This window comes from Cricetulus griseus (assembly GCF_003668045.3).
Source record: "Cricetulus griseus strain 17A/GY chromosome 1 unlocalized genomic scaffold, alternate assembly CriGri-PICRH-1.0 chr1_1, whole genome shotgun sequence".
Lineage (NCBI taxonomy): Eukaryota > Metazoa > Chordata > Mammalia > Rodentia > Cricetidae > Cricetulus > Cricetulus griseus.
Window position 1 is genome coordinate 148830544 of NW_023276807.1, and position 144179 is coordinate 148974722.

The 144179-nt window shown below is 34.6% G+C and overlaps 1 protein-coding gene across 1 annotated transcript; it reads right to left on the minus strand.

Annotated features, from left to right (window-relative positions):
- Positions 1 to 46867: 46867 nt before the first annotated feature.
- Positions 46868 to 114855, minus strand: Tecrl (trans-2,3-enoyl-CoA reductase like). Its single transcript, XM_027390974.2, has 12 exons — positions 114631 to 114855; positions 103147 to 103198; positions 81749 to 81793; positions 80455 to 80558; positions 71278 to 71393; positions 66079 to 66184; positions 63778 to 63850; positions 59494 to 59537; positions 51847 to 51904; positions 48181 to 48266; positions 47716 to 47761; positions 46868 to 46995 (listed from the first exon to the last, which is right to left on the minus strand). Exons 1-12 carry the CDS (start codon positions 114853 to 114855, stop codon positions 46868 to 46870), a joined length of 1083 nt encoding a protein of 360 aa, XP_027246775.1.
- Between the last annotated feature and the right edge of the window lie 29324 nt (positions 114856 to 144179).

Here is a 144179-nt window from a genome sequence, read left to right on the forward strand (position 1 = left end):
ATACCAAAGGAAATGAGGTGAAAACCCCAATATTAACCCACCTACCTAAGAACACTTGATTTTTTTACAAAGAAGCTAAATTTATATGATGGAATAAATAAAGCATCTTCAACAAATGGTGCTGGCATAGATGGATGCTGGAATGTAGAAGACTGCAGATAGATCCATGTCTATCACCATGCACAAAATTCAAGTCCAAATGGATCAAAGAGCTCAACATAAATCCAGCCTTACTGAATCTATTAGAAGACAAAGTGGGAAATACCCTCGAATTAATTAGCACAGCAAACTGCTTCCTGAACATTATACCAGTAGCACAGACACTGAGATCAACAATTGATAAATGGGACCTTGTGAAACTGAGAAGCTTCTGTAAGGCTAAGGACACAGTAAGACAAAATGACAGCCCACAGACTGGGAAAAGATATCCACCAACCCCACATCTGACAGAGGGCTGATTTCTAAAAATACAAAGAACTCAAGAAGCTAGGCCCCCAAACACCAAACAACCTAATTAAAAAGTGGAGTACAGAATCAAATAGACAATTCTCAATAGAGGAATATAAATGGCTGAAAGACACATAAGAAAGTGCTCAACATCCTTAGCCATCAGGGAAATGCAAATCAAAACAACTGTGAGATACCATCTTACTCCTGTTAGAATGGCTAAAATCAAAAACACCAATGATAGCTTATGCTGGAGAGGAAGTGGAGAAAGGGGAACACTCCTCCATTCCTGGTGGGAATACCAACTTGTACAACCACTTTGGAAACCAGTATGGTGACTCCTTAGGAAAATGGGAATCAATCTACCACAAGATCCAGCAATTCCACACTTAGGCATATAGCCAAAAGATGCACATACATACAAGAAGGATATCTGTTCAACGATGTTCATAGCAGAGCTATTTGTAATAGCCAGAAACTGGAAGCAACCTAGATGTCCCTCACCTGAAAAATGGATAGAGAATCAGTGGTACATTTACACAATGGAGTACTACTCAGCAGAAAAAAACAATGGAATCTGGAAATTTGCATGAAAATGGATGGAACTAGAAGAAACCATTCTGCTTGAGGTAACCCAATCACAAAAGACAAATGTGGTATTCACTCACTCATTTATGGATTTTAGACATATGGTAAAGGAATACCAGCCTACAATACACACTGCCAAAGAAGCTTGTAAACAAGCAGGACCCTAAGAGAGACATACATGGTCCCCTGGAGAAGGGGAACACCCCTGAGCAAATTGGGAGTGAAAGAGGAAGGGGGAAGGAGATAGGAGAATGAGAAGGGGAGAAGAGGAATGGTGAGGAGGACATGAGGGAACAGAAAGTTTGAGTCGGGGGAAGAATAGAAGAAAACAAGAAAGGAGATACCATAATACAAGAGACATTTTAGGTTTACAGAGAAATCAGGCAGTAGGGAAGGGTCTGGAGATCTACAAAGATGACACCAACTAACAATCTATGCAACAGAGAGTCTACCTTAAATGCCCTTCCCTGATAATGAGATTGATTACTGTCTTGTATACCATCCAATAACCTTAATACAGCAGTTGGTGGAAATAGAAGCAGACACCGACAGCTAATCAGTGAACTGAACTGGAATCCACTTGCAGAGAAGAATGAATGACGGGCAAAGGGGGTCCAGACTAGGCTGGTGCAACCCACAGAAACAGCTGACCTGGACAAGGGTGATCTCTTGGTCCCCAGATTGATTGCTGGGATAACAGCATGGGACTGATCCAGAACCCAGGAATGTGGGTTTCAGTGAGGAAACCTCAGAAATCTGCAGGACTTCTTGTAGTAGTTCAGTACTTATCCCTACCATAGGTGTGGACTTTGGGAGCCCAATCCACATACAGAGATACTCCCTGAACCAAGACAAACAAGGGTGGGCCTAGGCCCTATCCCAAAGGATATGATATACTCTGATGACCCCCTATAGAAGGCCTCACCACCCTAGGGAGCAGAAAGAATATTTGATAGGTGGTGTATTAGCGGGGGGTTGAGGGGGGGTAGGAGAGGAGGGGAGGGAGTGGGAACTGGGATTGACATGTAAAACAATCTTGTTTCTAATTCAAATAAAAAAATAAGGAAAAAAATGTGTGACCATAGTAACGGCATTATTTATTTATTTAATTTAGAAACAATCTTATTATACATATCAATCCTATTTCCCTCTGCCTCCCTTCCTATGTATTTGTAAAATACATAGCTCTGGGTATAGTGGTGACTACCAGAATTATACAAGATGTAGCCTTCTTATTTTGTGTTGCATTTTTCTTTTCACACTGAGAAAAGACTCTTGTTTATTTCTATTCAGTGACTTTCAAAACAATAAATACTAGATATTTTTTCCATGAGCAGTAGAGAAGTCCCTGTTCATTAGGTAACTTACAGAATGTGGCCAGCTTAATCTGGCTAAACTCAAATGGTCTCTTTCTTAGTTCTAAAACAACTCTATCTTTGAAGTGTGCTTTAACTGTAAATTTCAACTGTGTGGAAAGAGGGATTTATTATTTGGAACTCATATGAGCTCTGCCACATATCATAAACTACCAGAGGATCTATTAATCCAACTGAATGTCACTGTTATGGAGAGCTTTGAGCAGTTAAAATCAATGAGATGCATTTTAAAAGAAAGTTTAACAGAGCAGCTTGGATGTAACTTAGAAGATCTTATGTCCAAGTCCACTGAAAATATTTAAAATGTAAGTACTTCAGTGGAAGTCATAGAAGACAAAGGTTAATAAATGTACTATTTTTGATAAATGTATTATAGATTATGGGTATCATTATTTGTTGGGTGATTTTATGTAATCAAACTTGCAGTAAAGTCCTAACATTTTTCAATCAAGTAACAAATATATTATCAAATAATATTTAGCAGGACAAAATAAAATAATTAAAATTCTATTCAAATTTCAATTATCAAAGATAATTGTAAAGTTTCATAAAGTTGCATAAAGTTTATTTAATGCAGCCAAAAGACCAACCTCTAAGTTACATGGATGCAAACCCAGTCCTGGATATAAATAAGAAATGTAAGTATTTAGACATGCATGCTCATGCTTTATATAAAATGTATATTTATATTTAATTCATGGACAGTTATACACACACATGCAAAAATAAAATATGTAGTTTGTTTTCCCATATAACAGAACATATCTTATATAAGTAAGAAAGATGAAATGAGACAAGCATATTTATTTATAAGTATAATTGGGACATGACATATAAAATGTTTCTTCTTAAAAATAGTTTCAAAAAACTAAAATTATCCAGATACTTCTAATTTAGTCTCCATTATCCTTATACAAATAGAGAATTATAATTTTTAGTGGCAGAGTATTTATTTATTTATTTATTTATTTATTTTATATATTTAATTTAGAAACAGGTTTTCCTCGAGAATAGTAAGGCCATTGTTTTCTTGTTGTTTTGTTTTTGGTGTTATTCTTTTGGTTTTTTAATATGAGAAATAATGTTTATATAGTGATTCCCTCTTATGTACGGAAGATTTGTTCTGGGAATTCTATAGATACCAATATATAACAACATTAATGTCATTTACATAAATTTATGTAGTATTAGCATGTGGCTCACAGATATGCGCTAATATTCTTTTCATGGTCTTCAAATAATTTTTAACATCTCACTTGATATCAATGTTACATGCATAGACATTGTGTAGTGTCTTGTAAACAGAGTAAAGAAATCAGTACTCTAGGAATGGTAACCAAGGTAGACACCAATCTCATTATAGGGGAAGGGCATAGCATTCATCCAGTAGTTGTTTGAAGCAGAAACAGGCACCCACTGCTAAACACTGAATCATACCCCTGTAATCCAATTGTGGAGAGGGAGGAGGGATGAGCAAAGAAGCCGAGATGATGCTGCAGAAACCCGCAGAAACAATTGACCTGACCTAGTGAGATCATGGAGACCCTAGTCATAAAGCTGCAGAAACAGCATTGAACCAAACCAAGACCTCTGAATGTGGGTGCCAGCTAGGAGGCCAAGACAGTCTATGCGACCTCTAACAGTGGAGCCAGTCTTTAACCCTAGAGCACAAATGGACTTTGGGAGCCGATTCCCTATTAAGGGATACTATTGCAGCCAAGATATGACAAGGATGGCCTAGACCCTCCCCCAAACAATATGACAGACTTTGAAGGTCCCTGGTGGAGTACCTCACTATCCCTGTGGAGGAGTTTGGGTTTGATTGGGGGGGGGTTGGTGGGGAACATGGGAGGATGGGAGGGCAAGGGAATGGAGGGGATGGATATGTAAATATGAGTAGCAATTAAAGAATTTAAATTAAAAAAGAAGTTAAAAAAAGAAATCAGTCCTCATGCATTCTATTCTTGACTATTTTTCAAGCTTGTCTGAGTAGATTTGAATGCAGCTACAAGCTGGAAGTCTTTCTTGTTTAGTTGTGCTTTCATCGATTTGAAAGATCACACAGATGGTGGACTTAATTACCACCATGTTATGGAAGGTGTATTGTTTTTGGTGTTTTCCTCACATTACTGTGTAATTGAGAAAGGCTATCAACTTTGAGTCCTGGTTTAAGTCTATTTCACAGTTTCCCTTAGGAACTCATTAATAGACTATTCTTGAACACTTTTCCAATAAAAACAGGCTAAACACCTAGAATTTCTTCTCCATGACTTTTGCCAGTATGATTCAAGGCTGTGTTCTATCAAAGAGAGCCATTAACAACATCTTTGGAAGGAATGCTGGGGGTCAGTATTATTCTTACTCATGTAGAAAGGGCTGAAAACTATTTGTTTCATGGAGTCTGCATTTGCTCTGTCAGTACCATGAAGAAACTGTATCCAAACAATCACACTGGTGTTTAAGATACTGAGAACTTTAATGGACTTTCAAAAATAGTGACTGAAAACTATTCATTCTTTTAAAGCCCACAAGCAGACCAACTTACTATGGCTTGGCAATCATCTTATGGCAACTTTATTTCTATATTCCCATGTATAATTCTACATGTTAAATAAACACTAAGTGCTCTCTTTTCTCCTTGACAAAAGCAAGTTTTTTATAGAAACTTCAAGTTTCTTATTTATAGTATGACATCTTAATAAATAGTGAAATTATAAAATGTGCCTTTAATTTTTCTTGGTTTTATCATATATATATATATATATATATATATATATATATATAATCATGCAGTTAAATCTCAAAATTATTTAAATAATGCATGTGCCTATAGTAAAATAAGACAATATAATTAGTGTTATATTTTAGGAATTTTAAAGACAGTCATATTCTTAAAAGATTTCTTTATTTGTTATTTATCTATTTAGAATGATCATCTGCTGTTGAATATTGAAATCAAATAAAGAAACAAACAGTTTTGTTCTTGTACAGACACTGCAAAATTTTCTGGAACATTGTCATATGACTAATACAGACATTGCATATTGCTTTATTTTTATCATAGGTTGTGAATGTATGTTATCAGTTATCATTTCAAATATTTACTGGTAGCATTTATTACATACCATATTTTAACTCATTGGTCATATGAACACCATGAAAACCAAAATAAAAACAACAACAACAAAAACACTTATTAATATTCCCTTCCTTGCAGGGTAGTGGTGGCACACACATTTGATCCAGGCACATTCTCTAAGTTCCAGTTTAGGTTGGTTGGATGAGAGAGTTCCAGGACTGCCAGGGCTACACATAGAAATACTGTCTTGAAAACCCAAACAACAATAAACAAAAAATCCCCTTCCTCATTATGATTTTCATATGACGCTTCCTCTGTAAACATATGTGTTCGAATATTTGATTCAAAGCTGTTATCAAGGCACAGACCTTTCATAGTTATAGTTTTCACTTCTTTCTATTGAGTGATTAGTTGATTTTAGAAACATTTTAGTCCTGTTTCCCCTGCCGAATTCCTCTCATATCCTTCCCATCGACTTGTCCAACTTCGTTTTCTGTCTTTTGTCTCTATTTCTGTCTCTATCTCACTCTCTGTTTCTCTCTCACAGTCTGTCCCCCCCCTACCAAAACCAAACAACAAAGCAGATAAGGCTAATCAGGACAAACTTGGCATATCTATCTTACTCCAGGGAAGGCCCCATGCCCTGAAGTAGTTAGCCAACACAAAATAAACTCCATGTTTTTTATCTTGTTTTTATTTGTTTGTTGCACATTTTCCTTCAATTTCTTTTGTTCTCATGTTGTTTTTTTTTCATTCTTGTAATTTCTTTTGTTTATTTTCTTTCTGTTTTCCCTGCTTCTAAATTGGGTTTTCCCTGATAACTTGTCATACTGCAAGCACTGTCCATCATATATTAAAGTTCGTCCCACAATCACGCTTTCCTTGTAGCATGGTCTGCAGTATACAGGTCATACCTAAACAAACACAATGCACTGCTTCTGATAAGGAAAGTTGTATAATTATTGTTGGATTATATTCAAGAGAGGAAGACATAAGGTAAATTTGTTCAGTTACAAACTATGTTCAACTATGATAATAGAAGTGAAGGAAAAATCAAATGAGCAAGAGAAATAGCTCACGTAAAAGAGTTGAAAAGTTTACAGAGAAGAGGTTTGATTTCTTAAAGATATGTGTTGGGCAAGCCATAAGACAAATAATCTGGGGAATAGAGAATTTGCTCAGCACCTAAGTTCTACAACTTCTCTTAAAGACGACCATCCTCAGCACCCATTTTTGCCTCACTCCATTTCCAGTGAATATTATACCTTCTATTGATCCCCGTGGGAAGCTTCATTCACAGAAAAATAAATACATAATAATAGTGAGAAATCAAAATAAATCTTGAAAAGAGAATGTATGGTCTAATTGTCACATCAGCAGCAAACTCTAGAATTTCTGAAGCACATGACAGGGAAGTGCCTGGTATGTTTGAAAAGGAGCTATAATGCCAGTTTTACACAAACTTTTGGAAATCATCAAACATACAGTATAATGTTATATGATTAGCTGTCATGATCTATCATAATTCTTCTACATGCATTTTCCAAGTGACCTCATTCAAAATGTTATAGTCTTAAGTATATTTTTTCATGAATATTTAGTGCCCAGATGTAATTCTACCATTTAGGATCACCTGATTAATTTCTTATTACCTTAATTGCTGAATTCAGAAAAACAGCAAGTTTTAATCAATTCAGCTATTTCTCATAATCTTAAACTATATTGCTCTTTAATTGCTTAATTTGTCATTATATGCATCTATACAAAGACTATGGTTGGTAGAACATGTCCATGTATGTGGCAAAATGAATCATAATTCAGAAGATTTTTCTAAGTACAGAAAATCCTATTGCAAAAATAAGACATTATAATGATGTTTCAAATGAAGCAGGAATTCTGTTCAAATATTCAAATGGCATATTCATTTATATAGGTAGACATTTTAGAAAATCGCCAAAAAGCATATTATCTTCTATGAATGATAAACTTCATTACTCATAGTTAACTAGAGGAACAGAACTAATTGAATTGGAAGATAGATGATGCTTACACACTTGCATACATATTTACATACAAATACAGGAATGTATAAGCATATATACAGGAAATTATTAGATTTCTTATAGGATTGAAGGCCTAACAGTCCATGTCCTGATTGAGAGTCTGAGATCCTAACTGATACTCAGCTCAAGAAACTACAAGTCTCAGAACAAGAGAGAACAACTCAGTAAAATCTGGTTGCAAAGCTCTATGGATTGTTATTGATGTAACTACTTTGAAATTCAGAAGAACCACAAGTATTATTTTACAAAGGCACCGATAATATCAATAGAGTATTAACTCAGTAAGAAGCAGGCTAGCATATGCTGTCTGGGGTTTTTTTCCACCCAAGGTTGCCAAGTATTAGACATGACATTCTCATTTAGGTTAGGTCATTTGCAATGGCTTGATATCTTGCATACCAGTCACTTCTTAAATGTTCTCACAACATACATATAAAGTATGTATTATTAATATTCTAAGCATTCATCAATAAATCCAAATGTGATAATCAAAATTAACTATCCCAAATATATTTTTTAATCTTGAGAAACAAATACAGCTCCTTTACCATGCTTTGTCCAAAAACAATACCAACCTCGCCTAACATGATAAAACTCTTCTGTATATAATTGAAAACACAATGATTCCATCACAAAAGTTTATTATTAAGTTAATTGAGAAATAGAAATGACTACTCTTTTCTACATATCTGGTAATTAAATTATGATAATGCAAATATGAAAAACCTAAGTATTATTATTAACACAAATATATGGTGTTCATTATTAAGAAGTAATAATAAAACTAAAATAAAACATTTACTTAGTATTTGCATATGTACATATACATTACTATTAAATATGAAAGATGCCTCCATTTCTGTAGCTCATAAGGACATAGCTGGTTTATTCAACTATCTTTTTCTAAATCTATTCATTTCTTCTCCATTCAGCAATTAACAAAAAACTTTTTTTCTAGAGAATTGACAAACTTTTGTTTTTGAGAATATCGGCATTTTTTTAATTTTGTCTTGGATGGAGTATTGTAATTTATTATTCATCTTAATAAGCAGGCATATTAGTTCTAATAGACTCTGGAAGGATCTCCTGTATTCCAGAGACATTCTTCCTGAGTTCCGTTGTAGGACTGTAGTCCAATTTCCTGACGCTGTTTTGTATCAGTCAGCCTCTATCAACAGCATACTACTGATCTGTATCTTTTGTCTAGCTTCAGAAGCCCAAATTGGCCAGAAGCATGAATTGCATTGTATTGGGTTTACCTGTGCTTCTAGATTATCAAGACATGAAGTTGTCAGTTTAAGAAGAAGAAGTAAACAGTTGCTGATTCATCACTAGAGCAATGATGAATGACAACAAGTAATTTCTTCCCTAAAATCTTCAGAGTTTGGAATATTGGCAGTGAGAGTGAGAGCCTCATATGTTGGATACATTTATTTTTTTTAGATTACAGTGTTCAACTAAACTTTTCTTTGGTCCTACAAGGTATGTCTTATTTGCCACTGTATTTACCTCTTCAAATTTCATTGCACCAATTTATTAAGCTTCTTCAGGATAGTGAATAACACAGTAAGCCTATTATATTTCATAATTATAATGCCACTGATACAATTCTTTGCCTCTGTAATGAATTTACTGGTTGGAAGCAATACAGTGTTCAATTCGTTATCCATTAATTAACTAATGGATATGGAATTAGGGAAGTATGGGTAATATTTATTAAAGAAATGTTGTATTCATGGAAAGTAAAACCATTATCATAATACATGTCTATTCCACTAAGAAAAAAATAATCACTTCTATCATGAAATTGGTCCAGAATTGTCAACAATTTGCTAAGTCAGTGGCTGATATTTTAGAGGAAGTTGGGAATATTGTAAGATCAGTATTTGTCTCTGTCCCTGGGATATTATGGACACAGCATTAGCCAGTGCCAGGTCACCTTTGGTGAATGAAAATCTTATAGGTCACAAAATGTATGACTTACATTCCTTGACAACATTGTTCAGGTTTGAGCAGATTGGGCAAAGAGAATCATGGTAAAGAAAAATGTTGATTTCTATTTAGAAAATATAGCATCATTTTGATTTGATTATTAAAGCAGAGATACATTTCATTAGTTCTTATACTTCACCCCCTTGAAGCATTTAGAGATATGTGCCTATATATGCACATTCTCCAAAAGATTTGTAACCATTTTGTTTTCAATCATACTTTTTCTAAATTAATGAAAACACAGCCAATAAAAGAGATATCAGTCACAGATAGTTATGAAGTCTCATGTCTGGACATTATTTGCTTCTCAGAAAAAATATTTTTCCAGATGTAATTTATGAAGGTATGACCACTACACAAAATTTCCTAATCCACTGTTCTTCAGTAATGTCACAAAAAAGGAGCCTTATCCTCAATCTATCCATGTTTGTGTGGGTTCTGAATGATTTCCTCAATGTTCTGTAAACCTGGTTCTATTCTAATCTACCTTTGTCAATTTATTCTAGGATATATTCCATCAAGTTATAAGTCTATATGGAAGAGAGGGAGGGCTACAACAGGAGTAGAAATAATGAGCAATTTGACCACTGACTTGTGATACAACGAGATATTAATCAAAAAAGTGTGTGGGGGGGTGTGATGGCAAGTTGTGATTTTTGTGTCCAATATAAATATTTGTTCAACTAAATACCACTCAACTTGATAGGAAATGTCTGTCATATGGTAACTTGTGATTCATGATCAAGAATTAAGCTTCCACTAAGGCTAAATAGCTAGTTGTTCAATACATTTCTCTCTGAAAAGAATAGTGATTGTTTGCTGAGGAAAGACTTGCCTTGCTCAAAAACTCCAAAAAATCATTAGGCTCTCCTTGTTAACTAGCTTCTCTGGAGCTGTGTGTTGTAGTTTGGTTATCCTTTACTTTAAAGCTAATGTCTACTTATGAGTAAGCAATACCATGTTTTAATTTCTTAGGGAAGGGTAAAAAGAAAAGATCTCCTGGGTAAATTGGGGCCACAGGGGGTGGGGGATGGAGATATGGAAACATGAGGGATTGTGTTGGGCTTTGGGGGGGCCAGGATTAATAGGGAGAATAATGAAAGAGATATCATGATGCAGGATTAGGGGGAAACCTAGTGACAGTGAAACTCCCAGGAATCCACAAGAATGACCCCTGCTAAGATTCCTGGCAATAGTGGAGAAGGTACCTGAACTGACCTTCTCCTGTAATCAGATTGTCATCAGAGAACATTCATTCAGCAATTTATGGAATCAGATTGAGAGATCCACAGCCAATCACCAGAGATCTAGTAATCCTGTTGAAATGAGGAAGGAAGGATTGTACAAGCTGGGGAGGGGGGTGGTCAAGGTCACAACAGGAGAATGCACAGAGATAGCTGACCTATACTCATGAGTGTTCAACAACTCTGAACCAGTAGCCTGGGATCCTTCCACAGACCAACCTAGGCAATCTGCTGCCTCTGGTCATTTCAGAGGTACAGCAGGAGACAACTGAAGTTCAAGGTGTTCCTGCCAAGATGTAAATCCCTGATGGATAAATCTCCAATAGACAAGGCTTCAAGACCAAAAACTCCAAAATGTCTTTTGCTTCTGCTGTGCCTTTGCATGCTTGTCATTGTCATTTTTCTCTAGTATCTGGAATGGTGTGAATGGTTGTGGAGAGAACCCCACTGCCTGGAATGTAGGGGTTTGTCTCATGTAAACATCTCCCTATGGATTATGGCAGCTTTCTATATTGGTATGAGACTCCTTAGAGCCCTTAAATCTAATCCAACTACAGAATAAGTCAAAAAAGAAAATACAGTTAAGGAAGTCATCCTCACAATTCTGTTTTTCTAAAATAACCACTGTTACCAAATATGTTTTAAACAGTATTCTCTAGAGAAACAGAAACAATACAATTCTCATATAAATATATATTTGGATTTACTATTTACCATATATAATTGAAGAATAGGTAGATGAGAAGTGCCTATCTTCAATTTTGGCAGAGGACCAAAAAGTCACTCATTCTAGGAAGTCCAGAAAGGCTCACTGAAACAGACCATTGATGTAGCCTTTGTTCAAGATGGAAAGCCTGGACTTTCCCTGAAAACCACTGGTTTGAATTCCCTTTGAAAAGCCAAAACTTTGGAGTGATGTCCACAAATGATGTTGGCAATAATAAATTACTTTCTCAGGAAAACATAGAGCTTGCTTGGACTTCCTGACATCTTCCTTCTTCTACCTTTATCCTATCTGTACCTGAAGTCTACTGAACAGTGATACTCATATCAAGTGCAAGATTTTCCAAAAAGTTGCTGACTAATGCTTTTGCTGTCCCTAGATGTTTCCTTCAAGACACACTCAGGAACATGTTTTACTATCTGTTGGTATCTCTCAAACCGATACCAAATGATAAGGAATCTGTTGTGTCAGTAATGGCAAAATATGGCAGCAGTTAAAGTTTGATTCTTAGATTAATGCAGTTTGATTAGCTTTTAACTACTTTAGGTGGTGTGTTTGTAAACATGATGCATTTTTAAATGATCCAGTAAAGCTTGAGGACACACATGCATGCAACTGTGACAAACAACAGACACTGAAGGAAAAAAATCAAAAATTAAGCAATTTTGACAAGGGAAAAAATTAGAACAGCAAAAACAATAAAGCAGAGGGGTTTTTGTGATGACAAAGAATACAACCATGTATATAAAACAGCTGTAGTTCAAGTGTCATGAAATAAAATTTTGTAATCGATAAAGCACATTATTAATAGAAGAAAGGAAACATGAAGTCATTTTGTTTCATTTAAAAGAATTTTAATAATAGTTAATTAGTAGATGTCATTGCCAAATGCAGTGAAAACAAACTCAGTTTGAGTTTTCTATAATAGACCATATATCACTTGTGACTTTTAAATGAAATATACAGCCCAGAATCTCTATGGATTTTAACATATTATTATGGATATCTTATGTATTTTTGAAGGAGAAGTTGCTATCTTTTCTGAGGACATCATTCTTCCATCCCCGGCTCTCTGAATAGTATAGGTAGAGTTGAAAAGCATTCTCTGTAATAACTTCTTTACTTTGTTTAAAAGAGTTCACTCTTCAGGGAAAAGATTGTACATTACAGCCACTGAAGTATAATTACATAATTTATGAGAGAAGTATAATTACCTCTGGATGTAGATGTGGGTATCATGTATTAAGACTGAAATTAAAAAAGAATATTGAAATGGTTTGAAAATTTTGCCAATGACAATATTACTTAAACCAGTCTATTCAATGCTAAACAACAAAAAAAGAAAGTTAATTTTCATTTATTTGCTCCTGGCAATATTTTTAATCAGTTCTTTCAAACACATGATGAGATTTTGAAGAATTTTTCCAATTTTAGTAGGCATGATATTTTGGCAGATTTTGATATTAACACTAACAGGGAATGTTGGAGCATTTGGGGGATTCTGCTTAGGACTCAAAAATATTTTTTTCTCTGATATTTTGTTTGTTATCTTTTTTAAATGAGAATATTTTCACACAGTATGTTCTGCTTACACTTTGCACTCCTCCAACTCCTAACAAATACTCCCACATCCCTAACCCAACAAACTCCATGACTTTTTCTCTCTTTAGAAAGAAAACAGAAAATCAAAAATAAGAAACAAAAGCAAACCCAAAGAAAAAGTACAAAAAACATATGTCTGAAAAGTTTTAGAGTTTCATCCTGTAGAGAAAACATTTTAAGAACTGATTTTTGACTTTCAGTCCTAAAATATCTTCCAAATATTTTTCAAAAATATTAATTTTGTCTTAAAATATAATATATTTATTAATTTTTTGAGAATTTAAAATTGAAATGAAATGTTGTTGGTCATATTCAGTCCCCTAATGCTCCCTCTAATTTCTTCCAGATCCACTCCACACTCACAACTTTGTGTCCTTGATTCCAATTTATGTTGCCCATATACACATGTGTGTGGAACCATCTACTAACATGTGATCAACCTACTAAGAAATCACAATATTGAAACTACTGACTACCCCCTGCAATATATTGGCTGTAAATAGTTCCTCAAGTGGAAAGTTTAGTGCCTTGATCTTGTACAGATCTTGTGTGGGCAACCACCACTTCTGATTTTACAGGGAATTATAGTTAAGAGATTCCATGAATCTTCAAAGAGACTTTAGACTTTAAAATATTATTGAGACTGTGATAGATTTGGGAAACTTTTGAAGCTGGACTAAATGCATTTTGCATTATGCTATTTTTACAAGATTATGGGGGCCAGGGAGTAGAATGTAGCAATTTGAATGTATTTGGTTCACAGAATCTCATAGGAAGTGTCACTTATTAGGAGATATGGTGTCATTTGAAGTAGGTGTGGTTTGTAAGGGAGCCACTCCAATTAAAAGTTTTCTTTCTAAGAGTTGCTTTGGGGTCATGGTATATCTTCACAGCAGTGAAAACTCTAGGGCAGAAGTTGGTACCAGAGACTGGGGTATTGTTGTGAAAGGCCTAACTGTGTATTTTCTTGGAGTAATTTGGATTTTAGTGCTTTTGGTTATGAAAGCAGTGGAGTGCTTCACACACTGCTTATTTAATGGGCCATATTGGTAGGATTATGGAAGGTAGTGGTGCTAAGAGTTATTTGAACTGCAGGATGCTCACTCAAATAGTTCCAAGGAAGAATTTTAGTATGTTTACTAGAGATCATTCTTTTGATATATTGGTGAACAAGTGGCTGCATTTTGTTCTTGTCCAAAGAGTCTGTCTGAGGCTAAAGGGAAGAGTTTTGCAATCATTACTTTGGCAGAAGAAATCTCAAAATACCATAGTATAGACTCTGTTGTATGGCTACTAGTGTTCATTCTTAAAAATATTTATAATGAAAAGGAGTAAGCTAAGTAGAGTAAATTCCAATGTAAATTTTGAAGAGAAAAAATAGCAGTAAGAAGTGGAATGCAGCTAAGTTCTTTGTTTAGGGAGATAAAAGAATTAAGAAATGGAATATAGGGAGTGGTGACCTCAGGGCAAGATCCCACCTAGCCAAGTTCCCAAATTGTGAAAAGGAACAAGAGAAAAGTTTAGGTATGGGGCACACCTTTAATTCCAGCTCTGGGTGGAAGAGAGGTGGAATTAAATTCAAAGTCAGAGGAGAGGAAACAAGACATGTAGCAGTATTTATTAATTTAAGTTTAAAGAGCTAAGTTAGGAACGAAACTTTAAAAAGGCCAAGCTTTCAGAATTAATAAGAAATCTCCATGTCATTACTGGGGTGGTCCAAAGGAAGACCTTCCTACTTGTGGTTGGTGAGAGACCTGGCCCTGGGTCATGAGAGCAGGATAACTAGCCCTGTACTCCACCAATGAAGCACACTAGAGATACCCTATTGGCACTGCACAAGGGAGCCAGACCTGGCAACTTGGTAGCAAAAGAGATGACCTTGCCCCTCTCTCATATATCCTCTACAGGAATTGGGAGAGTGGGCACTGTACCTAGCCTAGACAAGACGGTGGTGCTGTCTCTGGTCATATTGGTGCAGATGAGCTGGACCCAAGCACCTGGGAGCAGAACTGACACAGCTCCTTGTTGCAGGCTGCCTCTAGGTGTGTTGGCCAAGGCAGCGTTAGAGAGCTTACCTACGTGGTGGTGAAGGGGGAAAACCTGGTGGGCTAACCAACTCAGATACCACCCAGGCTCAGAACCAGTCTTATAGTGGCTCACCCCAACATCTACCTTATCTATGAAATGTTGGAACATGTGAAGGGGATGAACTTCCAGTTCCAAAACTGTGAGTTCTCCGTGACACAGGACAACAATAGGATATCCAACATGAGCTCTAATGACAGCCCATTATCAGTGGTATAGCAGAGGCCAGAGGCCTCAATGCAGATTACTGACTTACAGCAATGAGTGCTTGCAAGTGAAAATGAAAGGACTAAAAGGTAAACTATGTGATTCACCAGACCACACTACAGCTTCCATGATGAGAATATTATCCTTTCGTTTTTGTTTGGTTAGCTTTGCTTTTAAATTTTGGTTTGATTTAGGAGATAGGTTGCAATGACAGAGACATATTGGAGATAATGGGAAGATGTTGGAACTGGGAAGCATGAAGTGAAATCTGCAAAGAATCAATAAAAGTTAAAAAGAAAAAAGATCATGAAGAGGGAAAGTTCTAGAGTTGCTCTTATAGAACTGCCATTTGAAGCAACCTTAGAATGCTGCATCCAAACTTTTAATCAATGTGCTTGTGTTAAGTATGACTCATGAACATTTAGGGAGGATGGTGTTGGCAGTAAAAGTTTCTCAAGAGTCAAAGCATCATCAGTTTTTTTTTAATATAAATTAAGAAATGAAAAATCATAATGTATATACAGAGAACCTGGTACAGATTAGTGCATGCCCTTTGCAAATTACCTCAAACTATGAGTTTATGGGATTCCCTATTGTGTGAATGAATGGGTCTCTGATTTTGTGGCTGCTCTCAGGCTCTTTTACTTTTGTTTTTTATCTCGTCCAACTAATATGTGATAGTTTTTGTTGTATCTTATTATATTTGATAGTTAAATCATATTATTATCCTTTAGAAGTTTATTTTCTAATGAGAGACAAAAATGAGTAGATCTAGAGTGGGAGGGAAAATAGGGGAAGAATTGGGAGGAGTAGAGGGAGGGAAAAACTATAATTTGGATATACTATGCATGAAAAATATATTTTCAGTAAAATGAAAAGTTAAAAAACTTAACAGGTAAATCCTAAAACTATGTTGGAAAGAAACAAGAATGTGCAACTGTCCCTGTGGTAAGTGTAGAATCTTTTAGATATATGCCTGAGAGTGGTAAGCAGAGTAAGTGATAGTTCTAGTTTTATATCAAAAAGAAAATCTCCACACTGATTTCTATTTTAGCCTTTTACAGTACTACTTACCAGAAACTCTCCTTTACTATTAAAACTCTCATTGTGGACAGAATAATGAAATAGTTAAGGTGCCTTAATATTTAATACATACATAAATAAACAAATGGGCCAAATATGAAAAACATAAACTTTAAAATCTATTATAAATAAGAAAGTTGCTTATCAATAGCTAAAATACCACGTTAAGAAGTTAATGAAAAGAAAAGAAAGAAATTGTTTTAAGAAAATACGATATGGTTGAAGCTATGATTACTGAAAAGAAAAAAGTTTAAAAAAAACTTTCATATCTATTGGGCATCAAATGAATTGTTTAATACAATTTTAAGTTAAATAAAATTTTATATAATTTTAATAATATATTCTAAAATATTAAGCATTATTTTAATGGGCATGTAATGTATCAAATGTCTCAAAAGAATGTAAGCACTAATTGTGAGTTTTTATTTTTTCATGGATATTTATAATTCTTTCTCTTTTATTTGGTTTTTAGGAGCAGGGTCCTGGAATTTGCTCTATAGACCAGGTTGGTCTTGAACTCACAAAGATCCTCCAGCCTCTGTCTCCCAAGCACTGTGATTAAAGGTGTGCACCATCACCTCCTGGTTTCATGTATAATTCAGTATAATATATTTCAGTTTCATGACATCTATTTACCCAACAAAATTAATGTTTTTATTTCCTACAAAGACTCTCACTGAAATATTCAAATAAAACAATCTCATTATAGAAACTGCATTTTAAATGGAGTCTAAAACTAAAAGAAGTTAGTATGAAAATAAATATAAATGAATAGACAATGACTTTAATTCTACAGTCTACTAAGCAATTAAAAGGGAATGTGACATGATTGCCCTTAACCAAGGAATTTAATTCAATGCCCATCTGCACATATGTGAAAGATGTAGAGGTGAATTTCTACACAGAAGCTATGGTTTTATATTTCATTATTTTTTCTTGGGTATATTGTCTATAACATTTGCATGTCTTGTGTCCATAAAAACCTGGGAATGTTGTTGAATCCCTTATGAATTTGTGATGTGAAATTTTATAGAAATTACAATTATCTTTGTGCTTTTTTGTTGTTGTTTTCAAGAGAGAGTTTCTCTGTGGCTTTGGAGGCTATTCTGGAACTAGCTCTTGTAGACCAGGCTGGTCTTGAACTCAGAGAGATCTGCCTGCCTTTGCCTCCTGAGTGCTGGAACTAAAGGCGTGCACCACCAATGCCCAGCTATCTTTGTGCTTTTATTTTGCATTTGTAACCAGTCTCACAAATGATTGTGAGAGATGATGTAGGTGTAGGTGTTGAGATTCAATCCCTGAAAGAATGATGTGTCCTTGCTCTCTCATCTGTCTTCTCCCCACACAATCTCTTAGTTTTATTTCATAACATTACTCTCTCTCTCTCTCTCTCTCTCTCTCTCTCTCTCTCTCTCTCTCTCTCCCTCTCTCTCTCACACACACTCACACACACACACACACACACACACACACATTCACACACAGCTACATTTTTATTATATAACATGCCTAGAAACTTTCCTCTTTGACACATTGAATTCATTGCATGAGGTTTCATTTTGGCCAAATATTTCATATTCCATAAGGAAGGAATTAACTGTTTTAATTCTTTCATATTTTTTCTTGTATCCATTTTAAATGCCTAATACTATTCATTTAGTTCTTGACTTTAAGGTCAGATTCACTGCCTAATCATCCATTTCATTTCAGATTTTTTATCAGGTAAGTAGAAAGGCTACTAAAAGACTAAAGATATAATCTGTGAGGTTTGAATATTCCCTCTAACTATTCCTTATAATTCTGAAAATATATTGAAGACATACAATGTTATTAGTCAGAGGTATTTTAAAGCAGCAAAAGAATTATATAGTAACATTTTAGAGATATAACTCATATACATATTGCATAGTGTGTGTATCTGAGTTCTTTCTATTATTACACATAGCATTGCAGTTTTAATTTCTACAGCCACATAAATTCAGAGATTGAACTTATTTTGTAGTGTGTATGTTGTATCTTTAAATATTTTTAATTAATTGTTTGCATTTTGACTTGGTTAATGATTAATAATCTTAATTATCAATTAAGATATATTCTATTTATATGTATATGTGAGTCTGTGAGTATTCATCAATGCATGCATGTACTTGTAGGGGTCCGAAGAGGGTTTAAAATCCTTTGGAGGTAGATGCCATTTTTAGATACCTGGTGTGTTGTGGGTACTGGGCACTGAATTCTAGTCCTATGGAAAGCAAGCACTCTTAACTGCTTAAACATCTCTCCATCACTGAGATCACACATTCATTTTATTATTTGACTTTTGTTTCTCCTATCTATTTCCAATATAAAGAGATAATTTAGATGTATGATATTTAATAATTAGAGCATAAATAACAGAGTTAAGTAAGATTTTTCTCTGAAACATCAATAAATCATGGTGGGAGCTTAAAAATTCTTTTAACACTCCTATAACGAAAATCTAAATGAGACAAATGAGTAAAGAGATACAAGTGACACAAACCACATTTCACCTTTGCGCTCTCCAAGCAAAATAGATCACATCAATCTAATCTTAAGAAAAACACAGACAAATCCAAATTTATACACAATATGTGATAAATACTCTTCAATTGGCCCAACTATCAAACTAGGGGATAATTATGTAGAGAAAATTTCAATAAATTCTCCAAACTGAGGGGAACTAATGAAGAAAAAATGAATATGATGTGTTTTTCTGAGTGTTATCCTGGAAAAAACATGGGGTAAATAAGTATCAACTAATGATGCCTAGGTTAATTATAGGCTTCAGTTAATGGAGATATTTAAAGAAGAACATTCAACTCTACTATATAAAGCTTCATTAGGAAACATCATGTTCAGATTATATAAGAAATATAAGTTATGCTCTCTGCTTGAGGTGAGTGTGGGGCCTGCTCAGACCCAACTTCCCCCATCCTCTTCTTGAAACTTCTTGGGTCTTCTCATTGAGGAGTGGACTCATACCTGACCATAGTGAGCCTGCTCTCATTGCAGTCTTGGCACCCATATGCCCTCTGCTTGAGGTGAGTGTGGGGCCTGCTCCGGCCCATCTTCCCCATAACCTCCTTAGAACTTCCTTAGTTGGCTCTGCATGAGGTGGACCTGTCCAGGAACTCTGGACCATCCTAAGTTTGCCTTATCACAATCTTGCCCCCCTACACCCTCTACTTGAGAACTCCAAGAGCACTCAGACCATTTAGAGTTGCTGATATTGAAACCTTGACACACCTAAACACATTGGGGGATGAGAGGAGAGAGACCCTATCTGTACCCACTCAAAGAAGGGATAAGAAGAGTCGAGTATAGGAACACATTCAACAATAGAAAGGCCAAATAACATCACCAGAATCTAGAGACTCTATATCAGTAAGATCTGAACATCTCAATGCTGATGAAGCAGAAGAGAAGAGCCCTAAAATCAACTTCATGAAGATGATAGAGACCCTCAAAGAGGAAATAAGAAAAAAATGCCTTAAAGAAATGGAAGGAAAAACAAAAAAATACAGGAAATAAAGAAAAAGAAGAGTCCAAAAAATTCAAGAAATAAACAAATCCCTAACACATAATATATAGGATACATGGGACACCATGAAAAGGCCAAACCTAAGAACAGTAGGTAAAGAAGAAGGCAAAGAAATACAGCTCAAGTGTACAGAAAACATATTCAACAAAATCATAAAAGAAATTTTTTTCCAAACTAAAGAAGGACACGCCTATGAAAGTACAAGAAGATTAGAGAACACCAAATAGACAAGACCACAATAAATAAATAAATAAATAAATAAATAAATAAATAAATAAATAAAATCCCCTCACTACATAATAATTAAAACACCAAACTTACAGAATGAAGAAAAATATTAAGGGCAGCAAAGGAAAAAGGCCAAGTAACATATAAAAGCAGACTTTTCAGAATTGCACCCGACTTCCTAAAGGAAATTCTGAAAGCAAGAAGGTCCTGGATAGACATTTTACAGATGCTTAGGGAACATGATACTACCCTACTATGTACAAAGTCTATTTGTTTAACCTTCTTTTTAAGAGAACCATATAATATTCGACCTTACTTGCCTTGGATTTTCCATGTAGTCAGATTTTAAAACTTCAGATTATGCATAAATGCAATCATAGCTATTCAAGTCTTCAGATTTAGTATAATTTTTAGTGAGTACTAGAGACTACAAATAACTTTTCTAGACTTTATATAAAACCAAATCAGTTGTTGAAAGTTAAAGGGATTCTATCTTGCTTAAAGTGTTAAATTAGATGCATAAGTCTGAATTGAAAGGAAATGAACACTTTTCTCAACTAGTCAAACCTGTAATCTTGGCCACAATTTAATAACGTATCTGAATGATAATTTTCAGTTACAGCTATAACAAAAGGCTAAAAATCCTTTCAACTAGAGGAGAGAGAGCAGGATGAGAGATACCATATAAGAGGGAACTAGGGAGATCTCCAGAGACCTACAAGGATGACACGATCTGACAATCCAGGCAATGGTGGAGAGCATAACCTAAAAGCCCTTTCCCTAAAATGAGATTGATGACTACTCTTTATGCCATCCTAGAGCCCTCATCCAGTGACTGATGGAAGAAGAGACAGACATCCACAGATATACACTGTGAAATCTGGAATTTAGTTGAAGAGAGGGAGGAATGAAGATCTAAGGAGTCTGTACCAGGTTGGAGAAACCCACAGAAACAGTTGGCCTGAACAAGGGAGACCCCAGATGCTGTCTTTGAGGCCAGTACAAGACTGATCCAGACCCCTGAACATGGATGTCAATAAGGAGTTCTCTGCACTCCAGGGAGCCTCTGATAGTGGATTAGTATTTTTCCCTGGTGTAAGAAGGGACTTTGAGAGCCCATCCCATATGAAGGGATACACTCTGGCCCTGGACACATGGGGAAGGGCCCAGGCCCAGCACAGGAAGATTTGGTGGTGGATGGGGGGGGGTAGGTTGGGGTGGGGGTGGGGGAGGGAGGGATGGGAGTGAGGGGAGGGAGAAGGAGAAGGTACTTAGATGTGAAACAAACTTGTTCCCTAACTTGAACTAATAAAAAAATCAGTACAAAATATATTTAATAACCTGAAATATCAAAATAGATTATTTTATTGTGGAATCAAAGAATGCCAGTTAAACATTTAACTCTGAGTGAATTTATCCAACATAAATTTCCCCTGCATTGAGTGAATGCATTAAAGATAGACTAAGAGTGACCAAAATATAGCCATCACATTAAGGAAAGAAAGCAAGGACTACCTCTTGGAATAGATTGACCAAGCCCAAGACAGAATTCTCTTCTTACCCTGTATCTTATGTCTCACTGTAAATTTTTGGATTTCAGTTTGCATGTATAACTCTCTTCATGGATGTCCTGGTGTCTTTATTTCTAAAAAAGTGTTTTTGCCTTACACTTACTGGACAACACAAACAGTACAACACAAGAATAAATGAGCAATATATTCTTAAAATATTTAGCAAAATTATACAGGAGCTGAAACTTTACTCTCTGGTTTACCTAAAAGCACAAACACACACACACACACACACACACACACACACACACACACACACTGTGAAAAAGACAACTCGTCAACTTATATCTATGTTAGCTCCCAAGATTTAGGATGGCTATTTGTTCACATACACTTTTTAACCCATTTGTAGCTTTCATTAAATGAAACATACATATATTACTCTGGGACAGGGTATGGAAAAGTCATAACTTAAGATTACAACTAGACATTAAAATATTGTGAAATATAATTTCATGAGATATCAAGGCAAGCAATTCTGGTTGCTTATAATATTGTTTTCTCCTAGAAGGCAGGTTAAACAAAGAGGTTGAGTACACAGAAGGATGAGTTTTGAATTTTAACTGGCCATAAGGTATACCATTTACTTGACTATAAAGTTCAGCATTCGTTGGAATGTAGGAGATATTTTCATAGTAAGGTATTGCCAATTTGCCATTAGGTATGTTGGCTCATAAATTGTGAAAAGGCACTCTGTATTCTAATGTAAAAAATAAAATATTCCAATTTAAAAAGTGTCATAAAACTGATGATATCCTTGAAAATATGGTTCTCATTTTCCATGCTTAACACTATGTTTTTAGCTCTCTTACTAAAATGGTAATCACCAACTATGCCACAGCCATAATTTACATACTTCAAAGCCTGGACAATAGCTGCTTTTGCAGTTGTGTTTCTTGGTAATATTACACTTTCCCTTTAGGAAGCAGTAAGTGTTCAGTTGTGAAGCTGATGTCAGCAGATTCCTCCATTTTTGTCTTCATAAGGTTATGCCTTGAAAATTAATGGGACAGCTATATTTGAAATCAAAATCAATTTACTATTTTCTACAGTGGAGAATGAATGAATTACCCAATATAAAGTGGGAGCCTATAACGACTGCAATCTCATCTCACTGTTCTGCTTTTTAATAAACTGTTCATGCTTTATTCTTGCCGTTTATGACATCAAGGGGACTCTTCTGTAAAATTACAACAATAAATTCCACCTTATGCTGGACAGTTTTAGTTCTTCTTTTCTGTCTGTCATCTTGTTTTGCAAATAATCAAGACATGACAAAATTGATTAAAGATTTATCTTCCCTCTATGAAATACAATAACTGCTTTACTTAGCAAAAACTAGCTATCAAAAAGCAGAGCTAAGATTAGACTGAGCTTCTACTTTTTAAGACACATATAGAGGCAGACAGTATTTTGGTGAACAAAAATAGTTGCCTAAATTACCAGGGGATATTGATTTGCTGTAGTTGTAGAGGAAGTGAACTTACTTACTACCTCTAGCATTTAACACATTTGACAAAATGTGTTAAACACTTGTAAAAATACATTCTTTATTACCATCTGGTGTCACATCTGTTTTAGAAGTATTAAGTACAAAGATACTACTTATAGTGTCAATACACAGTATATAATTCCATGTATTTTCATAACTGCTAAAAGTCAGACACCTCTTACAAACCAAAAGTACCTGAATGTTAAGGTTGTTGCCACAAATCAAAGGACACTGGTTTCTTTATAAACAATACAAATTCTCTAAATTAAGAACTAACATTGACAATAAATCAATTGTGGTCCCACCATTTAATTGAGTTTTGAGAAATATTCTCCTAAAAAATGAGAGATTCTTTCAAAATTAGATGTCAATTGCTCTGATTTCCTTCCATTGTAATTGCCAACAGTTAACAGAAGACATTGAAATGCTAGTTCTTTGGCCTACAATTCCAAATAGCCTTGACATCTTCCTGTGAATTGCTGACAGTTAAAATACAAGCATGGAGATGCTAATGTAGCAGCCATCTCTGGACTCAGCTTCATTTCTGTATTGCCCCTTCAAGTATTTGTATAAGTTTGTCAACATTTGTTCGAAAAACTTAGACTAAAACTAAAATGCCTGACTAGATCGTGGGTTTTCCTGCAATGTTTCTTAATTTTAGGTGAACTGATCTACTTCCCTTTGGAGTCTGTCTGTCTGCTGCCCCACGTGTTTCTGTCTCTTTTTCAAATGCTATGTAGCAGTGAGTACTGTATCAGTGATAATATGGCCTGTTCTCAAACTTGTGATTCAGCTGTTCAATAGAAACTACAGTGCTTTTATTCTTCCATTTAAATGTATTAACTTAATGGGAACTCTTGGTTTCTAATTGACTTCTCAATCTATTAACAAAGATAAAGAATAAATAAATACACCCTAAAACCACACATACTCTCTCTCTCTCTCTCATGTGTAGTTATTTTTTCTAAATCTCTTAATAACAGCGTTTATCTCTTTAAGTATAAATATGTCCATATTTTTACTCTCACTCCTATATATCTTGTAATTTATTACCTTGCAAATTTCTGACCTTCTTTGCAGTGTAGAATGAAGCAACAGGGAAAGATTTCTTCAGAGTCCTTACACACATTACTATGTGTGGTAGGAACCAGATTCTCTCTTTTTTTTTTTAAGTAACATTCACTGCTGTGGATAAAATAACTTCAAGTGAGCTCTGTATGTGTTATGACAATGAAACAGAGAACCCAGTGTAATTTCCTGGGCCATGAAAGTAGGATGGTCATAACGTTAAGTGACAAAAAACATATCATGCTGCCATTCATTTCATTAAAAGACTTACTTCCAAATCGTGTTTTGTTATTTACTCACAATTTACCAATGTCTGAGATTTCTAATTAATATTAAACACATAAGAGATGTTTATTGTTAAGTTCATAATTTTATTATACAAACTTTCAGATCATGAGGCTCCAACCTTCTCTCCTAGTTACTTCAACTCTATTCTTTCCCAAAGACCCAATTGTTATTGTTTTGTTTAAAAAGAAGAAAAGAGAAATGCTGAGACAGACATATTGACTATAAGTTTATTATAAGGCCCGGCAGAATGGGGAGACTAAGAAGAGGAACAGGGTAAATGGCTGACCACCATGGCCGGTCACCATAGAGAGACAGAGTGAGAGCATAGGTGGGGGACAGAGTAGCACAGAGAGCGGGACAGAGAGAGGGACAGAGAACTGGAACAGAGGAACAGAGTGGGACAGAGAAACAGAGAGCGTAAATGGGCAGGGGCCTATCTTTTAAAGGGGTCCTCTGTACCTGCGTGCAGACTTAGTTCCCATGGAACCTTGGGCTGACCAGGGTATTGCCTGAGTGGATTCCACCAGGTAACAGGGGCAGGCCAGCATAATTCCTGAACCTTTCACCAATACCTAAGTCTACCCAACAAGCCTCTTGTCCTGGTATCTTATTTCATGTCCCCTTTCCATTAGTCTCTCCTGTGAAGACCCACTTTCTCACTCTGAATTTGGATGTTGGCTGTTTTTCCACAGCTTCCTATATACTGTGTGTATTTTGAAGTTCAGTATAGGCCTGTATTTTCTCCTCACTACTAATTACAATCTCTTTCTGGGGTGCATAGTAAGAACTAATATAAAAAAAGATTAATGTTTTAAAAGCAACACCTGGAAAATTGAGTAATATCAGTGCAATCAATATTCTAATATATATATGAATATTTTTCTTTTATTCATATACATATATATATATATATATATATATATATATATGAATTGGTCTTAACAAACTCTCACTTTATTTCTTTCTTCTCATTATTTTTTCTTCCTTTTTAAGACAAGATACTATGTATCTCAGATCCAGTTGGAACTTGCTGTCCAGTTAAGGATAGACTTGAATTATTCACGGTCCTGCCTTTGCCTCCTGAGTATTGTTATCAGAGGCATGTATCACCATGCTAGGTTTATGGATAATGTTCAGGGATTCACTCACATTAGTCAAACACTCTAAAGACTGAGATATAACTCAACCCCGCAAAAAAATCTCAAGCATAAAAACATGTTATTAGTTCTATGAGATTCTATGTGACTATTCCCTCAATTTGGGGAATATCAGCTAAGTCTGCCTACTGAGATGCTTCTGTGTTTGTACTAGGGCCTTCAATATCTTCAAGGATTATTATTTAAATTGGTCATTTTGAACCTGAGTTGAATATGTCTTTTCAAAATAAATACCATGTAAGAAATAAGGTCGAATAACATGGTGTCTTCAAAATAAATAACTTGTAATTTAAAATTCTTAAATTAATGAAGAATGGCCTTACAATAGCTAGTTCTCTTGAAGAGTTAGTAGCATGGCACTTCTGGTAAAATGATGAATTTGAATTGAGAAGCAATACATCAGATTTATATGTCTATAAATCCCACTACAGAAATAAGCTTGTAGCCTTCCATTAAGAAGAAGCAACTGCTTTTTTTTAAGTTTGAGTTTGCAAGAAAATAAAATTAATATTTTAGAGACTAATCTTACATTTGTATGAAATACAAAGTACAAATAAACTAATTACGAAAAATGTTGACTCTGAACTACTCTTTTCTATATAAAACTTTGTTTTCATTTAAATAGTGTTTCCTAAGCATAATGCTTATCAAAAACAGTTTTATCATCAAATTTTATATTTTTAAAATAAATTTTGCATATCTTGTATTTTCATTTTATTTTGATAAACATTTAAAATTCAAAATTGGAAATGCTTTTCTGAAAATGAAATGTGACAAGATTATATAGCACATTAAATATACAGAGAGGAAAATGCATGAATGATGAAATGATTTTGAACCTATTGTGTTTCCTGAGCAAGAAGAAGCATTTCTAGCCAAAGAAGAATGAAACAGAGATTCACAGTTTCAAGCACTGAGCTGAACTCTTGGAATCCAGTTGTAGAGAGGGAGAAATGATGAGCAAAGGGGTCAAGACCATGCAGAGGAAACAGACAGAAACAGATGACCTAAGCAAGTGAAAGCTCAAGCACCCCAGTCTGACAGCTGGTGAACCAGCATAGGACCAAACCAGGCCCCCTAATTGTTGATGTCAGTTGGGAGGCCTGGACAGTCTATGGGGCCTCTGGCACTAGGACCAGTAATCATCACAAATGGACTTTGGAAGCCCATTCCCCATGGAGGAATACCCTCTCAGCCAAGATACAAGGCACAGGACCTAGGCCCTGCCCCAGATGATATTACAAGACTTTGATGATTCCCCATAGGAGACCTCACCCTCCCTGGGGAGTGGAGGGGGTGGGATGGAGGGTTGTTAGTGAGGCAAGGAGGATGGAAAGCCAAGAGTACTGGGCTTGGTATATAAAATAGGATTATTTTTAATTTAAACAAAAAATTATTAAAAGAAAATAAAGGGCATGCAGGTGGGATGCCCTTTTTAACAGTATTAGGTGCTCTTTAAAGAGAACTAGGAGGGAGACTATTCTCTCCCCTGTTCTCCATGCTTGTCATGAAGAACTCATCAAGTCACCTCTCCAGAGGCCTTAACACTGAATGTGCTGTTTTGAATAGTCAGACTGCATTTTAAACATAAACCATTTGTCCTCTTAGACATAACAGCTTCCAGAACTGGGAGAAATAAATTCAGTATCTTATAAGTTATTTAACCTATGATATTTGAGGAGAAACACTTCAAATCAACTAAGACTTGGATATAGAAAATTATTTTAAATCAATACAACTAAATACAAGAAGATGATTTCATAAAGGCAGAAACTGTAACATGTTTTTCTCAAGAGAATCAGCCCATAGAATGGACACATGTTAAATGGGGAATATTATATTGGCTAGAATGAGTGTCCAGGGAAGATGGTTTCTGGTGTCAGCAAAGGACTCACTAACAGCAACAGCAGAGTAGATGAAATTGATAATTTGATAATTAAAATAATCATGTAACACATGTGGCCTGACATGTATTTTGCACTGAAGTACTTGTGCATAGTTAATTTTCATGAATCGACACATTATACATTCTACTGTAACAGAGCAACTATACAAAAGTTATGACTTCAGCACAAGCTGGTTGTGTTCCTTCATAAGTCCTCCGGAGCAAAGCCTTTAATCCAAATCAGGGTACAAAGCAGAAGTTTTGTTATTACAGCTTTGTGGGTGTATAAATTTGCATTTGCTTTCCAAACTCAAGGGAGTTTTCGCATAATTTCTGCAATCTAATTGCCTTAAAATCTCACATCCAAACTTAGTAGTGAAAGAGACATATGATAAAATAAATGCTTTTGCAATTTCTATTGATACTTTTTGTAAGAATGTTCAGAACTGAAGATGATAAGGCAAACAAAAACCTACATCCTTATCTGTACATAAATAATGGCCAAGCTATATTGAAGCCCACTGGTGATAACAGGAGAGGTCATTTGAGACATATTTTCTGACAGAATGAGGCCGTTCATTTTATCTGTGATTAGGTGAATAATGTCCCATGGCATTTTCTCCATCGATGCGACTTAGCAGTGACAGCCTCATTTGCTGTTCACCCTGACCTTCTATTCCTCCTCTCTGGATATCATGCTTTCTGACGCATACGTAAACTCATAGGCATCTCTGTAACTCTAAAAGTAAACTGTGGTTATTTATTGTCTTCTGAAAGAAAAATAAGTAAACAGTTAGTAACATTATTAATTTCATACATTTCTTGTTACAGAATTTATTTTCTAAACCGTATCCTTATATCCTGAAGAGATGACTCAGTTTGGAGAGGACCTAGTTTGGATTAGCATCTACATAAAAGTCAGACAATGCAAAGTACATCTGTAACTATAATGTGATATTGAGATGACATAGGGGAAGGAAGATTCCTGGATCTCATTGACCCATTATACTAGCAAATTGATAAGTTCAGTGAGAAACTGTGATGCAAGCAAAAAAAAAAAAAAAAAAAAACAGAGAGGCTGTGCCCTCCACATGAATACTTGCACAAGTTCAGGCATACCAACATGTTCATGTGTTCACATATGCTCACATGAACATACCTCTCTCTCTTTCTCTCTCTCTCTCTCTCTCTCTCTCTCTCTCTCTCTCTCTCTCTCTCTCTCACACACACACACACACACACACACACACACACACATTCACACACAGCACAGCACATTTGTGTCAGTATTGCACCAGCATAGCAGGTAAGCAAGTCAGCATTGTAGATGGAATAGTTTGTAGATAGGTTGGTGTTTGTCTTTCTCCTCTAGCAGCATGCAAAGTAACTTCTAGTATCATGAACACTAGTCACTAAGGGTGAATGTCCTTGTCAGGCATAAGTTTGACTTCTCTATATAAAATGAGATATGTAAGTGTTGTCTTTAGCAATTGGGACATTCCATAGCTCGTGGAGAATAACCAATAGCCTTGATAGTTGCCTGAGTTGTTTGGGGTTTTCTAATTGTGACCCCCCTTGGCCAGTGACTCAACTAGATGTAACCCATTCCTGGTACTGGAGGTTCACCAGGTACAACAATATTTTTACCTGGGGCGCTATCTCCCCTGTTATTTTCTGTTTCCATTTAGGTTTCCTTCGTGTATGTAAGCATTTTAAGAAGCTTCTCCAGTAATTTGTTTCCATATGACCCATCTAAAGGAAATTAGTGTGAGATGTCCTTCCCTGTATCCCTGACACTAACACTATCCTCCACCTATCTCCCTGCCGATCCCTTACACTCTCCTGTCTCTCTGTAACTGTGTATACAGTATCTCATTCTTTGGTAGATCCTCCACTTTACTCATTGTCCCTAATTCTAAACCGAACCTCTATGGTTATCTTGAATATAGCATATCCATTGATTGCAGACTCAAAAAGACAAATCATATATTTTCACTGGTAGGGACAGCCCTACTTGTCATTACTGGCCTGATGATTTAGTAACCAATGGCACCATAAGTAATAATTTGGAGAAGCAATTTAAAAGAAAGTGACATTGACCCTGATCATCGCATATGTGTATATGTGTGTACTTGCACACACACACACACACACACACACACACACACACACACACACACACACACACACACACACACACACACACACACACATACACACACACACACACACACACACTTAAACACAAAAGAAAAAGCTTGGCAAAACTGATATGCTATCTTCTATTTAGATAGAAGATAAATTTGTGAAGGAATGGCTAGACAGATGGATCTATGCAGTTGGGTAACACCAGGGATGAACAAGCACTATTAGAGGCTCAGTCCCAGTGACCAGTTTCAGGTGGTTAAAACTTTCCATCACTTTGCTAAAAACTTGTGTCCCAAATCATCTCTGTCCTCCTAAGTATGGCAAACAACAGTATCAAATGGCCATTCCTAACCTAGAGTTCTTTAGAGAATTCAGCTTGATATAATGACTACATTTATGTAACACGTTTTGAAATGACACTTTTAAAACTTCCAGTATGTTTTGTTAATATTTTCATTTATCTTACCCAGTGTTTTATGTAGGAGTATTGAGTTTTTGTACCAGACTTTTGAGTATAGCTCATATTTTTTCATTACTGATTTCTTATCATATCTATTGCTGTTACAGAACTAATTTTGTTTTATTATTTCCTTCTATATATTTTAAATTTCTTTATTGGTGATCATGTGAAATGACTTCAAATATGCTACATGCACATTTGAACAAATTGTGAATGCTGCTATGTTAATGGAAATTATATGTATTGATGATGTTTTATATCTGTATCAATGAATTGGTATTTATTGTTCAATTGCAAAAAGATTTATATTGAAACATCAGATAATATATTGAATTTAAACATCTTTATAAGCAACACATCTGAAAGATTTGTGTCTAAAATACTTAACAAAGAAAAAAAAACACTTCACTGGTTCAACATTGTATTTACCTTTTGTATGCCTTAAAATATGTGATTTTTTTTGCTCCAGAGTCATACTATATGTAAGATTTTAACAGGAACAACTAAAATTTACAGGCAATAATTTATATGCAGCAGAGAAAACAAAACAAGCATGGATGACTGTATTTTGATACAAAAATGATAAAATCATATGAATGTCACTCTCAAAAGTACCCAAAACACCAAAGGTAATGAAAACAAAGTCATAGATAAAATGTAGAATTTACTCATGTATATGCATCATATGTTCAATAACTTTAAGAAAAATTGAAGTAAAATTCTTAGGGTGATGTACTTTGGGAACTCGAATCACAATGATTATATTCATATCAAAAACTTACTGAGAACAGACCATTTTGAATAATTTAATCTTCTCTCATTGTATATATCAGGTTTTTGGTTTTGTTGTTGTTTGTTGGTTTGTTTTATAACTATAGATGTTTTTGTTTTGTTTTTTGCAAAACAGGGTTTCTCTGTGTAGATTTGGAGCCTGCACTAGAACTCACTTTGTAGACCAGAGATCCACCAGTCTCTGCCACCAAAATTCTAGGAATAAAGGCATGTGCCACCATCACCTGGCTCATGTTAGTTGTTTTAGTGGGTCTCAAACTCTTTAACCGATTTGGTTGTTTCCATTTAAAAGAACAGTTTTGAAAATTTATAAATGAAAATCTCTCTCTCTCTCTCTCTCTCTCTCTCTCTCTCTCTCTCTCTCTCTCTCTCTCTCTCTCACACACACACACACACACACACACACACACACACGCAAACACGCAGGCGCGCATGTGCGTGCAATTCACAAAACAGTCACCCTTTCTTCTGAAGGTTTTAGAATACATTGTTATCATTAACCAGGGTGTATGCTAGAATACATTGCAGAAAGAATGATTAAAGAAATATGCCTTGTCTAATATTGTGAACATAGCCCTTCACTGTGCCACAACATTTATAATCCTCCAGCCTTCTCAATCTGAAATGTGTAACACAAGAGTCATGCTACCAAATATGTTCTTTGATATAATTAATGCATACTGACCAAACATTATAACCTAGCTACTCTCTTCTAATATTGATAACTCTCTGAGATTGACTTTATAAAAATTATGTATATTTATAGTATGATAGTATGGAACTATTCTTTTTTATTTTACTCAACATAGTGCCCTTTGGGTTCAAATGACAAGTTGTCAATATTTAATGGCAAAATAATATTTCTCTATGTAATTTCATTAATCCAATGGCCAGTGATGAAGCTTTTTTGTGAATTTTGGCCATTTTATATCATGTTACAATATATTACCATAGTGCAAATACTTCATTAACATATGGGCTAGAATAAATGATTGTTTTCTATGCATATATTTCTTGAGGAATTCTCATACTACTTTCCAAAACAGCTCCACATGTTTACATTTTAAGGATTTTGTATAGAGAGACTATTTTTATTATTTAATATTTTGAAGACTATAATTTAATTACAGTTAAATTACAGAAAATTCTTCTTTTCTTTCTTCCATCCAAAACCTCTCATATACCAATCTCCACTCCTATTTAAAACTCATGGCCTCTTTTTCCACTAATTATAATTGCATGAACATATGTATTTGCACATACATAATATTCCTAAATATAACTTGTTGAGCCCATATGTTACTTGTATCCAAGTTTTCACAGATGACTGTTTGACAATGGCAAATCAATTGGTGTGCCAATTACAGCTTACATTTGCATTCTTTGTGATTAGTTATGTTGAATTTGTATATATATATATATATATATATATATATATATATATATATATGCATATGTATACATATAAACATATATATATGTATATATGTAGGCCATTTATATGTCATCTTTTATTAATGTCAATTCATGGATTTTGCATACATTTAACTCACTTAATTTTCATGGTACTCTTGAATAGTCTGTGATTCATAGTCATTAACTCTTAGGCACATAGATAACTCACAAATATTTTTCTCTGATTTTTCATGCTCTTTCATTTGTGGATAATTTTCTTTACCATGTCAGCTTTTTGTTTGTTTGTTTGTTTGTTAAATATAATCTCATTGGTCCACTTTGGACTTTTTTGCCTAAGCTAGGGGATTATTTTTTTAATTATTATAGTTTGGATTGAATTCTGTTTGCAGTGAGAGATAGTGGTCTTCTCTATTATTTTAATTGTAACTAAGTATTTATTGTAAACTTGTGGCTAAATATCTCTTTTACTTTATTTTGTAATTTGAGGATATCAGCATAACCTTTTTACCTGATGATCACTGATCCTGAATTTTGCTGTTTTTTTAATATCTATCTTTCATTTTATGTGTTTGAATATATTCACATCTCCACATCAGTTTCTCCCTTTAGTACCTGTAGTAGCTTGTATAAGGATGCCTCTCATTGGTTCAGTTTTTTCCTTTTTTAAAATTTAAATTAGAAACCAGTTTGTTTTACATGTCAATCCCAGTTCCCTCTCCCTCCCCTCCTCCCCTGCCCTCACTTACCCCCTATTTCATCCCCTTTCTGCTCCCCAGGGAGGGAGAGGCCTTCCATGGGGGAATATTCAAAGTCTGTCATATCTTTTGGAGCAGGGCCTAGACCCCATATGCCAGGCTGAGAGAGTCTGCATCAATGTGGACTGGGCTCCCAAAGTCCATTCATGTACTAGGAATAAATACTGATCCACTACCAGAGGCCCCATGGATTAATCAGACCTCCAAAATGACATCCTCATTCAGGTGATCTGGAACAGACCTATGCTGGTCTCCCAGCTATCAGTCTGGGGTCCAAGAGCTCCTAATTGTTCAGGTAAGATGTTTCTGTGGGTTTCTCTAGCTTGGTTTTAACCCCTTTGCTCATCACACCTCCCTTTCTGCAACTGGATTTCAGGAGTTATACTTTGGTGTTTAGCTGGGAGTGTCTGTTTCAGCTTCTTTCAGTTACTGGATGAATGCTCTAAGATGGCATATAAGGTAGTCATCAATCTCATTATAGTAGAAGGGCATTTAAGGTAGCCTCTCCACTATTGCTTAGATTATTGGGGTCAAACTTGTAGATCTCTAGATATTTCCCTAGTGCCAGATTTCTCTTTAAATCTATAATGGCTCCCTCTATTATGGTATCTCTTTTCTTGCTCTCTTCTATTCTTGCCCTGACTCAATCTTCCTGCTACCTCATGTCCTCCTCTCCCCTGCTCTTCTCCCCTTTTCTTTCTCTAAAATCCTTCTTCCCTCCACCCATGCTCCCAATTTGTTCAAGAGATCTTGTCCCTTTCCCCTTTTCTGGGGAACCATGTATGTCTCTCTTAGAGTCCTACTTGTTTCCTAGCTTCTCTGGCGGTGTACACTGTAGGCTGGTAATCCTTTGCTTTATGTCTAAAATCCATATATAAATGAGTACATATGATGTTTGTCTATTTGTGACTAGGTAACCTCACTCAGGTTGGTTTCTTCTAGTTCCATCCATTTGCCTGTGAATTTCAAGATTTCATTGTTTTTTATCCCCACCCCCACCCCCACCCCCTCTCATCCCCCACCCCCACCCCCACCCTGGGACTGGGTAGTACTCCATTGTGTAAATGTACCAAGTTTTTTTCTAGCCATTCTTTTACAGTTGAGGAGCATCTTGGTTACTTTCAGGTTCTGACAATTACAAATAAAGCTTCTATGAACACAGTTGAACAGATGTCCTTATTGTATGAATATGCAACTTTGGGGTATATGCCTAAGAGTGGAATTACTGGATCTTGTGGTAGGCTGATTCCCATTTTCCTGAGGAACCACTGCACTGATTTCCAAAGTGGCTGTACAAGTTGGCACTCCTATCAGCAGTAGAGGAGTTTTCCCCTTTCTTGACATCCTCTCCAGCATACACTGTCATTGGTGTTTTTGGTTTTAGCCATTCTGACAGGAACAAAATGGTATCTCAGAGTTATTTTAATTATCATTTCCCTGATGGCTAAGGATGTTGAGCAGTTCGCCAATGTTTTTTAGCCATTTTAGATTCCTCTATTGAGAATTCTTTATTTAGTTCTGTACCCTACTTTTAATTGGATTGTTTGGTGTTTTGGTGGCTAACTTCTTGAGCTCATTATATATTTTGGTGATCAGCCCTTGTTAGATGTGGGGTTGGTGAATATTTTTTCCCATTCTGTGGGCTGTTGTTTTGTCTTGGTGAATGTGTCATTTGCCTTACAGAAGCTTCTCAGTTTCAGGAGGTCCTATTTATTAATTGTCAATCTCAGTGTGTGTGTTGCTGGTGTTATGTTCAGTAAGTGGTCTCCTGTACTAATTCATTCTAGGGTACCTCCTACTTTCTCTTCTAAGTGGTTCAGTATGGCTGGATTTGATGAAGTCATTGATTCGTTTGGACTTAAATTTTGTGCATGATGCTAGATATGTATCTACAACCAGCATCTAGTTGTACAAGCAACATTTGTTGAAGATGCTTTCTTTATTCCATTGTATAATATTATTACTATGTCAAAAATTAAGTGTCCATAGGTGTGTGGGTCCATATCAGGGTTTGTGGTTTGATTCCATTTTTCTGCCTGTCAATTTTTATGCCAATACCAAGGACAATAGCTTTATAATAGAGGTTGAAGTCAGGGATGGTGATGTCTATGGAAGTTCCTTTACTGTACAGGATTATTTTGGCTATCCCACGTCTTTTGTTTATCCATATAAAGTTGAGTATTGTTCTTTCAAGGTCTTTGAAGAATTATGATGGTATTTTGATGGTTATTGCATTGAATCAGTAGACTGCTTTTGGTAAGATTGCCACTTTTACTCTGTTGACCCTACCTATCCAAGAGCATGAGAGATCATTCCATTTTCTGGAATCACTTTCAATTTCTTTCTTTAAAGACTCAAAGTTCATGTCAAACAGGTTTTCAATTGTTTGGTTAGCCTTACCCCTAGGTATTTTATGTTGTTTGTGGTAATTGTAAAGGATAATGTTTCTCTGATTTATTTCTTAGCATATTTATCATCTGTATAAATTAGGGCTTCTGATTTTTTTGAGTTAATATTGTATCCTTACCGTTGCCTCAAAGTGTTTATCAGCCTTAGGAGTTCCCTGGTAGAATTTTTCAAGTCACTTATATCAATATATCACTCTCATATTGTCTGCAAACAGTGAAAATTTTACTTCCAATTTGTATCCAATTGATTTCCTTTTGTTGTGTTATTGCTCTAGCAAGGACTTCAAGTACCAATGTGAGTTTTGAATAATATGTTACATTTCGCTAAAAGGAAGATCACATTTACAGTTGCAAACCCCACTTTTAATAAATCAAGAATAAAAATGCTGTTGAGCATTTAATTTTCTAAGTTTGAATTTGAACAGTGATGGGATACAAAGAATCATCTTTTGCTTCATGTGAATTGACAGCTTGAAAAATTGTGAAGTATTATCTGCCTCAGTAGTTGCATATCTGATACACTAAGCATAAAATTGACAGATAAAGTGAATGGAAACTGTTTCAGAAGGTGACCTTTCAACTTTTAGTTTAATGAGGGCTTTTAGAAATCTAAGGAATACTGTGATGCACTGATACACACTCAAATTCCCCAAAAAGGGAGAGCAGTTGAGAGTAGGATTCTCTTTTCTTATGAGGAATATTTAGTAAAACATTAGACGGTGATCTTAAATCAGGTTTAAAATATAACTCAATTTTTCTTACATAATGTAATAAAGAAATAACATGAATAATTTTAACACTAGTTAACATTAAAACATTAGCTTCTAAAGACATTGTCTATGCATTGTAAGTCTCTAAGGTGTGCACTCTTTCCATATCCAAAGAATCAATGCACTGCATCAAATACAAACAAAGATTGGCTTATGTATCACTGTGTGATAATTATTAATACCTTCAATCGTAAATTACCACACTGTTTTTAACAAAGACATCATAGTCCTTATAAGGTTGTAATAACATGAAGTTTTCTCTAAGTGTGATCCAGTCTGTCAGCTGCCATCAGGCCTGTGCCATTGTAAAAGCATAAGAGAGCTTTCACTGAGTTCTAGATTGACTGTGTTGTCCAGGTGGCTTTCTCATACAAAGTAACTTAAACAAAAATTCAAGGGTTTGCAGCAAGTTCAAGTACCACACAGGTTTAGGATTTTAAAACTATTTATATTGGAATCAATTAAGAAATGCAGTCTCAGAAATGTGAATAAAAGTCATTTAGCCTGACTATACAATTTTTATCATTTGTACAATACCTTCACTATCAGACATGAAAATTATTTTCATTGCAAAGAAACTAGGGACTGTGAACTTTAAAAACAATAACACTTCAAAAACAATAACAACAGCAACAACACAAACAGCAAACAAAGCAATTCTGCAGGCATCAGGACAATGGAATGAAGGAGATAAAAAAGGGCTAGCAAAGAGCCACACTATTAAACACTGATGGTCAATTTCAGCTACCCTGTTTTTTAATTTTTCATTGTAGCCACTAGTTAAATGCTTTGAACTGAAGCACAGACCCTATGATACAATTAATGATGCTAAACAATGAACTCTTTAGATATGATGCTCCATTATAATGAGGCACATGGCCAAACTTTTATGGTAGCTATTTTGGATTTTTCCTTCAACAATATTGTTAAGTAAGTTGAAAGAACAATATATTGTTTGCTGACATAAAGCAAGACAAAAATAAAATTCAATAAATATTATCAGAGTCATGAATTTTTCTGGTGGAAAACAGATACTTGAATACAAAGAAAATATGCTGCAAAGGAATTCTAGTAAAGTATTGTTCATATTTAATATCCAAATATGTAGGATGTCTTACAATTGAAGGTTAATGGTGCATTTGCTCACACAATTCAGAATAGAAGTGACTCACTCACTTTCATTGAAGTGAATAAACAATTATACACATTTAAAAACAATGGGTAGGAACTATTTACATTATTTAAACTAATTCTAAGAATGTCATTACAATATTGTAATGCATAAAAGAATATTTGAAATTGAACACAAATGATTAATATAAAGAAGTCCTGAGCTGACAAGCAAAGAAGCAAGTGAGAAAATCTATAAAAATAAAGACAACTAATAACATATATTAAAATACTTATACATATGTAGCAACAACTAACAAAAAGTGAAGCCATGAATTGTAAATAGAGCAAGGGTATATGAATGGATTTACAGAGCATAAGACAACTCGGTAAAGATGTAATTCCATTATAATCTCAGAAAATACATTTTTTTGTTTTTAATGGAAATAGATGTCTGAGAGAATACAATGCATCCTGACCACAGTTTACCCTACTTCTACTTCTCCCAACTTGTATCTTACTTTCCCTCTCCCTCACATTCACTTTCTTTTTGATTTCATTAGAGAAAATAGGTCCCCAAGAGATAACTAAACATGAAAAAACAAACGAACAAACAAAAAAACCAAAGATACAATATGAAAAGCCAAATGACCACATTTTGAGGCTAGAGAAACAAATCAAGAACCAAGAGGAGGAGAAAATTCCCAAGAACAGAAAAAAAGAGTCAGAGACACACCTGCTGCCACCGTTGGAAACCCTACAAAAACACGAAAATAAGAGCCGTAGCTGATACACAGAGGAATTGGAGCACACCCATGCAGCCCCAGTCTCGGTGAGGCCATGAGGCCCTTGCTTACTTGATTCAATTAGCCACATTGCCATGGTAACCTCTTTCCCCTCTGACTCCTACAATCTTTCCTCTCCCTGTTATACAGATTTCAAGCCCCAAGGAGATACCCAACAGAGACCTCCAATTTATACTCTGCTATTACATAATGGTTGACTGTGGATCTTCTCCAGAGTAGGAAGCTTCTCTGATAACTACTGTACAAAGCATAAGTCTATGATTATAGCAAAATATCATCAGGAATTAATTCATGGATTTTTGTTTTTGTGTTTGTTTTGCCACTCGTGTTTGGTTTTGCCCAAGGTTTCAGAACTATACAGTCTCCTGTTCCTGGCCATTCAGTCAGTATAAGACATGGGATCTCTCTCCTGGCATGGGTCTCAGGTAAATGCAGACATTGTTTGGCCACACTCGCAATTTCCATGCCATCATTGCTCCAGTACATATTGCAGGAAAGAGAGATTGTATAGGTAAAGGTTTTGTGACTGGGTTGGTGTCCAGTTTTGTCTGTCTTTAATCTTCAGAGTGCCTTCTTTTACCAAAGAAAGTAGAACATAAGGGAATGATGCTCCATGCTGGTACCAGCTATTCCTTTCTATGTAAAATGATCTGAGAGAATGTCCTTGGCACTGAGGCACCAATTTCAGTTTTCCAGAGAGACCTTCTATCGTAGCATAAACCTGGATTTTTTAGAGAACTCCATGGGACCCCTTCTGTCCACAACTCACCCAAATGCAACCCAACATCACCATTGAAGGCCTTGCTGACTACAAAAGATGTCCAGTTGAGACTCTGTATCCTCCATTACTAGGTGTCGTCACTAGGATCACCCTCATAGATTCCCAGGGATTTCCACTGCACTAGGTATCTACTCTAGTTTCCTAATGCCCCAAATCCGAGCAGTTTCTCCCCCACTTTTTTCCTCCATCCCTTCTTTGCCCACATGATCTGTCCCAACTTCCATCCTCACCCTCCCTAAGTCTACCTGCAAAATCTATTCTATTTCCTCTTCCCAAGGAGATGCACTCATTTCCCCTAGAGCCCTCCTCTTTACTTAACCTCTTTGGTTCTGTGTATTGTAGTTTGATTGTCATTTACTCAACAGCCAATGTTCACTTATAGATGAATATACATCATATTGTGTCTCTGATTCTGAGTATCATCACTCAGGATGATTTTTTTTTTTTTTTGCTACTTACATCCACTTGTCTGTAAATTTCATGTTGTCATTTTTTTAAAACAACTGAGTAATGCTCCATTGTGTAAATGTACCACATTTTAAAAATCCATTCTTTAGTTGAGGGATATCTAGGTTGTTTCCAGATTCTAACTGTTATGAATAAAGCTGAGATAAACACAACTGAGCAAATGTCCTTGTGATAGGAGAGTCCTTTGGTATATACTTAATAGTGACATATCTGGGTTTTAATTCTTTGCCAACTTTTGATTTCCCTGTAAATCTTCACCTAACATTCTTTTGTTATACTTCTTGTGTGGTAGTTTACAGCATTTTTTCTATCATTACAAACACACATATTTTAATCTCATGAATATATTCTATTTTATAGTAACTCATAATCATATAGTATTCCATATGATACTTTTCCTACAGAACTAGATTTTATAACCAAGGCATTTCTTAAAGATAGACATCAAGCCTTAATCATTTGTGTGTGTGTGTGTGTGTGTGTGTGTGTGTGTGTGTGTGTGTGTGTGTGTGTAATAGAAAGCCATAATTGTGGGATATATGTGGGTTCCACCTATAGACACCATACTTATGAGAACCCAAGGTTTCAAATCTTCTTCATTTCAGTTTCTTGTATTAAGAATGTGGTATTTAACAATGGCAGTGTGATATCAACTTCAACTACATAACAATATAATTCATAATGATTATTATTATTAACATTTAAAAATATCTCATTATATAGATTAGTCTAGCTTCAAATTTTCTATATAGCTGTAGCTAGCCCTGAGTCATCCTTCTTAGAGATAGAGTTACAGGTGTCTATCACCACATATAAGCAGATAAATACATTTTTTTCTGTCAACCACTGCCTTAGAGTATTTAAAATAGAACTATCTTTTAATAGGAACTTGGTGACATGATCCCTTCCATCTGCCTGAATTCCATTCATACCAGAAACTCAATCTGAACAAGTACAACAGGCATTGAGAAAATGCTGAGTGAAGCAAATGTTTTTTTTTTTTTTCCTGAAGTCTATAAAAATATATCATGTGAGAAATGTTACAATAAGTAGGACTGGTCACAACACTTTTTTATTAGTGGATAAGACCTCACAGTTTCAGACATTATTAGTGTAATTTTATGCAGTCCATCCGTATCACACTGAGTACAACAACATTAGCTGGAATGATGTAAAAGAAATGTGATAGTACTAAATGTGTCACAACACAAGGAGGGCAAAATTTCTCTATTCTAGCGTCTTAGCATCATAGGAACTGACTTCCAGAGACAAGTATTTCCCAAGCACCGATTTCCTTCACACCAGGACTTTCACCTTTAGACTTAATCCTATCATAAACTGCCAGAGAGAACAGCTGACCCACAGCTATTGTGGATTGAATGTGAAATGTCCTCCATAGGGACTATGGTTTCCTACATGCTGTGCTATTTGGAACAATTAGAAAACCTTTAGGAGAACAAACCTTGATGGAGAAAGAATGTCACTTTGATGACTTATGGTTGGCCCCACTTCCAGTGCTCTCCACTTTCTGTGTAGTGATGAAATGTGTTCACTTCCCTTCCAGATTTCAGTGGTATTGTCACATAAAGAAACCTTTTGTCTTAAAGTTGACTTTTGCCAGAGTGTTCTATCACAACAATGGCAAAGTAAAGAGGGCAATAATCAAACCACTGAAATAATACACTCAATTTCAGTTTAAAACATCCCAGAAGGGAAATATTTCTTTCAAGAGAGATGTATTAAAAACTTCTTTCAAATAACATTCCAAAACACAAGGAAGACTAAATTGAAAACCATACAGTTAATCATTGTATTCTTTTTTTTTTTTACTTTTTGATTCTTTGTGACTTTCATGTCATGCACCCCAATCCCACTCAACTCCCTGTCCCTCTCTATATTCCAGTAGCACTAATAATAAAAAACCCAGGTTCAAGCAAAGCAGCCAAGCAACCAGAGACCTCTAACATCTACCAGTGCTGGAGAGATCCTGGTCTTCAATGTAGCTGAAGACAAATTGCCCAAGACTAAATACTGAATACCCTGCTCCTATCATACATACCTCTCTAGTGCTGAGATTAAAGGCATAAGCTCTGTTTCTCTTTTAGATTCTTCACTTTCATATAGCACTGGGTGAACTTGAACTCACAGAGATTCATCTGCCTCTGTCTCCTGAGTGCTGGGATTAAAGGTGGCTACCACCACTGCCCAGATTTTGTAGCTGTGTAACTTTGCATTCTGATCTTCAGTGGCTTTATTAGATCATAAACAATATATCACTGCATCTGCCCTCTGTCCTTGAAATCTCCCTCCAAAAGTAAAGCAAACAAAGTCTAATAAAATAAAAATAAAAATGCAAACTAAAGAAAAAGATCTTACAGTGGAAGAGTAGTGTTCCACTGTGTGTCAAAATGAATACACAGAGATTTACCCAAATATCTTTACTTGCAAATTTTAACTTCAAATGAGTCATTGGTGTGGTTCCAGATCTCTGGCTTCTGCTACATTATCAATACTGAATCTGCACCTGGCCTTCTCTCAGGTATCCTGTTGCTGACCTGTGTCTTTCAGATAATGAAGCTGTGATTCTTTAAAGAAAGCATCTTCAAGCAATCCAAGAGTTCTTAACTGGGTAGATGTTGGGGTAGGCCAACATAAGCTCCAGATCTGAGACTGGATAGTGCTGAGTTTGTTCAGCTTGCCTGCTTTACTGCACCTGCACCACCGGGGCCCCCTTTCTTGCTTTGTCAGTTGATATACAGAGCCAGCTCACCCACTCTCATACATTCCAGGCCAGCTCTGCCATACTACACAGGGGAGGGGCAGGACCAGATCTCCAGCCTATGCCCTAGCCCATGCCACCAGGGCCAGCTAGTATGTTGCCCCAGTGAGGTGTAGTCCTGCTCTGCCAAGTGTTACAGTTAGCAAGGGCCAGGGCCATGTCTTTTGCTTTGTTTCATTATATCATGTTTTTTTTTTTCCTGTTTAGCTGTTGTTACTTGGAGACCTGCTCTTCTCTGAAGAGGAAACAGACTGTGACTGGATATGGGAGATAGGGGAGGTGGGAAGAAGCTAGGGTGATTGGAGGGGAACTATGGTCAGGATATATTGTGGGCGAGAAGAATCAGGGTTTTGTTTATTTATTTTTGTTTGTTTGTATTATTTTCTTTTTTTAAAGGAATCAATATTGAGTTTCTCTGTGAACCAGTGTTTTCTATTTTTTATTTGTTGGAATAATTTTCTTCCTGTAATCACAATATCACAGATGTTACTGTGGGAATGTAAACAATCTTAATCAGCCAAGATTCTATCATGGTGAACCTACTCAAGTGGATAGCACTTCATTATTTTGTTATTTTTTTTCTGTTTTTGTTTGTTTGTTTTGGATTTTTATTTTATTTTATTTTATTTTATTTTATTTAGATAACACTTTTTCATTTATATTACTCATTGACCACAGTCCCTCAGTTGTCAGTCCCCATCACTCCACCCCTCCAGTGCTCCTCTCCATTTCCATTCTGAAAGGGGCAGTTCTCTCATGGGTTTGAACAAAGCATGGCACATCATGTTAAAGCAGGACCAAGCTCCTTCCCTTGTGTCAAGCTTGGGTGAGATAATCCAGCATTAGGAACAGGTTACAAAAAACCACCAAGCACCAGAGACAGGTCCTGATCTCTCTGCTAAAATCCCTTACAGACAGACCACAACTGTCACCCACATGCCTAGGTCAGTCTCATGCAGGCTCCCTAACTGTAGGTTTAGAGTCCATGAGCTCCCGGGGGGGGGGGGTGGCACACCTCCTCCTCCCTATCTTCAGCAAGACTCCAGGAGCTCCTCATTGTATATGGACAAGTCTTTGGTATTAGAAGTTCTCATAGTGTCCCTGTCTTCTACTTTATAGAGGCTTGTGATGACACCCAAGTCTTGCCTAACTAAGCCTGTATTCATATCATAGATTATTGGGAAAATAACACCATATAGAGAAGTTATACCGACTAGAAGATTAATTATAGGATGTAATTGACATTTCAGAGTTCATCTCAGAAACCACACAGCCTTCAAAACTGGTAGAGAGATGGAATGACAACAAAAAAGAAAGTAAGTCTTGTGATTGTCTTGATTCTTTTTAATATATTATACAAATCACAATTTATTCTGGCAAAATATTGGAGGACTTCATTTTCTTGATAATTCATATAGAGATACTCATTACTCTCTGGCAAGTAAGTCAAAGATGCTTGTGTATTCATTTTGGAAATACTCCCAAGCATTGTAGCATTGTTCAGCTCCCAGTTTTTCAGCACCACCCCCAAACTATAAAAGAACATTCCCTATGTTCAGGAACTGCTACCTTGGGAATTGTTTCTGTACCTTTCTACACCAAAGCTCCTTGAAAAGAAAGCTAATTACAGGCTTTGATAAACATCTGGGCAAAAACTATCTTTATGCAGCCTTTAAAAGCTTGATTTTTAATTATTATCATTATGAACAGATGGCATAAATAACTTTAATCAAACTTATAAAGCAACATTTGTTATAATCACTGAATATCTTGAAACAATGAAAGAATTTTCCTTTGTATTTGCTTTAACAAAAATATAAATAGAAGAGATTATTATTAATTCAGTGAATTTTTTATTTTAGGAGTGAAATTGCTACAATTGACAAAAAGCAATAGCTGATGTAGAACTTCATTGAGTCCAGTAACTTGAATTTGAGCTGTAATATCTTGAAAATTTGATGTATCACTAGCAAAATGTCAATACACAAACGAATTCAGGAATTTAATCACTTGGCTTATATTTTGAATACAACATTTTAATACAGATATAAGTTTAAGCAAACACCTCTCCTGAAGACTCAGGAATATATGCTGATGAAGAAGTGGAAAGATTGTAATAGCCAGAAATGATGGAATACTTCAAAGAAACAGGGTCTTCAGAACTCATCAGGGTTAGTAACATATGGACTCACAAAGACTCTGGCAGCACACACAAGACCAACAGATGCAAGCCAGATAGGGTCACAGCACTGGCAGGGAAAACAGAGAAAGGAACTGCAGAGTTGTGGGTATAGTGAGGTGGGGAAGAGGGGAGGTCTGAGAGGAGGTTTGAGAGGAAAATCATGATAATAATATACTGTATAAAATTGTCAATAAAAAAGACAATCCAGGAAACAAAACCAAATATATGATAAGTTTAATAATTTGTATATTAAACGATATTAGATAAAGTTGAGAATCACTATGCTGTGGTATTGAGAGTAGCTGTCGATGCTTCAGTACTTTGGTTTTTATGTTTATAATTCTAGGTACTTTTCCTAAATTATATTTGACATAAATTGTGGTATGTTAAAACCATTATTTTTTGGAAATTGTTTAGGGATAAAGTCTAAAAAAATTTCTATTTTATGAAGCCCAATATTCTTAAATGTCAAAGTTTTAGTATCTAAACCACAAAGTATCTAGTTCAAAAAAATGGAAAATTCCATTTTCAATTAATTTCAAAGAAAAAGTGAAATACTGCTGGTTGTCTAGCCCTAATACCCACTGTTTTAAATGGCATACATTTGGAATCTGAGGCATATTCAACTTTATTTTCCACTCCTACTTGAAATTATGACTGATTTTTCCTTTGACTAAATATTGACAAAAAGAAGCAATAGTAAGTTTTGCCATGATAGAGACACTAACCTGGACCAGTTTTTTTCTTCACAAAAACATACTAAACTCACTCTTCTTTGAACACATGGAATACAGCTACAGAGCAACAAACTAATGAATAACATAATCTGTGAAAGTGCCACGGGCATCAATAATTTCCCCAACTAGTCATGATATTTTTTAAATTTTAGAATTTTTCATTATTCAAATAAAGAACATTGTTGTAAAATGCATGAGATGAAGAGGAAATGCATTGTTTAATCTTAGAGAGATGGCTCTAGAGAAGATCCACTATAGTATGATGGGGTTGTCCTTCTGTATATGTTTATCTTATTGGTTGATGAATAAAACACTGTTGGCCAAGAGAGCAGCAAGATAGGTGGGGAGTAAGAGATGAGGAAGATTCTGGGAAATGTAGGCAGGGGCAGTCGAGATGTAGGGTGCCAGAGGAGTAAGAGATACCCGGACCTTTCTCAGGTAACATAAGACCACATGGAAATACATAGATTAATAGAAATGGGTTAGTAATTAAGACAGAGATAGCCAATAAGAAACCCAAGCCAATGGCCAGCAGTATTATAATTAATAGAGAGTTTGTGTGTTCCACTGACACAGCTGTTGAACCAGGTTGGCAGGAAAGAGCACCCATAACAGTAGTAGTCAAATTCAACATATTTTAAATATTTACTTCTGAGTTTGGTACTATATATTTTTCCTGTTATGTTCCATGTAACCAAAGGAGTAAAACCACAATAAAAGGAGTAAACTTAGTTTTGTTTTCAGTACATTCATTTAATTGGTTTTCATTAGAACCTTAAATTCTTTGTATTTAAATGACCTATCCTATTTCTTTCATGATTAAAATCAAGATGGATCTCTCAAGCTTTAGTAGAGCTTCATAAAAAAATGAATGAAGATGACATTTCTCAAGTACCAATTGTTTCCACCCATTAAAATGTTTAACCTTATAGTAATGTAAAACTGGAAAAATTGTAAACTCTCAAAAATGCCTCAAAGTCCAAAGGAATAGGGAACGAGCTCTTTAAGGCTCAAATACAATATGGAAACTTCTCAGGAGAAAAAAAAAATCTTTGCATTGAGCCAGCTCACCAGAAAACAGATAATTCAATTACCTTATGAAATAGTACTATAAACTATTCATGGATACAACTATTTAAGATCAAGCTCCTGAAAATAACTCAATGCTATTTTGAATACTTTTATCAATTACTTCTGCTTTTAGTTCTCTCATTTTTAGCTGTAAGATGGGCTTTCCATTATAGCCTAGTATGGATTCACACTCATTGCAGACCTTGTGATTGAAGTTTTAGTGTGCTGTATTCAGCATGATTCATCATGCCTAGTTTATCTCCTGCTTTTATTACCCCTAGTTCATAATGGAACTTTAGCTAAGTTGCATCATTATTTTCTTTTATCAAAAATATTGGTGCAAATCAACTGTTGTATTGTAATAGTTGAACATATTTTCCTAAAGCTTTATTAGTGAGTTTTTATGCTGTTCTTCATGCTTAGATGAGAATAGCTACATTTCCTTATAATATGAATGGAATTATTGCTGATTTCCTATGCACATATAAGTTGAATTTCTTCTTATATATCTTATGTTTCTTCCGTGCCCACAAAGACATCTGGATACTCATTAAAATTGTAAAAATGCCAACTGAAAGAGAAAAATATTACATTGCTATATTACTGTAATGAAAAAATGAGTAATATTTAAAAAATAAAAATAATTTATAAGAGAAATATTTCCCAAATGCTGCATAATTCCCTATTTGTTGTTTAGAATAATACATTCACAAAAATTACTTGAAGGATAAAATTTTTAAAAAATCTATAAAACTCCTTATATAATTCCTTCTCACTAAATTTCCAAAAACAAATCACGTTTTCAATAAACTTATATATATATACATATTTACACAGATTGTATGTATGTATACATACCAATTAATTATAACTCATAACTGATGAATAGAACAATCAATGGCATTGGTATTACATATATTTCTTTCTCACTCAGGTGATCCAACTTTCCTTTTTACATTAAAACATGAACTTTTCAAAAGTTTGCAATCAGCATTCTCCTGACCACCATTTACAGATGTATACACACAGAAAAGGTAGTTTTAAGGGAACTACAAATCAATATTATACTTCCATTGTATTGTCAAACTCGAATTAAATGTTATTTATAATATGCATAATAAGAGATAATGTTTCAGTACTTAAATAATAAAAAACTCTATCAAAATGAAAATGTATATGTAATATATTATTGCAAGTAGTTCTACATTAGTGGGAGAGTAATTCATTCTCAGATGTAATTTCTCCTAAAGTTATTCTTATGTTGATTAACTGTCACAAATATTAAGATTACCTGGAAGTGTTTGTGTCATGACTGTGAAACTAATCCAGGATCCAATCTGTTAATATAAAATCGCAACGTTAACAGACACCTGTGCTTCATGTAGATATTAAATAACTTGTGTTCTTAAGTAATTTAAAAGCTCAAAACATTATAAAATTGATGGCTACAAAGAAATTATAATGTAACTTTTATATGAAAGCCATAGTCACAAATAATCATGTTATTCATAATAGAAAAGAGCATTGTTTTAAAATGTTTGCATTTCTCAAAATTCTAATGTATCCATGCTATGCTATATAGAGTTTACAAATTCCTTAAGTGTACATATATTTATGTAAAATTAATATAACTGTCAATATCTTAGAAAATATCATTCTGCATATTGCATAAAATATATTTAAAGCTCAAAGCTGTGCATTCATTATATATATAGAGAGAGTACAGTTCAGTAATTTGCTCATGTAAACACCATACCTCATAAGTGTAGTTAGGACAGGAAACCAGGAAAAACAGCCATGTAAAGGGGTTATAATTTGGACTTGGGAAACAGGCATTGCTCCCTTTTAAGAAAGAGAAAAAATGTCAATTATAATTTGTAAATGATATAATACACTTATCAAGTATTAGCAAGCTCTTGAGTACAATCATCTAACACATGAAATGTCATCTATTCATAGCAAACTATTTCATAAATATCCGAGAAGATCCATAGTTTCGAATGCTATAACATTTTGACTCAGAAGGAATATCTCTCAGTTTTTAAATATTTCTACATCTATGTTGCTGTAAAATTGTGGGATGCAAAAGTCTAAACAATTATTTAAAGAATTAAATGACATGTAATAATTATTCTGCATAACACAACACCTATAACAATGTTATATTCATAAATTATAAAAAATGATTTGCTAATTCCATGGTTTTTACATCTTCTTTTAGTGCCAAAGAATAATTGTTTGAGATTATAAATACCTTATACCTCACTGTTAATTAGTGAATATCAAAAGGGAATTGTATAAGGATGTCATTTATATAAAATGAATCTAAAAGTATCTTGACAGTTATCCTGAATCAGTATAGTTAATATTGAGAAATGCCACACAAATTATTTTGGCTAAGGAATCAAAAATGTTATTTACAACTTTCATTATATTTAGCACATCATCACTTGAATTTCATTAATTTTTTTCAAGTAAATATTTCCACAGAACATTGTGGAAATTAAATTTGTAATGATTTCATGTTGAACTTTGAGCTGTGACACTTGTAAAAGAAAATATGAATTAGAAAATTACTGTTTTATTCTCTGCAGCAAAATTTAATCAGAAAACAAATCATCCAATCTCATTTAGTTACAACTGTAAAGTCATAATAAAATGTCAGTGTGCTATGTCCAAAAATATAACTATGGTTGAAATATCAAGATTAAAAATATATGAAATAGCATGCAGATCTCATTATTGCTCTTTATGACAAAGAAGACCCTATATAGCTGGTTCTCTTAAAATAGTAGCTCTCAACCTGTCGAGTTTGTGTTGAGTGACCCTATCACAGGGGTCACTTAATGCGCTGTCAGAAAACACAAATGCTTGTATGTTATGATTCATAACAGTAGCAAAATTACAGTTATGAAGTAGCAACCAAAATAATTTATGGTTGGGGGCTCCCACAACATGGGGAACTAACTGTATTAAAGGGTTGGCATTAAGAAAGTTGAGAATCTCTATCTTAGAACATTTATGCAAACATATTGTGTAAGGCCCTTAGAATAGTGAAGAGAAAGGTTTTAGGATTACTTCTAAGGTAAGTTACCAAGACAGGTAAAAGATACACATGAGATAATCTGGGATAAACCTCTAATTAATGAATATTTAGCCCCTGGGCATTGAACATTAATCAATTGTTCATAACCCCACATTCATGTTTACTATTTGAATATTAAATGATTACCATATCTTATAAACAAAACATAATAATATTGGCAATGATGTTTAAATGTATATCGTTGTTGTTGGTTATAATAATAGGCAAGTGTAGGTAGTACTAATTTTATACATTCTCGATAATTGCTTTCCCAAGTTATACTTATTATCATTGATTTTCTACTAAAGGAATATAGGAATTGTGTGTGTGTGTGTGTGTGTGTGTGTGTGTGTGTGTGTGTGTGTGTGTGTTTCAAATTTTCTTCATATGTCTATCACTCTCAATTTTATTTCTTGAGATGGGTTCTCTTCCTGAACTTGGAGTTTGCCAATTTGAAAAGTTTCTATGGCCAGAAATACCAAGAATCTTCCTGTCCCAGTCTCGCCAAGACTGAATTTAAAGGTATGTATCACCACCTCTAACTTTTAATGTATGTGCCATTAATTAAAAATCACTCCTCATGCTTATTGAGTAAGCACATTACTGAGTGGGCATTTATCCATTCGCTGGATATTAAAATGTTTTAAACAGGAAATGGTGCACCATTGCATTATATAGATTGCTCTTAAGACTGCAAGACTTCATTTACTGTTAACCCATTCAGAAGAATCAACTCTAAGCATGCCTTCTGAGAATTTTTTGTTTCAAAATAGAGACCAAGAACAAGATTATGTATTGTTTTTATTAGTATTAACATAGTCTTTGATTAGCATTTTGAATTCATAATTTTTCAGTACAATATTTATTCTTCATTCCAGATTTAGAATGCTGCATATGGTCATTGGAAACATTTATTTAGATATTTATTAAAGTCAATTTTCATGTCATTTTTCTCCATCTGTATAAAATCACTCCCTGGGGAAAAAAAGGAATGAACCTTCTTCCTCGTCTCAACATCTGCATTGCAGAAAACACACCATAAAAAATTTCTCACCAAGTATTTCCAGTGAATCAGACATTAAAATGCTGTTTTTTGAGTTGAGGAACATTCTGAGGAGCCTGCAGTAAGCACTGTATTATACTGAGATAACACAGAATATATTCCTGGTGGTATGAGAAGTAAAAATGTGTAACTATTCACTAGTGATATGCTGGTATTCAATATTGATGGGCAGGGTACTTTGGCATGTTCAATTATATGTAATTTTAGTTAATATACTTAATGTAGTTTAAATATAGTTAATACTACAAGTAATAAATGTAAACTAAATGTAAAATATACATGTTACTAAGGAGGCCTTGTTCGCATGTACAATGTAGCTATTTCCTCTGAATTGAAAATTGTCCTTGTTAGAGACAGAAGGATGTCCATTAGACTCAAGAAATATTCAATCTCCCAAGGCTCCTCCACAAGATGACAGAAACGTTGAACAATTTCTGGGGACAGAAGACCCTTCAAATTGTGCAGGGATATCCAGGACTGAAGAGTTTTGAGTTCATATGTTCTGGAGTGGGCTTTTTACTGATTCTTCTGCTTTGAGTCACACATTGTCCTGTAAGAAACCCTTACTCATGTGCCTGCTTGTTACCCCAATAAATTGTGTTCTCAAGACAGAATTGAGTGAAAAGATCTTTTTGGTTTGTCATGATGCCATATCTGGGATGGACAAATATCTATCATGTCTTCAAGAAAATGTGACATTAGAAAGTTTAGAGTGCTGATCGCCTTCCATGAGAAGGCAGCTATAACCCAAACTCGGACCAGCATTGTATAAGAAGAGCAGTAAAGATCTAAGACAGCACAGATCCAGTGCAAACAGGGACATCCATGCCAAGGCAATGGCTAAACGTTCTCTATTATCTAGATTTCCTTGAAATCCTGATACTTCAGACATGCCCCAATCATCCTTACTAAATATCAGCATCCTCTTTCTATATTGCAATCTACAGGAAACTACACTAGAAAAGATAAACAGAACAAAAATTGTAAAAGAAGGACAAGAAGTTTGGGGGAAGATGTGATGTAAGATCTTGGGAGTATTCAGAAGGTGGGAATGGATAATTATGTGAAAACATTACACGGTCTATAAGTATAAAAATTTCAAAAGATGAAATTAATTTTTGAAAGATTACCTTCATCTTTCCTTCTAACCTTTGTCAGTAGCAAGGAATGCATCAGTTGGCAGCCTATCTGACATATTTCTAGGTCTGCAGTTTGTGTAACTGTATTACGTATGAAAAACCTTGGAAGAGATGCATGAATATAAAAGAACCAACCTGTGTGATTGGGATGAGCCAATATTGTATTGATGAAATGATTTCCAGCTTCACAAATCTGTAAGATATATTACAGCTTTTCAATTAACAAGAGGGAATGTTCCACTGGGCGGTGGTGCTCCAAGCCTTTAATCCCAGCACTTGTGAGGTAGAGGCAGGCAGATCTCTATGAGTTTGAGACAGGCCTGGTATATAAGAGCTAGTTCCAGGACAGCTTCCAAAGACACAGAGAACCCCTGCCTCAAAACCCCATCCCTGCTCCCCCCACCCCGGCAAAAGAGAGAGAATTTTCCAAAACTAGAAGCTTATACTGTGGTCTTATATTTATCCACCAGTAATTAGTTACAGAGAGATAGAAATTCTGAAGTTAGACTTCACTATGTTGACAACTAGGTTCAAATATCTGTATTAATTTATCAGTGCTATCTGCTTTCATCATGTTTTCTTGGTGGTTTTTGTTTTATCCTGAAATTATTATATATGTTGATAAAAACAGACTTCATAAGAGTATACACTCTCAGTTCATTAACACAAGAACAATGTTTTTAGTGCAAGGATCACAGTTCGATGCTCAGTGAGCTTCAGCTCAGTTTGTGACTGATTAAAATACAGCACAGTATCCAGGGCATAGCATGGTAATGTCTCATTTTCATTATTCATGTTTACAATAATGTCAAATACAGCAAATGAAGCATAACCAAGTACATGGTGAGCAGTTTGGATTCATAAGTAGCAGATAATGTAGCTAAAGATGAAGAAAGGCTAAAACAATTTAAATAGCCTTAGATAATAATACATGTTATATTCTCTAAATGAAGTCAGTGTGACTATTATGGCTAGTAAGTGGAAATTTTGAAGAAGTTTACATTTGAATTGATTTTAAAGTAAATTTGATAATTACTATTTTGTGAGTTGTTAAATCCTCATTAGGTATTTTACCCCTTTGTTACTTAATGCTAAGTTCATTATTTGACTTAATAATGGTAGAATATTATTTATGTACTCTACTATTTTATTCAGTTGCTTTATGAATGAATATGAATTAGGAACTGAATAGCATACAATACAGAATTGTTATAATAGAGACATCCTTTGTTTGCTGCTCAGTATTATGCCTTCGTCACTAAAACATTGTCATTGTCAAAGAAGGGACTTAGGAAAAGAAAAATTGAGAAATGGCAATCAACAAACTCCAAACAAATGAAGATGAAAATGACTTTTAGATGATATGATGGATGTTTTTTCTTATAAAAAAAACCCATGTTGAGTAATTTCTTTAGTTCCTGGAGGTAATTTTATCTGTAAAAACAAAAATCCAAAAATTCTTTAGACAAGACTTGAAGTCAATGAGAGTTAATTCTTTCAATCTTTTTTAGGAAGATTATTCCATCTTTCACATAAAACACTTACCCTTACAGTGTAATCTAAAGAAACTTGTAGGAATCACAACATTCTGCCTTGTCATTTGAACTGCCCTCACATTTTGCTTGATATTGCTTAATATGATGAATAATTAATGCCAGATAATGTATATTATATCTAATGTTGACACTGAGAAATAGGAAGGGAATCCATTGTGATAATTAAATTGAAATATAAAATCTACTAATGACTTTCAGTGTTCACTGATTTGTTCAGATTTTGATATATTTTCTTCATAAAAACAATGAGGATTGCAAAAATAATTGTAGTTTGTTTCTTTTACCATCATATTCAAATTACTAGAACATTTTCTTTATATATATACTATAGGATATTTTATGTATGAAATTTGTTAATTATGCTGATTTGAAGGATTTAGCTTCAACTTTACATGCTATTGCATGCATGTTCCTTTGAAAATCAAATGCTTTTGATAGCTAAGGTCAGTATTCTACTTTCAATATTCGTAAATGACTTTTCTGATAATTTAGATTAATATGCTCTTAAAATTCTATTTTTACAATTCCTAGTTTATTTACTTGTAGTTTTCAAACCTGTTAGTATATAGTTTAATTTGTAGATAATCCATTAACATGCAATGCTTCAATAAAATTTTTTAAAAGTGGTTTGTTTTTTATAAAAAATGATTAGCCAATGAAATTTTACTATTGAAAATGAATTTAAAAATGATTTTAAATAAGTTTCATATAGTATTTCAATTACATGATATAAATTAAATCCTACTCAACTGTATGAATTTGTTTTATTTGGTTTGACTATTGGAGATCAAATTTTGGTCATTCAATTTTTAGATGGTGTTCCATTTTGGAACTTAATGAATGATTTAAAATTTCCATTTTTGTTTTTTATATTTTTGGTTGTGAGCCTAGCATTTAATGACTGAGCCATCTCTTTATCCCCATTTTTGCTCCTATAATCTACCTCATTACCACAGTTTTTATAATATTTTAACTACTTGTAAATCCATAGAATTTTCATAAATTATTATTATGAGTCTTTAATGCCATATATTGACTTTTGAGAAGGCAGATGGGAGGTAACATGCACTGACTGTAGAATAAGTGGTGACCCAAAAGTGACTTGTGAGACTTTTATCCTCATTGACTTTAATATTATGTAGCCTAAAAAAATAAAGGTTTTATGTTCACATAGTAGTTATTGATTTGAATTTAAATCGGTGGTTCCCAATCTGTGGATCATGACCCTTTTTGTTGTGGCATATCAGATATCTTGAATATAAGATAATAATTGCATTATGTTTCCTAACAGTAGCGAGATAACAGTTATGAAGTAGCAACAAAATAATTTTATGGTTGGGGATCAACACAGCATGAGGAACTGTATCAAAATGTTATAGTATTAGGAAGGCTGAGAATTCTTGATTTAAATTATGACTTTATCTATTAGTGAGTTTTTTTGTTTTGTTTTGTTTTGCTTTTTTTTTTTTTGGTTTTTCGAGACAGGGTTTCTCTGTGTAGCTTTGGAGCCTATCCTGGCACTCGCTCTGAAGACCAGGCTGGCCTTGAACTCACAGAGATCCACCTGCCTCTGCCTCCTGAGGTCTGGGATTAAAGGCATGTGCCACCAATGCCCGGCTTATTAATGAGTTTTTATAAAACAGTAATTTCAATAAATTAAAAGGCATAAATATAATATCTACTTTTATTTATAATTTTTCAACAGTTTATTTAAATTTTTTCATAAGGAAAGACTAAATCCAATTGAAATCATTGGTTTGTATGAACTATATGCATAGAGCCATATGCAATAAAGCAATAGTAGTTTTTTCAGGGCATTTGAGAAGGGATTACAAAACAAATCACTGATATTTAAACTTTAAATTAGAGTTCAGCAAGGAAAACCAGTAAAAAATGCATTTATTCAAATCATAGCATACCCTGAAGATGAAGGCACAGGCTTGTTCTTAGATTTTGCTACATAAGTACATATCAAATTTCGAAAAGCTAATTTCTGGTCTTTCTGGCTTATGCCCATTAATCTCCAGCTCTCTGCTTATATTACAAGCTGTGATATATGAATTTACATATCCTCTTGCCTAATCAAATCTTACCTTTTTATGCTTGAGGCTCTTCTGTGTTTTACAGGAAAATATACTACAAACAGCTTTCCTTTCCAAGAATATTTGCATTTTATGATAACAAGGTGAGAAAATTTAACTGAACAGATAACGAATGTTGATATTAGAGACAGAGCAAATCTAGAGTTATGAGCTATTTGAAGACTGAGTAAACCTCCCTGAAGTTTTGTTTTCTTTCTAGTTTGTTAGTCACTGAAGAAACTAGAATTTAAGGAAAAAATTCTTTGTTAATGAAATGCTGCTTGTTGAAAAGACTGGCAAACCATAGATGCCTTTAAAGAATGAAAGCTAAGGTGGAGTTGAAATGGGATTTAAAAATTTATTGTTATCTATGCAAAGCAGTGTGTTTTGGAATTTTGACTCTTTCCTTTAATTTGTAGCTTCAAATCAGGTTGGTTTTAGAGAATGAAGACTACTGAAAATACAAAAAGATGAATACACAGTGTATTAAAATATTTAGAGCAGATAGAAATAGATGTCAGCTTTGCAAGAAGAGCAATTCTCATATCTATACATTATTTTTCTGAGTCATATCTACTTTTTTCCCCTTCAAGTGTGATTCTTGTACACATTTAAAGATTAAATTTATATTTAAAGTTTGGAAAAGCAGGTAATAAGATACTTCATAGACTACAATATCCATATAGTGAAATCTTCGGCCTAAACTTCAAATACATTTTGTGAACATTTTGTGTAACTTACAAGATTTTTCTTAAGGTTCTATGTATCAAAATTTCAGTAGAAAGAAGGGATAGGGAGCAAAAGACAATTAGAGTAGATAGTAATGCAATGGGCAATCCTTCTCTGAGTGGTCAAGAAACAACTGTGATACCATTAAGCATCCTTTGAATATTGTTTTTACCAGGTAATGGTCTATTCTATATCACAACAGAAGCACATATCAACTTTAAACAACATTTTCTTTTTTAGACTCACTAGTACCTAAAGTAATAAAGAAATATAAACGTTTGCAAACAAAACTTTATGAGAAAAAAATAACACCTGCAATTGAGGAATATGTTTATGATTGAAATAGACATTATTGAATAAATACCATTATTTTCCCTTTGATCATCCTTCATAATAACTAACTGCACTATGTTTTGTTAGTTCACTGAAACATAATTTACAATTATCTGATCTTAAAATGAGTTGTAATTTCTTCACAAATCAAACACACATGCATCATTCATATAAAAATGAAATAATCTCACACGTTTATTCAATTTTATGAATAATATATCATCTTTGACATGTCCAATTACGTAGGTCTTCTGGATTTAGAAGATAAATTCAACCTTGATCAGATCTTCAAGTTTTATATCCTATAATGTTATCTCTTACCTAAAATGGATCTGAGTAAAAATTTTTGCAAAATTTAAATCTGCCCTGCAAACATGGGTCATTGTTAAGTATCCCCTAGGTCACCAATTATGTTTTCACTTTCCCCATAGTTATTACTTGCAAGAGGTTAATGAAGACCTATGTCTCATTTGCAGTCTTTCATTTGATGCTAAGTAAAACTATATTCATTTTTTTTTTTACTTTTAGGAATGATTATAAAATATCTCTAAGATTATCTTTGTTTAAAAGCAAAGGTGCTCTTTTCTGTTGGAAATCCACCTTATTCAAGTCTTTAAACATAAAAGATCTCAGTTATCACAAAGTCATTGAATCATTACATAATTGAAATAGAAAATAGTCACATGGTCAGAAATGTGAAATTATAGTCACCATGTTGCTCTCTACAACAGTTGTACGCACTCTATTACTGTTACAATCATTGCATGAATGTGCATTAGCTTCCTGTACTTTACTAATTTTTTCCCAAGATTGTATGTCAGATAGCATTGATGAATGCATATTTATCATGAATAATCAGCAGATGAGTGAATACAAAAACAAATCAGTTGCATGTTTCAAGTTATTAGACTTTTACTTATGTTTTATTATGTATTGACTATAAGATGGTTATATATAAACTTACAATTAACTTTAAATATTAATTTTTGTATGTGTCTTTCATATTTGGTTAGTGGGGAAAATTATTACATGGCTACAGCACATTGGAAAAATGGAATGAATCAAAAACTGTGTGTGATGGAAGTGGTGAAAATCACGGCAAAATGAGATTGTAAACATGGTACAAACAGCAAAGAAGTACAGTGTGAGGAAGAAGAAATATCAGAGCAATTATTAGAGGTGAAACACTAAAACAGCAAGAGAGCCCAAGAGTTGAAATATAAGTTTGTTTTTTTCATGAACTAATTATTCCTCTGCCAAAATTTTCTAAGTGGTTCATAGTCATAAAAACATTCCAAAAATGAAGCCACAAAGATATTCTGCCTGGACCATGTAGACACATGAAAATTAAATGTTTTAATGTACTTAATCATTTTTAAGAAATTCTAAACAAGTGATATTTATAGAGCAAATACAGTTATCCTACTATATGCAAATGCAGTCACTTATAGCATAAACTCCACCATTAATTTTCACAGGAGTAAAACTACTATAAACATATAAATATTTTACTGGACTGATTTATTAAATAAAGAATTTTATGTGCTAGTATCAAACAGTATATAATTCAATGAATAAATATTTTTGCTTACCTGGAATGATGGGGAAGAAAAGGATTGTGAGAACAATTTAGAAATAGCCAGTCCCTGGTTAAATACTATGTGCCACTAACTAAATCAAAAATATGCTAAATCATCCAGGGCCTTTGGAGTTCGGTTCCAAGGTCCTCTTCAAGGTTCAGGTAATACACTACAGGAAGCAAAAGGAACTTGGATATTGGAAAGAAAATGAATTCTCTTCATATGTTGTTCCAAATATCTCTCTTTATTCTTCTGCCTCTATTCTAATTCTCCTGTCCTAATTCTAAATCTTCCCATCTTCCTCTCCACTAGTCTATAAACAGTCATCTTATAGGAGGCTGAATCAATGAAAAAATTACAAGAGTTACCTCTTCTTTGTCAAAAGCATATTCCTAGGATACGCCACAAGGAGCCAAGCTCTTTACCATGGCAACACTAGGGTTCCAAGGTTTCAAGAGTAGACTGTGTGATCAGAAGGGGGCATAGTGCCCAGTGAAATAAGCTTTGAGGCATAGGTCTTTTATCAATTAAACTTGGAAGGCAAAGAATTGGCATACTTTTCTTGAGGTGCTTTATTTATTATGCTTAGTTAGACACCTGTGAGTCTGACTTTCTGCATATTTATAAAGTTTTAAACTTATGATTTATTTACAAATGTCTTTAATCTAGTTTGAACTTGCTCAGAGGCAAAAGTGGCTAATTGTGTACAGTTAGTCTAAACAAAAGGAACAGACCAGCCTTTTAAGTGTCTATAGTCCTCCATGGGACAACAGATCTACTTATGACACAAGTCCTAGTATATATTCTACATATTAAAATTATACAGTGAAATAAAAGGCCACCTTCCAGACCATCCATAGATATATTCACCCAAAAGACTGAGATGTAAGCAGCACGAGATTACATATACACGTCACATGAGATTACACACTGCAATGTAGGTACTGGGGACACACCAAGCTGCTTCAGCAAAAGTGACCAACATTTTCCAGAGTCAATGATCCTGTAAGCTTTGCTGGACAGTGTTAACCTCCATCAGAGAATCATTCCTCAGGTGGGTTGACATCTGAACACTAGTTGCAACCTGCTATAACTTTCATGACATCCAGCACTAAATCTTTCTTTGTAATGAATTAATAAATTGGTAACAATATTTTTGGTTAACTATCTATTAGACTTATGAAAATAATTACTCTCAGATATTTGTAAATTCATAAATGTTTAGATGATAAGAATCAGGCATCCTAATTTTTTGCTGTTTGCTATATTTCAAATAATTTTGATTATCTGACTGCAGAATTTCTTAGGAATGTTTGACAAGTAATGAGTAAATTACACAAAGATGTTTATGTTTATTCCACTTTATATGTATTTGTGCAAAATATATACACTATGAAATAGATATTTTCAATATATGTTTAAATTCTCTTGAATGAGGCTTTTTCATGTTGTTACTTCTTACAATATTTAGAACATCAGTAACAAATACTATATATTACATACCAGAAAGTTGATAGCAGATACTGTTATTTGTCTGTTTCCAAAAGCTGTGAAGAAGAAAAAGCAGATGAGATATGAACAATCCCCCTTTATTAAGTCATTGTACTGAAGATATTGTATAGACATTATTCCGGGATCCAACAGTCCTCTAATTATAAAGATTTCTAAATGCATTTTAATTCATAATATTATACATTTGAACTATAAAATATTTAAATTTCTTTTGTTTACTTTTGTACTTTTCTTCTTGTATTCTAATACTATTTAGAAAGTGAATGGAACATAAAATTAATATGTATTAATAAGCACATTGAAAGCAGACTTCATCTTGCTAAGTTCTCATTTTCAGCATATATATGATATCATATATATACATATATATGTATATATGTATATATATATATATATCGCAGCAAATAGTAACAACTTGAAATATCATTTTTGTTGTTTAACAATATAATGAAATCAGTATTTATTTCACCATGTACTTCTCATACATATTTTTTAATTGTACAAATTTGAGTGGGCTTTCTAGTCTGTATTGTCGTAAATGCTTCATATTCATCATAGGTACAAGGGCAAGAGACAAGTGTTTTAATATTTTATTATATTTTAAATATATTTACTTGTAGAGTGGTATACACACACACACACACACACACACACACACACACACACACACACACACAGTGGTTTGAAAGAAAAAGGACCTCAAAGGATGTGGCACTCGTGGCACTATTCAGAGATGAGGAAATTTTTGAGGAATTCTTGTCACTTTGGAGATGTGCTTTGAGGTATCATTTATGTTCAAGCCATACCCTGCGTCTCAGACCACTTCGTGTTGCCTGTGCTAGATGTAGAACTGTCAGCTACTACTCCAGCACCGTGTTTGCCTGCATGCCACCATGTATGACCAAGATGATAATAGACTGAACCTCTGAAAAGTAAGGCAACCAATTACATTACAGCTTTATAAGAGTTTCTATGTTTATGATTTCTTTTCACAGTGATAAAAACCCTGAATAAGGCACAAATTGGTTCCAGGGACAGGGGTATTGTTGTGATAAGCATAACTATGTTTCTGTTTGAGCAGTGAGGACTTTGGTACTTTGGTTTAAGAAAGCAGTGGAATACTTTAATCACTGCTTAGTGGGCCATACTAGTGGGGCCTTGAAAGACAATGGTGCTGAGAAAAATATGAACTGTGGTATACTGTCTCCAGGGGTTTCAGAGGAGAAAGATTTTATTATGTTGCCTAGAGATCATTCCTGTGATATTTTGGTGCAGAAAGTGGCTGCCTTTGCACTTGTATGAAGAGTCCTCCTAAGGCTAAAGTGAAGTGCTGAGGATTAGTTCAGTTGGCAGAAGAAATCTCAAAATAGCCTATTAGAGACCCTGTGGTATTGTTGCTAGTGGTAACTATATTGAAGATTTATAATGAAAAAGAGGAAACTGACGTGGGAAACTATGAATGTAAACTTTGAGGAGAAAAGGAGCACTGGGGAATGGAATCACGCTACGTCCTATGTTCAAGGAGAAAAACAGATTGAGAAATAGAATAAAGGGTAATGTGGGAAATTACCAATATGGAGCCAGGTAGAAATATAAGGGATTTTAATAGGGAAAAAGCCTTATTTACAGAGCGACCTCACCAGCTGGTGGGGCAGCAGTCTGTACAGCAAGCCGAAAACAAAACCAAAACCGAAACCAGCCACCTGGCCAAATCTCACTCTACATCACCCTGACCACGGCATGGTCAGGCACACCTTTAGCCAGCCCCTAAGCAGGCATGGCTACAGCTTCCCCTACAAAAGGGAGTGGGGACCTCAGCAGAATATCCCACCTAAATAAAGTTTAAGCTTGTAATAAGGAATCAAAGAAAAACTTAGAGCCAGGTGTGATGGTGCACAGCATTAACTCCAGCACTCCAAAGGCAGAGGCTGGAACAGCTTTGAGTTTGAGGCCAGCCTGGCCTACAGAGAAAGTTCAAGGCCAGCCAAGCTTAGGAAGTGAAAAAATAATCCATGGAAAACACAAAGTTGGTGAAGGCACAATTAAATGAGGAGGGCATTTTCCAGCACCAGCAAGCAACAGAACTTGGCAGCTTTACCCACATGGTGCTGGCTTTAAGGACAGAGAAAAGGGGGTTACAGAAAGTTTCTCTTTGATTAAGGAAAACAGCTGAGTCCAGGCAAATATTAGAGCTATCCGTGAATAGAGATCACAAGAGGTCTTTGGGTGGAGAAAACTGGATTGCCTGGGAGACTCCAGATGTTCTGGACACTACAGTTGTGGGATACCTGCCAACAAAGGTGCTACCAGGGAATGGGACCAGCCCAAGAGAAAGAGTTTTGCCCCAGTCAACAAAGTTGAAAGGAGTAGGGGACCTGAGGTACACTTTAACATCAGACATGAACATGCAGAGTTTGGAGTTTACCCAGCTGGTTTGGGGTCTTGCTTTGGTACAATATTTCCTTACTATGCTCCCTTCCCTGCATTGTGTGATGGTGATGTATATCCCTGTGCCATTATATGTTGCAAGTATGTGATGTGATGTGTGTGTGTGTGTGTGTGTGTATTTAGATTTTATAGTGGATTACATGTAAGAGTTTACTTGAATTTCAGAACAGAATTTGTACTTTGGAATTTTAAACATTGTTGAAACTGTGATAGACTGTAGGGACTTTAGATGTTTAACTGAAGGTATTTTGCACTAGGATATGGCTAAAAGCCTTTGGAAACCAGGGAGTGAAATGTACTGGTTTGAAAAAAAATATCATTTCCCAAAGGAATGGTACTATTAGAATGTACGGCTTTGATGGAGGGGGTATGACTTTGTTGGAGGAAGTGTGGCACTGTGGATGTGTGCTTTGAGGTCTCATTTGTGCTCAAGCCACACCCAGTGTCTCAGATGACTTCCTGGAGTCTATGAAAGATGTAGAACTGTCAGCTACATCTCCAGCCTCCAGCACCATATCTGCCTGCATGTGGCCTGTTGCATCATGATAATGGACAAACCTCTGAACTTTAAGCCATGCAACTAAAGGTTGTCCTCTATAAGAATTACTGTTCTTATGGTGTCTCTTCACAGCAAGAGAAATCCTAAGACAATTGATGAGGGAAGTATTTCTGTGTATGATCTTTTTGGTTGTTGAAAAAAGTTCTGTTTGACAAATGAAACAGCAAGTTAGAAAGGACTAGAAGTCAAAGAGGATTCTAGGAAATGTAGTAGAGAAGTGGTGTTCCAGGAAAAAGTGACATAGCAAGGAGACTCATATTTAAGCAAGGAGAAACAGGAAGTGTCCCCTTTCTGCTTCGCTTCCTCCAGTGATGGGATATGAGCCACTGGCAAGAGAGGGTGCCAGCAAAAGGCATCCTCTATAAATCTTATAAAATATACAGATTTATGATACTTAAGACTGAGCTAACAGATGAGAAATCCTAGTCATTGGCCAAGCAGCATTTGAACCTAATACAAGTTTCTGTGTATCAATTTGGGCCCTAACACTGGAGGGTGGCTGGCATAAAGTGCACAAGTGTCGGTGGGGCTCGGCGGCCTTTGGCAGAAAGATTTATCGTAACAGACAATAATAATACACATAGTATACAAAATATATACTATATAGCAATAAATATATGTGATATGCTATGTGTGTGTATGTTTAGAATGTTTACATATACACATAGCCTAGGGTTTATTTAGTGCTACTTGCATGCACATGTGTTTTTGGCTGACAACTTGGAGAATATCAGGGGATTGATTCACTCCTGGGGAAAACTGATTGTTCCTTTCTTAGCAACCATAATAACTCAGTGGCTATACTTTCTTTGTAACTTTTTTTATCACTTTGCTATGTTTATATATAAAGCATATATATATATATATATATATATATATATATATATATATTCCTAGAGAAAAAATATCCATATCTGCCAAATTTAGTTTTATAAGCCTACATGAAAATTTAATAAATTATGGTATGGAAGAAATTGAAAATTGGTATTTTTATTAATTTTTTAAGTAGAAGATATTCAATTTTATGGAACTAAGAGTTGAACATGGATCCAGGTGGTCTTGGCACAAATCTTTAATCCCAGCACTCACAAGCAGAGGCAGACAGACCTGTAAGTTCAAGACAAGCCTGGGATACAGAGTAATTTCCAGGACAGGCTCCAAAGCCACACAGAGAAACTCTGTCTTGAAATATGCCACCCCCAACAAAAGAGTTGAACATGAATATTGATAATTTAGCATGGGGTTAGTTAAGAAGAAATCATACGTACATGGTGGTGTATATCTTGGGTGATTAATATAATAAGCCATCCAAGAAGTGAATCCCCAATAAAATGCACACCCCTACAAATAAAACAAGACAAAATAGAAGTTATAGAAATTATACAATATAAAATACATTACTTTAACATACCTGTACATTTACATGCATAATTTAGTATTTCAAAATGACTTTCATTGACTTAGTTCTTCGAAAATTTCTTACCTGTATGAAGTGCAACAGCTTAGTTTATCCCCTCATGCTAGTAATCTCTCTCCTACACACATTACATGTTATTTTGCATGCCACTCCCCTTCCCATCCCATGCCTATATCCTTTTGTTTTCATTTGTTTGTTTTGTTCTTTCTTTTTGGAGAATGACAGAGATTAATTATTGTCACTCTGTGGGTACCAAACTCAAAAAAATGATTGCCTTTCTCCAGAATCAACCAACAGTCATAGGAATTCATTCATGATACTGTATACCTGGTCAAAAAACAGCACCTTAGAAATTCTTCAGCCCTCCAGGTGAATTTAATATAGATTTTAGCTAAATTGTAATGGGGCAATGCTTATTTCTAAACACCTGTGTTTCTGCCCTTAGACAAATGCTATGCCCTTACTCAGAAAAGCTACTTTTTAATATGAATGCTAGAGACACAAGGACATGATTGGCTTATTTCTGAACAGCACATTTATAGCATGCCCTCTAAGTCTTAGAGACTATCTCTGAATTGGAGGCATTGGGAACGTAAGAGCCTGAAGGCAAGAAGTCTGTGTGATGCCATTTTCTGCTCATGGTACAGACAATGAAGGAATGTCCTCACAGATCGTGGACTGCCTATGATGGACTTGAAACACTCCTGAGCCTCACAGATCAGTTATGGACTCACAGGACCTAGCCTCTCCCACAAGACTACTAGTTTTTGCAACATATTTTTATAAATTGTCTAAACTGAATACATGGAATGCCTCTTCCCCTCATAAGCCAGAATTTAAAGCCTTTAAGCAGCACTGAATAAACATACTTAGTTCCATGTTTTTGTTTTTTATATTAATGAGTATTTGACACAACATTCAAATATAGGTTTAAATTTTACAATTATTTATTGAGAATGATTTATTTCACCAAGATATTAATGAACTAGAGAAATAATCTATAGCAAATATTAACACTAAATAAAACAATGTTCATAATAATTTTAATACTAACATATGTTGATTGATTATAAAAGAAAGTTCCAGATTTTGTCAAAAAGGTTAAGCCCCACTTCCTACACTGTTACAAATTGATCGTTCACAAAGGAGACTATCTAACCATTATAGAATTGACTGTTATTGAAACAATAGAAAAAATAAAACAACTGTGTTGTAGATATTCCATGAAAGGAGATTTTTTTGTAAGAGTATAGCATTTTAAAATTAAACTTTCAGTAGAAAGATAAGGTACAATTGAACTTTAAATAAAAACTTGAATTGTGTTTCCTAATGTCCATTTTTAATGTACTGTTGGAAAATTTTCCCATTTCTTAATAGTTTCTTGACACTTATTGATTTTCATTTTTTCACATGTCAGATTCCTGCATCACTCTGGCAACTATAATAACCACATGCTACTATGTGGGTTTCTTCAAAAATGATTTAAGGAATCTGACTCAATGTACACAATGAACACTTTCCCATGCATGATATACTTGTAACTTATGCTCCTAGAGAGTCTTTCCCTACAGATGAACTAAGATTAATATTCAAATAAACCCCATAGGAAATCTCTGATATATGCAAACACAACTAAGGAAGGAAATCCTAATTTTAAGGAAAAGGTGACTATCATAGAGAAGATAGTCCTGTTTACCGTTCTTTGTTTTCAACTTGACAAAAGCTAGAGCTATCTGGGTAGAGGGAACAGAACTGATAAAATGCCTCTATAATATTTGAATGTAGGCAAGCATGAATGACAGTTCCTTAATGAGTGACTGATGTTTAAACCCAGACTGTTATGGATGATGGTTTTCCTGTGTAAGTGGTCCTTCCTGCATAAGATAGAAGGCTGTACAAACCAGACATAGCAAAACAGCGAGCAGCATTCCTCCATGGCTTCTGCTGCTCCAGTTCCTGTCTCCAGGCCTTCCCTTCGAGATGGACTTACAAAGAGAAGGTGAATTAAACTCTTTTCTCCCCAAGTTGCTTTGGGTCACAGTGGGATACACCCACCCAATAGGAATTGAAACCCTAACACAATAATGCAGTGTATCATTATTTATTATTTTTCTCAGTAAAAATAAAAACTAAAATATATTTTAAATCTCACCTTTATCAAGTTTTTTGTAGGACTGTGTCCTGCAGAAACTTTATGGACAAATAAAGTTTCCAGAAGGTGTCTGATGTAGTGGATACAATGGCAGAAGCAAGCCAAGCTGAAAAATAAAGAAATTAACAACTAAATCACTTTCCAGAAGCTTCCTTGTCATATTGCAAGGAGCTATGGCATTGGCTTGACCTAGCTTCCTTGAGAGGCATGCTTCATAGGATTTCCAGGTTAGAGTCAAAGGATCCTGGGACAGGACATGCCTTCCAGTTCCTGAGAGACCAATGCATTCCATCAAAAAGTGAAAGGTTCAGGCCACTTTATATTTCTCTGTTTGACCAAGAGAAGTAGTGAAGGAAGCAGAGAATCTTGACAGGACAATTGGTCTTAGACATTAATCTTGTTTACCATGTATGACTTCCAAACTTCACCATATCCTGGCAACTACAACTCTACTAATTCTGGTAATTGCCATTATATTCTGTTTCAGATGAAGGCATAAAAAGTGGGATTACTCTCAATAAAATTGCCACAGCTTCAGTTGTGTTGTAGCCCCTTTAAGTAGCCTGATTATATTTCTTGAGGCCATATCATGTGACCTTAGCCCCATAAGTAAGAACAGCTGCTTACACCATATTATGAGACTTCTACAAGGTTAGATATGTTTTAAGTTTCTTGACAAGTATATATTTTATGCTGAGCACATGCTTTACCACACCCACTCCTCTCTAGTTTCTTGCCCTTCTCTATCATATTAAATACTTGTGCCTGCAGTGTTACTTCTTTTTACATGTCATGTATGTATCCATACTTTTATATATCTTCATAGATTCTAGCAAATATTTTAATTTTTGAGGTATATATCACAATTGTCTCACTTAGGACATCTTATTTAATGTTAATTAACCTTAGCTGTTTACTTGTTTTCTTTTTCTAAAAAAAATCCAATTTTATTTAATAACTAAAGTAAACTAGTACAAAGCTCACTTCTGATGATACTGAAAATATATCAATCATAAATTTTTTGTACCCATATGCGCTAGCAGGAGAAACAAAAATAATAATTGACAATGTATTCACAATAAACTGCCTGGAGATTGAAGCAGAAAATGAACAGCTTTAAAAATAACCAATTTTTTTTTTAGCGCAGCTGACATTTTGAAATACTCAAAATTAATTTTAATTGTTTGGTTGTCCTTTAGCAATTACTATGAGATTGAGAAGGTCTGAATTCCGTTTTCTATGCTATCATAAAGCATCTTTTATTGAATTAGTTTTCTCTAGCTCACATATTGCCACATTTGTCTCTTCATAAGATTCTTTCCTTTGTAGTTTAAGGCTCCTCCTCATGTGATTTTATATAAATTATACTTTGAAAGTAGATGTCAAATGATTTGTTGAGGCAAATTTCCCTGGACATAATTAAAATGATTTATTCTATACTAATATATTTAACTAATTTATTGTAAGGTAAAATATAAAAATGTTTAAAAACTGATTGTTCTTAAAAATCTTCAATATATAGATGGATCAAAAATAATATACTTTAAGCAATTGGGTGGAGTAAACATTTTAAGACATTTTTCTATTTAAGACATTTATTTCATTTTTCAGAGCAAGAGCTTTTTAAAAAAATAAACAGATATACTGGGTATAATGGTGACAGTAATGAAAATAAAACATAAAGTAAGCATGACAAATTACTAAGTATCAGTTTATAATGCCTGGCAAAATTCCCTCCTATTTTCTGGGCCTTCAGACCAATTAGTAGGCTGATGGTACTCCCCAAGATATAAGTGCTACTAATATGCACTTGAGTAAATTTTGCCAACTGGTCATGAAAGTGGTTTGTAAGTTTTGCAGCTGGATTTGACTATTGATGGCTTTTCTCCCTGGGCATCTTACTCACTTGCTTCCATTACAATGATAGCAGGTCCTCAGGGACTAGATTTCCAGGGCAATCCCACCTGGTTTACTCCAAGTACTATGTCCAAAGTCTGTGCTGTAGTCTGCAATATGAGCTTGAATTAAAGATGTTTGAGGCATCCAAGGACAAGCATAACAGCTTGTATTAATTTTGCAATTTCTTTGATTCTTCTGATTAACACATCAACAGAAACACGTTCTTATTCTTAAATGAGTTATTTTGAGATGGCATGACTTTGAATCATGCAAAATGTTTCATCAATCTCAGATAATTGCTCAATGAAATTATTTGTGGAAACAATATTTTTGTGCTTTGGAAAATATGCAGTATAGATGTATTTGTTACCAAGAATTATCAAACATGCTGTTTGTGTTTAAGAATAGTAATCACTGTCATTCATCGTCTAAGCTATGCTGTATATTCAATATAGGCTAGAAATTAGCCTTAAGTTAGAAGTGTCATTACTTTCTCCTTCCAAGGTCCTCAACTCACTCTCTAAATGAATTAGACATTCTATTTAATTTAAGAAAAATGAAGAGGATTTAATTCCAAAGCATTCTTGACAAGCCTGTCACTACTGAGAAGCAATTTCTTGTTGTTCCTCTGTGAATTACTATATTAGACATTATGTTTCTGCAGTGTATTAAACAACTTTATATCACAGATTACTTTCATGTGAACAGTTGTCAGATTAACTAGTTGAAATATGACCCATTAATTACCCAAGGTGAAATAAGCATCTATGTGATGGGTTCATCTAGCAAACTATTCAAATTATTTCAATGAGCCATATATATTCAATGAGCCCTATAGGTTATGCCATGTCAACAGTTTACTGCATCTATTGTGGAAGTTAAAACCAATTGAGGGAAAAAGTTATCAAAATGATCATAGTATTAGTTGAAAATAAGAAATTGTTTAAAGCAAGTCAAACTAATAAGATATATGGAAGTCATTGGAATGATTGTTCTGAGTGAGAAAAATTTGACACCATGTTTGAATATAGTTAACTGAGAAGACAGAGGGAATGAGAATTGAGAATGATATTGTAGAACAAGTTGTGTGAAGTGCAGTGGAAATTCAGGACAAGAAGTCCTCAGCATGACTGTAGCTCAACATCTATGCTGAAATGAAAAGGTCAGGGTTAAATTGGTTATTTTTCCTAAAGTGTCCAGAGGACCCCAGTGTTATTTCTTAATTCACTTGGGATGTTTGTAATTCGTGGACTTGGGAGCTCAGTTTTCTTGTTTTTCCTTTTATAATATATAATAAAGTATTTTGCATAATTATATCCCCTTTTTTAATATGCATGTTTTCTGAGAAGCATGGTAATAGACCTGGAGGAAGAATAAAGAATGCAATATTTTCATACAAGGCTAGCTACCACAGTTACATAGCCTAATTTATTTTATTTATTATTATTACTATTATTATTATTATTATTATTATTATTATTATTATTTTGGTTTTCTAAGACAGGGTTTCTCTGTGTAGCTTTGGAGCCTGTCCTGGCACTCACTCTGGAGACCAGGCTGGCCTTGAACTCGGAGAGATACACCTGCCTCTATCTCTGGAGTACTGGGATTAAAGGTATGTGCCACCAACATCCAGATCATAGCATATTTTAATACATGTCCTATTACTAACAAAAAATCAATCACATTTCAGTACTACTTAATTCATGGTTTAAATTTAATAAAATATCCTGTAAAACTTTCCCCAGTGTTAGGTCTTTCTTATTTACCTATGTAACATTGTGAGTTTTTCTATCAACTTTATAGTTTTAAGTGTGTTTTCCTTTTGCTGAATTGCCTGGCAATTATTGATTGTTGTTTGCTATTGTTTGCTAACCCTAAGTGAAGTACACTTTGTTATGATAAATCTTTCTGCCAAAAGCCGCTAAACCCCACTGCCACATGTGTGCTTTATGCCAGCCGCCTGCCTGAGTTAGGGCCCAAATGAATACACAGAGAGACTTGTATTAGGTACAAAGCTGCTTGACCAATGACTAGAATTCTCATCTGCTAGCTCAGTCTTAATTATCATAAATCTATATATTTTATAAGACTTATCTTATCAGACGCCTTATTGGCATCCCTCCTTGCTGGTGGATCACATTGTGCCATTGGAAAAGGAGTGGAGGGGAAAAGAGAGACACTTCCTGTTTCTCCTTCTTTAAATATGAGTCTCCTTGCTATGTCACTTCCTGCCTGGATCACCACTTCTGCACTACATTTCCCAGAATCCTCTTTGACCCCTGGTCCTGCCTAACTTGCCGTTTCATTGGCCAAGCAGAACTTTATTAAACAATCAATAAGATAAACATATACAGAAGTACTTCCCCCATCAACACTTAGCTGTTGATGACATTAAAAATGCAAACTATTGTTTTTTTTATCATTAACTAAAATTCATTGTTCTACAATTAAATCTTTTTTCCCCCCAGTGGAAATTTCAGCCAGTATTTACTAGGATGGTAGTCACTTGCTGAGGAAATTCCTTTATTTAAGGAAATATGACTTAAGATTGCTCAAGTTTATTATAATTTGAAAGACTTAATTCACTTTAATTTTTTCTGTATGTGGTAATCACAGCTGGAATTTGACACCTCTGAACAGAGACTCTGGAATTGATTTTCACAGTTGGTCAGTGAATTCATAATAAGGAGATTTGGTGAATTTGGTCTCTTTCCAGAGATCTGTGGTCAAATAGTTGGTGGTCTTGAAGACATCAATAGTGGCCCTGGCAAAGTTGCCCAGATTAGCAGTGCAACCCCTGGCTGATTTTTAGTAGTCATCAATACCAGCCATTAACAACAGCTTCTTGGACACAGCAACAGAGATGGTGACAGAGCCTCTGTGGGCAGGGCCCAGTACAGAAAGACTGTGACTGGTCACCCTTCATGGAATGGGATAGGATTTTCCTTTCTTGTTCCCATGCTTACCTCTCTTAACAGGGATGGTAGAAAGATTTGCCAAGATAGTGGCTGCTCGGATGGCAGTATCTACATTCCTACTTGGCATAAAGGAAATATTCATTATTGTACATTATAATTAATAACAAATTATCAGACTTGGGAAATTCTGTAATTTGACTGGAATGTAGTGCTAGCATGGTGGCATTTATTTCTAATAAAATGCTAATCTCACCATGAAAAAAAAGTTAGATTAACTTTAACTTCTGGTGCCTTTATTTGACAATGTAATTGTGGAGAAGCAGTCTCATCATAATTAAGGATGCATCTGTCACACTTTGTATTCCCATGTGTCACTTACTGTACCACAGGGTGTCGAGGCCGTTGAGAGCTCTCTTTCACATCATATATGTATGAGCTCCTCAAGTAGAAAAGAAGGTATATTAGTAGAGGTCCTGTGTATTCAGCCAAAAAGACCTATAAGTAGAAAGTAGATTTAGAATTTTAAAGAAGTTTTATAAATATTTTAAGAATTAGCTATATTGATAATATTTCATCAAATACATGAGCTGATGAACTATGTACTATCTTGAAAATAAGCTAGATAACTGCTGCAAATGTATCTTTCTCAGAAGAATCTATTTAGAGTTAAGAAAATAGATAATGTAGAGATAAGTTTTAAAATGATTTTAAACAACTAACTTATTGTAATGAATTTGCCAATGCAAGCATCCACAGTTAAATTAATATAGCTACTCAAAAAACAGTTGCCAAGTACCAAACCCTATGAATGTCAATGAACTTCTATCTCATTATAATAGTTATTCTGAGCCAGTGAATTTCACTGAAGGGTTCACATTTTCACTATTTTTATACTTTTAGATACTTACCAACCACACACATACACACAAAGAAAAACCCACAAAAAGTGACATATTTGAAACTAGAAAAACAATTAGCTTTGTTATTGTTATCCTTTGTTATTATTATCCTTTGATTTTGTACTGAGTAACAGACTTTACTGGAAATAGACCAAAATCATTTTATCTGATTGAGTAAATTATTTTAAATATACTTTTATTTTTTGCTCCAACCATTCCATATTCTATATGAAGTGTCCCTCTAACTGAAAAGAACATCACTATAATATCTATTTTTCCACTTCTCATACATTTATTGCCAAATATTTCCTTCAGTAACCCAATCATCTTGACTAGAATTAAAATTAAAAGATGAAGCCTTGTCTATATTTATGCTATACCTTGTGATACTTGGATTTAACTGTCAACTAGACATAATCTGAATTACTTCAGAACAGAAACATTTTTTCTCAATTTTTTATTGAATTTAGAAACAAGATTGTTTTACATGTCAATCCCAGTTCCCTCTCCCTCCTATCCTCCTCCGCCCCCCACTAACACCCTAACTATCCCATACCATTTCTACTCCCCAGGGAGTATGATACCTTCTATGGAGGTCTTTTTTGATCCATTTGGACTTAAGTTTTAGGCATCGTGATAGACATGGATCTATCTGCAGTCTTCTACATGCCAGCATCCAGTTATGCCAGCACCATTTGTTCTAGATGCTTTCTTCATTCCATTGTATATATTTAAATTAAGTGGTCATAGGTGTGTGGATTAATATCAGGGTTTTCAACTGGATTCCATTGGTCTACCTGTCTATTTTTGTGCCAATACCAAACTATTTTGAGAATTATATCTCTATAATAGAGCTTGAAGTCAGGAATGGTGATGCCTCCAGAAGTTCCTTTATTGTACAGGCTTGTTTTGGCTATTGGGTCTTGTGTTTCTCCATATAAAGTTGAATATTGTTCTTTCAAGGTCTGTGAAGTATTGTGCTAGTATTTTGATGGGGATTGCATTGATCTGTAGATAGCTTTTGGCAAGATTGCCATTTTAATTATGTTCATCCTGCCTAAACAAGACCATGGGAGATCTTTCCATTTTCTGGTATATTCTTTAGTTTCTTTCTTTAAAGACTCAAACTTCTTGCTATACACATCTTTCACTTGTTTGGTTAGTGTTACCCCAAGATATTTTATGTTGTTTGTGGCAATTGTAAATGGTTATGTTTCTCAGATTTTCTTTCTCAGCCCTCTTATAGTCCATACATAGTAGGGCTACTGATTTTTTTTTGAGTTAATCTTGTATCCTGCCACTTTGCTGAAGATGTTTATCAGCTGTAGGAGCTCCTTGGTAGAGTTTTTGGGTCACTTATCTAAACTATCATATCATCTGCAAATAGTGAAAGTTTCACTTCTTCCTTTCCAAATTATATCCTTTCCAATTTATACCCTTTGAACTCCTGTTGTGGTCTTATTGCTCTAGCTAGAACTTCAAGGACAATATTAAGAGATATGGAGGGAGTGGGCAGCCTTGTCTTGTTCCTGATTTTAGAGGAACCAGATTGAGTTCCTCTCCATTTAGTTTGATGTTGGCTGTTGATTTACTGGATGTTGTTTTTATTGTGTTCAGGTATGTTCCTGTTATCTCTTCCAGGACCTTTATCATGAATTCATGTTGGATTTTGTCAAAGGCTTTTTCAGCATCTAATAAAATCATTATGTGATTTTTCTTTTTCAGTTTGTTTATATGGTGGATTACATTGGTAGATTTTCATATGTTGAACCAACTCTGCATCCTAGGGACAAAACCTCCATGATCATGGTAGATAATTTTTCTGATATTTTGTTGGATTCAGTTTGCCAGTATTTTATTGAGTATTTTTGCATCAAATTTTTTGAGGGATATTGGTCTGTAGTTCTCTTTCTTAGTTGTGTGTTTGTGTAGCTTCAGTACCAAGGTAATTGTAGCCTTGTAAAAAGAGTTTGGCAATGTACCTTCTGCTTCTATTTTGTGGAACAATTTGAGGAGTATTGGTATTAGATTTGAATATCCAATAGAATTGCACTGAAGCCATCTGGCCCTGTGCTTTTTTTGGTTGGGAGACTTTTGATAACTATTTCTATTTCCTTATGGGTTCTAGGTCTGTTTAAGTTGCTTATCTGTTCTTGATTCAATTTTGGTAAGTGATATTCGTCCAGAAAATTGTCCATTTCCTTTACATTTTCAAATTTTGTGGAGTACAGGTTTTCAAAGTATGACCTGACAATTCTCTGGATTTCCTCAGGTTCCATAATTATGTCAATGATCATTTTCCTTTGCTGCTCTTATTATTCTTTCTCTCTTCTGTATGTTTGGTGTTTTAATTATTATGTGACGAGGGGAGTTTTTTGTGGTCCACTCTATTTGGTGTTCTGTAGGCTGGTTTTACTTTCATTGGCATGTCTTTCTTTAGATTGGGAAAGTTTTCTTCTATGATTTTGTTGAATATGTTTTCTGCACCTTTGAGTTGGGTTTCTTCACCTTCTTTTATACCCATTAGTCTTAGATTTGTCCTTTTCACAGTGTCCCATATTTCCTGGATATATTGTGTTAGAGATTTGTTAGACTTAAGATTTTCTTTGGTTGATGAATCTATTTCTCCTCATGTATCTTCAATGCCTGAGATTCTTTCTTCCATCTCTTGTATTATGTTGATTATGCTTGCATCTGTAGTTCCTGATTGTTTCTTCATCTTTTCTAATTCCAGCATTCCCTCAGACTGGATTTTTTTTGTCTCTGTCTTGGCTTTCAAATCTTGCACTCTTGGAATTGTTTCTTGCAATTTCCGGTTTGTCTTTTCTTCCATTTCTTTGAAGGATTTTCTCATGTCCTCTCTTGGGGTTTCTATCATCTACATGAACTTGTTTTTAAGCTTGCTCTCTTCTGCTTCATCTGTGTTGGGATGTTCAGTTGTTGGTGGCATAGAGTCCCTAGACTCTGGTGTCATCATTTTGGTTTTTCTGTTGTTGGCTGTGTTCATATGTTGTAATCTTCCCATATCTTCTTCCAGGTGTTGCAGATGGTGTCTCCTCTTTTCCTGGTCTGTATGGATCCATTGTTCTCTTCCACTGGATGCAAGAGGGTCTGGTACTCTGATATGTCTCAACATGGGTGCAGGCAGATCTGAGGCACTCAGTCTCCAGGTGGGTGGGAGTGGGTCTAGCCCAGAGATGTCAGCAGACTCTGGGTTGCTTAGTATTCAGGGGCTGAGTCGCCCTACCTGCAGATTCCAGGACAGGAGTACCCAGAACAGGCAGGCAGAAGTTGGGCCCTAGTCAGGGGCCAAAGCAAGTCACCCCTTCCATGAGCGGGGGCTGGAGTAGCCCAGCAACCTCAGAAGATTCAGGGTTGCTTGGTCTTCAAGGGCCGAGGGACCTGCCTGCAGACCCAAGGACAGGAGTTACCAGAGTGGGCATGTGGAAGTCGGGAACAGAATATTAATGAGAGATTTTCTACATTATATTATTCTGTTGGCATGTCTGTAGAGGATTGTCTGATTTAAATTAATTGATCTAGACAGGCTCAGCGTACTGTATGAAATACTGAATCTAAGTCAAGATGGTCATGAGTTTACAGCTAGTATAAGTCACATATGACTAAGTACCAACATGCATATATATGTATATATATATATATATATGTTTATATAATGAAATATGTAATACAATTATATTCTTACATATATTCTTGTGTTTCTTTAGTTATGATTCTGACAATTCACAATGTATATAAGTCAAAAAATCAGTAACAATATATAAAATATGTAAAACATATATAATGTAAAATCCATATATGAATTTATGTTAGCTTATGGAATATGATATGTGCCATTATTGAAATGCAAAGATATTATTTTTTTGAGCATGACAGCTCATATATATAACCCAACCTTTGTGAGGTCAGGGAGGAAGATTTGCTATGAATTTACAATATGAGACCTGTCTCTTCAAAAAAGAGAGAGAGAGAGAGAGAAACAGAGAGAGAGGAAGAGGAAAAGAACAAATAAGAAAGAACAAAGAAGGAGACGGTGACATTATTAACCATTATCCACATCCCATAGTAAGTTTCAGTTATTATTCAGTTATTATTTTGTGATAATGAGAAGGCTTTTTTCTTCACGTGGAACTTTTTAAAATATTTCTTTCAATGCCATCTGATTTAACAAAGTCAAATTTTAGCAAATTCTTTATCATATATCCAGTATGAAAAAATGTTGTGAATAATAGTGAAATTTGATAAAAGCCACTATAATTTAAGCTAATAAAATTTTATCAGATATTATGTATGAAGTTCTTCAGAGTCAGAGGAAATTAAACTATGTTCATCTTTCTTTTATCCCTTAAATAAAATTCTGGATGGTATGCTCTGAATTCAATTTGAAAGCCAATACTTCATCACAAATATTGTGCATGTTGAAACATAGCATTTCAAATGGGAACTAGATGTAAATTATAAATCTTAAATACACTGAAGAATGCCACTAACTTTTGGACAATATCTCTTTCAAAACATTCATCAGAGTGCAAATAAAAGAAAAGATGAAAGATACCTTATTAAACTGAAGTTATCCAAAACTGTTCTATGATAAAAAGTAAAGACCTCCTAAATATGTTACTGTGTTAGCTTACAAAATGGAATTGCTGTTCTGATGAACAAAATAAAGCAGTACCCAAAGAGAGGCTTATGCACACACAAGCAAAGCAAGTGATGGAGACTTGCATTTCTACAAGATCCATTATAACAGTAAGGCCTTATTTTTATTTTAAATTCAAACTGCAATTAAGTTGTAATTCATTTATTTTATACTATGTTAGTGTGTGTTTTGCTTCAGTTTTCTCCACATTACACATATGTAAAGCTTTCCTTTTAAAAAATGCATTACTATGACTAGACAATGGAGGTCCTTGTGAGTCTTTTGTTTTGTTTACCTTTGGTAGCTATAGAAAGTTACACAGTCAACTTCCTTTCATAAAATAGCATAGTATCTGCCTAAATTTGCACACCTTCTATACACTGTAAATGGCAGCTGAGCTATTTATGTTGGGTGATACAACCTACATCCTGTATGAGCCTTTGAGTATTATATATTTTGGAAAACAAAGAAATCAGATTTATATGTGTCAAAGATGTATTCAAAATAAACCATATTTTAAGACAGTCTGAAGATCTGACTCATTGCTATTATCACAAGACAGCTGATATATTACACGAATAATCAAATCAGACAGCTGATATATTACAGAAATAATAAAATCAGAAATGAAGTTATGGAATTTTTAGAAGAACAATGTATGTTTATTTTCTATGATATATTCTCTAGGGATAAATGTTACCGAACTCCATTTAATATGATAAGAATTGTGATCATTCAAGGTAGCAGATTAAATAAAGCAGCGTACCTCTTCTTTGTGTGGGTTAATGTTACCAAATGTAATCTCTACACTAAAAGAATGCAACTACTTGGCAAAAAGGCTTATCAGAATACATTTTGTTTATATATTATTATAGCAACACATTCTGATTTAAAATATTTAGACTGTGAAAAGAACAAATAACAAGTAAAAATGAGGTAAGTTATTAGATTACTACATTACTTTAAGGTAACTTCATATAAGTAACATTAAACAACATATATTACTGTATGACATTTGAAAGGTATACTTTATGTATTCCTGGTTTTGAGAATTGGTTAGGCAAAATAAGATATATATGCCAATATAATATTGAACTAATAAAAAAATGTCAATCCAAAGTTATACAATACAAAAGTAATAACAACAAAAAAAGCTTATAAAACTACAAAATATTTAAAGGCTACAGTAGTTCTGATGATAAAAAAGTTATTAGTATTTGAATACAAACAAATGAAATATGAAATATACACTACAAAGCAAAGTGCTAAAAGAAAGCAATGTAAAAACCCTATTGATCTGGAGTAAATAAAGGAGTGAAAATACCATTCTGAAAACATATTAAGACAATTTTGTTAAATACCACTGCACTAAAGCTGAAAACTTTTTGCATGATGAAATGTAATTCAAAGATGAGGAAAAAATATGTCAAATCATTTACTTAGGAAGGAAGTGTGTAAAAATTTTATGAACAGCACTAAAAAATATAAGGTTGTCCCAGATAATAAAATAATTATGTACACAGATAATGATACATGACAGCAAATCACTGAAGACCGTTGAATGCTATTTCAAATGAATTCTATTACAGATATGTAAAATTAATTGACATTAATTAGTCACAATTAAATGAAATAAAATAATAACAATTATATGAAAGATAGTATTCATAATGCGACAAATAAGGTCAGTCCCACAGGAATAAGACAGACAAAAATGTTTTTTCCAATCCTATTTTATGATCATAATAAATCATTCTCTAGATACAAGAAATAAGTAGTAAAAGAAAAGATGAGCTGTGTCATAAAATGGAAACAGCTGGCCACACAGAAATAATATGACAGAGAATCTTTGTGACAATTAAACAATTTTGTATTTTGAATTCTGTGACACATTCATGTGCTAAAGATAAGTAGCTTAGGGCTGTGGATATAGGCACACACAGGTGAACCCCAAATGATGAATGCGATTATAATTAGATAACAGTGTTTGTGTGAGAGAGATATGTTTTAGCCATTTGTCTAAGTCATTTAATAAGAAGGACATATTTCTTTATTTGTTGACCACCAATACTTCATAAAAGATCCTAGTCAAACCATTATTTTACATTGCTAAAGTTTCAATTGACTCTAAAAAATGCTTTATCTCAAATATACATTTCAATGGCTCTAATTGTATTTAAGGGTTATGTGTGTGGCAAATTGTTTTTATTGTACAACTAAGTAGATACAAAATGGGTGAATTAAATTTACAGTTTCAGCACTTGATAGAACTGACCCATTCAGTGCAAAATAACTTTTGAACTGTAGGACTGATTTTATTAAGTTCATGCTATTTCCAGAGCTTGGTTTGTCACTTAGATGACTTTCCTCTCAAATAAGGTATAGTTTTCTAGTACAGATATCAAATAATTCTACTGCTGTGCTTCTCTTTATTGCTTATGCCAATCATGCAGCTGCAAATCTCTAATGAACTCATGGCTAATGCCTCTCACTTTGACACAATCCCAACACACATTTTTTTCCATCATGGTTCCTCAAAGAATTTTAGGATATTTAAATATTTGTAGATCACATCTACCTGTCTCAAATATCTTTAACCACGTGCACTAAACTTCACATCAAGTATTAAATGCTTTTTCACAAAGCATATGTATCTTTTACCTTAACATTCCTATGTTTCACAAGAATTAATATTATTTTATAATTTAATTTTAGTCTAACAATTTAGTCCTCAAAGACTGCACAATGTTAATAAACTTAAAAAAAAACTTTTTAATACCAACAAATAACCCCACTATAGAAGAATTCATTACAAAATACAGAAGGAAAATATATTGTAAAATTTAGTTGGAAAGGTAACAAATAGGGCAGCATTTTATTAATAAATTTAAGCATGAATTTGTCTCAGAAAAAGTTTTTAATATATAACTGATAATGCATATTTATTATTTTTAAAAATATTTTTATTTAATATGTATACGTGTCTTGTCTATGTGTATGTCTGTGCAATGTGGCTATGAAGTGACCTCTCCAGGTCACTGGACTGAGAATTATAAGAAGTGAGGTGAGTTCTGAAAATAGAACCTGGGATCTCTGCATAAGTACTGAGCAATCTTTCCAGCCCCCATATCTAGTAATTTTAAAATTAGTCATATAAAGTACTCAAAAACCATATGAATGATAAAATTTGATTTTGATGACAGCAAAACAAAATCCATTTGAATGAAAAATACTGAAATGAACACATTATGAATAAAATCATATTGTGATTCAAAACACAAACATTCATTTTTGAAAAGTGTACACAGAAGACAAAAGATCCCTATTGAGGAAAGAAAATAAAGACAGAGAAGGCCCCATTATCTGTCGATCACTGCAAGAATTATTTATTGCATTATATTTTCTTTTCACTAAAAGATCTGTAGATTAGCTCTTGTTGCTGAAGCTTCTCTATTATTTGATAGAGCAATCATGAATAGCTCAATCTCTTGAATAGGTTCAAGAATTTCCCCCTTCATTTCCTTTGATGTATTCCCCCTGTTTCTTATCATTAAATTCAGATGAGGGAATTTTGAGAATGCAAATGTTCTCAAGGGGGAAAAAAGAAGCCTAAAGAATGTACCCATAAGTCCAAAGAAGTCATTATTTCTGTATTAGAACACCCTTTATATAAAAAATGCTATCTACAACTTCTAATTCCACTGTGAAAAATATGCATGAAATACAAAGATAGGCTTCTGGAAAAAGAAAAGATGAAGCAATATCACCCAAAAAAAAGGCATAAAGTAAACAGATGGACCCTCTTTTGAAGTTAAAAATCACATAAAAATGTATTTGCTTACTTTTGTTAACCACAAACATCTAGAGCTTCAATAGAACTTTGGTCACTGATTTTACTCTAGCTAGAATAGATTTCCTATCTGCAGAAAATAGTCTTAAATATAAACATGAAAATTTTAAAATGGGACTCATGTATTAAACTCCAACTGACACTTACTGTGGTCCAACCGACTTGTTGACCTAAGTCTGTAAAATAAAGTGTGACAATTGAGGAAGCTGCAACACTTTGAATAGTGATGTAGTCCTTCAAAAAGGGGCCACCTAAAACAAAGTAATGAAAAAAATAGTGTTTAAATATCATTTTATGGCACAGTATTAAAGAGTTTCTTAATATGAAACTGGTGACTAAGTATGAGAATTACGCAGTCATTATATAATATATGTGAACATTATAAAACATGAACCATTCCATTTGAATAATTTATGTACCAACTTTCCTCATACACAAAGTTTTCAAAAACGTTTCTGTGAAAATATACACTGTCTTCAGCTTTTATGAAAGGATGGAAGGGAGATGTCTTGAGAAATTTCCTATGAAAATTCAACTCAACCACCACTGGGCTCCAGCATTGTTGTATCCTAAACAGATAATATAGGGAGTGTGTGTGTGTGTGTGTGTGTGTGTGTCTGTGTGTGTGTGTGTGTGTGTGTCTGTAAATAGAGGTTGCTTTTAAATGTTATTTTTGCTAACTTATTAAATAACAATAGAGAGTGAATATAACATAGAAGACAATCTTTGATCAAAATGGTCATACTATGACAATAATGCATAAGATCATAGAATGTTTGTGAGATAAAAATTTGGATAAATTTTTGTGTCTTTAAAAGTACACTGAAAACATTTCTGACAGACTGCTATTAGGTTGTTTAATAAGGGGATCAATTTATATTCGTCTATTATCTTTGAAAACTTCAAATAAAAGAACATGGAATTTCTTGTTTTTTAATGCATTCCCACCAGTATGAAATTTTGCAAAGAACAAATGGAATACAATATAAATCATACCATTCTTGTGTATGCTTGTGTGTGTAAGGGAGATTTGTATGTGTGTGTATCCTTCTGTGCATGTGTGGGCAGAAGACAGATGTTGGCCTCAGTACCTTTCTTTCCTTGATTTTCCATCTCTCTTTTTGATCCTGGCTTTCCCTCAAGCTCCCAGAAGTCTCCCAACATTAATATCCTAAGACAGTGGATAGATTACACATACATGCACTCAATCTGCCTCTGATATTAGTGCTGAGGATATAAATTTGCATAACTAACTCTGTGCCCATTGGCCCATTTTCCCAGCACTAACCACTCATTCCACTCCCAAACTTAGGAAGCAGGAGCCCTGGTGTTGATAGAGTGTTAGACTCAAATGAGATGGTGTTTGCATTCATAGACTAAGTAATAAATGTGAGTTAGTGAGGTCAGATGCCAGATTCCAAATTAAATAAATTGATCGTACCATATTCTAGTTGTAGGCCAACTCTGGAAGGGTGCCACTTTGGACCTATACAGTGAAAAAGAACATTTAATCATTAGCAAATGTAGGAAATTACCTTTAAGATGTAGAGATTCTGATGGGAAACAGGATCCCTACTGGAAAGGGAATAAATCACTCATTCTGTATCAAACATAGACGCAGTAGTTTCTGCTGACAGGTTGCTGAATATCAGTGGTGGGTGGTACCTGCATGAAACTGTGATTGGACTATGAAGTTATGCTCAGATTATGATCATGTACCAATCCTTATGATCCCAGACAGGCAACATATGTTGTTTAATTACTTCTTCAATAAAAATGTATGACTTTTGAATTCCTTGGAAATTCCTCTAAATTTGGCATGTGAAAATATTCCATTGCTTTAGGGATAATGTGCTCTATCAGAGTAATTCACATAGTCTTTGGATCTCCATCAGAATGACATCTACAGAAATGATGTGCTGCATCCAAATGATATGAATGATTGACATAGACTATTGTCAATGTATTAATTATGGCAGGAATATCCATTTATATGTTCTTTTTGGACAAGTGATATAAATGAATACAATAATGTTTTCTTTATAAGAAATCCTGAGCATTTTATAAGATATTGCAGTTTTGAAAAAAATTATTTCAAAAATTCAATGTTTACCATATTCAATTATCTAAAATGTCTATTGGAGTAAATGCCAAACAATTCGATGCAACATGGACTAGTAAATTAATGGTAATTATATTTTCAAAAGAAATCTACATCATTATTTTCCCAAAAAATACATTTTAATTATCACTAACAATAAGAACTGAGTCAAATGTAGTGGAGCATTCTTTTCAAAAACAAGCCCAAACTTAATATTAATTATGAAAGCTTGACCTTTAGCTTAGGCTTGTTCCCAATTAGCTCTTATAGCTTAAGTTGACATACTTCTATTAATCTATGTTTTACTATGTGGCTTATATCTGTCTCCCATTTTGTACATCTGACTTTTGTAATAGTCATTTCCACAGGGAAAAATCCTAAGAAAGAATTTATATTCATATGTTAAATCTATATGAGTCTTATATACAGAATTTTGGGATACTAATACTAAGATTACAAATAAATACTGTGACACTTACCTCTTTTAGATAGTCTTCAGGTAAAGGCATCATATTTTATTTCAGTTTATGTATTAACATAGTTCCTATATTTATATTCATTTATAGTTTGTATTGTATGCTAGCATTGTTTATTGAAAAATAATTAAAGATAGCTTTCCTATCTTTGGATTGTACACACAAATAATAAAACAAAATACTACATAACACTCAATAGGTTTAATTGAGCTTGTGAGGATACTTGATATTGACCCAAATACAAGCCATTTGAGAATCCACTTATATTTGTCAGAAAGCAAGTTAACCCCTGGGGTAGTTGTATATAAACAGCCAGGATCTCTACATTTAAATAATATCCATTGAAAGCATCACTTTTCTTTTTTCACATGCAAATATGCCATTTAATGTTATGGAGTGTATAGGAAGGGCATGAATGAACACATCATTATATAAAACAAATACAGAAAACACTGTCATGTTTCAAGCCACATAGAGAAATAGTAATATAAAGTACCCAGTTCATTCTAGAGTTGTATTACCAAAAATATAGCCTAATACAGAATGTGCCCAATAAAGCAAAATAATTCATAATTCATCACAAGAAAATGAGCAAAGATAGGAAGGTACCAGCAATAAGGTGCAGTTTGACTGGAAACATTTGAGCAAAATAATGCTTCATAACTATTATGTCTTTTGTACTGCAGAATTATAATTAATGATATAAATGTTAAAAATAAATAAGGCTAGGATATTATTAAGACCCAATAGAAATATTTATTGCAAAGCTTTTCAGCTTATGGAATGAAACTGACTGAATGTACAGTAACTTTCTAAATTAAATAAAAATAATTGAAAATGAAATTGAAAGCCCATCATGATTTTGCCAGTTTCCAGGTGTGCTTCAAATGACATAGTGTTCAAAATCATCTTTCTAAGACAACTAAGTAAATTGAAAGCATAAAACAAGCATGAGCAGATCCTCATCAGACTAAAAGAGGGAAATTTTCCTGAAAACACGTTAATATAGACATATTGTACTCATATTAAATGAAAGTATGCATGAGTTCGGCACCTGCTTTGGGAGTTCAGAATTTGCAGTAAGATAAAAATGAGAGAATTCATAGAAAACCGGAAACCTGGTGATTAGAGTTGGTTCCATAGGCTGTTCCTGAAATGGAGCATATGTTCATCTGAAAAAGAAATGTTTAGAAATGAAAGCCATGCCTATCCAACCCCTCAAATCTTTAAATAAACCTGACAGGATTATTTAAGAAAATAGCTAGAAGGTTAATTGGAAGAAAGAAGGTTGTTTTTTGTTGTTGTTATTTTTTGGTTTGTTTCTTGCACATAATAAGAATGTCTTCAAATTGAAAGTAGTAGCAATTAGGTGTTTTCATTGATGTGTGTCATATGTTTGTTTGTGTTTAATGTATAGTTACATTCTAGATTAAATCAAAATAAGTGGAAATGTGATTGAAAACCCTTCATGAGCTTGACAGTTTCCAGGTGTTTCAAATAACATCCTATTCAAGATAATCTTTCTAAAACAACTAAATAAATTGAGAACATAAAGCAATCATGTTATTGAAGTCTCAGCAGAATAAAGAAAGAAGTTTTTCTACATGTACAGGATAATAGACATATCATATTCATATTAAAATGAAAGTACATATGTACATAATGTACGCATATGATAACTTGGTTTCCAGTTACATCTAAAATTAACTAAAATCAAATTTCCTGGGTACACATGTGAGGAAATTTTCTTAATTTAAAACTTTAAATTGGAAGACCCACCTTTAATATGAATCTTTTGAGGTGGAATGATTCACCTTTAATCTTGAAGAGTTGAAGAAAATGTTAATAAAGAACAAAGATAAAAAACTATGTTGTTCGCAGGATGTGGTAGTTTGAATGTAATTGTCCCCAGAATCTCATAGGGAGTGGCATTATTAGGAGCTATGGCTTTGGTGGAGTTGTTTGAGGAAGTGTGTCACTGTGGGTATGGGCTTTGAGGTTTCCTATGCTCAGGATACTGCACAGTGCTTCAGTCAGGTTCTTTTTGCCAATAAGATGTAGGACTTGAAGCTCTAACATCATATCTGTCTGCAGGCCACCATGCTCCTTGCCATGATGATAATGTACCTAACCTCTAAATTGTAAGCAGGAAACCTCAATTAAATATTTTATTTATAAGAGTTGCTGTAGTCCTGGTGTCTCTTCACAGCAATGAAAATCATAACACATAACTTTGCACTAGGAGTTGGCTATTGTGGTGATATCCTGGACCATGTGTTTATTTGGAGGAATTTTGACTTTTTTGTTTTGGGTTATGAAAGCAGTGGAATGCTTTAAGCATTGCTTAATGGGCCTTATGTGTAGGAACATAGAAGACAGGGGCGCTAAGAGATATTTGAACTATCAGGGAGTCACTCAAGTGGTTTCAGAGCAAAAAAAGTTAATATATTGCCTATAGATCACCCCCTGTGATATTTTGGTGAAGAAAGTGGTTGCTTTTTGCCCTTGTCTGAAGAGTCTGCATGAGACCAAAGCAAAGGTGCAGATTAATCCCATTGACAGAACAATATCAAAATGTCCCGTTATAAACTCTATCCTGTGGATATTTTTGATAACTCTAGTGGAGATTTATAATGAAAAGGAGCAAGATAAGCAGGGTAAATTACAAAATGTAAGTTTTGAAGAGAAAAAGAGCACCAGTATGTAGAATGGAGCTGCATCCTTTGTCCAAGGAGAGCAAAAGATAAAGAAATATAATAAAGCGGGCAGTGACCTCAGAGAAGGATCCCACTCAGCTAAGTTTCCAACTTCTGAAAAGTAAAGAAAGAAAGGTTTATAGACAGTTATGGTAGGGCAAACCATTAGTCTCTCCACTGGGAAGGTAGATGCTGGCAGATTTCTGAGTTTCAGGCCAACCTGTTCTGCAGAATAAGTTCAGGACAGCCATGCTTAGGCAACCAGGGAGACAAAGCTCATGAAGATGTACTTGAACAAGGAGGCTCTGTTCCAGCTCCAGTAAAAAGCAGAATTTGGCAGATTTAGCCAAATGGCTATGGTTTTAAAGTTGAAGATAGAAGAAACATATTATGGAATTTATCCCCATGCCTAAAGAAAGATGTTTAGGCCGGGCATATGACAGGAGTTTTCCTTATTGGAGGCCAAGTAGAGAAGCCATTGGGGGAAGCTATGAAACGAAGCTTGAGGAACCCAAAATGTTAGAGATGCCAGAGTTGTGGGATATCTGCCAAAGAAAGCTTGCAACAGGAAGTGGAAACAGCCCAAGAGAATGAAGGACATTGTAATCAACAAAGTTGAAAAAAGTTGGGTATCTGAAGAGCATTTGCACATGAGACATGAAGATAAAGAGTTTGGAGTTCACCCAGCTGGTTTTCAGTCTTGCTTTGGTACAGTATTTCCTCACTATGTTCCCTTTCCTATATTTTGTAATGGTAATGCATTTCCTGTGCTATTACATGTTAGAAGCATGAGATCTGTTTTTTTTTTAAATAGGGGATTAGAATTTGATTATATGAATCTTAGAAAAGACTTTGAACTTTGGATATTTAAACATTGTTGATACTGTGATAGCTTTTGGGAACTTTTGAAGTTGGACTAAATACATTTTTCATAATGATATTCTTATAAGTTTATGGGGGCCAGGCATTGGAATGTGGTCATTTCAATGTAATTGGCCCCTATAATCTCTTAGGGAGTGTCACTATTAAGAGCTGTGGCTTTGTTGAAGTGTGTTTAGCTTTTGTTGTAGAAAGTAAGCCACTGTGGGGCTGGTCTTTGAAATTTTCTGTGCTCATATTTTGCATTATGATATTGTTACAAGTTTATGGGGGCCAGGCAGTGGAATGTGGTTGTTTAAATGTAATTGGCCCTGGTAATCTCATAGGGAGTGGCACTATTAGGAGCTGTGGCTTTGTTAAAATGTGTTCAGTCTTTGTTGGAGAAAGTGTGCCACTATGGGGCTTTTTGAAGTTTCCTATGCTCAGGATACTGCCCAGTATCTCAGTGTTCCTTCTGTTGCCTACAAGATATAGGACTCACTCACAGCTCAGTATCACATCTGTCTTCCCACCACCATGTTCCTTGCCTTGATGATAGTGGACTGAACCTATGAACTGTAAGCAAGTCACTCAGTTAAATGTTTTCCTTATAGGGGTTGCAGTGGTCATGGCATCTATTCACAGCAATATAAAACCCTAACTAAGACAGAGGGTGAGAGACTTTGCTTTAATTTCAAAGAATAGAGTCATTTCCTAGCACCCATGTCAAGTAGCTCAGAAACTATAGCTTCAAGGAATCCAACACTCCCTACTTCTGTCAGCACACAGTCACACACATGAAAATACACACAAAAAATGAAAAATAAACTTTGAAATATTATAAATATTAACAGCAGACTAAAACATGCAGGATGGTATAAATAGAAACACGGCATCCAGAAGTACACAAATATAACCCTTGCTGCAAAGATAATTTACTTGTTCTAGTTCATCTCTTTTGCTGAGAATAGTTATGAAAGTGTGAAGTGATCAGTATATCAGATATTTTCCAGAGAGAAATTAAACCAAGGATGAATGGCAAAGACAAGGTTTAGGTTAAGGACATCTAAGAAGCTTAGCCTAACAAGAAGAGTCTTTGGTTTCCTCTTTGCATTTGGGTGAGATTGCTCAGAACCGACAATCGGCATAAAGGTTTGCTTAAAGCACATAAATATAAACTTTTATTACTAGTCAAGTTGAAGACCTTAGGAGAAAAGGATGGCTTTATCCAGGCTGGAGAATACCAGTAAAATACGTATGTTGTTCTATGAATGTAGAAACTATGAAAGGAAACTTCATTTTCATTGCAATTACCTATTATTGTTAGTTGATACTCTGTCTATTTTGATTCTGAATTGTTTACTTTGTCAGCATTAAAATTTTAAAATATTGTTATATATAAATTGTTATATATATGTATATATAACATTATATATATGGATATATATATATATATATATATATATATATATATATAATGAATGTGTACATATTCACAAACTGTTTCTTTAATGACTATCTTGGCATATTTTTTCAAGATTTCAAAACCTATAAACAATACATCAACAAAGCATGTGCTTCCTTTTACTTTGTGGGTCTGTGATTTCAACACTTTGTATTTCCACAGTGTATCACATACATAACTAAATCTTCTCTGTTCTTTGCATTTTCCTGGTTGATTTTGTCTGCACATATTCTTCCAATTTATAGCTCACTACTTTGCAAAGTCTTTAAATGACTTATCTCATCTTTGATTTTAAAAACTAATCTTTATGTTCAACAAATGAACTAAGACATGAAAGAAAATAATAACATCAACAAAAAATTTGAGCAAATAAAGTGCTGTACATGGGTAATTCCATAAAATTAAAGAATAGCTATGCAATTTGATAATGGAAGATGGTATTAATATTAGTTATGATCATTGTAGAGGACAAATAGATTTTTAACAATAGTACACAATGTGGAAATTACTCTTCTCTCTTTAACTATTAATTCCATGACTAATTTATGAAGAGCATCAAAATATTGATGGAGCTTGTATTTTAAAATATTTTATTAGAAAGCTGTATAGTTTTACCAAGTCTTATTTTCTTATTTTTTTTATTTATAATGACAAACAAGCCTGCTTTTCTACAGCAAAAAAAACCATTTCAATACAAAGTTTTTATTTTCACACAATAAACTTGCTACACAGAAATCACAGGCTATAAAGAAAGAACAGTGGTGAGAATGTATTTTGTATATTGTATTAATGCAGTTATGCAGTATTTTATGAACTAGTACCATAAGGACATCAGTTTTGGCATTTTCTCATCAAAACTATCATAATACATTACCTGAAATTTCTTCTTGATGTGCTGCAAACCTGGCCTTTGTGTTCACTTTGCTGAGTTAATTCTTTCATTTATTTGGAATGGTTCATTTATTATACTCTTTTATGATAACTAAACACATCATGTACTCATGGCAAATCACTTTCTTGTGGTCTTGAAAATACCACAGACATAGTGAAGTAATCAAGCCAAAATGGAATCCAGGATTCCAGGGAGACATTCCGAGTTTTAGTAGCATATGAGGTACATTGTTTATGAATTTTTGAGAAAGAAAACATTTAGTCTCCCCCAACAACAACTAAAATCATTTCATGCAAAACAGCATCAACAAAAGAGGATGAATTTTGTTGAACAAAATAAAAAGTGTAATGGCTGTGAAATGCTGCTATTACAGTGCTCAAGTCAGAAAGAGGATAGCATAACACCACATAATCAATATTGAGGAGCAATGTTTCTGCAGGAAAATGGGGACATTGCCTGAATAAGGACAAAGAATAAAACAATATAACAGTATAAATAATTCTCTGAATTATAAAATAGGATGAGTTTTTAAATGAAAAAACATAAAACAACTCCAAATATCAAATATCTTTCAAGGATTTTCAGAAATTATCCTCTAATTTTCACTATGGTAGAGCCCTCTTTCTAAAATTTTGTGCTACATAAAATTTGCCTGACATCACATTTTCTTTTCTTCTTTGTTTCTGTCTTTTTTGGGGGGTTTTCGAGACAGGGTTTCTCTGTGTAGCTATGGAGCCTTTCCTGGATGTCTCTCTGGAGACCAGGCCGGCCTCCAACTCACAGAGATCCTCCTGCCTCTGCCTCCCTAGTGTTGGCATTAAAGGCATTCGCCACCAATGCCCGGCTTCACATTTTCATAAACAAGACTTTCTCCCCATGGTTACTATTATACTTTATATTATCTCACTAATTAATAATTTTAATCCTTATTTCTCAACTAGTCTTCTCTATGAATTATAAGATAACTGTAGAGTGGCTTGATTGACTTGGGTGCTCAAAGAAAGCAGACTGGTCCATAAGGACCCATAAGGAACAAGCAAGCAAGGAATGCTCTTAGAGGCTTCTAAATCAGTTTGTCCAGGTTCCTCCCTTGAGTTCTTGATGTAATTCCCCCAGAAAATGGACTCTCATCTGGAGAAATAAACCTTTCCTATCATACTCAAGTTGGCTTTTTTTTTTTTTTTTGGCAGTACACACCCAAAATCAGACTACTACAAGAGAACTAGCTAGCTGTGTAGCCTATATTGGGTTCAAACTCACAAACATGCGTCTGCCAGCTCTCCCAAAGACTGCAAGGTATTTGGGACCAAGCCCAGTAACAATTTTGTATAAGTGGTGTTGAGGAATAAAGCCAGAGCTTCCAGAATGCAGTTATTTTTACCTTCATCCTGTTTTGTTTCCTATCATAAGCTGCTTTACTTGCCAATGAAGATGCTTAATGTCCATTTCTCTTTACCACTGTAATATGTCTAAACTCCATGAGAACAAGTTCTAATTATGACTTGATCCTGATTACGTGTAGTGTACAGTGATTAAAAGTTCACACACACACAAACATGAACACACACAAACATATATAATTCAATTAACTTTTCAGGAAATCATGTCTTTAACGACAAAGATATTTTATGTGCTTTATAGACCAATGAAAGTATATTTCCTTTTCACAAATGACTCAGTAATTATGGTTCTAGTTGCTTACAGAACTTGCTCTGATGATTGTTGCTAAAAAAAGGTTATCAAGAGATTTTCATTAACCATAATATTTATAGATGTATAGAAAAAAGAAAAGTGAACAGACTGCCATGACTTAAAAGAATATGTTATACTTCCACTTCAAAGTGTTTCAGAGATTTATTTTTCTAATTTAGGGGTAAAAACTTAGAAGAAAAAATTTGTGTTATCCTTTGACACTCATTTGAGAGAGGAAATACACCATATCTGGACACAGTGTGCTATAAATAAGCTTTTGTCCTTTGTATGAGTAAAATGAAATGCAAATCCACTAGGGGGTCTTCTTTATTGATAGCTATGACTAAGATGAAAGCAACAGTCAAAAAGATCTAGAAAATTTTAAATAGGGCAACAAATTAGAGTCAACAGCCTACCTGTACATAGCCATTTACATCTATACATAATTTATAGTTATATGTCAGAGGTTTACATTATACTTTTATACATAATTTATAGTTATACGTCAGAGTCATATATATATATATATATATATATGGTTTTACAGATGATGCCTCGTTCTAATTCTGATATAAGAATTTGAAAACTGAAACAACTACTTGTTCAATGTGAGAAATTCTGTACTCATAATTCAATGTATAACATTTTGTATCAATTAGAACATCCACACCCCACAAAATTCAGTCATGGTGAGGCATATTTGCAATCTTATCACTTGAGAGTTAGTCAGGAGGATCAAGAGTTCAAATCACCCTCATCCACATAGACAGTTGAAGTCCAACTTGGAATAAGGAAAACCCATATCAACCAACACACACACACACACACACACACACACACACACACACACACACACACACACACACACACACACACACACCCTATACACCCTAGCAAGGGGAAAACCAGGAAAAAGAGTTCTGATGGGGTAAAAGCCTGAGATAAAAGACTGCATATTTCCCTACCAGTTGATTACAGTGAAAAATGTGCTCACAGTTTCAACTTTATGTTAGTTGCATCTGTTACTTTAAACCTAATGACTTTGAGGTTTGAATAAAGATAAAAAACACTAATACAAACAGCTCTGAGCAAAGAGCAATTATTCTGAGAGGCATGAGAAATCAAAAGGCAGGAACATTGAAACTCCAAAACACCCACAAAGGAATTTAACTTCATGTTTTCATTGTTTTGAAAATTAGCTGTTGATATTTCCTACATGAAATCAATGTGCAACAGGCAATATTTAATTGGGTGAGATGAAGGTTGGCTGAACCCAGCAAACATTAAGTGACACTAATAAAGACTACAATGATTCTCTAAGTAACCAGTAAATCCCCGATGAGAGCTTTGCAAGTTGAAAAAAGGAAAGTAGGGCTCAGGCTTGTGTAAGTTGGCAAAATTTACACTTGCAGAGGATCACATGGAACAGAAGGGCAGAGGAGAGGCAACTTTTCTCTCTGCTCTAGCTAGCAGAACAGTCTTGGTTTTCAGGCTGTGCATGTTTGTTCTTGACTTTTGAAGGATTCATGTAGTAATACAGCCATTGACATTGATGGTCTCAGTTCTTTTCCTTTAGCCTTTCCAATCTAATTTTGCAGGGGGAAGGTGACAGAGGATAAAATTTTCCAAATTCTATAATAACCTGAACAAATCCCTTTATATCAATCCAATTCCTTGTCAATCTGTCTGTCTTGCTCTTTCTTAACACTTATATTGATATCTTCATGTACCACTGGTTATATGGAAAAGTAAGACTAATATATACATTATGTGACTAAGCTGCCAGACTCTAGTGGCAGGGAAGTAATTGCAAGTTGTGGAAATATTATCAAAGCTTCTGGAAGGGTCTGATGAAGCTTATATTAATTGAGACCATTGCTAAGGTAGATAAACTTCAACTTCCATTCATTTTCTTCTCAAATTCAATGTCATTCTTTAATAAGAATCACTGACTCAGAAGACAACACATTTATACTTCACAATTTCTTCGCTGATATGAAATGGTCAGTGCTCTACGTAGTTAATGATGTCGTAGAAGTGCTCCCCATGCTACCTCCAAACTTAAAGCTTCCGTGTGGATTCCCTGACTTGGTAAATTTGAACATTTGCAGGATATTATCTATTTTCACCGCACTTTCAATATAACCCCATGTAAAGGGTCTCTACAGACAGAAGCTTCTCATCAGTTTTCTATATATTAAGTGTCTTTGTATAACAACACTTGCTTCTTTTACCCAATCACTCTCCAGGCAGAATAACAGCCAACTAATCTCAAACTACTTCCCCTATGTTTTTTGGGGGAGCTATCTCTTATTAACAGATTCTTGTGCTTTGGAAACTTATATGGACTTGAATCTGCTTCTGCCTTTCCCACTCAGTTTCTACCTGGAGTATATTCTTTGACACTCAGTCAGGTGTAAAATATCTTTCAAGCTCACCATAAGAAAAGGCATATAGGTTCATGCATAAGTCTTGACAAATGTGCCTTGTGAAAGTCTTCAAAAACCTCTTGTTTAGAAAGATGTTACTGCCATTCTTTCCCTCAATGCTACAGAGAGGGCAGAGCAGCATTCTACAATGTCCTGGGATTGAACAGGAAACTGTCATGCACATCAAATCACTCACACATTTACAAATAGCACTTGTTGCTATCCTTGAAGGCCACTGAGCCTTTCCTAGATTTCATAAGCTACAGAGTATGTCCAGATACTTTAACACCTATATTCAGGAGCATTGCAGAACAATGGCAGAGCAAGTCCACAAAATGCACTTTCTTCTGATTTTTCTACCACAATTCTTTTGATATTGTAGAATCATATCAACAGATAAGTTAGAATGTGTTTTTGGCACATTTCACACATAATTGCAACAGTACTTTTTGATCATTGTCATATTGCTCTACCCTGAATCTAGTCATGTATTTTCACTTTAAGATTACTCTAAAAGGTTTAACACACACTATGGCATCATTCTCCCTACCGAAGTGGATTTATCACTGCCTTCCTACTTCAAAAAATTCTGTTTCAGTCATCTATGAGAGCACTTTTCTCTGTTTAGTTGTAAGCAACACCGGGTAATAAAACTATCAAGGAGGTTAGAGTTCTTACAATGAAAATTTTAGATCTGAATAAAAAACACTGTAGGTACTAAAGATATTATATGATAGGGAAACCTCTCATAATCCTGGATTATGAGGGTCAATGTTGTAAAAACATTAAACTTCTAAAGTAAAACTATAGAGTCAATGCGATCTTCATAAAATTCCAGTGACACCATTCACAGACATACAAAATCAGTCATACACACACACACACACACACACACATACACACACACACACACACACAGTGAGAAAGAAACAGAGAGAGAGACAGAGAACTATGTATATGCCAACAATTCTAGGAAGAATGAAATAGCTAAGGATATCTTATTACCTGACTTGAAAAACAACCACAGGATCATAGTGATCAGGATATCACGGTTTTGACATAAAACAGATTTTTAAACTAATGGAATATAATACAAGGCTCAGAGATTAATTTTTTCAGTGATAGAAACGTAAGCTTTGACAAGGTGTCAGATTATGTATTTGGAAACTTCAAATCCTTTCAGGTAGTTGTGCCAGCAACAAATATAATATATATATATATATATATATATATATATATATATATTCAAAAGGTTAAAATTAGATCCACTTCTCTCATTGTACACAAAATATCATTTCAAACTGGATAAGAGAACTTAATTTACAGCCAGAATTGATACAACCTCTAAACAAAGCATAGAGGAAACAATTTGAGACCAAGTTGTAAGCAAAAACCAAATATGAAGAGAATCAGAATGTCAAAGGATATGACTCAAAAATTTGGCAAAGTGGAATACATGAAATAAAACTTCTTTATGGAAAAGAAGCCATCAACAGCATAAGCCAACAGCCCATAGAATGGACAAAAAACATTGCCTTGAAAGAGGAAATACCCGTGTTACTTGAAGAACTAAATATATTAATCACAAAAAACAATGCTTCAAAACAACAAATGAACCAATAAGAAAATAGGCAGCTGTCAGAAAAGAATGAAATTTTATAATTTACAAAAAATGTAATAACACAGCTAGGAGTGGTTTTAATATAGTACTCAGGAGGTAGAAAAACGTGCCACCAACTTAAAACCAAGCATTCCAATGTCCAAGCATGAGAAGGATATTTCCCACTTAAACGATTACAGTAACAAGAAGGAGGAGGAGGAGGAGGAGAAGGAGCAGGAGGAGGAGGAGGAGGAAGAGGGGGAGGAGGAGGAGGAGGAAGAGGGGGAGGAGGAGGAGGAAAAGAAGACTATTAATGCCGTAACCAATCTGCTCACAGGGAAAGGGCAGTTAAGGCACCCCCGACACACACACACACCCATTGCTTAGATTCTTAACTCAAATCATCCCTTTGGATACCTGGGAATTCCTCTTGTGTCAGGTTTCTCATAAATCACATAATGGCTCCCTTTATCAAGGTATCTCTTTCCTTTCTCTCCTTGTCTCTCCTTCCCCCAACTCTAACTTCCTGATCCCTCATGTTCTCCTCCCCCAAGCCCTCACCAACTCTGTGGAGTGGGTAGGGGTGGAGTGGGGAGAAGATGGGGAGAACAGGACAGGAGGAGAGGCAACTGGGATTGGTATATAAAATAAATTTGTTTTAAAAAGAAAAAGTACTTTATGTCCTCTCTTATATGTGATTACTAGTTTATAACTGTTAAACCTCTACATCCAGTTGTGAAAAAAAAGACACAGGTCTGTATGACTAGGGACTTGAGGAAAACAACAGGACCATGTGAAATCAAGAATACTGGGTAAGATTAGTTCACTGGGGAAAAAGCGCTGGTAGTAATGGCTGAGTATATGTAGAATAAGATATGAAACTCCCATGAAACACATTAAAAACCCATATTGAGAAACAATATAAATAGTAACAAAATCCATTACAAAACTATAGAAGTTGAATTAGAGATCATAACAATCAACAATAGTAGGTGGTATTTATTTTATATTTTACAATTATAATTTTATATTTTATAATTAAGTGTACAATGAGTTATAGACAATTTAAAGGAAAAACAATGTATCCTGTCATTATTTTCTGATTTAAAAATGTCCAATCTAAAAAACACCTGGTGATATAGTAGTGGTGCTATTTGAATATTTTATTATTTAAAAGATATTGAGGAGACAAAATAATAGAAATGCAGGTATCTGTTTTCTAATCATAAAGTATTTGTATATAGCAGCATGCAGAGCAAAACCTAAACCCTCCCCCACATAATGTGACAGACTTTGATGATCTCAAGTGGAAGGCCTCACTATCCTTGGGGAGTGGACATGGGATGGGTTGGGAGGGTTGGGGGGGCATGGGAGGATGGGAGGGAGAGGGAATGGGGAGATTGATGTGTAAAATAAAGTTGTTTCTAAAATAAAATTAAAATCAAAGTGACTTACAGATGCAATGAAAATATGTTTCTGCATAATCATTCACATATTGGTTTGACTAGTAGTATTAGAAGAGATGTTTAATTCAATATATAGAAAAGACTGGGTGCAGTAGTATGATGTGAGTTTGAGAAATGCCAAGCAACAAATACAATTTCTGAGCATTTATCCTGCGTCATCAAACAGGGTTTAAGGTGATTATTCCTTACAGCCCCCAGAAAAAGAAATGTACTGGGTTATTTCAATTTTCTTTTTGGGTTAGAGGCAAAGTAGCAAAGACAAGTCTCCAAGACATGAAATAGAAGGGATTGTAAGCCGCATTACTCTTTTGTATGGAAATGATGCAAGAGCCATAGACATTAAGGCTGAAAAGTATAGGATAAATACATCTTTAAAAAATGTTCTCATTAATATGAAAATGTAATTCAAAACTTAGCCAATTATAAATGTAATGATTCTTTTCTTCCTGCTATAATTTCTTTACTGACACATTCTGCTTTCCCAGCAACTGCAATATCAAAATACGAGGTTGTCTCTCAGTCACAGTCATCTCTGAGGATCCAGACTGCAACCACCAATTGTCAGGTTTCTTCATATTTCTGATTACATCCTGCTTACAGTCATCCAAATCTTTCAACTCTAATAGTTACAGAAAATACTTATATAGCAATTACATGGCCTAGAAACAAGTCAACTACAATTTACAATTTATAAGAATTCTTATAAGAAAAATATATTTAATAGTTGCTATGTCAAAAGTTGTTTTAAATACATTATACATATTTACATTTTGGATGCTGATTTTATTTTAAAGAAAACTATTTTCACTTTAGGATATTGGAAGCATATGACTTTTCTTCACATATTACCTTTAAATAATCAAATTCTACATACTTCCAGTTAGGACTAAATATTCAGAGGTATTTCTTTTGTAAAAATGGCATACATTTTATTAATTTTTAAAGTTATTACTAACTCTACCTTGAAGGAAATTCCAGAGAAGAAACTTTTGTTCAGCAAAAGCTGTTATAACATCAATGCTTTGTAGAGATAAGTGTTCAGAAGCAGTTCTTTAATATTTTATAAGCTATCCAATTTGGGAGATTATCACTGTTTTCAAAATATGTCTGGAAATTTAAATTATAATGGATAAATTAATGGGGATTGCTTTCCTCATGCATTTTGATGCGAGCATTATTTTTGAGACTATATACTCAAAATTATAGCAACAAAATGCATATAAAACAAGAATTTGAAAGTAAAAATCACTTCTGAGTAGATTTCAACTTTATGAAGTCTATTACTCCTGATACAATAAAACCTTAACCCTCTTCCCCTCTTCTGTGTAGATCAGAAACTTTATGGAAACTTTATAAAATCTGCTTTTTCTCCTTTTTTGCTCTTGGTAACTCAGAAAGAGTAATATGAGTAAGAATTTTTGATGGTCTTTTAATGTTCTTTTTCAGTTAAGGGGGGAAAAAGTATGCTAAAAGGAAATCAACCATTTAAATTAAATTTGATGCAGGAAAATTTGTACATAAGAAAAAATAGTGAACACCCTTATTCTTAATTCAGTAGAAGAAAACATTCTAACATTGCTTACTTTCAAATCACATGTATTTATTTCCAACTCAGAAGTTGTCAAACTTGTTCTCAAATGCAAATACAAGCATTAAACCTTAAAAGCAAATCTAAGCCATTCAACGTATTATAATTCTGCAGGAAGAACTCAGCCACTTATTTAGAAGAGTATGTAAATTTTCCAGAGCCTAGATAGTATTGCATGAAATATCCGTTCAGTGGCCAGAATGAAGGCTCAGCTGGTAAAGGCACTTGCAGCTTGCAGCTAAACCTGATGGTTTAATACTCATGACTCATATACTGCAAAAAGAAAGCCAACTCACAAAACTTGCCCTCTAACCTCCACTGTCACACCACGGCACACATGTGCACATACAAATATACATAAACATACACACAAAATAAACAAATACATAATTGTGATTCAAAAGTCCACTTAGAACAAGCATGAACAGGGACTGTGCTGAGCATCATAAATTGTCTAAAGGAAGGCCAGGTGGTAGTGGTACACATCTCAATACTAGCAGAGGCAGGTGAATCTCTGAGTTCAAGGCCAGCCTGGTCTACAAAGGTAGTTCCACGACAGCCAGAGCTGCACAGAGAAACCCTGTCTTGCAATAGCAATAAACAAACAAAACAAAACACCCCCAAAAAAGGTGTAATCAAGAATTTAGAGCATGCTAAATATATCAGACTTTTCTTTCTGGAAATGAAAAGATTTTCTTAAAATGCATTTCTGTCTATAATTACTTTGTAAGCAAAAACAAAGCAGAGGAGAAATAGAAAATTTTCTAGTGCATTTGTAATTGTCAGTCCATTAGAAAAGAATAAAGTACTCAGAAGTTATTTACTAGGGCTTGCTTATTAGCTGGCTACAGAAAGACCTGATTATTCGTTATTTGGTGATAGAATGCCACAAACAGCTGAGAAATATCATGCCAGCCTCTGAATGTTTCTGTTTTAGGAAAAAATGTCTGTCCAGTTGACACAGAGAATCAAAACAAATGTTCCAGTGTTTGCGTTTTAATTTTAGAAAGACATCTCCACACCAGAAATGTATAATGTTACCATTTTTGTCTTTGAGCATTCAAAGGATGTGTGAAGACCTTAAGAATAAAAATCTAAAAGCAATTGACTATCTGAAAAACAATTAGGAATGACATTTTCATAAAGTGTATTTTATTTTCTTAGATGTGCTCAAACGTGTCAGTTCTCTCATAAGCACAAACCGAGCACCAAGCCCACCTATATATTTATTCACAGACTGTAGTATCAGAGAAAAAAATTTCAGTTTTCTGTGTTGCTTATGTCAAGGACAAATGACAGCATGATCTCCAGAAGTATAATTTGTTTCAGCAATTTTGTTTGGAAAGCACAAGTTGTTATAGATTGAACTTATGTTTTTAAATAACCAGGCCTAAACATGGGAGAAATAACGATGAATAATGCATGACCTTTTGTTTCAGAAGCTGAAATCTGTGTGTGAGGAATGTGAATAAATGAAGACATGATAGCCCGGTAATGTAGGGAGCATTGGGAGAGTACTGATTACTTACTACACTGCTACTGAAAAAGCAAGGGAGAGGAAAACTAACATAGAGTATGAGAACAGCATTGGGTCATCTGTACCACACACACATGCACATATGCACATGCATGCACACACACATGTGTACACACACACACACACACACACACACATGAAAAAAAAAGAAAAGAAAACATGATGACAGTGCTGGAAAGAAAAGGGGAATGAACAGTATATAAGAATAGATAAGGAAGTGAGAAGATACACCTATCTTTTATAAAGTTGGGATTTATACTTGCCAGATGGGAAGCAGTGAGAAGAAATAGGGCAAGCAAAAGGCTCAAAATTAGTAAATATTTTGTAAATTTGAATTGGAGAGATAATTGTTTGTTTTGATTCACAGTATCAAGTGTGACTAGTTGAATTTAATTCCTAATTAAGCAGGAATTAAATGAAAGATTAACAGTAATCTTAAAATTGAGCATGCGAAACAGATCTTGCTACAATATACTAAGATTGCATATAAAGTACCTCTTAAATTTCATGTTTCAATTATTTAGAGTCATAGTAAGTTTTATATCCCTAAACTGCAGAGTCCACAGAGACAAAAATAAGGAACGAGAAAATAAAATCCCGAAGATGAAAAAGAAAGCAGCAATTTTAAAATTAGGCAGGTAGTTAACCAATTCCATAAACATCATCAATCACCATCAAGGAAAGATAAATCAGAATTTTACCTAGGTTCATTCCCACTCTCAGTAAAATGAAGTTCACCAAGAAAACAAAATGCTGCCATTATAAGAAGAAAACAAAATTTTATGTCCTTTTTATGTTCTATTGGTTGCATTATGACATGGTACAAGCACTGTAGGTTGAAATCCTGATTAGAGGTACTGCTGACCATGCCTGCTTGGGCATATTCAGAGTTACATAAGAAGGGTTTAAGAAGGAGGGAGGCATGCTAGTGGCTCTCTCTGGCTCGGCTGACTAGGAAGCATTTATGGGTCCATACTGCTCATGTGCAAACCTGGTCACTGGCTGCCTTGTGTGAGTACTTTTCCCCAGTAAACTAACATTTATCAATCTATCTCTGACTCCACTTTGTAAACTTCTATAAGGCATAGTGAAAATCAACATGATATATATATCATGCTGATTAGAGAGAGAGAGAGAGAGAGTGAGAGAGAGAGAGAGAGAACAACATTCATAACACCCTGGTACACCACTTATAGGTACTTTCTCCAACAAGAGACACCTCCATACTCACATTTATTGTGATACTATTCACCAGAGCCAAGTAATGGAATTGATAAAGGTTCCCATTGACCAATCCACCAATGAAGGAAATGTTGTATGTACACACTGAAATTTTACTTCACAAAAGATAATACAATATTTGTAGAAAATGAATGTAATTAAGGATTAAGATATTCATGAAATAAATAATCCCACAAACACAAATATCATGTGTTCTCTCTAATATGTGTTTATATGCCTTATAAGGTATGTGTGTGTGTATGTCTGTGCATGTATGTGTGTGAGAGAGAGAGAGGGAGGGAGGGAGGGAAGAAACTAAAAGACTGTATGTAGTCAGACTTCATTTGGGACTGTCAGCTCCCCAATAAAGACATGGACACTCAATATAAATTATGAAATCATCACCTTTATATTAGGCTTGCTCCAAACTATCCCTTACAACTTAAATTAACCTGTTTCTATTAATCCATGTTCTGCCACATGGCTATTTACCTATTTTCCACTCTGTATGTTCAACTGACTCTGTGTCTCCCTCTTGTTTCTCACCTGCCTCTATTCTTACCTCTGAGTTCTCTCTGCCCTAAAGTCTCCCATAATCTCTCCTACCTAGCTATTGGTTGTTCAGCTTTTTATTAAACCAATCATTGTGACATATTTTCACACAGTGTAAACAAATAACACACAATGGACTGTTAGAGATGAGAAAAGAAGGAGTGAAATAAACACTAATTGAAAAGTGATTATTGCTAAAATACATTGTATAAGTGTATAGAGATATCATAATGAAACACTGCTATACAGTAAACATTGTAATGGATTAACACAGACTCCTGTGAGAAGGAATAGTTTAGTTATTTGTTTATTTACTTATGACATTAATAATTTGATTTTTAAACTCCAATACCTGAATACATGATAAGAAGTTAATTTAGTATCAGAAAATAAAGTTTGTAAGCCCTGAAGATTGTGATATCTATATATATATAGTATCTTCTACTATATATTTTAATAGAGTAGTATTATATTATCTCTTTTAAAATATAGTATGATTACTAAATCATAAACCAATCAATACATGACTTTATTTTCTTATCATTTCCTAAATAATCACAGATGTCTCATGTTAGTAACACTAATATATTTTAATGTTTGAAAGCATATAAAACATATTATGGAATTGAAATGATTCCTTAATATTTTTGTAATATAATAGAAAAATTTGTAAAATCTGAAGACAATCAAAATTTTATAATATAGTACAAATATAAAAAACTAGAATATAATTTGTCTTTAAATGAAAGAAGCACTGTTTAAATATTTTATTGTTTTGTAAGCCTGCTAAATATTAGAACTATGATTGTGAAGAATTAATTAACAGTGACTAATAAATCTCAAGTCTTAATATAGCTATTGAATTTGATCATACTTTTGCCTATTGGATATTTCTCAAATTTTGTACAAAGTATCCTTAATTTTGAGTCACTTTCATATTTCTTCTGCCTTTATTACTAGAATTCCCTCTGTCTGAACTTCTGACATTTTAAAGCTTAGCATTCCAATTACTGGTTGAATATGATATGTTCTTTCTGTTAAGATTATACTACCTCTAAATGTCCATAGATTAGAAATAAGTAGGGAATACTGTGTAAATAACCATGGTAATTGCTTATATAGATTATGTAATTAGATTAAAAAATTAATTTTTCTCTATGTTCTCACTATTTAGCTCAGTGTGGCTAAACTTAAGAGCCATGCACTGCCTAATTTTGCACACAGGTTTAAAAGGCATGTATTATCACATCTGTTGTTTGAAAAAGAATTGTGTGGTTTAAAAATTTAATGCTTAAGAAATTCCATATTTTATAAAACAGTGGCACACAATGACAGAGGCTTTCACTCTAAAGCTAGTGCTAAAAAAAAAAAAAAACAATCTAAGAAAGCTGTGTGAGCATCCCTTGCTTTCTTTATTCTTGGATCTTGGTGTAATGCCCTGTTCATTCCTTTCGGCATATTCAAATCCTACACGTATGTCTATAAGGTAAAATATCAGAGCTTGTCTTCCCAATTCAACTTAAATGGTAATCAGTTTTCCAGTAATTATATTTTTATTGCATATGTTTATCAATAGCACATTATAAGGAAATTTCCCTGAAATGTTTGCATAGTTTAACTATATTAACTAATCATAACTCCTTGATACAGTTTTGTTCCTTAAAATGTATTTTGAATGATCTATATGGGTAATTTTCTATGAATGGTGTTACTCCTTACATTGTCACTGAACTAAGCATATTGTGGACTAATTATATATGTATATATCTATATATCAATAAATATTTTCTATTTTTTCTTAAAGAAATTATGTAAATATTCTTTTGGTTTTTACCTTCAAGTTTTTTTCAATAGCTTAACATACTAATTTAAGAATTCAAAATTTTCTCAAAGCACACAGTTCTCCTAGAAAAATGATTAGAATGCATATTAAACATGAATACAAGGATGGAAATATAATGGCATATTAAACCTCAAGGAATTATATTAAACCTCAAGTTTGATTGTTCTTGGGATAAACTTCAGTGGCAAAATATCTGGCTGCTGAACATATGGCATGAAGATTCATGCTCAGTACTGACAATAAGTGCTGAATATTAAAGCAAGGATTATATTCAAGAATTACTAAGTACAGAAGTATTAATGAGATATGTTTCACACATACCTTCCATATATTTGTTCTATAGGAAACTCTTGTTCTTCAAGACAAATTTGAGCCATTTTAAAAATAAGTTCATGTAAATTTTAATAGATAAACAAAACTCACATGCTTTGTGAAACTTTTGTTTGACATCATGAATAGTTGACGTTTGAGTTACCTGAAAAAGGGAAACATAATTATAAGAAAAATAATAATTTCTGCTATACAAATATTTTAAAACATTTATAAAATATCTATAGATTTGCATTTTTAAAAACTTTTAAATTCTACTTTAAACAAATATAATAATAGTGATATATTTTTAAAAATTGTATAAAGCAATAGGAATTTAATTCTAACCAGTATATGTAAAGTATAATTTTAAAAATTTCATCTGTTTAAAATATTTGGTTTCAGCCTTCAACTATCAAGAGACTATTGAGTAAAACATATGACCAGCTTCAAAAGTAAAAGGACTTATTGAGAGCCAGGTGCTAGAGGATATGAATTTGAGTCATAAACAATGTAAATTAGAAAATTTATAATACCCAGGACTTTCATGAGACAATTCACTTACACAATCTCATTAATAACTTTTTGCTAATTTTTTCATTCAAACCCTCAACTGAATATACTAAAAGTGCACTAAAACATATGCAAGGTGCATTATATAATGGGTTGGCCACATTTTACCTCTGATTCCCGAAAATAATTCATTTCTTAAAGGAATGCAATTTGTTTTCATTTATTTATTTCATTAATTTTTGAAGCTAACAGTTTCATCCTAACAAATCACAGTACTTCTGAACTTTCTGTTCATATCAAACTTCGGAGCTCCAAATCCCTTTCACGAGTCATTTACTACACTTACTTATGAATAGTCCTTCAATACACATCTAAATGATCATTTATTACAACATGTTTAGTTCTGCAGTATATGTAGAATATTGGTGATATATGTATATATATATATACATATGTGTGTGTGATTATATTTTTATATTTGGAAAATTTTATTATGTTTCTTTAATTTCTAAAAATGGATATTTTAAACAATTAAATAAAAATATGCATGAGAATTCATGCACAAAATAATTCTCCAGTGGTTTGTATTGTATTATATTTAAGCTGCAGATAAACAATGAGTATATCTACTTTATCTTATCTTCCCTACTTAATGAAACTATGATCAATATTTTAGTATTGTTAAGAATTTTACATTAGTGACAGGTACCACCCTTAGTGATGACCAAATTAGGCTACCTGTACTCTCTTTCCACTACTCTATTCTCATCTCCCTAATTATTCTTATATTCCCCACTGTCAATTCCTCACTTCATCCCCCTATCCTATATCCAACATAAAGGTACTCAGTTGCCACTCCTGGAACAGAGTTCCCTTAGTTCTTCATCTGCTACTTTCCTCAGCCATTCTACCCCTTCCTTTATGACTACCACCTAATCAGCTGAATTGCCTTCTAGGCACCACCCCCTCCAGTTACATTTTTGGAGACAACTGAAGCTAACAGTTTCAGAGGCAAGCTCCCTATGCCCTCCTTCCCTTCTTCCTCTGTTATGGTCCCCCAGGGAACAGTAATCTTTTCTCTGCCACCCACTGCAGCACATTCTGCAAGATCACCCTATTCTTTTCAGATTCAATCCCATCTGTAATAAGCCTTGTTCAGCTCTCACCGTGAGGCACATAACTGGATCCAAAACACTACTTTAAAAAACCCAAGAATCAGTCCATTTCACTAATGAATAGCTTAAACCAGCACCACACACTTAACTGATCTGGGAATGCTTGAAATACGAACTCAAAATTCCAATCAGCATTTCAGATTTGTGACTTGTTTGAATCTGAACACTGAAGTTCAAGAGTGACCACAAGAAAACTAAGCACAATTCTAATAATATACAACCTTTTAGACTGAGTAATAACACTCAAGGAACTGAACACCTATACAACAGCAAGAGATAGCACAAATGTTTTAACTCCAAATACAATGATACAAGCACAAAAAGTGACTAAACAAGATAGTATATCTTCTCCAGAAGCCAGGACTCCTATTTTAATATTCTCTGGAAATCAAATTTAGCTGAAGTATAAGGAAAGGACTTTAAAGATATTGTGAAGGAAGACTGAATATCAAAATAGCTTAGTCATTGTCGTTGGTCATTCAAATACACAAAGAAAAAATAAACATTACTTCATTGAGAATTCTAAAATTCTCTTCATTAATATTCCTCATAAGAAAGCAATCAGAATAATCCATAAGTAATATAAATGTTTTTCTAACTGAACCAAAAATGTGCATCTAAAATTTAGCAGCTTGTAGTTGAAGCTTAGCACATTGTTGGTTTGCCAACATTTAAGTTGATGAAAACAAAGTTTTCATATGCAAGAAATCAAAGTTGTGATTGCATTTACCATCTGTGGTCTGTTGCTAGAAAACTATTCATACTATCGCTGCTTATAAAACTATATTTTTGTCATTTTCTGGGAGCTCTTAAAATTGAACAGATATCTCTGAAGTTCTGTCAATGGTGCCTTTTTGAAAATTAAATCAAATGGTTAGAAAAAACAACAGTCATTTCAACCCACTCAGCCTTAATGGGTGGGGGGGAAGCTTGATCCTGCCTCAACTCAATGGGCCAGGCTTTGTCCCCCACCTGGGAGCCCTTATCCTGTGGGAGGAGTGGATGAGGGGTGAACTGGGGTGTAGTGGGGAGGAGCCGGAGGATGGATGGGAGAGAGAACTGTGTTAGAATGCAAATTAAAAAATAAACTTAAAAAAAAGAAAATTTCAATTTTGAACCAGAAATCACCAATGAACATTTGAGAAATGGTTCCCATAAACATAGAAGGAAACATAATAAAGGTAATAAAGATAAGTTGAGAATAAATGATGAAACAATAAGGTGTGAAAACACTCACATACACCAGAAAACCCACATATGCAAATGCTCAATGCAGAGATTGTTGACTGATGAGAACTGTGTCTTGCTGGTTTCAGAACAGAAAACAGAGCATAGGCCAAGTGTCAAAAATCCAGAATTAATCCAAAAAAAGTGGAACAACTACATCTGTAATTTTCTATTACAAGTTTATAGTTTAGAAAATAATCAGTTGAAAATGTGCTTTATAATATAAAAGAATTACTTTAGTAAGCAAGTGATATTTTACTACTAAACAATATTTAGATAGTTAAAAATAGACAAAAAATATATGTAAACTGATTTTCATAACTGCTAGGACTTCTTCGGTATTTTATAAAGAAGGAAGTATTTTCAGTTTGAATACTACTGACAAAAATTGTGGATATATTAAAAACACCTTTTTATATAAGATTCAATTTTAAATTAATTAAAATTTACCTATTAGTTAAGAAATAGTGAACCTATCCATAATGTAATGGTTAGCACACTAGATACTGAATTCAGTCATCTAAATTCTTACCTTCGTAGAACATAACCATTTCTCTGTGGCTAGGGATGTAGATCAGCTCATAGGCTTTCTTGGGAGGCATAGAAGCCTGGAGGTGATTCCTAACATCCTATAAACCTGGTATAATGTACTAAGGAGTACTCCTATGTTCTTAGGTGAACCTATCCATAGCATAATGGTTAACATGCTAGATACTGAATTCAGTCATCTAAATTCTTACCTTGGTAGAACATAACCATTTCTCTGTGGCTAGGGATGTAGATCAGCTCATAGGCTTTCTTAGGAGGCATAGAAGCCTGTATTTGATTCCTAACATCCTATAAACCTGGTATAATGGGCTAACAAGCACTCCTATATTTTTAGTACTTAAGAGATGAATGCAAAGGGTTCAAACATCCAAGATCAGATTCAGAAACATTTCAAGTTACATGTGACCCTGAATTACAGAAAATTGGCCTAAAGGGGAGGTTGTAGAAAAACAATGTAAAAATCAGCTGTTAAAAGAAATTCTCACTGGGCAGTGGTGGCACAAGCCTTTCATCCCAGAACTCAGGAGGCAGAGGCAGGCAGATCTCTGTGAGTTAGAAGCCAGCCTGGTCTACAGAGCAAGTGCCAGGATAGGCTCCAAAGCTACACAGAGAAATCCTGTCTCAAAAAACCAACAAAAAAAAATTACAAGAAGAAATTCTCTAACTCATTTATATGTATATACTTACATATATTCACATGGAAGTATGTGTTTTTTCCATCATAATATATATAAGCATATAATATATATATATATATATATATAATATTTCAATGAATACCAAATATGCCATACTGTTAAAAAAAAAGATGAACACTAATACTACATGTCAGTTTCTTTAAAAATATGTATCCTAGAAGTTTCAAACTACATTCATTTGAATAAATATGATTATAAAAAGTGCCATAATAGTACCAGTGGATTCTCACTAGAAGTAGAACTTAAAATGAAAAAAAACATAATAGAAAAAATATTAAATAAATTAAAATAATTTTTGATTTTTGAAGTTTTCTAATTTGCAGAGTAGACTTAACATCACATTTGCATTGTCTTTTGTTCAAACACTGATTTAATTAAGTTCAGATAACAATGAGTTTGCATTCAGTGATGGTGACATATAAATGACCAGGAGATAATAAGTCTGTATTCAGCAATGCACAGACTTGTATACACAAATAAAGAACTCATTAAGACAGCACTTTATCAAATACTTTGCTAGAAAAAATTACTAGTTAGATGAGAATATGAGTTTTCAAACCAAATAATTGATAATTGCAATGTAGAAGCCTTTAAACAAAAAATAATTTAAACATTTATTTTAGAAGCTTTAATAGCATACAATGTGAAAAAATAAATGGCCAAAAGACAGGACAAATAATAATTAATTCATGCTTTACTAAAGTAAAAAGAAAACGAAGAGAGAAGTATAGAATTCCTTTGCTTAAAAGAAAGAATACCAGATGCACAAACTGTTCAAAATTAATCTCTCGAGAAGACAGCATGTAACATTCATCGACATCAAGCTACAGTAGATGGATGGCATCAGATTACTTCCTTAAATCCTAGAAGATCAACTGGGATTATTTAATGACCTTCAGCTCAATATTCCACCAATAAAATATGATATCCTCATGGTTTGGAGCTTGAGAGGTTTGCAAGTGGGAATCTTCTGTGGGAAAGAACACTTGTAAACTCCTCTAGGGTGTCTCTGTTGCATTATGGCTTCTGTAAATGCCTAAAAGACCAATGGGTTAGGGCACTAGAGGATATAACTGTTGATTTAGAAATCACTGCTATTGTCAGAGAGACTCTCCGATAATCCTTCCATACGCTGCAGACTTTGGACATATTAAGTGGAAGAGATTTCTATAGCTATTCTGAATTCCTTCTTTAAAAATGGGTTTGTAGGGTTGGGTAATTAGCTCAGTGGTAGAACACTTGCCTATCAAACTAAAGTATCTGGGTTTATCTTCAGCCCCACCCAACCCAAAATGAAAACAACAACAACAAAAACCACTATAGCTAAACTCACCCAGTTCCTTTTCCATACTTCTTAAAAAGAAAACTTCTGTTACATTTACTTTTGTTAAACTATTTGTATATGATTATCATTTATAATAATAGGAGTATCTGAAGAGTATGAATTGTCTTTTATTTGGTGGGATTTTCAAGCTAAAGTCTGAAAGACTGGTCCACTTCTAGAAGACACTGTGTATGAAGCCTCCCTTTAACTTGGTTTCAGGAATTTCCTTACATATCAATATGCATTGATGTTCAGGCTTTATATCAAATGGGTATGATGTTCACAAAGATCCCATGTACTTCCTCTCATTTCCTATGATCCATCGTTCAGCTGCTTTAAATAACTAATGCATGACAAATGATATGTAAATAATTGGTATAGTTTAGCTTTTAGAGACTAATGATAAGAATAAAGATTCTGCATATATAAAATAAATGTACTATACAGAGGCTCTTTTTTTACTTCTTACTCTATGGGTGATTAAATACACAATACAGAATCCATTAAAATGGATGAATACTGGTTGAAGAAAGTGTAGAGAAGCAGGTAAGAAAGGAAGCAAAAGGAAGTGAGGAAAGGAGAGTATAAACAGGGAATGGCAGCTTTTAGGATTATGAAACTGTAAAAGTTTTTGAGGATATTTGACAATAACCAATTCAACAAACTTAATGAATATACCTTTAGATAATATTCTAACCAGAAAACTTTTAATTCTTGCAAAATTACTCAGGAGAATTATCATGGCAAAAGGTAAATTTTTGTAATTATGGAGAATTTAAAACTGTGAGGAACTTCTGTGATTTCATCATGCAAGTTCAAACAAAATATAATATATAAACTTAAAATTCAATATTTCCTGTGTTCCTAATACTATAAAATTAGCACATCTGAGAACATAAATTTCACATATCTACATGCAGTGTGATAAACCAATGTGTTTAGCATAAATATGAGTCTCCAGTTGGATTCTGTGCATCTATACTGATTAATTTAAAATTTTTAAATTCACAAAATAATAACTGAAATACAATAACTAAACTTATGAAGATGTTCCTTTTGGGGAATGGGCTGATAGAGAAAGGAAGAAATTGGTTGGCCAATAGGTTTAAAATTGAATTTAAATAGTTGTTCAGAATAACAAAATCTGGAGGTTTTTTACAGGTAAAACTGATTATACTCAGTAATAACTAATAGTTAAAAATAACTAAAAAAGGATTTTTAAATTTTCTCCACATAAAAATATGGAAGTATTTATAGCAATAGATATGCTAATTAGTCTGATTATCTACTAACATTCCACAGTGTATACATGTATCAAAGTAGCCATTGTACCCATAAGTATATACTACCATTATCTTTCCAATAAAAATACAAGGGGACTTTAAAGTGGAAATACTTTTCCAATCATTTTCCTACTATTGAGTTGCCTTGTCCTGTCTCAGTAGGAGGGCTTTTGCCTTGTCTTATTGTACCTTGTCCCTTTGCATTTTCTTGTTGTCCTTTGGAGGCCTGCTGTTTTCTGAAGGAAAATGAAGGTAGAGTGGAAATGGGGAGAAGGGAGTTGGAAGAGAAGAGGGAGGGGTGGAGAGAGGAAAAAATATGGTCTGAATGTATTGTGCAAGAGAAGAATCTATTTTCAATTAAAAACTTGAAGGAATGTCATCTCAATTTATTGTTAACTGACTTAAGGCCTGTGTTTTATTTATGTTTACATTCTAATTGATACTACTTTATTTTTTGTATGTAAAAAGATAAACCATACAAGACTTATCTTCTGCCTCAAATAGTAAGGGAAAACCATATTTGAGTGTTTCTTATACTAAAATGGTAAATGATGATATTCTTTTTCATGACTAAGAAATGGTATACACTATCTAATAAAAAAAAAAACATAAGCTGCTAGTTGTATCAATCTATACCATAGAAAAATAAGGGAATAGGACTCATAATAAAGCAGAGGTGACAAAGTGTGGGAGAAACAGGGAGGATCCTGGGGATGCAGATAAAAGGTGGATGAAAATAAACAACAATCTTTTAGTGGCAATAATGTGAAATTTAAAAAATTAAAAAAAAGCCAGTATCAAATTAGGGAAAACATCATATTCGATTTAGAGTAGAGTAACTTAGGAAACCAACATGCTGGTTATAATTTGCAGGAAGTATTTAAGGTGACACTATCTAACAGTTCAAAATTTTCAGAATTCCTGGGTATTATTTAAAGACACACTTTTAAGGTGATCTAATTCTATTATTGTCTCTGCTGTTTTGTAAAAGTAGCAATATATGTGAACTATTGTTGTGGTGTATAGGGGGGGTGGCTTGGAGCTTTATTTCTATGAACTATTTAGAAAGGACCTGTTGGGGCAAAGAATAAACAAAAGAACAAAAGAAAGGCACCTCATTTTCTTTTGAATAAATTTAAAACAGACTGGGAAGATACAGGAATATTTATCACTCAGGGTGTTTTAAGTCCTTGCACTCTCTTGAATATATGACTTATCAGCAGATAAGCTTTTGATATTTTTAACTACAGGAGATAATGATGTGAGCTAAATGTTAATAATTCACTATTTCCTTAAAATATATTTTCATGTAGGCTCTTATATTTTGATATCCCAATAATCTCTTAGGAATGACACCATGTATTTTCAAAGTCTTCATTGTATCATTATTATTGGATTATTATTATTAATTTGTTCTATTACTTTACTCATTCATAAAATTGTTTAGTTAAATGAAAATCTCTAGGCGGATTCATTAAAATCAATATAGCCTTGGGCATAAATAAATAAAATTGTCTATTGAAATTATACTCTAATTTAAATATAAATTATATGTAAAACCATCTATGGGAAAAAATAAGGAGAAATCCTTCATTTAATGGAAGGATGTAAAGCAAAGTCTTGGTGTGGAAGTAGATTTACATTTCCTTTACTTACAACTTGATTTGTTTACAACGAAGTGTTTATCCTTTGGTTATGCCACTCAGATTTTAAACTATCACTTCCGAACAGGAGAGCAATATCCAGGCTTTCATTTTGAACAGGTGTCATTTACCAAACACATATTCACTAAAACAGTGCCAAACATTGTTTTAAATGCAGAAGATGCTGAACTGAAAAAAACAATAAAACCTCTGGGTTTATGAATGCAATCAACATATGACAGTCAGACCAAACAACACACAAAAAAAAAAAAACAGTATTATATAGTAACAGAGGTAGAAAAGGGAAAGAAAAAAATTGTGTGGGCGTGCAATGAAGATTCAACAGTAAGAAACAGCCTGTTGGAAAATGTGACTGTTAAAAACCAAAGGAAGGCATGGCCTAAATGCCAGGTGGAGTGTATTATCTGACACAATTTAACAGCTAGGCTCTGGTTGCCATGTAGGGAAAACACTGTAGGTGATAATGACAACAGAGAGTGAATATGTAAGCATGCTCTCAGTAGAAGTGGCAGGGATTTGTCAGTGCCTGGATATACTTTGAAGGTATTGTCAAGAAGATGGATTGTGTGTGGAGCATGAGATTAGGAGATGAGTCATGACTCCCATGAGTATTTGGAGAGTTATTTGAAGGGTAGTTTCCATTTACAAATTCGGTCATCTCTGTGGAAGCTAATTAGTGGGAGATAACATAGAGTCTGCTTGTGGTATTTGAGAATAATAATTTTAAACTAAATATATTACAAGTAATGTCAAATCATAGCAATAAAATTGGATTTATTAGCCTTTTGAGTTTATATGCACAAACATTGTCTCTCCAAATCATGAGTATAATTAAAAAGAATTTAGTTCATATTACATTTAAGGGACTATCCTAAGAAGTCCCATACATTATTAGCTTCACGTATAGTAAATTAGACATGCCTACAAAAGATACAGATAGAAGATGATGGAGATAACAATGATGAAACAGATGATAGGTTTGATCATAAATACCTAATAAGTCAGATGATGGTGAATTATCAGAGATCAAAAAATAGCCAAAGATATTATAGGGAAAAACTGGGTTTGTAATTCAACACTAGGGTCTTGAGAAGGTTTCTAAGTGGTTAATAACAGAACATGCTGCACTGTACCAGTATGGTAGCAGGGTTTGGGCTACTGCAGTCTTTGCCACTGCAGCATTTGTGATTCAGCAAGTTCCAGTTCTGACAGTGAAGAAGATAGACCCAGGTGAAATAGCTTGGATTAAATAAGAGAGGAGGAGCATTGAGAGTGACATTATGAACACTTGAAGAAAGTAATAAGAGAAATGGGACAGTTCACATTTAGCCCACAATTTTCATGAGAAATGCAATAAACGTAAAAAAAAACTAACACACAATATTAGTTTTATTATGATTAAAATGTCAAACTACTGGAAAATTTTAGAGAATAATCAAAAATGTGTATTCATCCCCTTCCTTTTCTTTCTCTCATGCACCTTCATCATTAAGGAATATTCACCAAATTACTGAGTAAAACAAACCAAACATAACAAAGAAAAAGAAACTTCTCAATGTAAAGCCAGAGATTTAATTTAATATGTCAAAATTGTGCAGCTTAAGGGGGTGTGCCAGCTTGTAGGAGGTGGCTGACATAGCAGGTACTGTGATCTATCTAGGTAGAATCTCCCATAAAGAAGGAAAAGATAAGTGGACAATGGGTAAAGAAGGCAGAAAATAAAATCAGCATGGTGAGGAATCCAAAGTCAACCCCTTATTAGTATAGTTGTCTCTATTAAATGTTACTTCTACAGAGGCAACTCCAGGATTTTTACAGTTGAAGTATGAAAATCTTAAGAAAGGGGGTTTGTGTTTGTTTTTTAATTTAACATTATGCAAGTGAAATCTATTCTCATTTCCTCAAAGAAAATATTATGCATGAAAGCAATAACTAGCAAGTGTTTAATTTCTTATTATTTTTAACTTATAAATCCTTAACTTATCCCCTAGTGTCTTGTTCATTGCTCTATTCTTTCTTCTACACATTTTATACATTCAGATATTTTGATGGTAAAATATTGCAAACATCAGCTGTCTCTGAAAAGCTTAAAGTCTTAACAGGTTTCTAATTCCTGACAGCATTGTTTCAAAAAGCTAACAAGATATATTAATATATTTCTTTACATTAAATATGTTCATCACTTACGGAAATACAGATGCATATGATTTGTAATTATATACAAATAGATTATTGGAATCTCCTCAGTGTTACTTGTGACCTGAGTTAAAGTGTAACATCTTAACATTTTTGTACCAAAAAGTAAATCATTTGTTCAACTACTAAGTTATCCATAATATAACAGTTATAAGAGCACTGAACAATGTTTATCAGGCAATCCACCTGGAGCATGTTTAAATGGAATAAATGATTGGATATTTGTTTAGACAAACAACAAATATTTTGGTTTCTATAGAACAAAATAAACAATTTTATTGAAAACTTCACCTTTGGAATAAACTAAAATTACTGCCTTAAATTAGGAGAAGCATATTGATAGTGATTTGTGTGCTGACATCTCCAATGTTCGTTCTACAATTTTCTAACCTAAGACACTCAGATTTCATCATTCATTTTTAAAATCTGTGTGTGCAGATGCAGAGAGACGGTGTTAAATCAGATATACTCTTCAAGAGTTTCAAGACTGTGCTTTAAAAATTTGAAATTTTAGAAGCATAAAAAACTCAAAACAATATAGTAAAATGCCTACATACATGATAAATACTTTTTAACTTTTGGGATTTTTTTTACTTCCTTTTTTTTTTTTTTTTAGCAAACACTGTGAAATGATGTACATTTTATTGCTATAAAAGCAAGAAGAGAAAATCTTTTATGCAATCTGTGTTTCATCCTAAATGTTTTACTCCTGAATTATGAGGCAATACAACAGGAAATAAAGCAAAAAATTTAATTAAATGTATTATTTTGAAGTACATATGAAAATGTAGCAAATAGGTCCTGCTATTTACTGTCACAGTTCCTGTGACAGTAAATAAGCCATCTTCTTATTCACTCAAAAAATAAGTTAAAAATAAGAAATGTATTTAGCAAAGTTCTTTCAGCTAAATGAGAATTCAGTAATTTTGTGCCTAGTAAGAAACATTTTAAAAGATAGATAAAGCTTACCTTATCCACAATACATATCTGTTTTCTTGTATGAGCATCCAGTATTTCAATCTCAAAGTGAGTTGTTTTTGAAAGTTTGACTGCTCGAGTTGTTCTTAGCGGGCCTGCTGAGAGGACAAGTTGTGACAAAGAGTGGAAATTTCTCGTATTATTCTTCATTGTGGACTGTGGAAGTCCCTGAAATAATTCCCTCTTGCGTTCCAGGGACTTGTGCCTTTTGAACATTGTGTGAACTAGCAGGGCGATCTGGCATGTAAACAGGAGACACTTGCAAGAGTGCTCCCTTTGCAGCAGTTAAATACTTCTGTGGTGGCCCTGAGAGGTCAAGTGGCATGCCATTCCAACAGTCCAGTTTTATTTAGCAGGCTCGAAAACAATGACTGATCTGATTTCTATATATAACACTATTGAGAACTGCTGCAGAGAAGTGCATTGCTTTTTGCATTTGAATTATTTCTTGCTTTCTCCTTTTATCTCTGCTCCTTATGAGGACTCTTATCTGAAATTCCACAGCAAAAAAGAACAGAGTGTTTTCATTATTTACAATTCTGAATACAGTAATCTGCAAACCTATTGCATACTGGTTCACATTCATATATATTATTCTTTGGCAAAGTGACACCTTATAGGATGAATTATAAAATTGCAAAGTTTTATATAACAATTATAATTCTGATTACAGCTAAGGTCATTGCATATGTATGAAGACAGTTGTAAGGTGAGCTACACTTTGTGACAGACTTATGAAAAGAATCCAAGAAGAGGAAACACTGAACATTCGTACAGACAAAATTGGCTAACAGCATATGTTTTAATCATGTGGCCACATCAAAGACAAAATGGGAGACACTTGAACAATAGTTTGTAAATGTAAAAAATTTATATCTATACTCATGCATAATGCATGCACATATGTGTAAAATACAAATGTAAATATATATACAGATATATGTGGGGGTATATATAAGCTTGTGTTTATACAAAATATGATAAGTTGAAAGACTGATATATGTGACAGATATGAAAAGAAATGAATTCTGCGTTTACTCTGAATTATTTGTACCAAAACAAACACATAAACTTGTAGTTGGAAAAGCAATGAATTAGACATAGTATATTTACTATTATTAACACAATTACCAGTGACAATTATTAGTTTGCAAAGGAACTAAAATTATTAGAAACTGCATAAATAGTCTAAAAATACTCATGGTGTTCTTGGGCCAGTGAGATGGCTCTTTGAGTCAAGGAACTACAACCCAGCCTGGAAACCTGAATTGGAGCCCCAGAATCCACATGGTGGAAAGTGAAAACTCAGGTTACAGTTTGCCCTCTGACCTCCATATGCATTCCAACACCACATACACACTCACACACACAACAGGCACAATAATTTATTTTTAATTAATTTATTTATTTGTATTTTATGTATGAGTGCTCTGCATGTATGCCTGCATTCCAGAAGAGGACATCAGATCCTATTTTAGATTCATGTGGTTGCTGTGAATTGAACTCAATTGAACTCAGCTTCTCAGGTCCTCTGGAAAAGCAGCCAGTGCTCTTAATCACTGAACCATCTCCCCAGCGCCCCTACACTATAATTTAAAGATTAGAAGAAGCTAAGTATGCTCTTCTCAAAGTTAGTGTAAAAATAATTCCAAACTGTAAAGTATAGTGTCATAACCCACCCAGCAGAATAATACCTGTAATAACAAAAAATAGTGCACAAAGAAACATGATAGTGAAAGTTCTAGCTTGAATTATGATTCTTTTAAAATTGTATGTATTAAACTGTGATAGTTGCTGAAGTTTAACATATGAGAAATTGAAAAACAAATAAATTTTGCAGCTATTCTTTTTATTGCATAAAAGTGAAGTAGTCTTGAATGCAAAGTGCCTCATTTTTCCTATTTGATTTATAACATTGATAATTCAATTAACCATGACTCATTACATACCCAACACCAGAAAATTAATAAAATTTATAATCATCCTGAAAATTGCTATAAAGTGTCAATGATGAACTAAAATCTTCATTGTAATGAAACACTGTTATAATAAACTGTACATGGGTTTTCTAAGATAACACAATTTTTCTGGCCTTATCTTTCTTTTCTATCTTAACAATAATAAAAATTATTTGTCTCCATATTTACAAAAAACTTTACTTAGGTTCATTTTTATTAATTTATTTTATATTTAAGGTTATGTATATATACATGCTTGTCTGCATGTACACCAGTGCAGGTGCCCACTGGTTTCAGAAGAGTTTGCCTCTTCTGCAAATAGACTTATTGGCAAGTGTAAGCCACTTGATGTGGATGCCTAGAAGCAACTGGAGGTCCTATGCAAAAGCAAGGAGTGCTCTTAATGAATAGTCCATTTCGCCAGCACTTCTTAGTTCACTTCTTAAAATTATTGAACTGTGTGGAATAGTGTAACTCATATACATGATTTGAGTTATCTGTGTGTGGATGGGTTTGTGCATGTGAGCAGAGTGCCCAGAAGCCAGAAGAAAAGACCAACCACAGAAGCCAGAGTTAAAGGAGTTGGGAATTGGCAAAAGATGTCCAGTCTTTGTCAGAACAATAGTTGCTTGTAATTTCTGAGTCATCTTTCCTGGCTTTTAAGAGTTCTTACATGATGCTTTTCCCACTCCAATACATATTATAATTTAAGAAGCAATTTTTTAGAATATTATTAAAAAACATTGATGGATTAATTTCAAGGCCAGGTACTGTATTTCAAATTCTATAATTAGAAAATATAATTTTATCTAGTCCACATTAGAATAGAAGTGTATAGAGTAGCTTATGATGTTAAAGTGGCTTGCATTCTCCCTATACATTTCTCACTTGAACTCTTGAGATCTCTTCATCTTTTCTTGTCACCATATTGCCCATAGATGTTACTTCAGAAAGCTATTTTCTAGTTGGAATTCTGTAAACAAAAATTTACAGAATTTTTCTTATAACTTTAAAAGACTGAAATTTCCAATGTATTTTGCAAATTATTTTTTGACTATGTTTTTCCAGTTGGTAGGTTGTATTTTAATCATATTAACACCTTCTTTTTATCTTCTATTGAGACATGTTATACAACCTGGAAGGCAACAAATAACAAGTTAACAATTATTGAATAAATGGCAAATTTAAATCATATTTTTGATAATATATTTAAATGATATGAATAAAAGTGAATGCCATGAATATCAGAACTGAAAGCCCTTATATGTGACTAAATAGGTCATTGTTACAACTTTCAACGTGATAATGGCATTTGCATAATATACACACAAGGGATGGTGTGAAAATTATTGATCATTGCAATGTTATAATATAATGTATATATATATATATATGCATATAAAAGAAACTTAATATTACAAAAATGATAATTACTTTTCTATATACCTTATAGTGGTGTTTCTTTACTGCTCTTTTTTCTCTAAATACATGAAAATATTCAGTATGATTATATAGTAATAAAACTTGATCAAAATTATCCTAATAATTATTTTCTACATATAATGGGTTTATTACATACCTCATGATTAATTTTAATATTATACTTGTATACATTTTAGTATTATTAAAATATTCAAGTGGTTTATGAATCAATATGCCCAAAATTAAATTAAAACTATTTAAATATGAGTATTAATGAAAACAAAATGTACATAAATACATTATCAAAGTACTTATACCAAATTGTGGATAGAGTAATTGTCTAAAACTATGAGACAATAGATAAAATGTCTGTTCTTAAAATAAGTTCTCTTTTATCTGCTTTCACAGAAGGGACTAGGTTTGGAAGAGGTTCAACGTCACTGTATTCTGTACATCTTTATCTGTAAGAACATATCTAACTCTTTCAGGGTTTATCTATTTGTTCCTCCAGTATTTTTCCTGTTCTCCTCTCATTCCATCCTACATTCTACCACATCACTGTTTCCACTATATTCAGCATACTTACTTACCTCTTTTGTTGTAGAACAGCCAAACCACATTTAAATACATTAGCTTTGCTCTTTACAGCTGTTTGTAACATTGTAGTGTCAAATTCTCCACAGAACCCACTCTGCCCAAAGACATCAGTGTCTCTCCTTTGAGAATGACTTTATTCCCTATTACCATCTCCTATTCCTCCTCCTTGTTCTTCCCCCATATTCTTATATTCCATTACCATCTCCCCTTCCTCCTCCTCTTCCTCCTCTTCTGTCTTTTGTTTTTGTCTCTTTACATACTCCATCATTCTGGCATAATTAATTTTGTTGCACCTATAGTCTTTCCTGTTTCACTGAAGATGGCCTTCATGTCACAGTTTTTTTTTTTTTTAAGGACAATCATAATTTAGCAGAGTGGATTTATTTCCAAGGACTGTAGCCTTCTGGGTAGTGTCCACTCATCAACACTTTGATTTTGGTGGTGGCAATATTTCTGATATGATTGTCTAATGTTAATTTGTTTAAATAAATTATATAGAACAAAATATAATTATGATCCCAATTTAACAATACATGCCTACAAATTTGTGCACCTGTCCATATTATATATTAAGATAGACCATCATGTGACACAGTAAATATGAACAGTTTGTATTTTCATCCTCCCTAGCTCTTTAGACCACAACCACATGGGTATGGAATTGGTCCTCTGTCAAGAGCCAGCCCTGGTTAGATATAAAAGTCCCCTTTACAGAGGCTTGGCGACCTCCATGCTAAACCGCCAATTAGTCAAGCACCCCACCTCTTAGGATAGTGTTCAAGATAACCACAGGAGGTTCAGGACACCTACTCTTAACACCCATTCCTCCCCCTCTTCCTCTTTCTTTACTTCCTCCCTTCTCTTTAACAACCTTTGTTCATAATCAATAAACAGACCTTGACAGGGAAAAACTGCTTGGTCTCGCTTTTCTTTCCCCCCCATTATTTTCAGGCTTAGTTCACTTTGGAATTAAGTTGGAGCCCTCAGGGCTCCCACGAATTATGGGAGCCCTGAGGGCTGGGACAGGTGGCGCACAAACGGGCAGCTCGAGGTATGGACTTTTCAACGAATGGAGACCCCCCCCCAAGGAAACCACGGCAGTGCACGCCGTCAAGGAAGTCCTGCTTGCTGAATTGTGACTGACATTGGTCTGGGAACGTCCTCATGGCTCATGAGTGACTGATTCCCTGGTAAGTCCCCCCTCATTCCGTTCCATAATAATGGGCCAAAAGTTGTCTAAGGAGGTCAATCACTTCCTTTTGGGAAAGAGTAGTTTGAGTAAAATGTAAGGACTTGATTCAGTTTTTTGCCTTTTTGTCAAGAACATGTCTATGGGTCATTTTAGAAAGCACAGACTTTCATCCCCTAACTTGGAAAAAAGTCGGAGAGGATCATAATAGATTTCTCAAAGAAAAGGGACGCGAGGCAGTTCCCTTACAGACTTTTAGTTAATGGAATCTTATTAATGATATCCTTAGTAACTCCCCTGGCTCTGCTCACCTTACTTCTATGTGTCATTATGGTGTATTTTTGTCAACACAATGGTGACTTCTTTCAGTTATACAAGTACTAGATAAAAATAGTTGAAATACTGGAGGAAAATGTCACTTAGCTGATCACAGAACTACTTGCATTATCAGCCAGAGCATCAGTGTGTGTGTGTGTGTGTGTGTGTGTGTGTGTTTACAGGAGAGGAACAAATTGACATCAGCAATGTGGAAGACAAAAATAATACCCATCACCACTTTTTTAAGGGTAAAGTACCTTGGCTGATGCAATTACACACTAGAGGTTGCTTGCATGCTCCATAGTATATTAAATTTTGGGAAATGTTAAAAACTGGAATTATCCTATTTAATGACTGGCTTTGTCAGTCTTTACTATTGAAGGCAGTAAATTACCAAAACTTGGCTTGTGAGCTTCCATAACTGACTGTAAGGGCTGTGCTCTTACTGAATCGCAGTTTCCCAAACTGCAGTGAAAGTGCATCTGTTATTGAGACCTATTCAATAACCTTGGTCATGCCAAACAGTGGCCCTGGTACAAGTGGCCCAATGAGCCTCAGCATGTTGCAGAATGATTTGGTCCCATTGGAAATCACTCCCATAGCAATAGTTAAGTAAAGCTACCTAAGTGTAACTCCGAATTTCCTGTGTGCTAGCTGCTTCGATAAGCACTTTAATGAAAATCAGCCGCAGATCGCCTCTGGCATCCATCAACAGCTCAAAATTATGCTCAGGCCTTATGGAAAGATCCCCTAACTCACAAATGGCATGGACCAGATCCCGTCCTCATTTGGGGAAAAGGACATGCGTGTATATTTTCGATAATCAGGCCAATAATGCTAGATGGTTGCCTGAACGCCTTTTAAAACTTATATTCCACCCAGGGAAGCCCCTGAGAAGTCTTCTAATTCTGCTTAATTTTAGATAAAAGATGCTGTCTTTTTGGCTACTGGTGTGTTCTCACCTTTGATTGCCGTTGCTGCTGCAAGCCCTTATGAGATCTCCAACTACATTTGGATGATCATCAACCAAGCAGGTGATGCTGCCAAAGCCTCCACAACTATTGTGACCATCCCTTCCTCTTCTCCCCCTGATAGTTGACTTATGTGCTTTAGCCTTAGGGGCTATAGACTGGGGGACCCCTGACCATTTTTCCTCCCAGGACCTCCCTCCTCCGCTGACCTTATTCTCTCATTAATTAACTCCACTGTTCAGGCCCTTCATCAAGCCAACCACTCCCTCATAGAGGACTGTTAGGTCTGCTATTCTTCCACCCCTTCCTTTTCTGAGGGAATTGCAGGCACTTACTAATTCCTACCTTGCCTGTTCTACTGGATTGACTATTATATTGTCACCTCTACCTTCTTGTCTAAGAGAGACTATTGTGTTTCAGTTCAGCTGCTACCCCAACAATCCTCCTAAAGACCTAGATTTTTCAGGCCTTGAACATCAAACCTCTTGGTTCCCTTGGCCTTGGAGACGTCAATGATGGAATTATCGTGATGCCGCAGGCCAGATGCCAACCCATCTCACCAGCTGTAGTGCCCTCCATGATGGGATTAGCGTGAGGCCGACCCCAGGGGCCCACTCCAAAGCACTATTGAGCTGCTAACCTTATGAAAGGTCCCTGGAGTGCTAGGGGCAGATGCACCTCACATAGCCTAAGACAGAGGCTCTACCCCTCACTGTCATATAAATGACAAAATCATAAACATAGGGTCCTGGCTGCAGATGCCCATCACGTAGCCTAAGGCAGATGCTCCATTCTATTATACATAGAAGGGGGAGATGTCAGGAGCCAGCCCTGACATCCAGGAGGTTCTGGACACCTACTCTGGCCTGAGAGCAATTAACACCCATTCCACCCCCATTTCATCTTTCTTTACTTCCTCCCTTCTCTTTAAAAACCCCTTGTTTATAATCAATAAACAGACCTTGACAAGGAAAAACTGCTTGGTCTCACTTTTCTTTCCCACCCATTATTTTCAGGCTTAGTCCACCTTGGACTCACGAATTACCAGAGCCCCTCTGGCAGGCCTATGTAGGGAATTTAGGAAACCCAGAGTTAGTGAGGTCCTTTGTCTGTGAATATGTATTTTGACATAGGGCGTGTCAACAGCTCTGAGACAAATGACCTGTTGTAAATTTGTAAAACCATTACTTATCTGGCCAGTCTCAAAAGGGATGACAGAAATGTCCCTGGGGGTTTGAGTATTAATGTTGATTGGATGATTGATCATGGTATGAAGAGACTAGCAACTACAGCTACTCCCCCTTAGATTTTAATAAACTGCTGAGCTACAGAGACTTCCTACTAAGACTAGGTAATCCCTGCCATGTCCTTTACCTAATAAATGGGCTGAGGTTTTGTGCTGTCATGGTTAGAGAACCCTATGGGCATGGGGTGCACTCCTTTAATCCCAGCACTTGGGAGGCAGAGGCAGGTGGATCTCTGTGCGTTCAAGGCCAGCATGGTCTATAGAGCAAGTTACAGGAGAGCATCCAAAGCTGCAGAGAAACTCTGTCTTAAAAAAAAAAAAACAACCAGAGAGAGAGAGAGAGAGAGGGAGAGAGAGAGAGAGAGAGAGATAGAGAACCCTACAGGAACCATATTTCTACACGACTGTCTTATTTGTTACTTGCTTCTATTCCATGATTATTATTTCTTAGTACATAGCACAACATAGTAATTGAAAAATAATTGCTAATATATATCGAGTTAAAGATGAAGAGAAGCACATGCAACAGTTGATTTTCCTGTCATCAGAAAATTATTATTGAAGGGTATGGTGGCTACCATCATATTCCTAGTACTGTTAATGAGACATGAAGATTGTTCTGCTGTTCTGAGTTCCAAGTCAGCTTATATTCCATGATGAGGAGACTGTCTCAAAACCAAAGAACAGAAGCAAATTAATAGCAAATGCAATCAGCAACTATTGAAATTAAAAAGATATTATATTTCTAAATTTTCACAAAAGCTTTCAGCAATTATATTTATTTTAACAAAATTATGGACATTTTATTTAATATACTACCTTTCATAGTTTCTCCAACTTTTCATTAATCTAAATCCTAATTACACAGCAATACTTTCCCAAAATTTCTAAGCACTCATTCTCCTACCTAATTAAATCAACCTCTGTCAATTTCACTATTTCATGTCAGTCACATTGTTGCTGATTAAATGGACAAAGCTACACAATTTATCCCTCCAGGTGTTCTCATAAAAATACTGAATAGACATAAACATGGAAATAAAATGTATATAGAGTGAAAAATAAACACAGTGCAGGATATAATATGTAAAATTTGGTGGCAAAGAAAAGTAATTGCTTTTTTTAATATATTAATAGCACTGTATATTAAAAATAAAATACCAATAGTGATGACCACTCCAGAAGAATGATATTTGGAAATTTCTCTGTTAAGCTATATTTCTTTCTAAGATTTAGAAATTTAGAAATAATTTAGAATTGAATATTACTTCATAAGATCTAAATTTTCAAATATGCTTCTTCCTTTAGGAAAATTTCTTGCAATTCATATCACATTTCATTATAACATACTTTCTGTGTGTGAAGAGAATTCAGGAGTGACCTGGATCATCATAGAAGTTTCTTCTTCTGATTCACAACTTTTGACTTAACAGGAAAGACTAAATCTGTCTTTAGATTATATTGTTCAAAAATTGTATTCATTAGGGTTCTCTAGAGGAACATAACTAAGAGATATATATTTTTGTGAGAGATGATAGAATATATATGCATATATATGCATATATAAATTTGAGAAAAAGATTTGCAGGAATGGCATACACAATAGGGCCTATGTAGTCTAACAAGGGTTGTCTGATGGGAGATATTATTCTTTATATATTTCTCTTACTGGTTGATGAATGAAACACTGATTGGCCAGTTAGGAAGATAGGTGGGGCTAAGAGATCAGGAGAATCCTGGGAAGTATAGGCAAAGAGGAGTCACAATGTGAACCCAGGAAGTGAGGATGCATGAGATGTTCTCCGGTAAGCCAAGACATGTAGAAATATATAGATTAGTAGTTATGCATTAATAATTAAGACAGAGCTAGCCAATAAGAAGCCCAGGTCACCAGCCAACAGTATTATAACTAATATAGCATCTGTGTGTTCATTTGGGGCTCAAGGGCCTCGGGACCTGCCTGGTCAAAAAGCTCATGCTTACAAAAGTTGTCTACATACTGAAGAGGATCAAAGTCAGGTAACCAGCAAATCAGTGGACCTGGAGATTTTAGCTGTAGTGATATTTTATTTATTATCTAATGAAGCCTGCCTGAAGATCAGAGTGCAGAGCTAAATCACTAGCTAGGCACACACACACACACACACACACACACACACACACACACACACACACACACACACAGCAACTAGTTAGCCATAGACGCCAGGCAGTGGTGGCCACACCTTTAATCTCAGCACTTGGGAGACAGAGGCAGATGTATGAGTCCAAGGCCATGCTACATGTGGGTGAATCACTCTAAAAGAGAAAGAGCTCATACCTTTAATCTCAGCACTAGAGAGGTATATAAAATAGGAGTAGGGCATTCAGTATTCAGTCTCAGACAATTAGTCTTCCGCCACGCTGAGGATTCATGGAGCCAAGATCCCACCCCCTCCCAGTCTGAAGTAGAGGTAAGAGCTAGTGGCTGGCTGTTTTGCTTTTCTGATCTTCAGCTTGAATCCCAATATCTGTCTCTGGGTTTATATTGTTTGGGCCATATTCAGCCATTTCAATATGGAACTGAAAAACTAAAGGATTCCTAGGAATAGCTGATCTTGAGAATAAAATGGGAAACTGATCTACCCTGAGTCTAATATCAGGCCAGGGCAGCAGGAACAATAACAGTCAGTGATGCACTTGAAGCTAGGCAAGTTAGGATTATTTTTCCTTTGAACTGTTATTATGTTTTCACTAAGTTACTTTAGTAATTCACTCATCTACCATCCATTGTTCTAGTTAGTGAAATATTACATGCTGAAAGAATATAATAGTCAATAATCCATGATTGCTGATAATAATGAAATGAATGAAAACTATACCCTAGTCATGAAATACACAAACAAGTAGCAAAGAGTAATATGTCAATTGTTACTCACAGCACACAAAGGTTTGTAATTTGTATTTTTTAAACTTTTTGTCTTTTTGCTTAGGAGAATATGTTTTTACACTGGGTGGTGTCATGGAGACCACAGGCCTCTTGTTGGGGAAGTTTGGTCCAATAGCTAATTGTATGGGACAATTTGACCCATTGACTGTGGTCTTCTCTGGAGATAGGTGACCTGATAAGACCTGGCGGGGAGGGGTTGCATTCTGTCTCTTGGATAGTTAGGAGCTGAAAGAACCATAGCTTTGGACCTTACCAATCACCCTTTAGGAATAACATTATGGCCAATGCGGAGATTAAGTCCCCCAGAGGTCACAGTGCAGCTGGTGACACTACCTGGATTCCTCATTATGTCTTCTGATCACTGTACATAGATTTTGATATTAATAAAAGGTAGCAAATTCTCAGATTTCCCTCTTTAGCCTCTGCTTAAGGAGCACCCAAATTTTACATGTACACCCACTCATGTGGCTTTTCCCTGATACCAGCAAATGCAGCACATCTGGGCAATAATAAACAGATTCAGCAGGATATATGTATATGTATATGTATATGTATATGTATATGTATATGTATATGTATATGTATATGTGTTTACTTGTAAGAAAGATCCAAAAGAGGTCATGAATTTTGGCAGTGTGGGAGGAGTTGCAGTGGGAGATGGAGAGCCATATATGATGAAAATTACAAACTAAAATAAATGGACTCCTTTTACATGGACCAGCAGTTGTCAGGAAGCATCCACTGTGTGAGAGTGTCTTCTTTCTTCAGTCAGCCATTCATGGACGTACCCGGCAGACTCACCTAGAAGTACATCTCTTAGTTGAGTGTACGTCCTATCAAGGAGACAGACAAGTTTAAACATCACAGGCATTATACTTAGTTGTATATTCTATTTATCTTTCTTTTTGAAAAAAAAATCTGATTTTTATAATTATGTACCATTTTCAACAGATTAATGAAAATTAGGGGGAAATTGAAATTTTAAGAAATTCTGGTCCTTTTTCTTTTGCGCCACTTGGTCTCCTTCTTTCTCTCCCCCATGACTCTTTCAGGCAGCCCCCCTTCAGAACCCTGAATGACTAGACTCAAGGGTCATTGTTCTGCTCCAGACTGGTTACTCTTTCTGTAGCTTTCCTGGACGTTTTTTTGTCTTTGAAGGAGATCCAGATTCATACTTGCTGTGCTTAAACAAAAAGTAAGCAAGTTAATATAAAAGGAACAATGTAATATAAACAAGCAAATATGTAAATAAGCTAAAGTTAAAGAAAGGTTGTTTTTTTTTTTTTGTTTTTGTTTTTGTTTTTGTTTTTTTGAGACAAGGTTTCTCTGTGTAGCTTTGGCACTCGCTCTGTAGACCAGGATGGCATCAAACTCATAGAGATCTGCTTGCCTCTGTCTCCTGAGTGCTGGGATTAAAGGCATGTGCTGCCAATGCTCGGCTAAAGAAAGCTTTTATTTTTCTTCTCTGCCTTATCAAATCTCCATATCTTCTTGGTTCCAACCCCTGTCTTTGTGAGTCCTCACATTCTCTCACAGTTACTAAATCCCAAAACACAACATTTTCTCAGATGCTGGTGCTGTTATCAATCAGTCTCTGTAAGTAATCAGTGATGCTACAGATCCCAAAACCATTAGCATGCAAGTTCAAAAGTATCATTTGTATTATTTCATTACATACAAATATTTTAAAGTTTATTTCAGGATATAGGACAAGTAAATTTATATAAAAAATTAAACTAGTTCAAAATTAAATGTCTATTTTCTATGACAACAGTTTAGCAACTTGATTTTATTCCCCCATGTAAGGCCTCACCCTCCCTTAGTAGTGGATGGGGGTGAGATGGATGACCTGTGGGAGGTATGGGAGGATGTGAGGGAGAGGGAACTGGAATTGATGTTGTGACCCATGACCCAGCATGTCTCAGCCTTAACCCATGAGGTTTGGCCTGAGTGGGGATGTGTGGTCCTGGAAACTCCTAGCAACCCAGCTGCAATAAAGACCAAACACAGGCATCTTGTCATCTTTAGAGAGTTCTCAGTTCCATGTTGTAAAACTAGAGTCTTTTCTTTATTTGTCATCTTTTCTGCTGTTTCTTCACAGTCCTTCCATTACCATGAGGGAACCATTTCTGTCCTTCCCCTCTCCTCTCTGGTGGCTAGCCCCTCACTCCTGTCCACCCTAATTACTCACACACCTTGCTCCTCTGCCCAGGTGCAGGCCTATTCAGATGTTTAGGTGCATAGAGATGCAAACTACCAGGCAGCCTATACTGAGGCTATGGTAAACAAGAGTAGATTTGCTGGAATTAGCAATACAATAGTAGGCCTGCGCTTTCCAGTGCTCCTGTTTAGTACAAGGCTGGATCTCAAAATATTTCATAATGGAACTATTTTGGTCCCCCACAGATTGATATGTAAAATAAGATTCTTTCTAAATGAAAAAAATCAATTTGATAAATGACTTTTAAAATAAACATTTAAATTCTAAACTATCAAAAATAATTATCACTACAGGACTATACATAGTAATTTACACTGTTTCTAATATCACAAAAATCAAGTTGATTAGATATCACAAGTATTATGTCTAAGGAATTAATTAGAAGCAAAACTTCATAATATACGTTCCATTTTTTTAATAAGTCCATTTAAAAATATTTAATAATATTATAAATCTATCATGGGTAAGTTTTTCTATTAAATTTTATAATACAGAAAATAATTAGTTTCCCTAAAATGCAACCTTCTACACATGATTTGTTTTTAATTTTACTGAATTTCAAGAGGTTAGAGTTTTTCAGCCCCAATTGCTTATGTGTCTGCTTGAGAACCATTCAAATGTTTTATCTACCACAAAGTTTAACTTTCCTTTAATTCAGTTCCTAAAGTAATTTTACTCATGGCCTCTTCTGGCCTGTAGTAAGGGTTCATCATTCCATTAAAAGAAACTGTGTCCGGTAAAATGTTGGGTCAGAAACAAGTCATAGAGAGATATACCTAAAAAAAGATGAGGAAGATATACCTAAAAAAAAAAAAGTCAGAGGAAATATACAGAAAAAATGCATTTTCAGGTAACTAAAAATTTATTTTTATTTTATTTATAATTATTTATATGCATATGTCACTAGGTTCAAAATAAAGTAACATCCAGATAAAGTATGCTTTCTTATTTTATTTCCTCATAATTAAATTAACTTATCCTTTTAGTTTTTAATATTTGTATATATCATAAGCATTTATGACCTACATATATGTTTAGCATTATATAAAATCTACTTTATATAAAACCCACATATACAGTTTTTTGATAAATATATGATATGTGTTCTAAGACACCAAAAATAAGTATTCTTGCCATAAACATTCAACTACCAAAATATTTCACAAATTCTAATATATAGTGAGCAGAATTCTTGTTTTGAACTTCTATTTATGACACTAAATACCATACCAAATAATTTTGCACCATAGCAATGAAACTTCAAGTACATCAAGAGCAGATAAGTACTATAGTAAAACTTTACATGTTTCTAAAACAACTTTGCTTCAAATTAAAACCTAATCTGCTAGTATTTTCTATGCCTTTTTCATATAAGTTGTGTATTTTAACTAAGAAAAAGTCAAACCCTTATCTTTCGCATATTCTTCAAATTACAAGGAATCTTGAAGGAAAGTACACCACATCTGTAAAGGGAACAAATCATATGTAGAATGCTATCTATGTGCATGTTGTGTGTATTAGTAGTTCAATAATGAATAATTATGTATCAGAAATCAAATCATAAAACAAAACACACTATTCAATGAGAAGAGATCACTATGCATCTCTTCCAACAAAGTCATTACTGTTTTTATGGAGGATTCAGAATAGGAGAATACATCTTTTCCTCAGAAAGAGAAATCCTGTTGCACATTTCAACAGAAATTCACTCTGTACATGTTATTGTCACTTCCAAATTTGTGTGTGAATTTCCTCACATCTCCATTTCAGCTTAATTATCTGAACTTGAGTGACCAGCAATGCTATTTGTCTGAGTTGATTCAATAGAGAATCAATATACACTACCAGCATCCTCATCTTGGTTATATGAAGTGATTTTTAAACCTCCATCTGAATTTTTTTCTGAGAGACTAGTGAAAGTATTTAATTGAATGCTATAGATTAGAAGTGAGTAACTCTACACTATAAGAGAATATTCTTAAAATTAAAATAATGTACCAAACTGTAAAGAATCATTAGCAATACTTCCCAGTGTCTAGTAGAATCAGAAGCATGTGTTTGTTTAAAATTAAAATTGTCAGTTGAATTACAATATTGAGTCAGAGAAGAGAATGGAAATATCAAAAGAAAAAATGCCTAATTTATTTAACAATTCTATAAAAAACCAAAATAAACAAAAACCTAAAACAACAACAACAAAATCACACTGCCCTCACTTCATTGCTATTACTATAATACACCTCAATCAAGAAGGGTTAGGGTTGAAAGAGGATAAGGTATGAAGTTACTCTCCAACAATTTGTGGAAGTCAAGTCAGGAACTCAATCAGCTAGTTATTTCACATCTATGGTAAATAGAAGACAGAAGAAATGCACCTTTGCCACTTTCTTGTTTATGCAACCAGATAGCTTTCTTCACTCTTACATAATTTAGGGTCCAGCCCAATAAAAGGCACTACCCATGTTCAAGGTGAATCTCCCTGTGCTAGCTAATAATGTAAATCCCTACAGATATACCTGTAAGTCAATGTGAACAAGATAATTAAATTGAGCTCTTTCCTATGTGAAGTTAAAAAACAGTACAATCCATCCCTTGCCCATTTGCCATTGTTGTGCAATAGATTCCTTTAAGATTGAAATGTTCCATATCACAAGGAAGCCCTTAATCAAGAAGTTAAACACTTCAAAATAGTTCCAGGAAGTACCTGAAACTTACCCAATTCCCTGGGCCCCTCCCTGTCAGAGTAAGTAGTAAAAGTTGACAATCCCTCTCAGATGAAATGAAACCAATATGCATCGAAGTCTCTCAGACCCTATTAGCTGCTTGGAAGAAATTTAGACCAACCAAGGCACCTAATAAGGACAGTCTCCAACCTGCTGGTGTGCTGGGAAAATTACAGAAAGCTAAGTTGTAAGGATAAGCAATAAATGATGGATTACCATGAGATATATAATGCTAGTATCATGATGCTTTCAGTTCAATTTATCATCATTTGTTCATAGGAAATAAGTTTATAGATCAGTTTCAGAGGTTTATATAAGTTAATTAAAATAATTTCTGTAGGAATGCTCCATGAACCAAGCTATGGAATGCATTTGTCAGAGAGGAAAATAATGCAATACTAGTAGCCAGTTAAATCTTGGAAAACATATCTTTCCTGTGCAAAGACTTGAAGGTATAATGATTCAGCTCGACACTATCAATGTCTAAAGAAATTCTCTGTGAAATCTGTCACAGTCAACACTTCTATTCAAGCCCCTTTCATTCCCATTAATCTATTAAATTCTCAGTAGAATTTCCTCTTTAGAATACCCAACAATGCTTCATTTTCTCTAGCTTTTTTTTTTTTTTTACTAATTCTGTTACTCTTAGGTTTGAAACTCATTTATTTTTCTTCATGAATACTTACAACTCACTGTTAAAAGCCATCATTCTTTACAAATGCATATTAACTCAACTTTCTTTTCTCTAGTCTTGCTCTATCCTTAAGCTTTACCCAGGGGATGATAGCTTCTAAATCAAATCCTTTGAACTCCCCTAATAGTTTAAAGCACTCCTTAGTGTAACAGAGAATTATAAAGAGATTTTATTTTACACTTCCTGTCTGGATCCTATCGATGCAGATTTTCTGTCATTGAATACACTATCTTTCCATGGCCCTTCTCCTCTTCTGCCTCTTGCAGTTATTACACTCCTCATTTTTAGTATTTCCTCACCCTTAGGTGCAGGAGTTGCACAGCAGTATATCATTTGGGGTTGGGAATTCTATGATCAGCTACATGTTCTTCTCATTTTGACTAGTTGTCACTTTCTGAAATGGTCTCCTGCAGCTGCAAAGAGAAAGCCCCTTAATGAGAGCTGAGAGCTACACTTCTCTGTGGGAATTAGGACAAGGATTTAGAATACAGTAAGGAATTATAATGATAAAAGAAAGTGTCAAGTGGCTGGTTCTCATCTAAGATCCATGACCTCAGTAGCCACCTGTATTTTGCTAGGTCTTCTGTACCAGGCTTGAATTCTTTCCTGTTGAGTAGGGCTGGAGTCCCATCAGCTATTACTTGCCACCAAAGTTCAGGTGCCACTATTTCATCTTTAGACATATCGTCCATTGTTGTTCGGAGACATCAACTTCTCTACTCCATTAGACGCTTGTCAATCACCTTTGTTTATTATGAATATTAATAATCATAGAGGAGGATTTCAGGTCATACCCAGCACCAAGCATTATGTCCAGTGTGCACTGAGACTTTATCAATAAAGTCTTCTTTTCAACTTTGGGAGGTAATCAAGGGTTATAGCAATAGTTATTTAGGTTAGTAAACATATTCGTTTAGAGGAAAAAGAATGATCTAAACAACTTTCGGGTGATTTGAAACTCTGTAAGTATGGGACTATGAACTAAATAATTAAGATCATTTGTACTTCAGAAGCTGATTAGTCTGGACCTAAAAGTTATCCATGGTGGTTAAGAGTTCCACAGAGTTGAGATGAAGTTGTCTGTGTTTCATTGAGACAACAGGAGATTATTTCTTTGTGGTTGGGACATAGTAACTGGTGAGTATAGGAAGAAGATGAGCAACTGTGGGAATGTAAAATTAATGGGAGTATGTTCCACTTTACTAGAATTATAAGCAATGTAGTATTATGTAGAATGGAAGACATGGTGATTGGAGCATTCAAAGGATATAAACTAAGCGCTAGGCTGATCTTAACCTGGATGTTCAAGTTATGTACAAAATGTCTGGTACTTTACTATGTAACCACACTTTGAAGAGAAAGTTTATTGAGCAGTAATCAATTCAGTCAAACATGTATGTGTGCGGTTGTGTGTGAATTAAATTTTTAAGGGATCCTGTGTGGAATCAGGCATAAAATATACATCAAATTCTAATGCAACATATCTAAACAAGTTAAATAAAAAGGCAAAAATTAGATGACTATTGCCTGGCAATGAATGTTAAACATATTTCTCTAACAAAAGAAAATATGAAAGTAGTTTTACTTTTTCAAAAAAGTATGAACAACTATAGCCTCATACAAGTTTCTTTATAGGATGTGCAAACACTGATAGACATTTTCATGTGATTTTAAACTTTTTGTATTGTGAGGTAACGAGTCTCATTCATAAGACTTTGTCAATTATTCTAAAAACAAAGGTATTATAACACATTAAAAATACATTTCAACATGCTAGTTATTCTTCAAGGATAATAACCATCTCACCTTGAAACCTGAACAAGATTTTATTAAGAGTGGTTTCATTAAATAGCAACAATATGAGTTTGAAAAATTTAGGGAATATCAGACCAACTAAATAGTTGAGTTATCTCTAAATCAATACAGAAAATCTCAGCCTTTACTGCCAAAGTTAAAACTGTGTAAGGAGCCAGAAGAGTTATGATTCATCTCATTTTCATTGATTAATAGACTTCCCATTTTATGGGGGCCAGGAGATTTCCACAGAATTGCAATCTGGGTGGATAATTAATTGCAGTCTTGTTATTTTCAGATCTTATAAGAATGAATACATGACACCTAAGTTTGATAGGACAAATAGGATTCTTTTACCATCTTGTTAACATTTTTCCCTGCTTTCTTTTCAATTACCATGCAAATAAAAGCAGCCTAATGCTGCCAACAGATTTTATTTCAAAAGCAAAGTGTAGTTATCACTTTTCTAGAGTGTATGACAAACACTTCAGTTTTTACAACTTTCAGAAAAGAAAGTTAAGATAGTATAATCCACAGTGTAATACAAAGACTTAACAGAAAATCATAAATTATATATATATTTATATATATATGTGTGTGTGTGTGTGTGTGTGTATAACATGCATGCACATATATATACAGACACATACATGTACATACACACCACACACCTATATATATATATATATATATATTATATATATATATATATCTGTTTTAAAGGGGCTCTAATACAGATGTTGTAATATATATGCTTGCTGTTTCCTGGAGCAGGAAGTATATAACCTTTGATAATTAAGGGTAGAAGTAGGGCATAGCTCAATCCTTAAGAAATAGATTTAGTCATAAATATAATGAATCTAGTTTGTTTTTATTATAAGAGTACTTTCAAGCATAAGATGGTGGCAGACTGGTTTATTGATACATTTAACCATTTATTATGTGATCCAATGTCCGTTGTTTAGTATGAAAGTTCAAAAATGATCTATACATGTTTTAAATAAACATATTACATTTAATATTCTTATTTTTGAATGCTACAAATACAGAAAACTACACTTGTATTTTACTACACAAAGAATTTTTCATATAATGTTCTTTGAAAAAGGTGTCCTTGTCAGTTCACAATTGGGGGCAGATTCCTGTGTGTGTGTGTGTGTGTGTGTGTGTGTGTGTGTGTGTGTGTGTGTTTGTCTGTGCAAGTGTAAATGTATGCTCAACTCCCCAATTTAAAATGTCATACCATTTATTTAAAATCAATTGACCAATCAATTGAGCTCTAAATCACTGATAGCTTGCTTGTGAATTTGCATATACTTTAATTCTTGATTAAGAAGTAGTTACATCACTTTTATTCGAAAAGAATGATAAAGAAAAACAACACTTTCCAATCATAGATGTGACTTGTTGTCTCATGTTGGTTACATACGGTTAGAAAGACAGGAGGAAGGATAGGAGAATAGATTGGAGTAGAGATAGAAACCCTACAGAGATTATTATTATGGAATGTAAACTTCTTGGGTGGCAAAAATGCTTTTAAAGAGACTATGTTCTGTTTCAGAGCAAAATTGAAGTGTCTGCCTATGTCTCCATTCATTCCTAGGGCTGTTATTTATGATATTTACTAGCTTGCACATTCTAAGTTTCAGTTCATAATACTAGCAACGGAAGTGGTTTCCTACTAATTTCAAGAAATCATAGGGTCCAGTATGCAGATGTTTCTCCATCAGAAACAATTTGCTTTCAATTCACATACACACATATTATAAGCAATGGCATTATGTCATGGAAGGAAGAGACTGTTTATGTATTTTCTCTTTGGTTTATTACCAAATGTTTCTAAACAAAGTATCCTATATAATAAAAAGGTAATAACTGGAAACTATGATTTTATAGATTAAACATTTTCTCAACCACTAACATCGCATTTTTGTTTATAACTTTGTGTTTGTTTAAATGGGAATTTGTACTATGCTTCTAAGACAACAATATATAATTCTTTCTTTTATTCATTTAAGGGTATTAATTCAATCACCTCTATTCACACTCCTAATATTACTTGCATGAAGGAAAGGTGACATAATATTTTCTCTTTATTTCTATATTTTTGCATATTAGAACATGGAATGCAATTAGGAATTAATGAAAAGTCCACTGGGCAGTGGTGGAGAATGCCTTTAATCCCAGCACTCAGGAGACAAGTGAATCTTACTGAGTTTGAGGCCAGCCTGGTCTTCAGAGCAAGTTCCAGGACAGTCTCTAAAGCCACAAGGGAACTTTGTCTCAAAAACAAAATAAAACCAAACAAAACAAGCAACAACAAAAGAAGAATTTATGAAAACTCTGATTGTTATATCAATCTCAAAACATTGAAGGAAGAAGGGTGCTTTGCTATTGTTTAATTATAAATAATAGAAATTATTATAATAGGAATTGTCAATGAAATCTATTTTTAGCAATTATGAATTCACTTTTTTTTTATAAATTCACTTTTATACATTCATTTGAGCTCACTAGAATTGAAAAACAGTAAATATAAGTGGCTATTATTTCAGAATTATTTTACATCATCAGACAAGGAAACAAATCTGCAGGCTTTCACCCATCCATTTCTACATATGTCTAAAATATAATTACTTTTTTATAGCCTGTTAATTTAGTTATGTAATTGAATGTCCCATCCGGCGGGTCAGTCATTCAGGGTTCCGAAGGGGGACTGCCTGAAAGAGTCTTGGGCGAGAGAAGGGAAGGAGACCAATCGGCACAAAAGAAAAAGGACCAGGGTCCATCTATGCAATGTCAAGGCGTCGATTTATTGAGGTTTAGAGTGGGCTTATATAGCCCTGCAATGAGGAGGTTAGGCAAGCGGGGGGGGGGGGGGGGGAGGGTAATAGCAGGAAGGGGCTGGGACATTCTTGAGGTATCTTCGAAACAGCAGCAGAAAAGCCCCACACCTTTTCTCGGAACAGCAGTCGTTAGCAGACCCACTTGGTCAAACGTATCTAATTATGGGTCACATGAGGCTCACAGGGTTGGGCCTTAAGCCGTAAACTTTAAAGGTCATAAAAAGCTTACAAAAAGTGGGCTTTAGACAGCATAGATTTGGGCCTATGGCCCATTACAATTGAACATGTATTCTTATATTTGTACCCATAATTTGTTCTAATGTTAGTTTAAATTTTAATTATTTGAATATAAATAAGTATCCTCAACAATATAGATACAGATATTTTCACACATACATAAGTCCTCCTCTAAATTTCCTCATATTCTCTATTAAAGTGGATGGCAATAAGGAGTCATGTCTAGATTATAAAGGTAGTTTATTTAGGAAAATACCACTCAAGCAGGTCCACCTAGACAAGCAGCAGGGAGCAAGGTAAGAAGAAGGGACCCTACGTGGGTGCCCCTCACTCTTAATCCTTGGTCAAGGATACCTATCTTCAGCCCCAAGCAGGCATGGCTAGCATTACTTATACCCAGGCCCAAACAGACATGCTTAAGAATTCCCCTACACTCTATCATTCCTCCTTTCAAATTCATGCAATTTTTTTTAAAGTTTATAAGTCTAGATTGTGCTACTCATATTTCCATATGTGCTTCATTTAGGGACTTCTAACGAATCGATAGAAACCCACTAACATAGATTGTTGATGCTAGATGACCATAGCATCAACAAAGAACAACACACTCACCCCAGTAACTATCCACTGCCATTAGCTCCTCAATATGTAATGGGTGTTAGAGCTCATCTACTCCCTCTGTGCTAAGATTTGCTCTGGCTTCATCTTTTTTCAGGTAAGAAAAGCTACTGTGAATCCATGGTGGTGATAGGTATCTCATGTCTGGAAGACAGCATTTCACAGCACTCCTCCCTATTCTCAGTCCCTCATACTTTCTGTCTCCTGTGATGTTGACTGACTATTGGTAGCAGTTCCGCTAATAACCATGTCAACTTAAGGGCTCAAGTATCTGTCTCCAGCCTCTGCATTTTAAATAATCCCCTAACTCTATTTTGACCAACATCACCTGCAAAAAGAAACTCATCTGAAGAAGATGTAGAGCAATCCAGATCTATGGCTATAAACACAAATATGTAGAAATTGATCTGACAGCTTGACCACTTAGCAAACTAAATTATCAGGTGGTGAGAGAAAGTAAATTAATCAGTTTTCTATGGCTGTGACAAAACAGAATGACAAAGACAGCTTATAGAACAAAATATTTAATCGGGTATACAGTTCTAGATGATCAGAGTTCATTAAGGCTGAATGAAGACATAGTGTGCAGAACTGCTGAGAGCGCATCATTCAAATCCCATGCATTGGTCAGAAAGCCTATTGGGAAGGAAAGCAATATTTGGAGTCTTCAATTCTCACCCTCAATGTCCTACTTCCACCATTAAGATCACACCTCTTAGTCCTTCCTAAATAGGTCCACTAACTAGTGACTAGCACTCAAACATAGGAGCCTATGTGAACTATTCTCATACAAGGTAACACAAAGTTCTTAAGAAATTCTGGAAACTGATCATGAAACAATGAATTCTGCTAAATAAATAGCTCTCAAAGTTGTGTGCAGACCATGATATTTCATCAAATTATCAAATTCATATTAGAGAATTTTGGTACTCTTCACAAATAAGTAATGTTATGGAAGTTTATTTATCTTGAATTATCTTTTATCTAAAAAATGCACCATATACTATATTTATAAAATGATATATTTCATTCAAGAATATTTTGTCCATGTTAACCATGTCCTTTTCTGTCACTTCTCCCTTTAAATCTTTCATCTCACAATAATATAATTTTCTTCTTACGTGTCTTGTTTCTCTTCCTCTCCCTCTCCCTCCCCCCCCTCTCTCTGACACACACAAACACAGACACACACACAAAGTATTCTTATGTTTGGATAAATATAATTCTGAACCAGAAAGAGAAAAATGTACCATTTGTCTTTTTCACTTTGGCTTATTTTATTTAATATGATAATCATTATTTTATCCACTTTCCTGCAAGAAATATACTTTAATCTTCTATATGGTTGAATAGAATCCCTTTAAGCATTTATTCCTTGAATATTCATCTGTTGTTTGGTTGCTCTGGGACTAGATCATGCTATTCATCTCAGACCTGCCTGAAACTGTGAACTCCCAGGTTCAGTGCCTCTCCTTGTGAGATTACAAGTTTTTGCATCTACTTCTCGACAATATTGAAACAATAATTAATGAAGTAATTAATGAATCCCTGCTATAGTGGTTCATGCCTGTAATTACAGTACATGGTAGGGGAAGACAGATGGACAATGCATTCAAGGCCAACCTGAACTACATATCAAGTACAAGAATAACCTGGTAAAGGAGGCATGATCTTAAGTGAATAATGAGTCTCTAGGAATCTAAGAGTGGGATATAGAGTACAACATTTCTTTCATAGTAAATAAAGATTAAAAGTTACTGTTACTGGCAGTTTTTAACCCAGGTTTAATTTTTCTTCAGAACAGCAAAAATTATAATGTAGTAAACCTGACTTCTCATTAATGTCCAAATGAGACATTTTTTAAAAAATAATTTAGCAAGAGTTTCAGGGGATAAAAGTATTTGCCAACATATATAAGCCATAGTTCTAGTATGATAATCACAGCAATTCCACTGTGGAATTGAGCACATCAGGCTAAACTTGAGAATAAATATCTAAAGCAACACGCGCTGTAAAATGTCCCTTTAATAGTCAATAAAACTGGCAAGATCCATTGCTCACCACCTGATAGCTACTAGGTTTTCAAATTATAGAATTCATTTGTCACACACCACTTAGCATATCTATAAGTTTCCCCCAAAGAAATGCCATCTCCAAGTAGTTATTTTAATGGGTGAAGGATTAAATGCTAAAATAAGAGGCAATCAGAGGGAAAGTGAAAGACAATTACATTCTGTCTCTTAAGACAGAAATGAATTTCACCTGCAGGTGAAATCTGTTTTCTCTAATGACTTTAAGAAATACATAGAAACAGGGAAAATAAATTGCATTCAATGTAATATAGACTTTGTTTCTTATGATTTTGCAGGTAAGGTCTTTGTAGGGGTTAGGAATATTTGTTATGCCTAGCCTATATCAGTTTGTAGGACCTAAGATAAGATTGTTGGAATTCATTGAAACAGATGAACTACTACATAGAAATACAGATCTCACCTGCTGCATATCACTTTGAAAAGAAATCTGCAAAATCTCTGCTCATCTCACATCCTAGTGATGTTCACTTGTTTGGCCAGTAATATTTCATACTACAGTATAGTAACTCTTAAAATTATGTGTGTTGCCTCAAAATGACGTTGTCACTGATCACACTCAATCTGGCACCATAATAAATTGTACTCCAGAATTAAAAAGTGTATGAGAAATATAAGAAAAAAATGTTAATTGTCACTAGCAATGCTCTTATCTGAGTGCCAGATTGGGCTATTTTGTGGTGCCTGCTGTGACAGAATTATCATGCATTGTTAAAAAAACATTTTAAATATAAACACTTTTTGACATCAGTGAAGCCAGGATTCCGTTTCATGTTAATGCAGAGAGAAGTTCAATTTTCAGTGGAGTACTTAGAATGAAACTGAAAAAACTGCATAGGATCTCTCATTGATTTAAATGGTGAAAACTTCATATATTCTGTGAAATATTCTTTTTCTAAGAATCACACTGATTTTAATTTACTTGTATTAAAAAGCACTTTCAATGATGTTTATACTCAGGCCATCAAATTTTAGCAAGTAGTTTTGGCTTTGAGTTAGTGAGACAACTCCCTCTTGAAGGAGTAGGCTGTTCAACACAATTATAGAAATGTTACAATTATTTTGGTATTGATGTTAAGATCTTTAGGATTATATTGGAATCTATCTGTGTAAAGTTCATTTTCCTATAAATAAGCAGATGCTGCAGATGAGCAATCTGACTTCCTAATTAGTTATTGCACTTTCCCTTGCTGCCCTAGGAAAAAGGGTTATAAATCTAAGGACTAGCATGTTTGCACATAAGCCATCACTACCATTTTCAGCACTCTGGATACTTTGAGAACACAGCACAGAGATTTCAACTGATTGTCCTGGCTTAAAGCACAGCCTCAACAAGTTTGTAGGTGACTATTGCCTTCTGACTCTCAGCCCCTCAGTCATTCTGCAATGGCCATAGGGAAGCATTTCCCTTGATGACAAAGTAGAAGAACTGCTGTAACCTAAGCTAAAAGGAAAAGCAGTATGATCATGAGATAGCACAGCAATCAATAAATTACCTATAGAGCAAAACTGATGAAGACTTGAGTCTAAGTTATTGGAAACCATGATAGAATACGGGAAGTGGCTTTTCCATTTTCTAGTCACCTGCAATCTCATTCATAAAAAAAATATTCTTTTCTTTTTAAAAGTTTTAATTTTGGTATCTGTATGTGTGTTTTCTTTGCTTTTATGTTTGGGTATCATCTGCATGCCTGGTCCTCAGAGAGGACAAAAGAATTCAGCAGAATCCCTGAAGCTGGAGGTACAAAAGGTAATAAGTGGTGATGAAGATGCTGGGGAACAAACAAGACTCCTGAGCACTTAATATTGAAGTCATCTCTAAAGGACTCAAACATTTTTTTTTTTGTAAAATGAAAGTGTGTAAAGTAATGAAATGTGCAAGCCTTAATGAAAGGAGGAGTAAAGCAGCTGGATTACACCCTCCTGTTCTACCCCCACTGGAGTTGCAACAGCAAGTCCAATAAAAGGCTCTCATGGCTATGCTGGGTCTTTTGTTTTTCCAAATGAAGTTGAGAATTGTCCTTTCAAGGTCTGTAACGAATTGTGTTTGTATTTTGATCTGGATTGATTTGAACCTGTAGATTGCCTTTGGCAAGACTGCAATTTTTACCTATACAATAAAGGACCTTTTAGAGGCCATCGCCATCCCTGACTTGAAGCTATACTATAGAAGTATAGTAATGAAAACAGTTTGGTATTGGCACAGAATCAGACACGTAGACCAATGTAATCAAATTGAAGACCCTGATATTAACCCACACACCTATGAACATCTGATCTTTGACAAAGAAGCTAAAACTATACAATGGAAAAAAGAAAGCATCTTCAACAAATGGTGTTGGCACAACTGAATGCTCGAATGTAGAAGACTGCAGATAAATCCGTATCTATCACCATGGACAAAATTTAAGTCCAAACGGATCAAAGACCTCAACATAAATCCAGCCACACTGAACCTCTCTCAGAAGAGAAAGTGGGAAGTAACTCTTGAATGAATTGGTACAGGAGACTGCTTCTTGAATATAACACCGGTAACACAGACACTGAAATCGACAATTAATAAATTGAGAAGCTTCTGTAAGGCAAATGACACAGTCAGCAAAACAAAATGCCCTCCCACAGAATGGGATAATATATTCACCAACCCCACAACTGACAGAGGGCTGATCTCCAAAATTTACACAGAACTCAAGAAGCTAGTCCGCAAAACACCAAATATTTCAATTAAAAAGTGGGGTACAGAACTAAATAGAGAATTCTCAATAAAAGAATATAAAATAGCTGAAAGACAATTAAGAAAGTGCTCAACATCCTTAGCCATTAGGGGAATGCAAATCAAAACAATTCTGAGATACCATCTCACTCCTGTCAGAATGGCTAAAATCAAAAGCACCAATGACAGTTTATGCTGGAGAGGATATGGAGAAAGGTGAACACCCCTCCACTGCTGGTGGGAGTGCCAACTGGTACAGCCACTTTGGAAATCAGTATGGAGATTTCTTAGGAAAAAGGTAATCAGTCTACCACAAAATCCAGAAATACCACACTTAGGCATATACCCAAAAGAAGCACATTCATACAATAAGGACATCTGTCCAACTGTTTCCATAGTAGCTTTATTTGTAATAGCCAGAACCTGGAAGCAACTTAGATGCCTCTCAATTGAAGAATGATTAGAGAAAATGTGGTACATTTACACAATGGAGTACTACTCAGCGGGGGAAAACAAAACAACGGAATCTTGAAATTTGCAGGGAAATGGATGGCTTAACGATAAATCTTTCCACAAGCTGCCCATGCCCCACCACCATGTGGGTGCCCAAAATAACACAGAGAGATTAATATTAATCCCCTCTCTTTGGACAGTGCTGCTGTCCAAAGATTACTTGCTAGCTAGTCTTAATTATTAACCATAACTTTAATCTATATATTTTATAAAACTTATCTTAATGGATGCCAGCAACAGGCATCTTCTTTTGTCAGGATCACATGGAGGCTCCAGAGCAAAGAGCAGGAGGAGGAAGAAGAGAGCAAGATCCTCCTTGTCCTTGCTTATATTCTGAGTCTGCCTGCTATGTCACTTCCTACCTGGATCACAAGACTTCCTTTTACTACATTTCCCAGAATCCTCCCCAACTCTTAGTCCCACCTATCTTTTTGCCTCATTGGCCAAACAGTGCTTTATTCAACAACCAATGTGATAAACATACACAGAAGGATATTCCCCATCAGATGGCACTAGAAGAAACCATCCCGAGTGAGGTAACCCAGTCACAAAAATACAAACATGGTATGTACTCCCTCATATATGGATTTTAGACATGAAGCAGTGGATTGCCAGCCCACAATTCTACTGCCAGTGAATCTGGGAAACAGGGAGGACCTTAAGAGAGTCATGAATAGTATCCAGGAGAAGGGAAAATTTAAAAATATCTCCTTAGCACAATGGGAGCATGGGGTTGGAGATGGAGATACCAGTAAGAGAGGGGATGAAGAGGAGGGGAAAATAGGACATGGGGGAGAAGGAAGGTTCAATCAGGGGAAGGATAGAAGTGAGTAAGTTAAGAGCTATCATAATAGAGGAAGCCATTATAGGTTTAAAGAGAACTCTGGCACTAGGGAGACTTCCAGAGATCTACAATGATGACACCAACTGGCAATATAAGCAGTAGTGGAGAGGCTACCTTAAATATCCTTCCTTGATAATGCCATTCTAGAGCCTTCATCCAGTGGTTGATGGAAGCAGAGGCAGACATCCACAGCCAAACACTGAACTGAATTCCTGGAACTCAGTTGCAGAGAGCAATGAGTGATGAGCAATGGGGTCATGACCAGGCTGGTGAAACCCACAGAAACAACTGACCTGAACAATGGAGAGCTCAGGGACCCCAGACTGATGGCTGAGAGGCCAGCAATGGACTGATCCAGACCTCGTGAACGTGGGTGTCAGTGAAGACGCCTCGGCAATCTTTGGAGCCGTGGGTAGTATCCCTGGCACACAAATGGACTTTGGAATCCCATTCCACATGGAGGGATACTCTCTCAGTCTGGACACAAATGGAAAGGCCTACGCACTGCCTTGATGATATGAAAGACTTTGGAGATGCACCATGGAGCACCTCACCCTCCCTAGGAGCAGAGAGGGATGGTGGAGGATTGGAGAGGCTGTTTAGGGCTGAGTAGCAGGGGAGGGAGAGGGACCTGGGATTGACATGTGAAGAAAGCCAGTGAATTTCAATGAGAAAGAAATCAGAGAAACATCACCCTTCACAATATCCACAAGCAACATAAAACATCTTGGGGTAACACTAACCAAAAAAGTGATAGACCTGTACAGTAAGAACTTTGAGTCTTTAAAGAAAGAAATTAAAGAATATACTAGAAAATGGAAAGAGCTCCCATGCTCTTGGATAGGTAGAATCAACATAGTAAAAATGGCAATCTTGCCAAAAGCAATCTACAGATTCAATGCAATCCCCATCAAAGTCCAACACAGTTCTTCACAGACATTCAAAGAACAATACTCAACTTTATATGGAAAAATACAAAACCCAGCATAGCCAAAACAACTCTTTACAATAAAGGATCTTCTGGAGGCATCACCATCCCTGACTTCAAGCTCTATTATAGAGCCATAGTCCTGAAAATAGCTTGGTATTTACACAAAAATAGACAGATAGATGAATGGAATCGAATTGAAAACCCTGATATTAACCCACACACCTATGAACACCTTATTTTTGACAAAGGTGCTAAATATATACAATGGAAAAAAGATAGCATCTTCAACAAATGGTGCTGGCACAACTGGATTCGGACATGCAGAAGATTGCAAATAGATCCATATCTGTTACCATGAACAAAACTTATGTGCAAAGGATAAAATATCTCAACATAAATCCAGCCACACTGAATTTTCTAGCAGAGAAACTGGGAGATATCCATGAACAAATTTTCACAGGAGACCGATTCTTGAACTTTCCCCCAGTAGCACAGATATTGAGGTCTGCAATTAATAAATGGGACCTCCTGAAACTGAACAGCTTTTGTAATGCAAAGGACACAGTCAGTCAGACAAAAAGGACAGCCCACAGAATGGGAAAAGATCTTCACCAACCCCACATCTGACAGAGGGCTGATCTCCAAAATATAAAATGAACTCAAGAAGCTAGCCACCAAGACACCAA

Bases quoted from the DNA above. Each gene is read 5' to 3' on its own strand.
- Tecrl (XM_027390974.2), bottom strand. From the start codon at position 114,855: ATGTTCAAAAGGCACAAGTCCCTGGAACGCAAGAGGGAATTATTTCAG. The intron at 59,538-63,777 runs GTACGTATGATT...TCTTCTTCACAG, and splicing joins CCCAAGATATACACCACCAT to CTTTTGGAAACAGACAAATA. The intron at 47,762-48,180 runs GTATGGTGTTTA...TTATATTAACAG, and splicing joins GTCCTAACTACACTTATGAG to ATTGGATCCTGGATTAGTTT.